Below are 122,117 nucleotides of genomic sequence, written 5' to 3'. Positions count from 1 at the left end.
GCTGTAATAAAAGGGAGTTATATTTTTTGGAGGGGAGATTTGTTTGCGCTCCATCAAAGCTGACCAAACTTGCAAAAGGATAAATGCACCACCTATCAATAATATTGCAGGAAAAAGTAAAGAATTGGCACCAACACTTGAAGTTCCCATCCATAAAAAATGGCTGAAATTTCAAATCCCTGGTAGGCATTGGAATATACTTTTGTAGAGTTAAGGTGATGAAGACTCTTCAAGACAAAGGGAGAAGGATGCACAGGATCATTCTCTATTTATTCAGCACACCTCTACATACTTCAGGCAAACTACATACAATAGCACCCCCGGGTAGAAGGGCTGATGGAAGCATCGACAGCTCGTGGAGATTTCAGTTTTTGGAAAAGCTCTGCCTCAAACAGCAGAGATAGTTTCTTTCTAGTCACTCTATCTGTTCCATTTAATATCTTGATAACTTTGATCTAATTACCCCATTCTTTTTTCTTTTTTCTTCTTTTGGGCCTCCTTATCTCGAGAGACAATGGATACGCGCCTGGAGGTGGTCAGTGGTTTGTGAAGCAGCGCCTGGAGTGGCTATAAAGGCCAATTCTGGAGTGACAGGCTCTTCCACAGGTGCTGCAGAGAAATTTGTTTGTTGGGGCTGTTGCACAGTTGGCTCTCCCCTTGCGCCTCTGTCTTTTTTCCTGCCAACTACTAAGTCTCTTCGACTCGCCACAATTTAGCCCTGTCTTTATGGCTGCCCGCCAGCTCTGGCGAATGCTGGCAACTGACTCCCACGACTTGTGATCAATGTCACACGATTTCATGTCGCGTTTGCAGACGTCTTTATAATGGAGACATGGACGGCCGGTGGGTCTGATACCAGTGGCGAGCTCGCTGTACAATGTGTCTTTGGGGATCCTGCCATCTTCCATGCGGCTCACATGGCCAAGCCATCTCAAGCGCCGCTGACTCAGTAGTGTGTATAAGCTGGGGATGTTGGCCGCTTCAAGGACTTCTGTGTTGGAGATATAGTCCTGCCACCTGATGCCAAGTATTCTCCGAAGGCAGCGAAGATGGAATGAATTGAGACGTCGCTCTTGGCTGGCATACGTTGTCCAGGCCTCGCTGCCGTAGAGCAACGTACTGAGGACACAGGCCTGATACACTTGGACTTTTGTGTTCCGTGTCAGTGAGCCATTTTCCCACACTCTCTTGGCCAGTCTGAACATAGCAGTGGAAGCCTTACCCATGCGCTTGTTGATTTCTGCATCTAGAGACAGGTTACTGGTGATAGTTGAGCCTAGGTAGGTGAACTCTTGAACCACTTCCAGAGCGTGGTCGCCAATATTGATGGATGGAGCATTTCTGACATCCTGCCCCATGATGTTCGTTTTCTTGAGGCTGATGGTTAGGCCAAATTCATTGCAGGCAGACGCAAACCTGTCGATGAGACTCTGCAGGCATTCTTCAGTGTGAGATGTTAAAGCAGCATCGTCAGCAAAGAGGAGTTCTCTGATGAGGACTTTCCGTACTTTGGACTTCGCTCTTAGACGGGCAAGGTTGAACAACCTGCCCCCTGATCTTGTGTGGAGGAAAATTCCTTCTTCAGAGGATTTGAACGCATGTGAAAGCAGCAGGGAGAAGAAAATCCCAAAAAGTGTGGGTGCGAGAACACAGCCCTGTTTCACACCACTCAGGATAGGAAAGGGCTCTGATGAGGAGCCACCATGTTGAATTGTGCCTTTCATATTGTCATGGAATGAGGTGATGATACTTAGTAGCTTTGGTGGACATCCGATCTTTTCTAGTAGTCTGAAGAGACCACGTCTGCTGACGAGGTCAAAGGCTTTGGTGAGATCAATGAAAGCAATGTAGAGGGGCATCTGTTGTTCACGGCATTTCTCCTGTATCTGACGAAGGGAGAACAGCATGTCAATAGTCGATCTCTCTGCACGAAAGCCACACTGTGCCTCAGGGTAGACGCGCTCGGCCAGCTTCTGGAGCCTGTTCAGAGCGACTCGAGCAAAGACTTTCCCCACTATGCTGAGCAGGGAGATTCCACGGTAGTTGTTGCAGTCACCGCGGTCACCTTTGTTTTTATAGAGGGTGATGATGTTGGCATCGCGCATGTCCTGGGGTACTGCTCCCTCGTCCCAGCACAGGCATAGCAGTTCATGTAGTGCTGAGAGTATAGCAGGCTTGGCACTCTTGATTATTTCAGGGGTAATGCTGTCCTTCCCAGGGGCTTTTCCGCTGGCTAGGGAATCAATGGCATCACTGAGTTCCGATTTGGTTGGCTGTATGTCCAGCTCATCCATGACTGGTAGAGGCTGGGCTGCATTGAGGGCAGTCTCAGTGACAGCATTCTCCCTGGAGTACAGTTCTAGGTAGTGCTCAACCCAGCGGTCCATCTGTTTGCGTTGGTCAGTGATTATGTCCCCCGATTTAGATTTGAGGGGGGTGATCTTCTTGATGGTTGGCCCAAGAGCTCTCTTCATGCCATCATACATTCCTCTGATGTTTCCGGTGTCTGAGGCCAGCTGAATATGGCTGCATAGGTGTTGCCAGTAGTCGTTTGCGCAACGCCTAGCTGTTCTTTGTGCAGTACTTCTGGCTGCTTTAAGTGCTGCGGATGTTAAATCGCTGGGGGCTTTCTTGTAGTTCAAAAGTGCAATGCGCTTAGCGGCTATGACAGGTTCCAGCTCTTCATTATGAGATTGAAACCAGTCTGCATTTCTCTTCGCACTTTTGCCGTAGGTGGTCAAAGCTGACTCATAGATGGCGTCTCTGATGTGGGCCCACTTGGTCTCAGCATCCCCTGTGGGAGTGTTTTGAAGGGCTGTTACAAGTGAATTTAGAAATTTTTGTAACAGCTGTGGGTGAGAAATTCTGCTCATGTTGATGCGCGGGTGGCCCTTCTGCTTGGAATGATGCAACTTCTTTGGTCTGAGTCTAACCTTGCTGCACACCAGGGAGTGGTCGGTGTCGCAGTCCGCACTGTGGAAGCTGCGTGTGATTTGAACACTGTTTAAGGCAGCTCGCCTTGTGACAATGAGGTCTAGCTGGTGCCAACGACGTGATCTTGGGTGCCTCCATGAAACCTGGTGACAGGGTTTAGTGTGAAAGAACGAGTTGGTGATGCAGAGGTTATGATAGGTACACAACTCAAGCAGTCTCTGCCCGTTCTCATTCATCCTTCCAACGCCATAGCGCCCAAGGCAGGAGGGCCATGAGTCATGGTCGGCCCCAACCCTGGCATTAAAGTCCCCCAGCAGGAATAGGTGTTCGGTGTTGGGGATGCTGCTAATGATGTTATGGAGTTGTTCATAGAACTGGTCTTTAGCTTCAGGTGCGGAACAGAGTGTTGGAGCATAGATGCTGAGTAGGTGTACTGGACCAGAGGTGGTGAGCAGTCGGATGGACAGTATGCGTTCCGAGCCATTTGAGGGAGGCTCTATCATGCTGAGCAAGGAGTTTCTGATGGCGAAGCCCACTCCATGCTGTCTTGGTTCTTCAGGATCCCTGCCCTGCCAGAAGAAGGTGTAGTCTTGCTCTGCTCGAGAGCCACTCGCGGGGAGGCGAGTCTCCTGAAGTGCTGCAATGTCCACATTGAGTCTACTGAGCTCGTTGTTAATGATGGCGGTCTTCCGAGAATCGTTGATTTGTGTAAGGTCTTCCGACAGGCCAGGACACATAGTTCTGACGTTCCAGCTTGCAAAGCGAAGGGCTGGTACCTTCTTTCCTTTTTTCATGTTGTTTGGTGCGGTGTATCAGTCCACCTTTCGGGCAATGACCCTGAGCTCCAAGCACCCATTGAAGCAGGCAGACTGTGGCGGGACAGAACCTTATTGACCGGGGGCTGCCCGGTTTGAGGCGGGCGGTAGCTGTCCAGTGAGGTGCAATGACCTCTCCCACCGACAAAGGCAACCCGTGGCGCCCAGTTTCTACGCCAATTTATCTGGACTTATAACCCGTAACTGCTGCCTTCCGTGTTGTTTCAGTCGCTGTGAGGCAACTATGGAGTGACCTCTCCATGGCGCATGCCTGGGCAAATTTATGGAGGTTGAGAGTTGCCCAGTCGTCAAAACCCCCCTCTCGGCCTTTCTGGTGGGGTCCAAAGGAGTGCAGGACACGACGTTTGGCACCAGTATGGCTGCAGGAACTGCCGGAAACATGCCAAAGGTGACACATGACCGCCTACGGGGTTCCGCTCCGGATTTTCTGTTAGGGTTTACTCCCTTAGCCTTGGTCTCTCCCGAGACGCCCACAAGGCAGTGGGGTTGTTGGGGCCCCTACACAGGTGTAGGATGGTGCCGGTGGGAGGAGGGGATGCAAGGGGGAGGGGTAGAGGGAGGGGGTGGGGGGGGGGTGAAGGGGAAGGGGGTGCGGGGTGAAGATGGTGCGGGGGGGGCGGGCTGGGACGGGGTTGTGAGGGGGTGAGCTGAGAGGGTGGAGCAGGGAAGGGGACGGGGGTGGGGGGGGGTGGAAGGAGGGTAAAGGGGGCGGGAAGGGGGGGTGGAATCTGGTGCAGGTAATAAGCCATTTCCTCAGTGCCCACCATCGACGTCCGGAAAGCTCATCCACGTCCTTCGGGAGGTGAAGCATCATTTGGCAGACTTAGAAGTGATTACATTTGCTAAGGGTTTTTTTTTTTGCAGTGGTTTAAATAAAGGCATGCAGCATTGCCGACAGTGCGCTGCAGATGCTCTCCGAGCCATCTCCCGCGGGCGCTTTGAAGTTGCGGCCGGGGGGGCCGTTCGTGGATGTTTTGGGTGTTCGGGGCACCTTTTCACAGGACTTGTCTCGGGTCCCGCAGCTCCTTCTTCACCTCAATGGACTTACCGCATGCCGTGGCTGCAGACACTCTGGACTGTGAAGACAGCAGGATCGGAGATTGAAGTATCGGCAGCTGTTCTCGTCAGTTTCATCCGGATCAATTTCATTGAGAAAACAAAGAGCAGGTGTGGCTGGGGGAGGGCAGTGGGCCCAGGTAACATACACTAAACTAACTGTTAACTTTTAGATAGGGCTAAAATGAACTGATTTAAAGAGCCAGGGGAATTTAAACAGTTTAAGAGGGCAGATTGGGGGAGAAAACGTTAGGGATGGGAGCAGATGGCCATGGATAGAGTTGAACAGCAAGGGAGCTTCCAGCCCAGGAGCCATCTTGAAATCTTGAAACAGCTGCCGATACTTTAATCTCCGATCCTGCTGTCTTCACAGTCCAGAGTGTAATTACCCCATAACCTTGTAAATTCCAGGGAATATACCCTTTTTTATTTATTCTCACCATAATTTAATCCTTGGAGTTCAGGCATCATCCTGGTAAATTTACACTGTACTCCCTCCAAGGTCAGTATATTCTTGCTAAGGTGCACTGCCTACAACTGCTCAAAGTAACTCCAGGTGTGGTTTACCCATGTTCGAGATGTGTGACGAGTGTAATGTGCTTGGGAGGACCTATGGTTCCCAAAGCTCTCCATCACTGGAGGTTTTCCTCACCTCATGTCTAAGTCTGTCGTATACTCATTGATAGAGATTGATCACTGTGATTGGTCAATAACTCCATCATCCTTGGATTATGCGACTACCTGGATGGTACCTTAGTCTTATCATCATCTAGCAATTCCTATGTCCATGAATATCCCAGACATGCCCTGTCTCTAGCACCCCAACCAACCACAATAGTTTCAAATTAGTTTTCCTTTTAAATCCCAACACTAATGTTTGATCAGAAATAGTATAAAAATTATAAACATTCAATATTTACTCCTGACTTCCTTATGTAGCTAGGGATAATGGGCAAGATCACAAATGCAACCCTCGTTGATGGTGAGAACAGTTTTTACACACACACACAGGCCAGTCTTCTCCTTCTGTCCACCACCAATCACAGGTAAGCAGACATACACATAACAGTCCTGGTTCCAGTATTTCTCAAAGTAGAAGTCTTAGGTCTTAGGCTTAGTCATTTGAATTCACCAAGACAGTGCCGCAGTTTGCTAAGATCAGTAATTATAGAATGATGCAGTGAACACTACTTCAAGGACAGAATAATTCAGTTAATGGGCAAAATGTTTTATTGCACTAAATACAACAGTTAATGCTAATTTAAAAATAAATCACCAATAAGGCAGGGAACGTTCCACAACTATCAAGATGGATGTGTTACAATTTCTTTCTGCAAAGCAATGGAAATCGGTATACATCTATTCGTCAACAAACAGCTTCAATAATCAAAAAACAATGGCTTAATATTTAGTAGTCATAAACCTCATCAGTGTGTGATTAAAGTATTAGTGATGCACTCTACTATCACTATCTTCGAATCCTGTCTGCCTAATGTGGAGTCTGATTAAGGTCATAAAGATTTTCATAGACTTTAATTTCTTGCTTCTATTTTCAACTGAGGATACTTGTAAATGAATCATGGTGAATGAGAAGACTATACAGATAAGGAGCAAATACCTCGAATGATAAAGTCCCAAATGAGTTACGAAAACACTTTCGGGCATGCAATAATTGAAGTATTTCACTGCTTCGCGTTTACTTGCTGTAATCTATGTGGCAGTGTAACTTTAAACAACATATTTTGGCATTGGAATCATGAAGCAAAGACTTTTGCTTCTTTCTTGGAAATAAAATCCCCATCCCAGTCAGGCGAGTGAGGAGCTAAAATGTTAATATATTTGATAAATACTATAGCCACAGCAGATCTGCTCAATATTGCACAATTACACCAGCTAGGTAACAGAGCAACTCACTCCAAAAGTACTTACCATTCAATTTCACGCAACACGGAAGATCAGTCATATTCACGGAGCTGCCAAACGATATGTTTCGATAACCTGCTTTCACAGTCTAGTTGTGAAAATCAAAGCTTTTTTTTTAAAAAGCAAGTTTTTTTTTTAAAGGGAGGTGGTAAAGGAGAATTACTCAATGTAAAGAAGGAATCTTTTAAAAGGATGGATGGGCTGATGGTAGGATGAGAAAAAGGAGCAGCAAATACAGATGTGATCTGTGATTTGGGCTGATTGAGCAGATTATTCAAAAATATTTGAACAGTTCTGGGTTTTTTTAAAAATTCAATACTTTCCCACATGCATAAGCTGAAAAAGCAGAGACTTTTTTCAACAATGTGAAATTAAAGTATTGCCATATTAAATAAGTATTTTTAGAAGATTTTCTTGAGGCAAGAACAAGCTGGTTGCAAGAGGTATAGATAATGACCTTGAAGTGGCCTTAAAACAGGTTGTTTTTACAAGCTAAATTCTTACTTGATGTCAGCCTCATTATACCCACTGTGTTCTCACTCCTCATTAATTACTAATTGCAAAATACAAATTTATTTGACAATGCACATTTCTGAAAATCTCGGAGCACCCTAACAAAAGGCACGGACTATTAAAATCACCAGCTTTCACAGTTCACACTTTTTCAAGCAATTACAAGCACAAATCAAATGTTTAAATCGCACTAATAAACCAATAATGAATAATGGGAAATAATATTACCAAACGCTCTGGATCCAGCAACCAAAGTTCCCATGCAATGAAGAGCTCAGGCACAAACATAGTGTTATAAGTTCCATTTTAAAAAGGCAAATACTGCTGATCAATTCATGTCAAGTCTCACAAGCAGTCATTCAAGACTTCGCGCTTAGTGCAGGGTGCAGTGATTGCTATGGAACGTCCTGCAGACATGAACATGATGCAAACTTGACATGGCATCAATTTTGGCAGGGGTTAATCTATACAAGAACATAAACAAGACCTTCAATCAGGCTTCAGTCTGCTTCGAACAGCGAGTACAATATCAAAGTGATCCGATGCACAGTGGCCTCAAAGCTCGTAAAACTGGTTTAAAAAAAACTTTTGTTTTGTAAAAGGCCAGATTTAAGAAGTCTGCTTCAGTCAGAGGACACAAGACCCTTGGTAAGTCTTAGGGCTTGTGGGGCTGCCCAGCCTCATCTGCCAATTTGAGAACGTAATTCGCTATATCTTCTTCGGTAGGTGCATCAGACACAACCCAAGAATCACCGGCTTCCTTCACTTGCAGTCGACAAATAGGACAATTCCGATTGTGGTCGCTCCTGCCACAAAGACATGAAACAAACTCTCAGTTCAGGGGATTAAAGATCAAGACAGCTCACCCTTGGTCCGCATGTAGTGTTGCAAAACTCTGACATTTGCTGTTCCTGCGTATCTCAACTCGCACCAGGTCCAGTTCACCCATCTTGTCTGTTCACTGAACTACACCAGATCCCACTCCATCAACACAATTCGAAAATTCTCATCCTCAATAGCCTTGTCCCTCCTTATCTCTGTGAACTCCTCCAATCCTATAACCCTTCGAGATCTCTGCACTCCAATTCTGGTCTCTTGTACAACCCAATTTCCTTCACCCCACCACTGCTTGCCTTCTTTAGGCCTTAAGCTCTAGAATCCCCTTCAGTCTCTCTTTTTTTCTCTTTTAAGACTTGTAATGGAGAAGAGCAAGGAAAACTATAAAGTAGAACTTCTAAATTGGGAGAGGGCTAACATAAACGGGATGGCGGGATATCTAGCCAGGGTAAAATAGACCCAAAGTTTGACAGGAAAAACTAATGGAACAATGGGTGATCCTTGAGGAGATGTTTCAGGTACAAGCTAGGAACATTTCAATAAGGCGAGAGGAAAGGGAACCAAAAACAGGGCACCTTGGATGACGTGGGAGATAGAGATTATGATGCAACAAAAAAAAGAGGGTGTATGATGCAAATCAGGTGAATTCTTCAAGTGAGAACTAGGCCAAACACAATAAGTTTAGGGGGGAAGTGAAGAAGAAAATCCGATTGGCAAAGAGAATAGAATGGCAGTTACCATAAAGGGGAACACAAAATCTACCAGCATGTAAATAGTGTTGTAAGAGGTGAAGTGGTGCTTATTTGGGACAAAGAAAATGATAAATACTTAGAGGCACAGGGCAAGGTTAGAATACTTAATGAGTACTTTATATCGGTATTTACTAAGGAACATGCTGACAAAAAATTGGCAGAAGCGGCGAAAGGAGGGGTAATGGATGGGACAAAAATTGATAGGCAGGGTGTACTGGAAAGGCTGGCTATGCTTAGAGTGGATAAGTCACCTGGTCCGGATGGCTTGCATCCCAGGTTGCTAAAGGAAGTGGGAGTGGAGATAACGGAAGGACTTGCCTTAATCTTCCGATCTTCCCTAGATATGGGGGAGATGCCAGAGGATTGGAGAGTGGCAAATGTGACACCCATCTTCAAGAAAGGATGCAAGGACTGTCCTAGTAACTACAGGCCAGTTAGTTTATCAGTGGTGGTAAGGTTTTAGAAACAATAATAAGAGGGAATCAACAGGCAATTACAGAGGTTCAGTTAATTAAGGATAGCCAGCACAGATTTGTAAAAGGCAGATCATGCTTGACTAACCTAATTGAATTTTTTGCTGAAGTAACAGAGAAGCTTGATGAAGGAAATGCAGTGGATGTTGTCTATATGAATTTAAAAAAAGGGTTTGACAAGGTTCCACATAAAAGTCTGGTTACCAAAATTGAGGCTCCTGGAACAGGAGAGTCAGTGTCCAGCTGGATGAAAAGTTAGCTCAAGGTAAAGCCCGGCTCAGGTATAAAATTAAAACCCGACCCGGGCCCGACCCGACCACAGCCAACCTGAACCCATCCCGAGCCCAAGCCCTTTAATTTTTTGTCACACCCGACCCGACACGGATCTCCTTCATCCGTTCCGTCAGCAGCTATAACTGCTGATGGAGTTGTGGGAATCATGGGTAAGCCTGATCCCATGACTTCCTGGAAGCAAAGTCCAGCCCAGCCCGACCCGACCCCGAATGCTGGATGCAGAATTTTGATCTGACCCGAACCGAACCCGACACATGTAGTCGGGTCCGGGTCAGGTAGCCAGGCTTTAGATTAAGGACAGAAAACGCGAGTGGTGGTAAATGGTTGTTTCTCAGACTAGAGGATGGTAGACAGTGGTGTTCCCCAGAGGTCAGTGCTGGGACCATTGCTTTTTTGTTACATATGTCTTGGACATTGGAATACAGAGTACCAAACTTGGAGGTATGGCAAGCAGTGAGGATGATACCAATTGACTACAATAGGACATAGATAGGCTAGCAGAATGGCTAGACAAATGGCAGATGGAATTTAATAGAGAAGTGAGAGGTGATGCATTTTGGCAGAAAGGATAGGGAGAGACAATGTATACTTAATGGCACAGTCCTAAAGAGTGTGCAGCGACAGAGGGACTTGTGGTACATGTGCATGGACCTTTAAAAGTGGCAAGACATATTGAGAGAGTAGTTAGGAAAGCATATGGGATCTTAGGCTTCATAAACTAGGGTATTGTGTAAAAAGCATGGAAGTTATGCTGAACCTTTATAAAGGTCTGGTTAGGCCACAAAAAGAGTATTGCGTCCAGTTCTGGTCACCACACTTTAAGAAGGATGTGAGAATCCTTGAAAGGGTGCAGAGTTGATTTATCAGAATGATTCCAGGGATGGGGGAATTTAGTTACAAGGTTAGGTTGGAGAAGCTTGGGTTGTTCTCGTTGGAGCAAAGGAGGTTAAGGGGAGGACATGATAGAGGTGTACAAGATTATGACTGGTTTAGATACGGTAGACAAAGAAAAGCTGGACTCATTAACTGATGGTACAAGGACTAGGACACAGATTTAAGGTTATAGGCAAGAGATGCAGGGGAATGTGATGAAGAACTTTTTTTTGCAGCAAGTGGTAATGGCCTGGAACTCGCTGCTTGCGGGGGTGATGGAAGCAGAGACTATCAATAACTTCAAAAGGAAACTGGATGGGCATTTGAGGGAAATAAACATGCAGGGTTACAGGGACAGAGCAAGGCAATGGACTGACTGGATTGCTCTACAGAGCGCTGGCATGGACTGGATGGGCCGAATGGCCTCCTTCTGTGCTGTAATGTCTATGACCCTCTTTGACCAAGCATTAGGACCTGTCCTAATATCGCCTTTGTCCAATCTGTGAAATACCTTGGGACATTTTACTATGTTAAAGGGGCTATATAAATGCAAGTTGTTGAATCACTTGCTCTAATTGTCACGAGATGATATAAGAGCTGTTGAGAGGCTGGATGTAACTGGAGAGATGGAAGAGGCAATCTCACAGGAAATGAATACAAGAAACACATCAGAAATTGGCAGCTGCTGCCCACTCATTCTGTGCAGGGAAATGGGACAGCTGCTTGGGGAAATATGAAGGGCTGCTGGAAGCTGTAACATGTAATTGCAGAGGAGGGACAGAGAAATGATTCCTACCTCCTAGAGTTAACTTCTATGATTTGATGTAAACAAACAGAACCAGAAGTGAGGGAGGAAACTACAGGCAATTTCACTGAAGGAATTAATGATTACTTACATCAAAATCCAAGAAGAGTCGAACAATCTCCTCCTGTGCAAAGTTTTCTAAGATTCTAATTTACTGGGGCGCTTACTGTATCAGATTTAGCTGTAAAGGGGGTTGGTGCCACAATCAGTGTTTGCACACTCCTTAGATTAGTTGATCTATACGTAATATCCAAGCATTATCAAAACACTAAATAATGAACTCTACTTATCAATTTATTTCATTACCCTATTAGGAGTAATTGATAAAAGTGAGAGAAAGGGGCTGAGGAAACATTTTCATTCTGCCAACATGCAGAATGCTAAAAGGGCTGGGTCAAAATCCTGGAAATCCCTCCCTACCAGTACTGTGGGTATACCTTCAACACACGGACTGTAGCAGTTCAGGGCGGCAGCTCACCACCCCCTTCTCAAAGGGCAACTCCAGATGGACAAGAAATGCTGGCCTTTCCTGCGATGGCCACATTGCGAAAATGGGAGGGGGACTAGGGGTGGGAAAAAGGTCATACCAGAATTGTTTAATATTCACATGGCATAGAACTTAATACAATGCAGCCTGTCTATTTATCAATTAGATTAGGATCATAGTAGTTTATAGCACAGTGGTTGCCATTTGACCCATTGTGTCTGTGCTAGCTCTTTGCTAGAGCAATCGCCAACTAATTCTGCTGCATTCCGTCAGGTCATTTAATCCACTTTCGACAGCTAGATACGTACGGAGGGTGACCAGACTTACCACTTATCAATGCATTTCTGACAAAAACTGTGGGTGCAGGGCAGGATGAGGTCAGCTCGACTGTCCATACAGATACAACATTCCTCCTCATCAGTCATCTCCTTAATCCTACAGGATGCAGAAAACGGCATTTGCGTTACACCTGATCAAACACAAACTTCACACAAACATTTTAATATATTTTATCCTTTTGTTTTTAAACATTTGGTCTTTGAATGGTGCTCCTATTCTCTAGCTCAGGACTGTCCAAATAACAGCCTATGGGTGCTATGCAGCACTCAAAGCCCATGTACCCCAACTCCATTTGACTGTTCATTTATTACTTGCTGCTCTGCCCTGTTTGAATTCTGTGGGCCTGCAGGTTTGGAAAGGCTGCTGACCCTTCCCCTGTGGGTTCACAACATTTAGCTGAAGGTTACTGAGGGGACAGTTAATATACTTGCTTTTCAGTTTAATACAATAATGGGAGACACCAGAACTAGGGGCCATCAATATAAGATAGTCACTAATAAATCCAATAGGGAATTCATGAGGAACATCTTTACCCAGAGAGTGGGGAGAATGTGGGCCTCGCTACCACAGGGTGTGGCTGAGGTGAATAGTATAGATAGATTTAAAGAGAGGCTCAATAAACATGAGAAGGATGTTGCTGATAGGGGGAGATGAAGAGAGTTGGAGGAGGTTTGTGTGGAGCATAAACACAAGCATAGACCAGCGGGGCAAATGGCCTGTTTCGGTGCTGTGCATTCTATGTAAATCTAGGAACAGTAGACTATTTATTAACTGAAAAAGTTACATGCGATTTTCTTTGGGTTAACTAGGTGAACTTGTAGCTTTCCCCTGGGAGTTGTTTATCAGGTCCTATGATAGTACTATTTTTATCCACAGATTATGCTGCTGTATTGGTAAGCTTCGGATATCGCTGGTGCTTTCAGTAAGTCACTCTATGCCCCACCACGTGCTCTGCTTCCCAGCAATCTATTACAGCAAATAAGCATTCGGTTTCAAGTTTGTGCATGTGTATTTATTTGTTCACGTTTATTATGTAGATTATGTCATACATCACTTCTTCTACAATATCCATGAAGAGAAATAACACCCAGGATATTTCCAGAGCTGAACGGTGTTGCTTAAGTACTCTTTATAGAAAATTATTATTCAAACAGAAATGTTTTTAATTCTGAAGCAGAACACTATGGTCTACACAATGACGTAACTACATGCCGCATCCTGATCAAACATTTTGCACAAGGTATATGCGTATTTAACTGATCAACTAAGAGACCAACTAAATCCAACTAAAATCTACACTCCTGATTGTCTATTATAATGATCTGTATTCATTCCAGATTTCACCAGGTAATCCAATATCAGTGCTGTCACTAGGCATTTAAGGTTCACTATCAGGCCTTATTTGAGCCACAGTGTAAATACTCAGTGGCAGGGTAAATACTTTAAATGCAGCTCACTCCTGGATTCTGAGACAGTACGAGGCCTAGCCAGCGATGCCCACATCCCATGAACGAATAAAAGAAGTCCTGCCTGTTGCAGGTTAATACCCAATGTCACTCCAGGGAGATCAACGATGTCTACGAATATTGTAGTGTTCCAGTAAGCTAACCGAAACAAATCTGGGGAGAGAGCAATGCTGTAGCCATATAATGGCCAAGACACAAATAAGGTCACGTTATAACCAGGCATAATCGGTGTGGAGTTGGTTATCGATGAAACCTGATCACTGGAAATGTCAGTAGATTGAGAGAAAGAGATTACTCAGCCAATCAGGAAATTACTTTGGATCACAATTTACCCCCAATTAAAGAATCTACTGCACCTCTCCTATTCTGTTTTCCCCATAGGTAAGCCCTTTCTATGGTGCTGTTCTCTATCAACCTCCCCAGTACCTTTGTCCTAGTCAGCACTGTACTGTGGAGAATTGCATGCTTAATGTACAGTGCCCCAGAGACCACTTAAGCACAGAGGAGTCGCTGTGTTCATTACAGACTTGTTTACATAAACATCTCCTCTCTCTGCAAAGAATATCTTAAAAGAAATGGGCAGGCTTGTGTAATGTTTCTGACACCACCTTCTGGTCAGTAAACCACAGCAGGCATGCAAGATCTCAATGCAGAGTGTGAACTACTGTGTTGTCACACAAATATCAATGTTGAACAAATAATGAAAGTGAAATTACTGACAATGCCTCCTTTGTAACTGGAGCTTCTTAAATCATCACTGTGCTAAATCGACATGTAAAAATGTTGGTCTTATGTTATATTTTATTCAAGCATTCGCAGTAGGCATAGAGTTAACAGCGTGAATGATTCTAACAATACCCTTTTGTATGTATTCCATAATACGGCTTACTTTCACAAGATTTACCAAAATCCATTCAAAATAAATGGGAAGACAGCAAAATTTTAACTTCCATTTTTAAACAGGAATACAAACTCACCACAAATCAAATGTCCTAAAGGGCTTCTGAAATGATGAAATTCTTATAGATCCCTACTGCTGTCAAAGAAACCTCTACAGTCAAGACAGATTGGGTGGGAGAAAAGCCCAAATGGTTATAATCAGTTTACAGTCATGTGATCTGAAACTGACCAGACAGAATTATCACAATACATAAATTGCAAAGACATCCAACAGTGACCCTCGAGTTCTCCAGCACGAATAGCACTGCACCATTAGCTCAATACCTACACCACATGGACTGCAGCGGTTCAAAGCCACCTGCTCAAGGGCAATTAGGGATGGGCATTAAATGCTGGGCTTGCCAGCGACACTCATATACCAAGAACGAATAAAAAAGTGAGATTTTGATTTTTAAAACTAGAGACAATGCACCCAGTTTTTCATTAACAATCAAATCCACAGTAAGAACATGTTACTAATGCAAAAGTGAAAATGTCACCATTCGCTGTTATTACTCCATTGAAACTGACAGCAACTTCAGGAATCTGCTGGAGAGAGAGATCCGCAAATTGCTTGTAGTGATTCTATGCTCCTCCAGAGGGTGCACTAAGATCCCACCAGACTGCAATCCCTAGGAAATCAGTGAACTGACTAAATCTTCCACCCTTATGCTGTCAGTCTCACTATAAAAACCCTTGAAAAAGTTATACCATATTGAATGAAGTGTACTGGGTTTTTAAATGGTGTACTAACTTCACAATTGCTACTAAACGCCCTCACTGGCCCTGAAAAGCTAATTTTTTTTTAAATTTGTGGAATGTCAAATTTCTCCATGATAAAATCTTCCACATATTTTTTTTTTTAAAGTACTTTTTAAAAATTATATTTATATTGATGTTTTACCTTCTATCTAAATCCAATCATTTATTTTGCTATGTAAACATTTAAATTAAAAGAGAAGGGATTCAGTGCTTTAACGTGCAGGTTTGCTGTCTGTGTGAATAACTTCAATATGATTGGCTGCTTACCCTGCTTAGAATCATAGCATTGTTACAGCACAGGAGGCCATTTGGCCCATTGAGCCCATGCTGGCTCTTTGCAAGAACAATTTACTTAGTCCATCTCTCCTGTTCTTTCTCCATAGCCCTGCAAATTTTTTCTCCTTCAGGTGCTTAACCAATTCCCATTTGAAAACCTGACATCACTACCGCTGCATGACTGGAAATCCCCTAGACTTGACACCAGATTTTTACTTCCGTCAGGAAAGGGGAAGTTTGCGTCAGAATCGCTAGATCTTTGTGGGCAGCTTTCTTTGTGGTTAAGTCATTGCTTCACCGCTGAATGCAAAATCTAGCCCAATAAACATGAGGAGTAGGCCCTACGGCCCCTCGAGCCTGCCCTGACATTCAGTAAGATCAGGCTGTTCTTCTACATTTATTTATTTTATTTATTTAGAGATACAGCACTGAAACAGGCCCTTCGGCCCACCGAGTCTGTGCTGACCAAGAACCACCCATTTCTACTAACCCTACAGTAATCCCATATTTCCTACCACCTACCTACACAAGGGGCAATTTACAATGGCCAATTTACCGATCACCTGCAAGTTTTTGGCAGTGGGAGTAAACCAGAGCACCCGGCGAAAACCCATGCGGTCACAGGGAGAACTTGCAAACTCCGCACAGGCAGGACCCAGAATTGAACCCGGGTCCCTGGAGCTATGAGGCTGCGGTGCTAACCACTGCGCCGCCCCATCAACTCCACTTTCCTGCCCTATCCCCAAATCCCTTGATTCCCTTTCTTCCCAAAAATCTATTGATTTAGTCTTGTATATACTCAGTGTCTGAGCATCCACAGCTCTCTAGAGTAAAGGCAGCCAAAGATTCACAACGCTTCGACTGAAGAAATTTCTCATCTTTCGCTGGTCTTAGCTTGGTCTTCCACCCTATAAACCTTTGTCACATCATGGTGGGCCGAAGGGCCTGTTTCTATGCTGTACGACTCTATGACTCTATGACCTCTCTTCACACGTGCTCTCCTTTCCCAGCCCTTGCCGATCTGTTTCTATGTTAAAAGACACTGTACAGATACATTTAAACATGTTAACAGCGAGATCTCACACCATGAGTACTTCCCAAAATGCAACCCAATGAACTTCTGTTCAGGTGCAGTCAGCATTATGTAGGCAAAAATAACAACTAATTTGCACATAGCAAGATTCCACGAATGACTAATTAAATCGGTTTTCTGCAATACTGGCTGAAGAACAACTGTTGGTCAGGACAATGGGGAGAACTCACCTGTACTTCCGTCGAGCCTGTTACACCATTCAATGGAATCTTCTCCATTCACCTGAGGGGGCAGACGGGGCCTCGGTTTAACGTTTCATCCGAAAGACGGTACCTCCAACAGTGTAGCACTCCCTCGGTACTGCACTGGAAGTGCTAGCCTGGATTCTATGCTCAAGTGTCTGAAATGGGTCTTGAACCATGACCTCTGACAGAGGCGAGTGTGCTATCCACTGCATGAAGGCTGGTACTATACTAGTAGTAACAGCTATCTCTCTGCTCCACAACGTTGATCACAGGATAAGAACAGCGCTGTTGTGGGAACACCATCACCTCCAATTCCTCCTCCAGTTCACACACACCATTCTGATTTGGACATATATCTACCATTACTTCATTATCGCTGAGCTGACCTAACAGTACAGTGGGAGTACCTTCACTACACAAACTACAACGCTTCAAGAAGGCAACCTACCACCATATTCAAAAGGGGCAACTAACATTGGGCAATAAATGCCAGCCTTGCTAGTGTTCTCCACATGCCCAGAATGATTTTTTTTTTAATGGCTCGCAGAGGAAAAGTTTTCAAAATGTTGTTGTGTAAAGACGATACAAAACCCTTTTTAAAGGTAGCGATCCAAATAAGGCACCAAGCGTACATGTGAATTTCGGCAGTGGTGAAGCACAATGAATATGAATATTTGGTAATGCATTAATCTAATTATCAAAGATTCACTCACTTGCCCAGCCAGATGCTGGCCTGACAGGAAGACCCATTTGCTGCTGTCCCTTCACAGATGCTGCTTTGGGTAAGAACCCCACTTGCCTGGATGGTAATCTCCCGATACAGCTGAGTGAACTGATAGAGATTCAGAATCCTAGAGGCATCAATATTTCCAGTAGTCTTGTTTATCTGCCAAAAATATTTGTCATATGATTAAAGGCAGCAGAATACATACAGCACACATGAAAACAACAACAACTTGTATTTGTATAGCGCCTTTAATGTTATGAAACTGCCCAAGGCACTTTGCAGGGGCATTATTAAAGAAAATTTGACACCGAGCCATCTAAGATGATATCAGGGCAGGTGACTAAAAGCTTGGTCAGAGAGGTAGGTTTTAAGGAGTGTCTTAAAGGAAGAAACAGAGGTCGAGAGAGAGAGACACGTTTAGGGAGGGAATTCCAGAGTTTATGATCTCGACAGCTGAAGTCACGGCCACCTATGGTGGGACCAAGGGATTAGGAGATCTACAAGAGGCCAGAATTAGAGGATTGCAGAGATCCTGGAGGGTTGTGTGCTTGGAGGAGATTAGAGAGAGGAAGGGTCAGGCCTTGGAGGGATTTGAAAACAAGGATGACAATTTTTTAAATTCACTTAAGAAGACAAGACTGCACTGTCGGAGGTGCCGCCATTCGGAGGAGATGTTAAACCAAGACCTCATATTCCCTCTGCAGTGGATGTAAAAGATCCCATGGTCACTATTTTGAAGAACAACAGGGGAGTTATCCCCAATGTCCCGGGGCCCATGTTCATCCCTCCATCAACATCACAAAAAACTGATTATTTGGTTATTACCACACTGCTGTGGGAGCTTCCTATGCACAAATTAGCTGCCATGTTTCTTACATTACAACTGTGTCAATACTTGAAAAAGGTACTTAATTGGCTGAAACGCACTTTCGGACGTTTATCGGTTATGAAAAGCACTATATAAATGCAAATCTTTTCTTTCTTTTTTGCTTTAAGTACTATAAAATGTTTTCCCTGTGCACATGTTTTCCTTCAAGCTGAAACAAGTTGATTGGGTTTATTCTTGCATGTTTTGGTGTACCTCTTGCACTGCTTTAGCACCTTATGCATCTTCAGGAAGTGCCAAACAGCTTCACAATCAATAAAGTACTTTTGAAGTGCAGTCACTGTTGTTATGTAGACTAACACGATTGCCATTTGTGCACACAAACAGCAAATGAGACGAATGTCCAGTTAATGCTTCCTTTTGATGGCATTAGTTGAGGGGACGAATGTTGGCCAGAACATGGGGAGACTGCCCCCTACCCTTCTTTGAATGTTGAACAGGCTGATAAGGTCTTGGTTCACCACTTTATCTGAAAGATGGCATCTCTGACAGAGTCGCGTTCCTTTAGCACTGCACTTTAAAGTGCCAGTTTAGGTTATGTGCTCTAACTCTGAAATGGGAGCTTGAATCCACACTCTCTGACTCAGAGATGAGAGTGCTACCCACTGAACTAAGCTCTAAAAACAAAATTACGAGAACGCCATTTTTTTTTGTGGAAAAGTCCTTTTAGCTTAGGAATCTGTTTACGGAGATAGAACATGATTACTCCTGATTGGAGACCATCTGTGACCATCTAAATTCTTGCACATAATCTAATCTCTGTGTCATGGCTTTACACTGTGTACCTTCTCAGTGCACTAAATTAATAAAAGTGCTTCCTGCTTGGGAATAGGAGGAGGCCATTCAGCCCCTCGAGCCTGTTCCACCATTCAATTAGGTCATGGCTGATCTGTATCCTAACTCTGTTTACTCATCTGGGTACTTTAACCCTTAATACCCTTACCCAACAACAAAACTATCAGTCTCAGTTTTTGAAATATTCAGTTAACCCCCAGCCTCAAGAGCTTTTTGGTGGAAGAGTGTTCCTGATTTCCACTACTCTTGTGTAAAGAAGTGCTTCCTGACATCACCCCTGAATGATCTAGCTTTAATTTTAAGTTATGTCTCCTTGTTCTCAACTCTCCCCACCAGAGGAAATAGTTTCTCTCTATCTAGCCTAACAAAGCACTTAATCAACTCAATTAGATCCTTCCTTCATCTTCTGCACTCTAGGGAACATTAGCCTAGTCTATGCAACCTATCCTCATACTCTGATCCATTTGGAAGATATAACTGGGGCACACTCAGTATGTCAATGTATGCAAGAATCACTCTGTCGTTCCCTTCCCCAAGAAGGCACAGAAAAGTTTGAAAACCACTGTGTATGTGAAATATGAAGAAAGTGACAAAAACAGAAGAATTTAACCTCTCTCAGTAGGCAGAAGGGGATGCTCCCTCCAGTTGACCATCCGGTGGGGGAGGTTACAGTTACTCGCAAAGTATCAAAAACTAGAACATATAAAATTATAGACGCCTCCTTCCAATACCACTGAAATGGATACAGACAAGTCACAAACATACTGCCCCAGTTGATAATGGATGTCATGGAACCTGAGAATAATTTACAACTTCAGTGCTGAACTTGCACCACTGACACTTCTAGTAATATTCCAAAAATGAAGGAACAGAGATAAAGTAGCACTAATTGAAGGCTGCGAGAGGTTATTATACCATTACTGTACATAACAGTGACAAAGTTTAATACATGAATGTTCAAGTTCAGCAATAAAGGCAATTAGCAGAGAACTAACAGGATATTATTGAGGGAAGTGAATTGCTCAGAAACTGCACTTTTCGCTGCCTCTAGAACTTCATAGAACTTTCCAGCACAGAAATAGGTCATGTGACCCATCAGGTCTATGCTGGTGTTTCTCCCCACAAGCCACCTATTCTAATCCCACCTTAGTCTCTTTTACAAGTAACTATCTAATTCCCTTTTATAAGAAGGCCCTGCTTCAACAATAGTTTCTGACAAAGAATTCCATGTCACCATGCGAGCAAAGAAAGTTTTTTTGCTAACCTTCCCTTTTACATTAATGCAACTTTGAGACACTTCAAATCATTTTTACAGTGTTTATTATTCTGCAGCAGTTCAGAAGGCTACAGCTCACTAATGAAAAAAAATGACATGTTGTGGCCAAAGCTTTTATCAATAGCTTCCCATTGGATTGAAATAAAGAGTTTAGTTCAGTTTGATAATAGTCCCAGCTAAGACACAATGCTGTGGGTTCCAGCCTCACTCCAGAACACAAGAGCACACAACCTAGTGCGGTACAGAGGGAGTGTTGCATTCCGAGTTGGCCATTGTTCAGACAAAATGTTTCTGCATGTTCGAGTGGACTATTGCAACATTCCCCCCTCAACTGATTGACTACTCATTCATCTCTTTTGCTATGTGCGGGATCTTGCTGCGTGCAAATTTCCTGCTGCATTTGGCTACATAACAGCAGTGACTAAACTTCAATTAGTTGAGAAGGGCTGTGGGCACAATGCACAATATCAATGTAAACTTTTGCATTCTCTGAAATCAATGTTTTAACAGGAGAGCCTGATAAAAGCAGACATCAAAAAAACCTTAATCATGTCTAGTGTAGATATAAGGTATATTTATTTTGTTTAAAGTAGCATTAAAATGGTGAAATATTTTAACTGCAGCTGAAATATATAACAACCATTTGTTTCATACCTTTGAGCTAACAATCCGAACAATGACTTTCCAAAGGGCCGATGAATCAGATCCTGGCTGTACTTCAAACAATAAGCATTTCTCCTGCCCAGCAGTTAGTCTTTCTGTGCTACAATGGGTAGAGATAGAGAATGTTAAAATCACTCTGTCATCACTTCTAAGCTGGTTGTAAAAGACTCAATACAGGTAGCTTGAATCTTAGAATGGGACTTCAGCAATTATCCATTCAGCAAATAATTCCAGGTTTTTATTACGAAACTGTTCGTTGGATCCGATGAGTTTTCTTTCCTCCTGTCCTCTTGTAATGGCGGTTTGATTGGTGCCAGCACCATATGGTGCTTTGCCCAAATGGCCATTCCTCATGTGCAGGCCTAACCAGCAGAGTCAGTGGGCTATTCGACAGTGCAGTACAAGAAACTACATGCTTCCAGCTGAGCAGTGATCAGATATGGAAACCCCTTAGTTCCAGCTCAGGGAGTGGGCAATGCTAGAAAAGACAAAATTACTGCCAATCGCCATTATCTCTGAGAATTGTACACCACCTCTCCCTTAAGCTTCAAGGTACTTAGTATTTTCCCCAAGAACAGAGCACTAAAAGTAATGTTGTGTTGCCTGGAATGACACGGCAATGATTGTAAAGAACTCCAAATTTGAAATAAGCTCACATTTCAGTACAAATACACAGATGATTGTAGTGTTGACACCAGTCCTGATAGCTGTCAGAACGTTGAGACATCAGGATTCTGACAATCTTACAACCACCCAAACATCGACTTTTCAGAAGGTCTGACCTTCTAAGGATCAGCGCTGTGCACTTGCAGACATCGTGAGGAATGACTACAAACAAAGCAAGCTGTCGGTGCTTCCAATAGGGAATTTCAATCATTATCATTCACAAATACAACTGCCAAAAACCACATTTATACAGCATCTGTAATGTAGAAAAACATCTCAAGACGCTTCACAAAAGCATAATCAGATAAAAATGGGCACTGAGACAAGGAAGGAGGGATTAGAAGGGATGACTAAAAGCTTTGTAAAAGATGCAGGTTTTAAGGAGGGCATTAAAGGAGGAGAGAGAGGTGGAGAGACAAAGAGGTTTAGGGAACAGGTTGAAGGGAATTAAATATGAGGGTGAGAATTTTAAGTTGAGAGGTGTTGGAATACCAGGAGCAGATGTGTGACCACAAGGGGGAGGACTGATGGTCAGTCGGACTAGATACACCTCCAGGAGTTTCGGATGAGTTGCAGATAGCACACTCCGTGTCAACTTTCACAAGGAAGGAGGGAAGGGAAAGAGATATGTAAAAATGAAATAAAATATTTTATAAAATGTAAATCATGTAACAAATGCAATGTGTACAGAGATTTCTTCGAAATCCACAAACCAGTGCTGCCACACTCTGATGTATAAATGTGACACTGTTTCACAATCAGTACATTCACAGTTTGTGTTTAAATGGTGAGGGGAAGTCTTGGATGAGTATTTTTGTTAAAAGTGCACACGCTTCCTGCCTCTGGAGGACTGAGTTTTTTAAAATGTTGCACTGTCTGCCTGGCACAGAGATTCGGGTCTCCCTCCCCACCAGTACAGGAAGAAAAGGAACCCTGTGTACAAAGCATGAGGTACAAGGGGAGCCCCCAGATGTCAGATCATCTCAAGATGTCCGGTGCCAGGAAATCACTCCACAGTCTGAAAATGTGACAACAAAAACCTCAACCTTTCCGTTGCTCAATTTTCTACTGCATGTTAGGGAACAGGTTCAAAAAGCCTCCTGGACTTTCCTTCCCTTTAAATGCAAGTTTCCCAACACATTATCGGGGCAGTTGTGAGGAGAGATTACTCAGAGTGAGTGATGAGGTTAAATGGAGAGTCACATTTGAAACAAGGCAGTGGCACTAGCTAAGAAAGTGGTAAAGAACAGCGAGTAAGGATTTAGCTGCTTCACACCATCACGTTCAGCAGTTCCTCCGATATCATCAGTAAATAACAGCAAATGCACTGTTTATAAAGATTTCTTTAAAATCCAGAAATCAGTACAGCTGCACACTGGTGTATCATCTGACACTCACATTTAAGCAAAAATATATATTAAATGAACTTAAAATGATTGAAAACATTTTTAAATACAAGAAATGGAGCAGGTCATTTGACCCCATGAGCCTGCTCCACCATTCAATAAAATCAAGGCTGATCTGATCTTAGCCTCAACTCCACTTTCCTGCCTGTTCCCCATACCTTTGACTCTGCTACAGTACAAGAATCTGTCGATCTCAACCTTGGATATATTCAATGACCCAGCCTCCACTGCTCTCCGAGTTGAGAATTCCAAAGATTAATGACCCACAGAGCAGAAATTCCCCCTCATTGCCATCGTAAATGGGAGATCCCTTATTTTGAAACTGTACCCCCAGTTCTAGATTCCCCCATGAAGGGGAACATTCTTTCAGCATCTACCCTGTCAAACACCCTCAGAATTTTATAGGTTTCTATTAGATCATCTCTCATTCTTCCAAACTCCAATGAGTATAAACCCAACCTGCTCAACCTTTCCGCATAAGGCAAAGGAACATAGGAAATAGGACGGCCCCTCGACCCTGCTCCACAATTCAACTGGATCATGGCTGATCTTCTACCTCGACACCATTTTCCTGCACTATCCCTTGATGCTTTTAATATATCTGTCGATCCCTGCCTCGAACATAATGACTGAGCCTCCAGCGCTCTCTGGGATAGAAAATTCCAAAGATTCACCACCCTCTGAGTAAAGAAATTCCTCCTCATCTCAGTCCTAAATGTCCTACCGCTGATTCCAAGATGGTCTCTCCTGGTTTTAGATCCCTCCCCAGCCAGGGGAAACATCCTTTCTGCATCTACCCTGTCAAGGCCTGTAAGAATTTTGTTGCTTCAATTATATCACCTCTCATTCTTCTAAACTGTAGAGAATACAGGCCCATTCTCCTCAATCTCTCCTCATAGGACAATCCCGCCATCCCAGGAATTAGTCTGGTGAACCTTTGTTGCACTCCCTCTATGGCAAGTATATCCTTCCTTAGGTAAGGAGACCAAACTGTACACAATACTCCAGGAGCAGTCTCATCAAGGCTCTATACAATTGCAGCAAGACATCTGTACTCCTGTACTCAAATCCTCTTGAAATGAAGGCCAACATATCATTAGCCTTTCTAATTGCTTGCTGCACCTGCATGTTAGCTTTCAGTGACTCATGAACAAGGACACCCAGGTCCCTTTGAACATCAACACTTCCTAATCTCTCGCCATTTAAGAAATACTCTGGATTTGTTTTGGCTACCAAAGTGGATAACCTCACATTTTCCACGTTACATTCCATCTGCCATGTTCTTGCCCACTCACTCAGCCTGTCTAAATCCCCTTGAAGCCTCTTTACATCCTCCTCACAACCCACATTCCCACCTAGTTTTATGTCATCAGCAAACTTGGAAATATGACATTTTGTCCCCACATCCAAATCATTGATATAGATTGTGAATAGATGGGGCCCAAGCACTGATCATTGCGTAAGATATTAAGATATTTGCATAACTGTTTACAGTAAAGTAATGAAAGCACAAACAGTAGCCAGTGCTGAAAATAAAAGGGCAAAGGATAGGAAATAAGGACAATACTATGAATAGAAGGGTATGCTGATAGGGGGCGATGAAGTAGGGTGAGAGCAGGTTGGGCCTAATAGCCTGTTTCTGTGCTGCACATTCTATGTAATTACATGTAGGTGTATGGTGAGCTCCAGAACAGCACTGCAGATAACCTGAGAGAAGTGGGAGGGTAAAAGAGGGAAAGGGATTTCCCAGATAAAATATTTCAAAACAAAAGAATGAAAAACATGTAACATGGGTGGCACAGTGGTTAGCACCGCAGTCTCACAGCTCCAGCGACCCGGGTTCAGTTCTGGGTACTGCCTGTGCGGAGTTTGCAAGTTCTCCCTGTGTCTGCGTGGGTTTCTGCCAGGTGCTCCGGTTTCCTCCCACAGTCAAAGACTTGCAGGTTGATAGGTAAATTGGCCATTGTAAATTGCCCCTAGTGTAGGTAGGTGGTAGGAGAATTGAGGGAAGGTGGGGATGTGGAAGGGGACATGGGATTAATGTAGGATTAGTATAAATAGGTGGTTGATAGTCTGCACAGACGCGGTGGGCCGAAGGGCCTGTTTCAGTGCTGTATCTCTCTTTGACTCTATGACTATGAGACCTCTATAAAAACATTACAACAACTTGTGTTTATACAGCACCTTTAATGTAGATAAATATCCGAAGGCACGTAACTGGGGTGCAAGAGGAAATGGATATTGAGCTAAAAGGGTAGAGGTTAAGAGGGGACCTGAGCTATCAAGTGAGACTGGATTTTGTCATATCAAGACAGTGTTAAAAGAAAACTTTGTCTGGGGTCAGGATTTACAAGAACAATAATTTCCAGATGAAAGCAGCTGAACAAAAACAGAACATTCGGAAATTCCAATGAGAAGATATGCAAAAGGTCATTTTCCAACTTCAGGCTCTCGAAAGGGGAGTCTTGCCTGCTGGGAGCACATTTCAAAAACTCTGAGGTGTGTACAGCCTTCTGGCCATAAATTTTAAACGTTTGGAAAATGAGGCACAAGTGCCTCTGACTTTCCAACATTCACTCCTGGTGGGTCAGGCTTGTCATCAAAAGCACCAAGTTGGAAAACTTCCCCTTAACATTAATTAATATCCAGGCATTTCCCTGTTTCAAAGCAGCACATCCTACATCCACATACTACGACAATTTATGTTCAGGGGAAAAAAAAGAGAGGTCTAAACTATCCGGCATCAAACGACCAGCACAGGACTGGAAATGAACAGTGCAAACATCAAGTTTACAATGGGAAACAGAGTACAATTCAGCTTGAGTCTTCATGCTGGCACAGGTTCAGCTTTTTAAGCAGAAAACAACATGATTCGCAGGGCTAAGGGGAAAGAGAAGGGGCAGGTGCCAATAATTGGATAGTTCTTTCAAAGAAAAAGTACAGAGACAATGGGCCGAATGGCCTCCTTCTCTGCTCTATGATTCTTGACTGAATCGCAGACAGGCGATTTACTCACCAACTCTGGAAATCAGTCACATGATCATAAGCATGACGGTCAATCAAGTAGGCAACAGCACAACGTTTAACAATGCAAATACTTTGTCAGCCTGAGGATTAATTTCAACCTCTGCACCATCATACTAGAACATTAGTTCCAACATCAGCAGTGCTGCCCATTTACCATTTTGAAACCTATCACAAAAGCGCACATTTTATAAAATAAGTAAGGGAGACAACTCACATCTCATTAACTTCTGCTACTCTGGCAAGAAACTCCTCGTAAGTCAGGAAGCCACTTTCCCTCACCAGGGCAGCATGCTTCATCATCCGGTCCGGCAATTTATTGAAGACTGCTGGAGTTTGGTTCGAGATATGTTGACCCATCACTGGACAGCTGATGGGTAACGTCACCAAGGGCTCTAGATTTGGGTCATTTGTAAAGCTTCTATTTGTTTAAAGAAAGGAACAGGAGAGAAATTCTGTCAACATCCTTTGTGAACTGATTGCAAGGACCAATGAGACACATGAAATAATTCCAAAATAATACCAGCAATACCACAGTGTAATACAATTCTGACTTTCTTGCCCTGTTCAGCAATTCAGTGTGAAAGGAAATAAATTATATATCCACAGATCATTCAGGATGTTCCAAAGCACTTCAATTGCTCCCTGCTGCATGAACAATCGCAACAGTCAAATTTTGCACATGGCAAGTTTCTATTATTAGCAAATGAGAAGAATGACTGGTTAATTTGTTTTTGCTGCTGTTGATTGTGTCAGGACATCTGAGGAATGCTGTATGACCCATATACAAAGGTATGCAAATATACAGTTGGCAAAATCACATGTCCTTTCCACTATCTTTAGGGTATCAAAAACAGTAATAATGCCTGAGATGGTGCAATGCCAACTTTTTAAAAAAGGGCACAGGTGCCATCGAGGAGTGGGTGAAGCAGCTGAAGCCTTCCTGGAAGGTGGGTTGATGAAATACCGAGACAGGGACATTACAGTAAGAGGTCATTGCAGTTATGGGACAGAGGTCTTGCCTAACAGATCAAGTGCAGTCCTTTGGGGAAGTGACACAGGCTTGCTGTCTGTAGATGTGATACATTTAGATTCCAGCAAGGCTTCTGGTACCTAGCACGAGCTAGGAAGGCATGGAATAAGAGCCAAACTTCTGAGGTGGATTGAAAATTTGGATAACCCACAAGGAGCTGTGAATGGAGCTGTGACAAGATGGCAAGGGAGCACTTGTGGGCACCAGTGGGATCAATGCTGAGGCCACTGTTGTTTCTATAGGTATGTGAAGAGAAAAAGATTGGTGAAGACAAATGTAGGTCCCTTACAGTCAGAAACAGGGGAATTTATTATGGGGAATAAGGAAATGGCTGACCAACTAAATGCATACTTTGGTTCTGTCTTCACAAAGGAGGACACAAATATCATACCAGAAATGTTGGGGAACACAGGGCTTAGTGAGAGAGAGAAACTGAATGAAGTCATTATTAGCAGATAAATTGTGTTGGGGAATTTGATGGGATTGAAGGCCGATAAATCCCCAGGGCATGATGGTATGCATCCCAGAGTACTTAAGGAAGTGGCCCTAGAAATAGTGGATGCATTGGTGGTCATCTTCCAAAATTCTATAGACTCTGGAACAGTTCCTACAGATTGGAGGGTATCTAATGTAACCTCACTATTTAAAAAGGGAAGTAGAGAGAAAGCAGGGAATTACAGACCAGTCAGCCTGACGTTGGTAGTGGGGAAAATTCTAGAGTCCATTATCAAAGATTTTATAACAGAGCACTTACAGAACAGTGGTAGAATCGGGCAGAGTCAGCATGGATTTACGAAAGGGAAGTCTTGCTCGACAAATCTACTAGAATTCTTCGAGGATGTAACTAGTAGAGTTGATGAGGGGGAGCCAGTGGATGTGGTTTATTTGGACTTTCAGAAGGCTATCGACAAAGTCCCACATAAGAGATTAGCATGTAAAATTAAAGCGCATGGGATTGGGGGTAGTGTATTGCGATGGATAGGAAATTAGTTGGCAGACAGAAATCAAAAAGTAGGGATAAATGGGTCTTTTTCCGAACGGCAGGCAGTGACTAGTGGGGTACTGCAGGGATCAGTGCTAGGACTCAAGCTATTCACAATATATATTAATGATTTAGATGAGGGAACTAAATGTAATATCTCCAAGTTTGCAGATGTCACAAAACTGGGAGGGTGTGTTGGGAGGAGGATGCAGAGAGGCTTCAAGGTGATTTGGACAAGTTGAGTGAGTATAATGTGAATAATTGTGAAATTATCCACTTTGGTAGCAAAACAGGAAGGCAGATTATCTGAACGGCTATAAACTGAGAGAGGGGAATATGCAGCGAGACCTGGGTGTTCTCGTACACCAGTCACTGAAGGTAAGCATGCAGGTACGACAGGTGGTAAAAAAGGCAAATGGTATGTTGGCCTTCATAGCGAGAGGATTCGAGTACAGGAGCAGGGATGTCTTGCTGCAATTATACAGGGCCTTGGTGAGGCAACACCTGAAATATTGTGTGCAGTTTTGGTCTCCTTATCTGAGGAAGGATGCTCTTGCTTTAGAGGGAGTGCAGCGAAGGTTTACCAGATTGATTCCTGGGATGGCGGGACTGACGTATGAGGAGAGATTGATTCGGTTAGGATTATATTCGCTGAAGTTCAGAAGAGTGAGGGGGGATCTCATAGAAACCTATAAAATTCTAACAGGACTTGACAGGGTAGATGCAGGAAGGATGTTCCCGATGGTGAAGGAGTCCAGAACCAGGGGTCATAGTCTCAGGATACAGGGTAAACCTTTCAGGACTGAGATGAGGAGAAATTTCTTCACCCAGAGAGTGGTGAGCCTGTGGAATTCACTACCACAGAAAGCAGTTGAGGCCAAAACATTGTATGTTTTCAAGAAGCAGTTAGATATAGCTCTTGGGTCTAAAAAGATCAAAGGGTATGGGGCGAAAGCGGGAACATGCTAGGGTGGATGATCAGCCATGATCATAATGAATGGTGGAGCAGGCTCGAAGGGCCGAATGGCCTACTCCTGCTTTCTATGTTTCTATGTTGTGGTTTATATAAATGATCTAAAGCCTTGGGCAGAAAGAACAAAGAACCAACTTCAATTATGTGCTCAAGTCCTGGAGTGGAGTTTGACCTTTCAACTCAGGCAAGAGGGCTACCATGTAGGCCAATCTGACTTACTGTAGAGAAGTAATGTAGTCAGGAAGCATTCATATGAACAAATCATTATCTCTATTACTGAACAAAAAACTAAAGCAGAGATCAACAAGAAAGGGACAACTCAACCCGCTTTTGTAGTGTCAGAGCGTGATGGAATGCAAGCTTTTGTGTGTGGTCTTTTGCATTGTAAGCTCCTGATCTATGCCATGCCAACGAGGGAAGCAGCCTAAAAGTGGGCAGGAGGAGAATTGGACAGGGAGAAACAATTTACAGGCTGGGGCTGCACATTCCTGAAGGGCAGATTTCAGAAATACACAAGTGGTTTCGCGTGAACCAGTGATGCTGTTTAAACCTATTTCACACCGGGCCATGGCAGAAGACAGGGAGGAGTCATTTCACTAACAAGCTCAAGCTAAAACCAGTGTTGGCATTTATCCACCATACAAACAAAATTGGTCTAATCACATTTGCCCACCCTGTTCCCATTCAACCCATTTTCCTTCATCCACCTCTGCAATCTAACCTTCAATGTTGACATCATTTCTGCTTTAATCACAAATGCATGAAGTGAATCCCACAGCTTCCAACAGTGCAGCACTGGAGAGTCACCCTAGATCTCTGCAATCAAGTCCTGGAGTGGGACTTGAACCCACATTTTTCTGATTTAGAGGTCGGAATGCTACCAACTATGGTTCTAACGGAGACACGGTGTCAGATGTGCTGATTTAAAGAATTTCCTCTGGGCAATAGCCATAAAAAGGGTTAAATGCAACTTCTCCAACTAAAGTTCACACAAACTGGCTAGCTTTTTCATAAACTTTTAACATTATTTGTTCTATTTATGCCATTATGGAAGCAAGGCAGATAAATAGATTTAAGACCCAAACCAGCTATGATCTAACTGAATGGCGGAGCTACCATGAGAAATTGAATGCCCTCTTGCTGTTCCTATCTTCCTGTATACTTGACAACTTTCACCATCAAATGGAAACCCCCATCACAACAGCAAGAAAATTAATTGCAAAAGAAAATTCTTCAACGTGGGTTTACTTCAATAACTGTAAAGCACAACAGTGAATTGAAAGTAGCAGTCATGTGACAACGAATTCAATCCTTGAACTGCATTGCTGCCCGAAGGTATCCATTAACGTCTGAATAATAATTGAGATTGGTCAGAAAGAGTGCAGAGTGAAGCTGTTGTGATAGGCATTTTCTCAGTTGTTTGTGCCCAATAAGTACCAGTCAAATGTCTCTACAAATTCCATTAAGATCAACAAGTTTTTTTTCACCTATGCTCCTGCAATGGATTAGAGAAGTAAAACAAATTCATTTCAATAGTTGAGATTTCTACGAGTGAAAAATAACTGTACTAGGTCATGAGCAGTGGAACATTAATGGTAAAATGAGATCGTCATTGGGTCTGAAATGTCAACAACTCAAATTGTGTGTGTTCCCAGGATATGTGGAACATCCAAACAATCAGGAGGTGGAATTTCATGGGGGTGGGGGTGGGAGGAGCGCATGACAAAACAACTTGTATTTTTTCTTTGTCTTCTTTGGCCTCCTTGTCTCGAGAGACAGTGGGTAAGCGCCTAGAGGTGGTCAGTGGTTTGTGAAGCAGCGCCTGGAGTGGCTATAAAGGCCAATTCTAGAGTGACAGACTCTTCCACAGACGCTGCAGATAAAATTAGTTGTCGGGGCTGTTACACAGTTGGCTCTCTCCTTGCGCTTGTCTTTTTTCCTGCCAACTGCTAAGTCTCTTCGACTCGCCACTCTTGAGCCCCGTCTATATGGCTGCCCGCCAGCTCTGGCGATAACCACTTGTGATCAACGTCACAGGACTTCATGTCGCATTTGCAGATGTCTTTAAAGCGGAGACATGGACGGCTGGTGGGTCTGATACCAGTGACGAGCTCGCTGTACAATGTGTCCTTGGGGATCCTGCCATCTTCCATGCGGCTCACATGGCCAAGCCATCTCAGGCGCCGCTGGCTCAGTAGGGTGTATATGCTGGGGATGTTGGCCGCCTCGAGGACTTCTGCGTTGGAGATACGGTCCTGCCACCTGATGCCAAGGATTCTCCGGAGGCAGCGAAGATGGAATGAATTGAGACGTCACTCTTGGCTGACATACGTTGTCCAGGTCTCGCTGCCATAGAGCAAGGTACTGAGGACACAGGCATGAAACACTCGGACTTTTGTGTTCCGTGTCAGTGCGCCATTTTCCCACACTCTCTTGGCCAGTCTGGACATAGCAGCGGACGCCTTTCCCATGCGCTTGTTGACTTCAGCAGCGAGAGACAGGTTACTGGTGATAGTTGAGCCTAGGTAGGTGAACTCTTGAACCACTTCCAGAGCATGGTCACCGATATTGATGGATGGAGCATTTCTGACGCCCTGTCCCATGATGTTCGTTTTCTTGAGGCTGATGGTTAGGCCAAATGCGTTGCAGGCAGCCGCAATCCTGTCGATGAGTCTTTGCAGACACTCTTCTGTGTGGGATGTTAATGCAGCATCGTCAGCAAAGAGGAGTTCCCTGATGAGGACCTTCTGTACTTTGGTCTTCGCTCTAAGACGGGCAAGGTTGAACAACCTGCAATCTGATCTTGTGTGGAGGAAAATTCCTTCTGAAGACTTGAACGCATGTGAGAGCAGCAGGGAGAAGAAAATCCCAAAAAGTGTAGGTGCGAGAACACAGCCCTGTTTCACGCCACTCAGGATAGGAAAGGGGTCTGATGAGGAGCCACCATGCTGAATTGTGCCATATGGTCATGGAATGAGGTGATGATACTTAGTAGCTTTGGTGGACATCCGATCTTTGCTAGTAGTCTGAAGAGACCACGTCTGCTGACAAGGTCAAAGGCTTTGGTGAGATCAATGAAAGCAACATAGAGGGGTTCCGAAGAAGGGTCACTGACCCGAAACGTTAACTCTGCTTCTCTTTCCACAGGTGCTGCCAGACCTGCTGAGTGATTCCAGCATTTCTTGTTTTTGTTTCAGATTTCCAGCATCCGCAGTATTTTGCTTTTATTTCAACATAGAGGGGCATCTGTTTGCGGCATTTCTCCTTTAGCTGGTGAAGGGAGAACAGCATGTCAATGGTGGATCTCTCTGCTTGAAAGCCACACTGTGCCTCAGTCAGCCAGCTTCTGGAGCCTGTTTAAAACGACTTGAGTGAAGACTTTCCTCACTATGCTGAGCAGGGAGATTCCACGGTAGTTGTTGCAGTCACCGCGGTCACCCTTGTTCAAATAGAGGGTGATGATATTGGCATCGTGCATGTCCTGTGGTACTGCTCCCTCATCCCAGCACAGGCAAAGCAGTTCATGGAGTGCTGACAGTACAGCAGGCTTGGCACTCTTGATTATATCAGGGGTAATGCCGTCCTTCCCAGGGGCTTTTCTGCTGGCTAGAGAATCAATGGCTTCACTGAGTTCTGATTTTGATGGCTGTTCGTCCAGCTCATCCATGACTGGCAGAGACTGGGCTGCACTGAGGGCAGTCTCAGTGACAACATTTTCCTTGGAGTTCAGTTCTAGGTAGTGCTCAACCCAGCGGTCCATTTGCTTGCGTTGGTCAGTGATCGTGTCCCTTGATTTAGACTTGAGGGGGGCAATCTTCTTGATGGTTGGCCCAAAAGCTCTCTTAATGCCTCTAATGTTTCCAGTGTCAGAGGCCAGCTGAATACGACTGCATAGGTGTTGCCAGTAGTCATTTCCACAGCGCCTGGCTGTTCTTTGTGCAGCGCTTCTGGCTACTTTAAGTGCTACGGATGTTAACTCGCTGGGGGCTTTCTTGTAGTTCAACAGTGCAATGTGCTTAGCGGCTATGACAGGTTCCAGCTCTTCAAAGTGAGATTGAAACCAGCCTGCATTCCGCTTCTCACGTTTGCCATAGCTGGTCATTGCTGAGTCATAGATGGCATCTCTGATGTGGGCCCACTTCGTCTCTGCATCCCCTGCAGGAGTGTTTTGAAGGGCTTTTTCAAGTGAATTTAGAAACTTATGTAACAGCTGTGGATAAGAAATTCTGTTAGTGTTGATGCGCGGGTGGCCCTTCTGCTTGGAGTGATGTCGCTTCTTTGGTTTGTGTCTAACTTTGCTGCACACCAGGCAGTGGTCGGTGTCGCAGTCAGCACTGTGGAAGCTGCGTGTGATTTGGACACTGTTTATAGAGGCTTGCCTTGTGACGATGAGGTTCAGCTGGTGCCAACGACGTGATCTTGGGTGCCTCCATGAAACCTGGTGACAGGTTTTAGTATGAAAGAACGAGTTGGTGATACAGAGGTTGTGATAGGTACACAACTCCAGCAGTCTCTGTCCATTCTCATTCATCCTTCCAATGCCATAGTGCCCAAGGCAGGAGTGCCATGAGTCATGGTCGGCCCCAACCCTGGTGTTAAAGTCCCTCAGCAGGAACAGATGTTCGGTATTGGGGATGCTACTAATGATATTATGGAGTTCCTCGTAGAACTGGTCTTTAACTTCAGGTGGGGAGCAGAGTGTTGGAGCGTAGATGCTCAGTAGGTGTACTGGACCAGAGGCGGTGAGCAGTCGGATGGACAGTATGTGTTCGAGCCATTTGAAGGTGGCTCTATCATGCTGAGCAGAGTTTAAATTTAAAAAAACTGCAGATGCTGGAAATCTGATCTAAAACCAGAGAATACTGGAAATACTCAGCCGGTCATGCAGCATTTGTAGAGAGAAAAACAGTTAATGCTTCAAGTCAGATTCTGAGGAATGGTCGTCGACCTGAAACGTTAACTGTTTCTCTCTCCACAGATGCTGCCTGGCCTGCTGAGTATTTCCAGCATTCAACCTGATGCACTCCACAAAGGCATAAAAAAAGGATGCTGAGCCAAAGGAAGCGAGATTAGAAATGGTGGTCAAAGTGGTGAGTTTTAAGGAGGTTTTGAAAAGTGGAGAGAGGGGAAATTGTAGAGAGTGGGACCCCGACAGTTGAAGGCACGGCTAGTGATGTGGGATGCACAAGAGGAAAGAGTCAAAGGACCACTGTTCAAAGAACATACGAATTAGGAACAGGAGTAGGCCGCTCGGCCCGTCGAGCCTGCTCCGCCATTCAATAAGTTCAAGGCTGAACTGATTACACATTTCCACCGACCCCTGATAACCTTTCACCCCCTTGCTTATCAAAAATCTATCTACCTCTGCCTTAAAGTTATTCAAAAACTCTGCTTCCACCGCCTTTTAAGGAAGAGAATTCCAAAGACTCGCGACCTTCAGAGAAACAATTTCTCCTCATCTCTCTCTTAAATGGGCGACCACTTATTTTTAAAGAGTGACTCCTAGTTCTAGATTCTCCCACAAGGAGAAACCTCCTTTCCACATGCACCCTGTCAAGACCCCTCGGTAGAGGTGTGCAAAGGAAACCAGACGCAAGCCCGAATTCCGGACCCGGAAGTCTGACCCCACCTGACCAGAACCAGACACATGTCGTCGGGGTCGGGTCGGATGGCAGGCCTTTACATCAGTACATGGGTAAAGGACTGCTACCCAACCTGACCCCGACGGGATCCATCGGCATGTGTCAGGTTTGGGTCCGGCTTCCGGGTCCAGCATTCAGACTCGGGTCAGGTTTCCTTTGCACAGCTCTACTGAGGGGTCTTATATGTTTCAATCAAGTCACCTCTTAATCTTCTAAACTCCGGCGGATACAAGACTAGCTTGTCCAATCTTTCCTCATAAGACAACCAGCCCATGCCAGGTACGATTCTCCGAACTGCTTCCAACACATTTACATCCTTCCTTAAATAAGGAGACCAATACTGTACACAGTACTCCAGATGTGGTCTCACCAATGCCCTGTAAAACTGAAGCATCACCTCCTTACTTTTGTATTCAATTCCCCTCGCAATAAATGATAACATTCTATTAGCTTTCCTAATTACTTGCTGCACTTGCATACTAACCTTTTGTGATTCATGCACTAGGACACCCAGATCCCTCTGCATCTCAGAGCTCCGCAATCTATCATTTAGATAAGGGAGGGTTGTCAAACTGGAAAAGTTTAGAGAAATCGGGAGGAACAAGAAAACATGGCGTAGTGGTTACTGAACCAGCAATCCAAAGACCCCAGCTAATGCTCTGCAGACACGAGTTCAAATCCCACAATGGCAACTAGTGAAATTTAAATTCAATTAATTAATAAATCTGGAATAAAAAGCTAGCATCAGTAATGATGATCATGAAACTACTGGATTGCTGTAAAAACCCATCTGGTTCACTAATGTCCTTTAATGAAGGAAATCTGCCATCCTTACCTGGTCTGGCCAACATGTGACTCCAGCAATGTGGTTGACTCTTAACTGCCCTCTGAAATGGCCCAGCAAGTCATTGAGTTGGACCAAACCACCACAGAAAAGTCAAAAAATATAACAGGACTGACCACACAGCATCAACCTAGGCACTGGAAACGGCAATGGCAGACCCTGCCCAGTAGACCCTGCAAATCTGGGGATTTGTGCCAAAATTGGGAAAGGTGCCCCACAGACTAGTCAAGCAACAACCTGACATAGTCATACTCTCAGAATCATACCTTACAGCCAATATCCCAGACTCTTCCATCACCATCCCTGGGTACATCTTGTTCAAAGATGGACAAAAGAGCTGAACTCCAGAGGTGAGGTCAGAGTGACTGCCCTTGACATCAAGGCAGCATTTGACCAAGTATGGCATCAAGGAGCCCTAGCAAAACTGGAGTCAGTGGGAATCAGAGGGAAAACTCTCCACTGGTTGGAGTCATATCTAGCACAAAGGAAGATGGGTTGCAATTGTTAGAGGTCAATTATCTCAGTCCCAGGACATCAGTGCAGGAGTTCCTCGGGGCAGTATCCTAGGCCCAACTTCAGCTGCTTCATCAATGACCTTCCCTCATCATAAGGTTAGAAGTGGGGATGTTCACTTAGAAGTGGGGGGGGGGGGAGGGGAGAGGGGAGAGGGAGAGGGGGGAGGGGGGGGAGGAGGGGAGAGGGGGGGGAGGGGGGGAGGGGGGGGAGGAGGGGAGAGGGGGGGGGAGGGGGGGAGGGGGGGAGGGGGGGGGAGGGGGGGAGGGGAGGGGGGGAGGAGGGGGGGAGGAGGGGGGGGAGGAGGGGGGGGAGGGGGGGAGGAGGGGGGGGAGGAGGGGGGGGGAGGAGGAGGGGGGGGAGGGGGAGGAGGGGGGGGAGGGGGAGGGGGAGGGGGGGGGGGGAGGGGGGGGGGGAGGGGGGGGGGGAGGGGGGGGGGGAGGGGGGGGAGAGGGGGGGAGGAGGGGGGGGGGGGGAGGGGGGGGGGAGGGGGGAGGGGAGGGGGGAGGGGAGGGGGGGGAGGGGGGGGGGGGGGGGGGGGGGGGGGGGGGAGGGGGGGGGAGGGGGGGAGGGGGGGAGGGGGCGGAGGGGGGGAGGGGGGAGGGGGGGGAGGGGAGGGAGGGGAGGGGGGGGGAGGGGGGGGGAGGGTGAGGGGGGGTGAGGGGGGGGGGGAGGGTGAGGGGGGGTGAGGGGGGGGGGGAGGGTCGCTGTGCCGGGGTCAAGGCCTCTCAAGCCCGGGGTTTGGGTCCAGCAGCTCCAGGCTGAGCGGACCCGATCCCGGGCCGCGGGGTGGGGGTGGGGGTCGGGGTTGGGGGGTGACAGACCCCGGGGCCGGTCCGCGCTCTCACCTGACTCCGGATCCGCGAACCCGCACTCGGCCTCAGCGTCCGCGCTCCCGCTGCATCACCAGACCGCGCACGCAGACAAGCACGCCGTGATGACGTCACAGCAGCGCCGTCACGGGATGAGGGATTCTGGGGGATGTTTGTGGAAGATAGTTTGCTGATTGAATATGAGGAAGTTCTCCAGTATCTCCCAAAGCACTTCACAGGCAATTTCTGCACAAACAATAATGATCAGATAATCTGGTTCTGTAATGTTCATTGAGGGAAACTTTCTGGCCAGAACTCCAGTACTGACCCTCTGACAGTGCAGCACTCCCTCAGTACTGACCCTCTGACAGTGCAGCACTCCCTCAGTACTGACCCTCTGACAGTGCAGCACTCCCTCAGTACTGACCCTCTGACAGTGCAGCACTCTCTCAGTACTGACTCTCCGACAGTGCAGCACTCCCTCAGTACTGACCCTCTGACAGTGCAGCACTCTCTCAGTACTGACCCTCTGACAGTGCAGCACTCCCTCAGTACTGACCCTCTGACAGTGCAGCACTCTCTCAGTACTGACTCTCCGACAGTGCAGCACTCTCTCAGTACTGACCCTCTGACAGTGCAGCACTCCCTCAGTACTGACCCTCTGACAGTGCAGCACTCTCTCAGTACTGACCCTCTGACAGTGCAGCACTCTCTCAGTACTGACTCTCCGACAGTGCAGCACTCTCTCAGTACTGACCCTCTGACAGTGCAGCACTCCCTCAGTACTGACCCTCTGACAGTGCAGCACTCTCTCAGTACTGACTCTCCGACAGTGCAGCACTCCCTCAGTACTGACCCTCCGACAGTGCAGCACTCCCTCAGTACTGACCCTCTGACAATGCAGCGCTCCCTCAGTACTGACCCTCCGACAGTGCAGCACTCCCTCAGTACTGACCCTCTGACAGTGCAGCACTCCCTCAGTACTGACCCTCTGACAGTGCAGCACTCTCTCAGTACTGACCCTCTGACAGTGCAGCACTCCCTCAGTACTGACCCTCTGACAGTGCAGCACTCTCTCAGTACTGACCCTCTGACAGTGCAGCACTCCCTCAGTACTGACCCTCCGACAGTGCAGCACTCCCTCAGTCCTGCATTGGGACCATCAGCTTTGATTTTCTTTTTAAGTCTCTGAGGTGAATCTTAAAATCACAAACTCTAGTTCAAAGGCCTGAGAGTTACCCTCTGAGCTGCAGCTGATATAGCATTGCTTTGCAGTTCTCTTATTGTGCCTGATTTTGAACATGTTAATGAAGTTAAAATCTGAAAGAAGTGTCCAGTTTACATCAGCTGTATCCATATTCAAAGCAGGAAGAATCTAATTGGCCTGCAGTCTCTGTAAGCATCCGAACTGTTAAACGGTGACGCCCAGCACTGAACATTGAACAGGTCGAAATCAAGATCCGATTCTATTTAAATGAGCAAAGGAATACATATATTTAAACAGCAATCTGTCTTACCATTATCAAGGAAATTAGTTGAGACTAGTTATGGAGGTTAATTAATTTCTTAACCAGTTTTTTATTTGTTCATAGGATGTGGGCGTCTCTGGCCAGGCCAGCATTTATTGCCCATCCCTAATTGCCCTTGAGAAGGTGGTGGTGAGCAGCCTTCTTGAACCGCTGCAGTCCATTTGGGGTCGGGACACCCACAGTGCTGTTAGGAAGGGAGTTCCAGGATTTTGACTGACTGATGATGAACGAATGGCGATATGTTTCCAAGTCAGTATGGTGTGTGACTTGGAGGGGAACTCTGGACATTCAAATGACAAGATTGCCTTGTCACTTTTTTTTAATAACTATCTCCTGATATTAGATATTTTACACCTTCAGGCTCAATCTACCTGGAAATGTGGAAAATTGCCCAGGTATGTCCTTTAGTTTAGTTTAGAGATACAGCACTGAAACAGGCCCTTCGGCCCACCGAGTCTGTGCCGACCATCAACCACCCATTTATACTAATCCTACACTAATCCCATATTCCTACCACATCCCCACCTGTCCCTATATTTCCCTACCACCTACCTATACTAGGGGCAATTTATAATGGCCAATTTACCTACCAACCTGCAAGTCGTTTGGCTTGTGGGAGGAAACCGGAGCACCCGGAGAAAACCCACGCAGACACAGGGAGAACTTGCAAACTCCACACAGGCAGTACCCAGAATTGAACCCAGGTCGCTGGAGCTGTGAGGCTGCGGTGCTAACCACTGCGCCACTGTGCCGCCCCCTGAACACAAAAAGCAGGACAAATCCAACCTGGCAAATTACCACCCCATCAGTCTCTCGATCATCAGTAAAGTGATGGAAGATGTCATCAACAGTGCCATCAAGCGGCACTTGCTTAGCAATAACCTGCTCAGTGACGCTCAGTTTTGGTTCTGCCAGGGCCACTCAGCTCCTGACCTCATTACAGGCTTGGTTCAAACATGGACATAAGAGCTGAGGTGAGGTGAGAGTGACTGCCCTTGATATCAAGGCAGCATTTGACCAAGTATGGCATCAAGGAGTCCGAGCAAAACTGGAGTCAATGAGATTCAGGAGGAAATCTCTCCATTGTTTGGAGTCATACCTAGCGCTAAAGAAGATGGTTGTGGTTGTTAGAGGTCAATCATCTGAGCTCCAAGACATCACTCAGAGTTCCTCAGGGTAATGTCCTAGGCCCAACCATTTTCAGATGCTTCATCAATGACCTTCCTTCAATCATAAGGTCAGAAGTGGGGATGTTCGCTGATGATTGCACAATGTTTAGCACCATTCGCAACTCCTCAGATACTGAAGCAGTCCGTGTAGAAATGCAACAAGACCTGGAAAATATCCAGGCTTGGCTGATAAGTGGCAAGTAACATTCGCGCCACACAAGTGCCAGGCAGTGACCATCTCCAACAAGAATCCCCCACTATCAATATCCTAGGGGCTACCATTGACCAGAAACTGAACTGGAGTAGCCATATAAATACCGTGGCTACAACAACAGGTCAGAAGCTAGGAGTCCTCTGGCGAGTAACTCACCTCCTGACTCCCCAAAGCCTGTCCACCATCTACAAGGCACAAGTCAGGAGTGTGATGGAATACTCTCCACTTGCCTGGATGGGTGCAGCTCCAACACCACTCAAGAAGCTTGACGTCATCCAGGACAAAGCGACCTGCTTGATTGGTACCCCATCTGCAAACAATCACTCCCTCCACCACCAACACACAGTGGCAGCAGTGTGTACCATCTACAAGATGCACTGCCAAAGAACAGTTACAGGACCACAGGGAAAAGGCAGAGGAGTGGGACTAGCTGAGTTGCTCTGTCAGAGAGCCGGCACAGACACTGCAGGCCAAATGGCCTCCTTCTGTGCTGTAACCATTCGGTTACTCTACTTACATTATTAAAAGTGAACAGATCTTTGACTATGCGAAAGGAACTGTTTTTCATTTATTCTTGAGATACCAGCATTTAATGCACACCTTACTTTCTAACACCAAACAGTAATGGTCGTGTTGGGCATGGTATTAATCAGAAGATTAGAGAAGAATGTAGCATGGGTAATACAGTAATTATGGGTGACTTCAATCTGCACATAGACTGGGTAAAGCTAATACGCACTAATGCTGTGGAGGATAGGTTATGGAGTGTGTTAGGATGGCTTTCTGGGGCAGAATGTTGAGGAACTGACTAGAGATCAGGTTATTTTAGATCTAGTATCATGTAATGAAAAAGGGCTAATTTAATAATCTTGTTGTAAAAGAACCTTTAGGGATGAGTGACCATAATATGATAGAATTTTACATTATGTTTGAATGTGAGGTACTTCAATCTGAAGCCAGAGTGTTAAATTTGAACAAAGGAAATTATGAGGTATGAGGGGCGAATTGGCTGAGGTGGAATGGGAAAAAAATTAAAAGGTATGACATTGCATAGGCAATGGATAGTCTTTAAAGTCGTGAATGGTGGTGAACAATTAAACAACTAACTGCAGGAGGTGGCTCCACAAATATCCCCATCCTCAATGATGGGGGAGCCCAGCACATCAGTGCAATAGGTAAGGTTGAAGCATTTGCAACAATCTTCAGCCAGAGGTGCCAAGTTGATGATCCATCTCGGCCGCCTTCTGAAGTCTCCAACATCGCAGATGCCAGTCTTCAGTCAATTTGATTCACTCTGCGTGATATCAAGAAATGACTGAAGGCACTGGATACTGCAAAGGCTATGGGCCCTGACAATATTCCGGCAATAGTACTGAAGACCTGTGCTCCAGAACTTGCCACACTCCTAGCCAAGCTGTTCCAGTACAGCTACAACACTGGCATCTGCCCTGCAATGTGGAAAATTGCCCAGGTATGTCCTGTGCACAAAAAGCAGGACAAATCCAACCCGGCCAATTACTGCCCCATCAGTCTACTCTCAATCATCAGTAAAGTGATGGAAGGTGTCGTCGACAGTGATATCAAGCAGTACTTGCTTTGCAATAACCTGCTCAGTGACGCTCAGTTTGGGTTCCGCCAGGGCCACTCAGCTCCTGACCTCATTACAGGCTTTGCTCAAACATGGACAAAAGAGCTGAACTCAAGAGGTGAGGTGAGAGTGACTGCCTTTGACATCAAGACAGCATTTGACCAAGTATGGCATCAAGGAGCCCTAGCAAAACTGAAGTGAATGGAAATCAGGGGGAAAGCCCTCCGCTGGTTGGAGTCATACCTAGCATGAAGGAAGATGGTTGTGGTTGTTGGAAAATAATCTTATCAGTCCCAGGACATTACTGCAGGATTTCCTCAGGGTAGTGTCCTAGGCCCAACCATCTTCAGCTGCTTCCTTCAATCCAAAGGTCAGAAGTGGGGATGTTCGCTGATGATTGCACAATGTTTAGCACCATTCGCGACTCCTCAGATATTGAAGCAGTCCATGTAGAAATGCAGCAAGACCTGGACAATGTCCAGGCTTGGGTTGATAAGTGGCAAGTAACATTCGTGCCACACAAGTGCCAGGCAATGAACATCTCCAACAAGAGAGAATCTAACCATCTCCACTTGACATTCAATGGCATTATGATTACTGAATCACCCACTATCAACAACCTGGGGGCTACCATTGACCAGAAGCTGAACTGGAGTAGCCATATAAATACCGTGGCTACAAGAGCAGGTCAGAGGCTAGGAATCCTGCAGCGATTAACTCACCTCCTGACTCCCCAAAGCCTGTCCACCATCTACAAGGCACAAGTCAGGAGTGTGATGGAATACTGTCCACTTGCCTGGATGAGTGCAGCTCCAACAACACTCAAGAAGCTCGACACCATCCAGGACAAAACAGCCTGCTTGATCAGCACCCCATCCACAACCATTCACTCCCTCCACCACTGAAGCACAGTGGCAGCAGTGTGTACCATCTACAAGATGTACTGCAGCAATGCACCAAGGCTCCTTCGACAACACCTTCCAAACCCACAACCCCTACCACCCAGAAGGACAAGGGCAGCAGATTCATGGGAACACCACCACCTGCAAGTTCACCTCCAAGCCACACACCATCCTGACTTGGAACAATATTGCCCACAATTGACACCCACATCCCAGGAATGAATAAAAAACGTTACATAGGTTACAGCAACTGTACATTCCTTCAAGGCAGAAAAATCCCAAAAAGAAAAGTCAGTCAAACGTGACCAACAAATAAAGTTAAGGATTGCATAAGATTAAAAGAAAAGGCCTATAAAGTTGCCAGAAATAGTAGTAAACCTGAAGATTAGGAGGATTTTCAAATACAGCAAAGGAGGACCAAGAAACTGATAAAGAAAGGGAGAATAGTATATGAATGTAAACCAGCAAAAATATAAAAACGGACTGTAAAAGCTTCTATAAGTATGTATTTCTTTCTTTTTTCTTCTTTTGGGCCTCCTTATCTCGAGAGACAATGGATACGCGCCTGGAGGTGGTCAGTGGTTTGTGAAGCAGCGCCTGGAGTGGCTATAAAGGCCAATTCTGGAGTGACAGGCTCTTCCACAGGTGCTGCAGAGAAATTTGTTTGTTGGGGCTGTTGCACAGTTGGCTCTCCCCTTGCGCCTCTGTCTTTTTTCCTGCCAACTACTAAGTCTCTTCGACTCGCCACAATTTAGCCCTGTCTTTATGGCTGCCCGCCAGCTCTGGCGAATGCTGGTAACTGACTCCCACGACTTGTGATCAATGTCACACGATTTCATGTCGCGTTTGCAGACGTCTTTATAACGGAGACATGGACGGCCGGTGGGTCTGATACCAGTGGCGAGCTCGCTGTACAATGTGTCTTTGGGGATCCTGCCATCTTCCATGCGGCTCACATGGCCAAGCCATCTCAAGCGCCGCTGACTCAGTAGTGTGTATAAGCTGGGGATGTTGGCCGCTTCAAGGACTTCTGTGTTGGAGATATAGTCCTGCCACCTGATGCCAAGTATTCTCCGAAGGCAGCGAAGATGGAATGAATTGAGACGTCGCTCTTGGCTGGCATACGTTGTCCAGGCCTCGCTGCCGTAGAGCAAGGTACTGAGGACACAGGCCTGATACACTCGGACTTTTGTGTTCCGTGTCAGTGCGCCATTTTCCCACACTCTCTTGGCCAGTCTGGACATAGCAGTGGAAGCCTTACCCATGCGCTTGTTGATTTCTGCATCTAGAGACAGGTTACTGGTGATAGTTGAGCCTAGGTAGGTGAACTCTTGAACCACTTCCAGAGCGTGGTCGCCAATATTGATGGATGGAGCATTTCTGACATCCTGCCCCATGATGTTCGTTTTCTTGAGGCTGATGGTTAGGCCAAATTCATTGCAGGCAGACGCAAACCTGTCGATGAGACTCTGCAGGCATTCTTCAGTGTGAGATGTTAAAGCAGCATCGTCAGCAAAGAGGAGTTCTCTGATGAGGACTTTCCGTACTTTGGACTTCGCTCTTAGACGGGCAAGGTTGAACAACCTGCCCCCTGATCTTGTGTGGAGGAAAATTCCTTCTTCAGAGGATTTGAACGCATGTGAAAGCAGCAGGGAGAAGAAAATCCCAAAAAGTGTGGGTGCGAGAACACAGCCCTGTTTCACACCACTCAGGATAGGAAAGGGCTCTGATGAGGAGCCACCATGTTGAATTGTGCCTTTCATATTGTCATGGAATGAGGTGATGATACTTAGTAGCTTTGGTGGACATCCGATCTTTTCTAGTAGTCTGAAGAGACCACGTCTGCTGACGAGGTCAAAGGCTTTGGTGAGATCAATGAAAGCAATGTAGAGGGGCATCTGTTGTTCACGGCATTTCTCCTGTATCTGATGAAGGGAGAACAGCATGTCAATAGTCGATCTCTCTGCACGAAAGCCACACTGTGCCTCAGGGTAGACGCGCTCGGCCAGCTTCTGGAGCCTGTTCAGAGCGACTCGAGCAAAGACTTTCCCCACTATGCTGAGCAGGGAGATTCCACGGTAGTTGTTGCAGTCACCGCGGTCACCTTTGTTTTTATAGAGGGTGATGATGTTGGCATCGCGCATGTCCTGGGGTACTGCTCCCTCGTCCCAGCACAGGCATAGCAGTTCATGTAGTGCTGAGAGTATAGCAGGCTTGGCACTCTTGATTATTTCAGGGGTAATACTGTCCTTCCCAGGGGCTTTTCCGCTGGCTAGGGAATCAATGGCATCACTGAGTTCCGATTTGGTTGGCTGTATGTCCAGCTCATCCATGACTGGTAGAGGCTGGGCTGCATTGAGGGCAGTCTCAGTGACAGCATTCTCCCTGGAGTACAGTTCTAGGTAGTGCTCAACCCAGCGGTCCATCTGTTTGCGTTGGTCAGTGATTATGTCCCCCGATTTAGATTTGAGGGGGGTGATCTTCTTGATGGTTGGCCCAAGAGCTCTCTTCATGCCATCATACATTCCTCTGATGTTTCCGGTGTCTGAGGCCAGCTGAATATGACTGCATAGGTGTTGCCAGTAGTCGTTTGCGCAACGCCTAGCTGTTCTTTGTGCAGTACTTCTGGCTGCTTTAAGTGCTGCGGATGTTAAATCGCTGGGGGCTTTCTTGTAGTTCAAAAGTGCAATGCGCTTAGCGGCTATGACAGGTTCCAGCTCTTCATTATGAGATTGAAACCAGTCTGCATTTCTCTTCGCACTTTTGCCGTAGGTGGTCAAAGCTGACTCATAGATGGCGTCTCTGATGTGGGCCCACTTGGTCTCAGCATCCCCTGTGGGAGTGTTTTGAAGGGCTGTTACAAGTGAATTTAGAAATTTTTGTAACAGCTGTGGGTGAGAAATTCTGCTCGTGTTGATGCGCGGGTGGCCCTTCTGCTTGGAATGATGCAACTTCTTTGGTCTGAGTCTAACCTTGCTGCACACCAGGGAGTGGTCGGTGTCGCAGTCCGCACTGTGGAAGCTGCGTGTGATTTGAACACTGTTTAAGGCGGCTCGCCTTGTGACAATGAGGTCTAGCTGGTGCCAACGACGTGATCTTGGGTGCCTCCATGAAACCTGGTGACAGGGTTTAGTGTGAAAGAACGAGTTGGTGATGCAGAGGTTATGATAGGTACACAACTCAAGCAGTCTCTGCCCGTTCTCATTCATCCTTCCAACGCCATAGCGCCCAAGGCAGGAGGGCCATGAGTCATGGTCGGCCCCAAGGAAATATTTGACTAAGATACATGTGGGTCCATTACAGACAGAGTCAGGAGAATTTATAATGGGGAATGCAGAAATGGCAGAGAAGCTAAATGATAATTTAGACATCCAAGGACCAGGGAGAATGGGGAATTGAAGGAAATTAGTATTAGTAAGAAGGTTATTTTGAAGAAATTAATGAGGTTGAAGGTTGATAAGTCCTGAAACCTGATATTCTACATCCCAGGGTGTTGAAAGAGGTAGCTAAAGAGATAGTGGATGCATTTTATAAATTCTAGAATGGTTTCTGCAGATTGGAAGGTGGCAAATGTCACCCCACTGTTTAAGAAGGGAGAGAGAGAGAAAACAGGGAATTACAGGCCTGTTAGTCTTACATCAGTAGTAGGGAAACTGCTCGAATCTATTCTACAGGATGTCATACATGGACACTTGGATAATAATGATCTGATTGGGCATAGTCAACATGGATTTACGAATGGGAAATCATGTTTCACAAACCTGTTGGAGTTTTTTGAGGATGTTACTAACAGAATTGTCATGGATGAGCTGGACGTACAGCCAACAAAATCGGAACTCAGTGATGCCATTGATTCTCTAGCCAGCGGAAAAGCCCCTGGAAATGACGGCATTACCCCTGAAATAATCAAGAGTGCTAAGCCTGCTATACTTTCAGCACTCTACGAACTGCTTTGCCTGTGCTGGGACGAGGGAGCAGTACCACAGGACATGCAAGATGCCAATATCATCACCCTCTATAAGAACAAGGGTGACCGCGGTGACTGCAACAAATACCGTGGAATCTCCCTGCTCAGCATAGTGGGGAAAATCTTCACTCGAGTCGCTTTAAACAGGCTCCAGAAGCTGGCTGAGCGTGTCTACCCTGAGGCAAAATTAAAGCACATGGGATAGGAGGTTATATACTAGCATGGATTAGGGATTGATCACAGGAAGAAAACAGAGAGTAGGAATACACGGGTCATTCTCCCGTTGGCAGGCTGTGACTAGTGGGGTACCGCAGGGATCAGTGCTTGGTCCCCAGCTGTTCACAATATATATCAATAATTTGGATGTGGGCACCAAATGTATTATTTCCAAGTTCGCGGATGACACAAAACTAGGTGGGAATGTGTGTTGTGAGGAAGATGCAAAGCAGCTTCAAGGGGATTTGGACAGACTTAGTGAGTGGGCAAGAACGTGGCAGATGGAATATAATGTGGAAAAATGTGAGCTTATCCACTTTGGTTGGATGAATAGATGTGCAGAGTATTTCTTAAATGGTAAGAGATTAGAAAGTGTAGATGTACAAAGGGACCTGGGTGTCCTTGTCAATAAGTCACTGAAAGCTAACATGCAGGTGCAGGAAGCAATTAGGAAGGCTAATGGTATGTTAGCCTTTATCGCAAGAGGATTTGAGTACAGGAGTAGTGAAGTCTTGCTTCAATTGTATAGAACCTTGATTAGACTGCACCTGGAGTACTGTGTGCAGTTTTGGTCCCCTTACCTTAGGAAGGATATTATTGCCATAGAGGGAGTGCAACGAAGGTTCACCAGACTTGTTCCCGGGATGGTGGGACTCTCCTATGAAGAGAGATTGGGGAAACTGGGCCTGTATTCTCTAGAGTTTCGAAGAATGAGAGGTAATCTCATTGAAACCTACAAAATACTTAAAGGGATAGACAGGGTAGATGCAGTTAAGATGTTTCCCCTGTTTGGGGAGTCTAGAACCAGGGGACACAATTTCAAAATAAGGGGGAAGCCACTTAGGACAGAGATGAGGAGAAATTTCTTTACTCAGAGGGTTGTGAATCTTTGGAATTCTCTACCCCAGAGGGCTGTGGAAGCTCAGTCATTGAGTATGTTTAAAGCAGAGATTGACAGATTTCTAAATACCAATGACATAAAGAGATATGGGGATAGTGTGGGGATAAAGGCATTGAAGTGGATGATCAGCCATGATCTTATTGAATAGCAGAGCTGGCTCGATGGGCTGAGTGGCCTACTCCTGCTCCTATGTTCCCTGAGGAGTTGATGGTGAGCAACCTCTTTGCAGTGGTTCAATACCACCTTGTTAGTTAAACCACATTGGGAATGGACCAGGTAAGGTCAGCAGGTTTCCTTCCCTGAAGGACATTAGTCGGGTTTTTATGGTCATCTCACAGCTTCATGATCACGTTTTATTAATGTCCTGATTTTTGGAACTGAACTCAATTTCTCAAACTGTCACTTGTAGGATTGCAAACTCACATCCTGCTGGATTATTAATCCAGTAACATAACCACTACACTCTCACACTTGTCGTTATAATTGCCAAGTTTTCTGACTTGTAAACTGGGTGGTAATGACTTAGCAATACCATTAAATGATTGGAGGTTGTGCAAACTTGCTGGTCTATTCTATGTAGTGAGACACTGGTTTTAATTCATTATTTAGCTCAGATGGAAGAAGATTGAAACGCGCCTTTTAATTGAACAGTTGAGTAAGAAATGGGCAATCGGAATAGTTTTACTTCTATTATATAATTTTCTTGTTGATAAATTTACAATTTGCACCATAAATTATTCAAAATCTTGAATAGGGTGCAGATTTCCTGTTCACAAGCCTTACTCATTCTCATCACAACTTTTGGTTCCACTTTTCTGCCAATGTTTCTCAGAGTTGCTTTGTCGACGGTCATGAAGTAATGTGAACACTAGATGGATCCATTGATTGGGTTTCTGAAGCCTGTCCCCAACTTTATTGCAATTTATCTACAAAAGAGCTTACAATTCAAAAACTGACTGTAAGCAACACCAGGGGCAATTTACTATTACGATATGAAAAGTCTTAACATAGTGCCCACTTTATCTGTCACATTTGCTTCCTGTAGCATTGTCCCTGTTACGCTTAGTTGTTAACACCCTACTGTTGTAAAACGTTGTCCTTAATCAGTATGAGCAATGCCACGGGAGAGCTGTCTGTGTTAAATATAAATATAACTTCTGCACACAGGGATGGATTTTTTGATCTACCCGGCGGGAGCGCCAGTGGCTGTACAAAATGTAGAGTCTGGCACGTGACTTCAGCAGCCGCATAATGGAGATGGCTGTGCCCCCCAATCACATAGTGGGGGCAGCAATGGAGATGCCGTTCATGGTATCACCTGATGTTGGAGCAGGTGCTGGTGCCATCTTTAGAAGGCTGGCAGCCCTGCATATGGTCTCTCTGTGTATTGAGCAGTAGTGTATTCAAGAAATACCTCTGTGTTTTGAATTAAATCTCTCAATCAACGAGTAAGCCGCCGGGAACCAGGTCAGATGTCAGAGCAAAGGTGGCCCCACCCACAGTTCAGTAATGCCTTCCTGATGTTTGTCAATTTTTGCTCTGTAGGATGTCCGCAGTGACTCTGTAGTTGAGATTAATGTTGGTTTGACAACGTTTCCGAAAGTGTGAGCCTTCACAACCATACCAACATCATTCAAACTTCCCTGTGATGCCCCCACCCCCATCCCACGACAAGCACAGCATATACATTTTCGGAGTTCCCTGCTTCACACAGAATCCTCTGGCAGAGCTCCCCACACCTTCATACACGTCCCCTTGTAGGGCTCCACCCCTTCATACACAATCCCCTTGCAGAGCTCCACCCCTTCATACACAGGCCCCTTGCAGAGCTCCACCCCTTCAAACACAGGCCCCTTGCAGAACTCCACCCTTTCATACACAGGCCCGTTGCAGAGCTCCACCCCTTCATACACAGGCCCCTTGCAGAGCTCCACCCCTTCATACACGGCCCCTTGCAGACCTCCACCCCTTCATACACGGCCCCTTGCAGAGCTCCACCCCTTCATACACAATCCCCTTGCAGAGCTCCACCCCTTCATACAAAGGCCCCTTGCAGAGTTCCACCCCTTCATACACAGGCCCCTTGCAGAGCTCCACCCCTTCATACACAGGCCCCTTGCAGAGCTCCACCCCTTCATACACGGCCCCTTGCAGAGCTCCACCCCTTCATACACAATCCCCTTGCAGAGCTCCACCCCTTCATACACAGGCCCCTTGCAGAGCTCCACCCCTTCATACACAGGCCCCTTGCAGAGCTCCACCCATTCATACACAATCCCCTTGCAGAGCTCCACCCCTTCATACACAGGCCCCTTGCAGAGCTCCACCACTTAACACACAATCCCCTTGCAGAGCTCCACCCCTTCATACACAGGCCCGTTGCAGAGCTCCACCCCGTCATGCACAGGCCTCTTGCAGAGCTCCACCCCTTCATACACAGGCCCCTTGCAGAACTCCACCCTTTCATACACAGGCCCCTTGCAGAGCTCCACATGTTCATACACAGGCCCCTTGCAGAGCTCCACCCCTTCAAACACAGGCCCCTTGCAGAACTCCACCCTTTCATACACAGGCCCCTTGCAGAGCTCCACCCCTTCAAACACAGGCCCCTTGCAGAGCTCCACCCCTTCAAACACAGGCCCCTTGCAGAACTCCACCCTTTCATACACAGGCCCCTTGCAGAGCTCCACCCCTTCATACACAGGCCCCTTGCAGAACTCCACCCTTTCATACACAGGCCCCTTGCAGAGCTCCACCCTTTCATACACAGGCCCCTTGCAGAGCTCCACCCCTTCATACACAGGCCCCTTGCAGAGCTCCACCCTTTCATACACGGCCCCTTGCAGAACTCCACCCTTTCATACACAGGCCCCTTGCAGAACTCCACCCCTTCATACACAGGCCCCTTGCAGAGCTCCAGCCCTTCATACACAATCCCCTTGCAGAACTCCACCCTTTCATGCACAATCCCCTTGCAGAGCTCCACCCTTTCATACACAATCCCCTTGCAGAGCTCCACCCTTTCATACACAGGCCCCTTGCAGAGCTCCACCCTTTCATACACAATCCCCTTGCAGAACTCCACCCCTTCATACACAATCCCCTTGCAGAGCTCCACCCCTTCATGCACAATCCCCTTGCAGAGCTCCACCCCTTCATACACAATCCCCTTGCAGAACTCCACCCCTTCAGACACAATCCCCTTGCAGAACTCCACCCTTTCATACACAATCCCCTTGCAGAGCTCCACCCCTTCATACACGGCCCCTTGCAGAGCTCCACCCCTTCATACACAGGGCCCTTGCAGAGCTCCACCCCTTCATACACAATCCCCTTGCAGAGGTCCACCCTTTCATACACAATCCCCTTGCAGAGCTCCACCCCTTCATACACGGCCCCTTGCAGAGCTCCACCCCTTCATACACAGGGCCCTTGCAGAGCTCCACCCCTTCATACACAATCCCCTTGCAGAGCTGCACCCCTTCATACACAGGCCCCTTGCAGAGCTCCACCCTTTCATACACAATCCCCTTGCAGAACTCCACCCCTTCATACACGGCCCCTTGCAGAGCTCCACCCCTTCATACACAATCCCCTTGCAGAGCTCCACCCCTTCATACAAAGGCCCCTTGCAGAGTTCCACCCCTTCATACACAGGCCCCTTGCAGAGCTCCACCCCTTCATACACAGGCCCCTTGCAGAGCTCCACCCCTTCATACACGGCCCCTTGCAGAGCTCCACCCCTTCATACACAATCCCCTTGCAGAGCTCCACCCCTTCATACACAGGCCCCTTGCAGAGCTCCACCCCTTCATACACAGGCCCCTTGCAGAGCTCCACCCATTCATACATAATCCCCTTGCAGAGCTCCACCCCTTCATACACAGGCCCCTTGCAGAGCTCCACCACTTCACACACAATCCCCTTGCAGAGCTCCACCCCTTCATACACAGGCCCGTTGCAGAGCTCCACCCCGTCATGCACAGGCCTCTTGCAGAGCTCCACCCCTTCATACACAGGCCCCTTGCAGAACTCCACCCTTTCATACACAGGCCCCTTGCAGAGCTCCACACCTTCATACACAGGCCCCTTGCAGAGCTCCACCCCTTCAAACACAGGCCCCTTGCAGAACTCCACCCTTTCATACACAGGCCCCTTGCAGAGCTCCACCCCTTCAAACACAGGCCCCTTGCAGAGCTCCACCCCTTCAAACACAGGCCCCTTGCAGAACTCCACCCTTTCATACACAGGCCCCTTGCAGAGCTCCGCCCCTTCATACACAGGCCCCTTGCAGAACTCCACCCTTTCATACACAGGCCCCTTGCAGAGCTCCACCCTTTCATACACAGGCCCCTTGCAGAGCTCCACCCCTTCATACACAGGCCCCTTGCAGAGCTCCACCCCTTCATACACGGCCCCTTGCAGAACTCCACCCTTTCATACACAGGCCCCTTGCAGAACTCCACCCCTTCAGACACAGGCCCCTTGCAGAGCTCCACCCCTTCATACACAATCCCCTTGCAGAACTCCACCCTTTCATGCACAATCCCCTTGCAGAGCTCCACCCTTTCATACACAATCCCCTTGCAGAGCTCCACCCTTTCATACACAGGCCCCTTGCAGAGCTCCACCCTTTCATACACAATCCCCTTGCAGAACTCCACCCCTTCATACACAATCCCCTTGCAGAGCTCCACCCCTTCATGCACAATCCCCTTGCAGAGCTCCACCCCTTCATACACAATCCCCTTGCAGAACTCCACCCCTTCAGACACAATCCCCTTGCAGAACTCCACCCTTTCATACACAATCCCCTTGCAGAGCTCCACCCCTTCATACACGGCCCCTTGCAGAGCTCCACCCCTTCATACACAGGGCCCTTGCAGAGCTCCACCCCTTCATACACAATCCCCTTGCAGAGCTCCACCCTTTCATACACAATCCCCTTGCAGAGCTCCACCCTTTCATACACAATCCCCTTGCAGAGCTGCACCCCTTCATACACAGGCCCCTTGCAGAGCTCCACCCTTTCATACACAATCCCCTTGCAGAACTCCACCCCTTCATACACGGCCCCTTGCAGAGCTCCACCCCTTCATACACAATCCCCTTGCAGAGCTCCACCCCTTCATACAAAGGCCCCTTGCAGAGTTCCACCCCTTCATACACAGGCCCCTTGCAGAGCTCCACCCCTTCATACACAGGCCCCTTGCAGAGCTCCACCCCTTCATACACGGCCCCTTGCAGAGCTCCACCCCTTCATACACAATCCCCTTGCAGAGCTCCACCCCTTCATACACAGGCCCCTTGCAGAGCTCCACCCCTTCATACACAGGCCCCTTGCAGAGCTCCACCCATTCATACACAATCCCCTTGCAGAGCTCCACCCCTTCATACACAGGCCCCTTGCAGAGCTCCACCACTTCACACACAATCCCCTTGCAGAGCTCCACCCCTTCATACACAGGCCCGTTGCAGAGCTCCACCCCGTCATGCACAGGCCTCTTGCAGAGCTCCACCCCTTCATACACAGGCCCCTTGCAGAACTCCACCCTTTCATACACAGGCCCCTTGCAGAGCTCCACACCTTCATACACAGGCCCCTTGCAGAGTTCCACCCCTTCAAACACAGGCCCCTTGCAGAACTCCACCCTTTCATACACAGGCCCCTTGCAGAGCTCCACCCCTTCAAACACAGGCCCCTTGCAGAGCTCCACCCCTTCAAACACAGGCCCCTTGCAGAACTCCACCCTTTCATACACAGGCCCCTTGCAGAGCTCCACCCCTTCATACACAGGCCCCTTGCAGAACTCCACCCTTTCATACACAGGCCCCTTGCAGAGCTCCACCCTTTCATACACAGGCCCCTTGCAGAGCTCCACCCCTTCATACACAGGCCCCTTGCAGAGCTCCACCCCTTCATACACGGCCCCTTGCAGAACTCCACCCTTTCATACACAGGCCCCTTGCAGAACTCCACCCCTTCAGACACAGGCCCCTTGCAGAGCTCCACCCCTTCATACACAATCCCCTTGCAGAACTCCACCCTTTCATGCACAATCCCCTTGCAGAGCTCCACCGTTTCATACACAATCCCCTTGCAGAGCTCCACCCTTTCATACACAGGCCCCTTGCAGAGCTCCACCCTTTCATACACAATCCCCTTGCAGAACTCCACCCCTTCATACACAATCCCCTTGCAGAGCTCCACCCCTTCATGCACAATCCCCTTGCAGAGCTCCACCCCTTCATACACAATCCCCTTGCAGAACTCCACCCCTTCATACACAATCCCCTTGCAGAACTCCACCCTTTCATACACAATCCCCTTGCAGAGCTCCACCCCTTCATACACAGGCCCCTTGCAGAGCTCCACCCCTTCATACACAGGGCCCTTGCAGAGCTCCACCCCTTCATACACAATCCCCTTGCAGAGGTCCACCCTTTCATACACAATCCCCTTGCAGAGCTCCACCCTTTCATACACAATCCCCTTGCAGAGCTGCACCCCTTCATACACAGGCCCCTTGCAGAGCTCCACCCTTTCATACACAATCCCCTTGCAGAACTCCACCCCTTCATACACAGGCCCCTTGCAGAGCTCCACCCCTTCATACACAATCCCCTTGCAGAACTCCACCCTTTCATACACAATCCCCTTGCAGAGCTCCACCCTTTCATACACAATCCCCTTGCAGAGCTCCACCCTTTCATACACAATCCCCTTGCAGAGCTCCACCCCTTCATACACAATCTCCTTGCAGAACTCCACCCTTTCATCCACAATCCCGTTGCAGAGCTCCACCCTTTCATACACAGGCCCCTTGCAGAGCTCAACCCTTTCATACACAATCCCCTTGCAGAGCTCCACCCTTTCAAACACAATCCCCTTGCAGAGCTCCACCCCTTCATACACAATCCCCTTGCAGAGCTCCACCCCTTCAAACACAATCCCCTTGCAGAGCTCCACCCTTTCATACACAATCCCCTTGCAGAGCTCCACCCTTTCATACACAATCCCCTTGCAGAACTCCACCCTTTCATACACAATCCCCTTGCAGAACTCCACCCCTTCATACACAATCCCCTTGCAGAGCACCCCTTCATACACAGGCCCCTAGCAGAGCTCCACCCCTTCATACACAGGCCCCTTGCAGAGCTCCACCCCTTCATACACAGGCCCCTTGCAGAGCTCCACCCTTTCATACACAGGCCCCTTGCAGAGCTCCACCCCTTCATACACAGGGCCCTTGCAGAGCTCCACCCCTTCATACACAATCCCCTTGCAGAACTCCACCCTTTCATACACATGCCCCTTGCAGAGCTCCACCCCTTCATACACAATCCCCTTGCAGAGCTCCACCCCTTCATACACAGGGCCCTTGCAGAGCTCCACCCCTTCATACACAATCCCCTTGCAGAGCTCCACCCCTTCATACACAATCCCCTTGCAGAACTCCACCCTTTCATACACAATCCCGTTGCAGAGCTCCACCCTTTCATACACAGGCCCCTTGCAGAGCTCAACCCTTTCATACACAATCCCCTTGCAGAGCTCCACCCTTTCATACACAATCCCCTTGCAGAGCTCCACCCCTTCATACACAATCCCCTTGCAGAACTCCACCCTTTCATACACAATCCCGTTGCAGAGCTCCACCCTTTCATACACAGGCCCCTTGCAGAGCTCCACCCCTTCATTCACAATCCCCTTGCAGAGCTCCACCCCTTCATACACAGGGCCCTTGCAGAGCTCCACCCCTTCATACACAATCCCCTTGCAGAACTCCACCCCTTCATACACAGGCCCCTTGCAGAGCTCCACCCCTTCATACACAGGCCCCTTGCAGAGCTCCACCCTTTCATACACAATCCCCTTGCAGAACTCCACCCTTTCATACACAATCCCCTTGCAGAGCTCCACCCTTTCATACACAATCCCCTTGCAGAGCTCCACCCCTTCATACACAATCCCCTTGCAGAGCTCCACCCCTTCATACACAATCCCCTTGCAGAGCTCCACCCTTTCATACACAATCCCCTTGCAGAGCTCCACCCTTTCATACACAATCCCCTTGCAGAGCTCCACCCCTTCATACACAATCCCCTTGCAGAGCTCCACCCCTTCATACACAATCCCCTTGCAGAGCTCCACCCTTTCATACACAATCCCCTTGCAGAACTCCACCCTTTCATACACAGGCCCCTTGCAGAGCTCCACCCCTTCATACACAATCCCCTTGCAGAGCTCCACCCTTTCATACACAATCCCCTTGCAGAGCTCCACCCCTTCATACACAATCCCCTTGCAGAGCTCCACCCCTTCATACACAATCCCCTTGCAGAGCTGCACCCTTTCATACACAATCCCCTTGCAGAACTCCACCCTTTCATACACAATCCCCTTGCAGAACTCCACCCCTTCATACACAATCCCCTTGCAGAGCTCCACCCCTTCATACACAGGCCCGTTGCAGAGCTCCACCCCGTCATGCACAGGCCTCTTGCAGAGCTCCACCCCTTCATACACAGGCCCGTTGCAGAGCTCCACCCCGTCATGCACAGGCCCCTTGCAGAGCTCCACCCCTTCATACACAGGGCCCTTGCAGAGCTCCACCCCTTCATACACAATCCCCTTGCAGAGGTCCACCCTTTCATACACAATCCCCTTGCAGAGCTCCACCCCTTCATACACGGCCCCTTGCAGAGCTCCACCCCTTCATACACAGGGCCCTTGCAGAGCTCCACCCCTTCATACACAATCCCCTTGCAGAGCTGCACCCCTTCATACACAGGCCCCTTGCAGAGCTCCACCCTTTCATACACAATCCCCTTGCAGAACTCCACCCCTTCATACACGGCCCCTTGCAGAGCTCCACCCCTTCATACACAATCCCCTTGCAGAGCTCCACCCCTTCATACAAAGGCCCCTTGCAGAGTTCCACCCCTTCATACACAGGCCCCTTGCAGAGCTCCACCCCTTCATACACAGGCCCCTTGCAGAGCTCCACCCCTTCATACACGGCCCCTTGCAGAGCTCCACCCCTTCATACACAATCCCCTTGCAGAGCTCCACCCCTTCATACACAGGCCCCTTGCAGAGCTCCACCCCTTCATACACAGGCCCCTTGCAGAGCTCCACCCATTCATACATAATCCCCTTGCAGAGCTCCACCCCTTCATACACAGGCCCCTTGCAGAGCTCCACCACTTCACACACAATCCCCTTGCAGAGCTCCACCCCTTCATACACAGGCCCGTTGCAGAGCTCCACCCCGTCATGCACAGGCCTCTTGCAGAGCTCCACCCCTTCATACACAGGCCCCTTGCAGAACTCCACCCTTTCATACACAGGCCCCTTGCAGAGCTCCACACCTTCATACACAGGCCCCTTGCAGAGCTCCACCCCTTCAAACACAGGCCCCTTGCAGAACTCCACCCTTTCATACACAGGCCCCTTGCAGAGCTCCACCCCTTCAAACACAGGCCCCTTGCAGAGCTCCACCCCTTCAAACACAGGCCCCTTGCAGAACTCCACCCTTTCATACACAGGCCCCTTGCAGAGCTCCGCCCCTTCATACACAGGCCCCTTGCAGAACTCCACCCTTTCATACACAGGCCCCTTGCAGAGCTCCACCCTTTCATACACAGGCCCCTTGCAGAGCTCCACCCCTTCATACACAGGCCCCTTGCAGAGCTCCACCCCTTCATACACGGCCCCTTGCAGAACTCCACCCTTTCATACACAGGCCCCTTGCAGAACTCCACCCCTTCAGACACAGGCCCCTTGCAGAGCTCCACCCCTTCATACACAATCCCCTTGCAGAACTCCACCCTTTCATGCACAATCCCCTTGCAGAGCTCCACCCTTTCATACACAATCCCCTTGCAGAGCTCCACCCTTTCATACACAGGCCCCTTGCAGAGCTCCACCCTTTCATACACAATCCCCTTGCAGAACTCCACCCCTTCATACACAATCCCCTTGCAGAGCTCCACCCCTTCATGCACAATCCCCTTGCAGAGCTCCACCCCTTCATACACAATCCCCTTGCAGAACTCCACCCCTTCAGACACAATCCCCTTGCAGAACTCCACCCTTTCATACACAATCCCCTTGCAGAGCTCCACCCCTTCATACACGGCCCCTTGCAGAGCTCCACCCCTTCATACACAGGGCCCTTGCAGAGCTCCACCCCTTCATACACAATCCCCTTGCAGAGCTCCACCCTTTCATACACAATCCCCTTGCAGAGCTCCACCCTTTCATACACAATCCCCTTGCAGAGCTGCACCCCTTCATACACAGGCCCCTTGCAGAGCTCCACCCTTTCATACACAATCCCCTTGCAGAACTCCACCCCTTCATACACGGCCCCTTGCAGAGCTCCACCCCTTCATACACAATCCCCTTGCAGAGCTCCACCCCTTCATACAAAGGCCCCTTGCAGAGTTCCACCCCTTCATACACAGGCCCCTTGCAGAGCTCCACCCCTTCATACACAGGCCCCTTGCAGAGCTCCACCCCTTCATACACGGCCCCTTGCAGAGCTCCACCCCTTCATACACAATCCCCTTGCAGAGCTCCACCCCTTCATACACAGGCCCCTTGCAGAGCTCCACCCCTTCATACACAGGCCCCTTGCAGAGCTCCACCCATTCATACACAATCCCCTTGCAGAGCTCCACCCCTTCATACACAGGCCCCTTGCAGAGCTCCACCACTTCACACACAATCCCCTTGCAGAGCTCCACCCCTTCATACACAGGCCCGTTGCAGAGCTCCACCCCGTCATGCACAGGCCTCTTGCAGAGCTCCACCCCTTCATACACAGGCCCCTTGCAGAACTCCACCCTTTCATACACAGGCCCCTTGCAGAGCTCCACACCTTCATACACAGGCCCCTTGCAGAGTTCCACCCCTTCAAACACAGGCCCCTTGCAGAACTCCACCCTTTCATACACAGGCCCCTTGCAGAGCTCCACCCCTTCAAACACAGGCCCCTTGCAGAGCTCCACCCCTTCAAACACAGGCCCCTTGCAGAACTCCACCCTTTCATACACAGGCCCCTTGCAGAGCTCCACCCCTTCATACACAGGCCCCTTGCAGAACTCCACCCTTTCATACACAGGCCCCTTGCAGAGCTCCACCCTTTCATACACAGGCCCCTTGCAGAGCTCCACCCCTTCATACACAGGCCCCTTGCAGAGCTCCACCCCTTCATACACGGCCCCTTGCAGAACTCCACCCTTTCATACACAGGCCCCTTGCAGAACTCCACCCCTTCAGACACAGGCCCCTTGCAGAGCTCCACCCCTTCATACACAATCCCCTTGCAGAACTCCACCCTTTCATGCACAATCCCCTTGCAGAGCTCCACCGTTTCATACACAATCCCCTTGCAGAGCTCCACCCTTTCATACACAGGCCCCTTGCAGAGCTCCACCCTTTCATACACAATCCCCTTGCAGAACTCCACCCCTTCATACACAATCCCCTTGCAGAGCTCCACCCCTTCATGCACAATCCCCTTGCAGAGCTCCACCCCTTCATACACAATCCCCTTGCAGAACTCCACCCCTTCATACACAATCCCCTTGCAGAACTCCACCCTTTCATACACAATCCCCTTGCAGAGCTCCACCCCTTCATACACAGGCCCCTTGCAGAGCTCCACCCCTTCATACACAGGGCCCTTGCAGAGCTCCACCCCTTCATACACAATCCCCTTGCAGAGGTCCACCCTTTCATACACAATCCCCTTGCAGAGCTCCACCCTTTCATACACAATCCCCTTGCAGAGCTGCACCCCTTCATACACAGGCCCCTTGCAGAGCTCCACCCTTTCATACACAATCCCCTTGCAGAACTCCACCCCTTCATACACAGGCCCCTTGCAGAGCTCCACCCCTTCATACACAATCCCCTTGCAGAACTCCACCCTTTCATACACAATCCCCTTGCAGAGCTCCACCCTTTCATACACAATCCCCTTGCAGAGCTCCACCCTTTCATACACAATCCCCTTGCAGAGCTCCACCCCTTCATACACAATCTCCTTGCAGAACTCCACCCTTTCATCCACAATCCCGTTGCAGAGCTCCACCCTTTCATACACAGGCCCCTTGCAGAGCTCAACCCTTTCATACACAATCCCCTTGCAGAGCTCCACCCTTTCAAACACAATCCCCTTGCAGAGCTCCACCCCTTCATACACAATCCCCTTGCAGAGCTCCACCCCTTCAAACACAATCCCCTTGCAGAGCTCCACCCTTTCATACACAATCCCCTTGCAGAGCTCCACCCTTTCATACACAATCCCCTTGCAGAACTCCACCCTTTCATACACAATCCCCTTGCAGAACTCCACCCCTTCATACACAATCCCCTTGCAGAGCACCCCTTCATACACAGGCCCCTAGCAGAGCTCCACCCCTTCATACACAGGCCCCTTGCAGAGCTCCACCCCTTCATACACAGGCCCCTTGCAGAGCTCCACCCTTTCATACACAGGCCCCTTGCAGAGCTCCACCCCTTCATACACAGGGCCCTTGCAGAGCTCCACCCCTTCATACACAATCCCCTTGCAGAACTCCACCCTTTCATACACATGCCCCTTGCAGAGCTCCACCCCTTCATACACAATCCCCTTGCAGAGCTCCACCCCTTCATACACAGGGCCCTTGCAGAGCTCCACCCCTTCATACACAATCCCCTTGCAGAGCTCCACCCCTTCATACACAATCCCCTTGCAGAACTCCACCCTTTCATACACAATCCCGTTGCAGAGCTCCACCCTTTCATACACAGGCCCCTTGCAGAGCTCAACCCTTTCATACACAATCCCCTTGCAGAGCTCCACCCTTTCATACACAATCCCCTTGCAGAGCTCCACCCCTTCATACACAATCCCCTTGCAGAACTCCACCCTTTCATACACAATCCCGTTGCAGAGCTCCACCCTTTCATACACAGGCCCCTTGCAGAGCTCCACCCCTTCATTCACAATCCCCTTGCAGAGCTCCACCCCTTCATACACAGGGCCCTTGCAGAGCTCCACCCCTTCATACACAATCCCCTTGCAGAACTCCACCCCTTCATACACAGGCCCCTTGCAGAGCTCCACCCCTTCATACACAGGCCCCTTGCAGAGCTCCACCCTTTCATACACAATCCCCTTGCAGAACTCCACCCTTTCATACACAATCCCCTTGCAGAGCTCCACCCTTTCATACACAATCCCCTTGCAGAGCTCCACCCCTTCATACACAATCCCCTTGCAGAGCTCCACCCCTTCATACACAATCCCCTTGCAGAGCTCCACCCTTTCATACACAATCCCCTTGCAGAGCTCCACCCTTTCATACACAATCCCCTTGCAGAGCTCCACCCCTTCATACACAATCCCCTTGCAGAGCTCCACCCCTTCATACACAATCCCCTTGCAGAGCTCCACCCTTTCATACACAATCCCCTTGCAGAACTCCACCCTTTCATACACAGGCCCCTTGCAGAGCTCCACCCCTTCATACACAATCCCCTTGCAGAGCTCCACCCTTTCATACACAATCCCCTTGCAGAGCTCCACCCCTTCATACACAATCCCCTTGCAGAGCTCCACCCCTTCATACACAATCCCCTTGCAGAGCTGCACCCTTTCATACACAATCCCCTTGCAGAACTCCACCCTTTCATACACAATCCCCTTGCAGAACTCCACCCCTTCATACACAATCCCCTTGCAGAGCTCCACCCCTTCATACACAGGCCCCTTGCAGAGCTCCACCCCTTCATACACAGGCCCCTAGCAGAGCTCCACCCCTTCATACACAGGCCCCTTGCAGAACTCCACCCTTTCATACACAATCCCGTTGCAGAGCTCCACCCTTTCATACACAGGCCCCTTGCAGAGCTCAACCCTTTCATACACAATCCCCTTGCAGAGCTCCACCCTTTCATACACAATCCCCTTGCAGAGCTCCACCCCTTCATACACAATCCCCTTGCAGAACTCCACCCTTTCATACACAATCCCGTTGCAGAGCTCCACCCTTTCATACACAGGCCCCTTGCAGTGCTCCACCCCTTCATACACAATCCCCTTGCAGAGCTCCACCCCTTCATACACAGGGCCCTTGCAGAGCTCCACCCCTTCATACACAATCCCCTTGCAGAACTCCACCCTTTCATACACAGGCCCCTTGCAGAGCTCCACCCCTTCATACACAGGGCCCTTGCAGAGCTCCACTCCTTCATACACAATCCCCTTGCAGAGCTCCACCCCTTCATACACAATCCCCTTGCAGAACTCCACCCTTTCATACACAATCCCCTTGCAGAGGTCCACCCTTTCATACACAATCCCCTTGCAGAGCTCCACCCTTTCATACACAATCCCCTTGCAGAACTCCACCCTTGCATACACAATCCCCTTGCAGAGCTCCACCCTTTCATACACAATCCCCTTGCAGAGCTCCACCCCTTCATACACAATCCCCTTGCAGAGCTCCACCCCTTCATACACAATCCCCTTGCAGAGCTCCACCCTTTCATACACAATCCCCTTGCAGAGCTCCACCCTTTCATACACAATCCCCTTGCAGAGCTCCACCCCTTCATACACAATCCCCTTGCAGAGCTCCACCCCTTCATACACAATCCCCTTGCAGAGCTCCACCCTTTCATACACAATCCCCTTGCAGAACTCCACCCTTTCATACACAGGCCCCTTGCAGAGCTCCACCCCTTCATACACAATCCCCTTGCAGAGCTCCACCCTTTCATACACAATCCCCTTGCAGAGCTCCACCCCTTCATACACAATCCCCTTGCAGAGCTCCACCCCTTCATACACAATCCCCTTGCAGAGCTCCACCCTTTCATACACAATCCCCTTGCAGAACTCCACCCTTTCATACACAATCCCCTTGCAGAACTCCACCCCTTCATACACAATCCCCTTGCAGAGCTCCACCCCTTCATACACAGGCCCCTAGCAGAGCTCCACCCCTTCATACACAGGCCCCTTGCAGAGCTCCACCCCTTCATACACAGGCCCCTAGCAGAGCTCCACCCCGTCATACACAGGCCCCTTGCAGAGCTCCACCCCTTCATACACAGGCCCCTTGCAGAGCTCCACCCTTTCATACACAGGCCCCTTGCAGTGCTCCACCCCTTCATACACAATCCCCTTGCAGAGCTCCACCCCTTCATACACAGGGCCCTTGCAGAGCTCCACCCCTTCATACACAATCCCCTTGCAGAACTCCACCCTTTCATACACAGGCCCCTTGCAGAGCTCCACCCCTTCATACACAATCCCCTTGCAGAGCTCCACCCCTTCATACACAGGGCCCTTGCAGAGCTCCACCCCTTCATACACAATCCCCTTGCAGAGCTCCACCCCTTCATACACAATCCCCTTGCAGAACTCCACCCTTTCATACACAATCCCCTTGCAGAGGTCCACCCTTTCATACACAATCCCCTTGCAGAGCTCCACCCTTTCATACACAATCCCCTTGCAGAGCTGCACCCCTTCATACACAGGCCCCTTGCAGAGCTCCACCCTTTCATACACAATCCCCTTGCAGAACTCCACCCCTTCATATACAGGCCCCTTGCAGAGCTCCACCCTTTCATACACAATCCCCTTGCAGAACTCCACCCTTTCATACACAATCCCCTTGCAGATCTCCACCCTTTCATACACAATCCCCTTGCAGAACTCCACCCCTTCATACACAATCCCCTTGCAGAGCTCCACCCCTTCATACACAGGCCCCTTGCAGAGCTCCACCCCTCCATACACAGGCCCCTTGCAGAGCTCCACCCCTTCATACACAGGCCCCTTGCAGAGCTCCACCCTTTCATACACAGGCCCCTTGCAGAGCTCCACCCCTTCATACACAATCCCCTTGCAGAGCTCCACCCTTTCATACACAATCCCCTTGCAGAGCTCCACCCTTTCATACACAGGCCCCTTGCAGAGCTCCACCCCTTCATACACAGGCCCCTTGCAGAGCTCCACCCCTTCATACACAATCCCCTTGCAGAGCTCCACCCTTTCATACACAAGCGACCTGGCAGATTCAGCATCACCGCAATGTCTGCTGCAAACCCCACTTCCCCTAAAAACCTACAGTGAAGTTACCTCCCCTCTCGCTGCACCAAGGACTCTCGACTTGATGGCGCCAGCTTTTGATAGGCAAGAAACTGAAGGCCCGTGAGTGTCGCGCGTGAAACTCTAAATTGAGAACATTTTGTTGGATCGCTGAGTGACATTTAAATGTATTTAAATCAGTATGTAAAACTGATGATGGTGCCTTTGTGTTGGGGCGTCAGTGCTGCCACGGTATTTCCCCGCCTCCAACAAAATCAGAAAAGAGCGTTACGGCACCAGGTTCCGTGGTGGACGGCTCCACAGGGATTCTCCACACCCCACACCAATGATCCCAACTTCAACAGGAGCATAAAATTCAGCCCACAATGTGCATTCAACGTACTGCTTTCTATAAAACAGACACTGAGAACACGATGGAGTAGTAGTGTATACGTTTCTATCAACAATTCCTCAGTGATTGAGTTACCCATCACAACTGTGCCTTTGTAAGATTGCATTAACAACAACCACTTGCATTTATATAGCACCTTTAACATAATTAAAAGTCCCACGCTGCTTTACAAGTATTAGCAAACAAAATTTGACACTGAGCCATGTAAGTAGATATTATGGACAGATGAATAAAAGCTTGATCCAAAAGGTAGGTCTTAAGGAGCATCTTAGAAAGATCGAAAATAGGAGCAGAAGTAGGCCATTCGGCCCTTCGAATCTGCTCCGCCATTCATTATGATCATGGCTGATCATCCAACTCAATAGCCTGTTTTGGCTTTCGCCCCATACCCTTTGATCCCTTTAGACCCAAGAGCTATATCTAACTCCTTCTTGAAAACATACAATGTTTTGGCCTTAACTGCTTTCTGTGGTAGTGAATTCCACAGGCTCACCACTCTCTTAAAGGGGGAAAGAGAGATGGAGAGATAAGGGAGGGAATTCCAGAGCTTAGAGCCCGAGCAGCTGAAGACGCGGCTGCCAATGGTGGAGCGATTAAAATCGGGGATACGCAAGAGGGTAGAATTGGAGCAACACAGAGATCTGGCAGCATTGTGGGATGGGAGGAGGATAAAGAGATAGGGAAGAGTGAGAGCATGGAGAAATTTGAAAACACGGATGAGAATTTTAAAATTGAAGCATTGCTTAACAGGGAGCCAATGTAAGTCAGGGAGATGTGACACTGGCACTTGGTCCAAGTTAGGACACAGGTAGCAGAGTTTTGGATGACCTCAAGTTTATGGGGGGTTGATTTGGGAGACCAGCCAGGAGTGCATTGGGATAGTCAAGCCTAGAGGTAACAAAGGCATGGATGGGGGTTTCAGCAGTAGATAATCTGAGGCAAGGACAGAGTCGGGCAATGTTACAGAGGTGGAAAAAGGGATATGTCGTAGGAAGCCCATCTTGGGGTCAGGTATAACACTAAGGTTGCAAACAATCTGGTTCAACCTCAGACAGTTGTCAACGAGAGGGATGGGTTAGGTGGCAAGGGAACAGAGTTTGTGACTGGGACCAAAGACAATGGCTTAGGTCTTCCCAATATTCAATTGAAGGATATTTCCGCTCATCCAGTCCTGGATGTCGGAGAAGTAGTCTGTACAGAGACAGAGGAGGAGTTGGGAGAGGTGGTGAGGTAGAGCTGAAAATGTTAGCATACATGAGGAAACCGGCGCTGTCTTTTTGGATGGTCTAGATAAGAAATAGGAGGGGGCCAAGGATAAGATATTTGGGGAATAACATTGCTCTGGCTGTGACTGGCTGGGTAAGAATGGAATGAGGTGAGTGCAATCCCACCCAGCAGGGCGATGGTAGATAGGTGATGGGGCCGAATTTCATGGTCAATCATGTCAAAAGCTACAGACATTGGCCCAGTTATCCCCCATTACCATCAAGCCGGGAGACCAACCCTGGTTCAATAAAAAGTGCAGGAGGGCATGCCAGGAGCATCACCAGGCAAATCTAAAAATGAGGTGTCAACCTGGTGAAGCTACAGCACAGGACTACTTACATGCCAAACAGCGGAAGTAGCATGCAATAGACAGAGCTAAGCGATCCCATAACCAATGGATCAGATCTAAGCTCTGCAGTCCTGCCACATCCAGTTGTGAATGGTGGTGGACAATTAAATAACTAACTGAAAGGTGGGGGCGCCCAGCACATCAGTGCAAAAGACAAGGCTGAAACATTTGAATCCATCTTCAGCCAGAAGTGCTGAGTGGATCATCCATCTCAGCCTTCTCCTGAGGACCCCAGCATCACAGATGCAAGTCTTCAGATATCCGATTCTCTCCACGTGATATCAAGAAACAGCTGAAGGCACTGGATATTGCAAAGGCTATGGTCCCTAACGTATGCTCCAGAACTAGCTATGCCCCTGGCCAAGCTGTTCAAATACAGCTAAAATACTAGAATCTACCCGGCAATGTGGAAAATTGCCCAGGTATGTCCTGTACACAAAAAGCAGGACAAATTCAATCCAGTCAATTACTGCCCCATCAGTCTACTCTCGATCATCAGCAAAGTGATGGAAGAAGTCATCGACAGTGCGATCAAGTGGCACTTGCTTAGCAATAACCTGCTCAGTGATGCTCAGTTTGGGTTCCGCCAGGGCCACTCAGCTCCTGACCTCATTACAGCCTTGGTTCAAACATGAACAAAAGAGCTGAACACCAGAGGTGAGTTGAGAGTGACCGCCCTTGACATCAAGGCAGCATTTGACGAGTATGGCACCAAGGTGCCCTAGCAAAACTGGAGTCAATGCGAATTAGGGGAAAAATTCTACGCTGGTTGGAGCCGTACCTAGCACAAAGGAAGATGGTTGTAGTTGTTGGAGGATAATCATCTCAGTCGCAGGACATCACTGCAGGAGTTCCTCAGGGTAGTGTCCTAGGCCCAACCATCTTCAGCTGCTTCATCAATGACCTTCCTTCAATCATAAGGTCAGAAGTGGGGATGTTCTCTGATGATTGCACAATGTTCAGCACCATTCGCGACTCCTCAGATACTGAAGCAGTCCATGTAGAAATGCAGCAAGACCTGGACAATATCCAGGCTTGGACTGATAAGTGGCAAGTAACATTTGCGCCACACAAGAGCCATCTCCAACAAGAAATAATCTAACCATCTCCACTTGACATTCAATGGCATTACCATCGCCGAATCCCCCACTATCAACATCCTGGGGGCTACCATTGACCAGAAACTGAACTGGAGTAGCCATATAAATACCGTGGCTACAAGAGCAGGTCAGAGGCTGGGAATTCTGCGGCATGTAACTCACCTCCTGACTCCCCAAAGCCAGTCCACCATCTACAAGGCACAAGTCAGGAGTGTGATGGAATACTCTCCACTTGCCTGGATGGGTGCAGCTCCAACAACACTCAAGAAGCTCGACACCATCCAGGACAAAGCAGCCCACTTGATTGGCACACCATCCACTACCTTCAGCATTCACTCCCTTCACCACTGATGCGCAGTGGTAGCAATGTGTACCATCTACAAGATGCACTGCAGCAACGCACCAAGGTTCCTTAGACAGCACCTTCGAAACCCGCAACTCTACCAACTAGAAGGACAAGGGCAGCAATTGCATGGGAACACCACCACCTGCAAGTTCCCCTCCAAGTCACACACCATCCTGACTTGGAACTATATCACCGTTCCTTTACTGTCGCTGGGTCAAAATCCTGGAACTCCCTTCCTCACAGCACTGTGGGTGCACCTACCCCACATGGACTGCAGCGGTTCAAGAAGGCAGCTCACCACCACCTTCTCAAGGGCAATAAGGGATGGGCAATAAATGCTGGCCTGGCCAGTGACGCCCACCTCCTCTGAACAACTGAAAAAAAAGACGTCAAGACGGACAAGGAGGGAAAGCTTACCTTTGTCACAGCCAACTAGGATCCACCTGTGAGTTTGGTAAGAGTCGTTGTTTTATTGTGATGAGGGAAAGAAACCTGATTGGAGGCATTCAAACCTGACATTCCAAGAATATGGGCACGAATTTGGGAGGCGACTGCATGTTCAAAGGATTTGGAGAGGAAAGAGAGGTTGGAGATTCGGTGGTAGTTTGCAAGGACAGAAGGGCAAAGCGTTGTTTTTTTGAGGAGAGGGGCAAGGACAACAACTTTGAAGGTGAGTTAAGAAGGGAGGGAAAGATAAAAGTCACCTTGGACCTGACCAGGAGGTTGTGTAAGCATCAATGAGCTCAGCAGAGTAGTTAGCAAGGCTGAGTTCAATCCACCAGCAGCCAGCTCAGACCTGTGCAGGGCAGGGTTACGACAGAAAGGCATCTGTACCAAGCTACAGCATTTCATTTGGAAGCAGCTACAACACAGCTTACTTATTTATAAGTTTATTGTGATCTAAAGAATCTTTTCAATGATATATTTGAATGTCTGTAGACTCAATTCATCACAAGAAAATACCAACATTATTTATTTTAATTCATCAGAAGTCAAGTTGCAAATACAAACAAAAGTAGAAATCAGAGGACAGAGTCCGAGCTATCAATTGGGCAGATTTTGCGAATACAGTATTAGATCTGAAAGCAAGCATTTGATGATGAAAAACTTACATAAGATATTTCCAGCGAGGGAAGGCTTCTCACTTTAACTGCACATATTATACGTTTCATCTAATTGGATTTTAAAATTCATTCTATATTACACATTTTGTAAAGATAATAAAACTGACCACATACTTTGTCGTGACATAAGCCAGTTTTTTTTTTTAAAAAGGAAGTGAGATTCACAAAAAACAAAAACATATTTTATTTAAAAAAAAAGCTGATTGAGGATTAGTAGCTGGGGAATATAGTTTGAGACATTCTTTCAGCTTGTATGTGAATTTATGACAGGATCTCATCCAGTTAAGACTACATTCACCTTCTATAATGTATTAAAATATTACTTCTACAGCTCCTGTCAACATTTTTTATTATAAATGTCCAGGTATATAATGAAAATTTTCTACGTAAACTTGTCCCAATGTAATTACGTCCCCTCCCCCTGAGGACATGAGAATTTATGATGGAAATGTATAAAAATAAGGACAGAATATGTCATTTTATTGGGACTGGGTTATATCTGCATTTCATGGTCCAATTATTCCTGTCTTTAACCCACTTCACTTGAAAAATAATCTTAATATTAACTCTGCATGCAAAGCTTTGGAATATCTTTTAGATAATGAATATATTTATTTTTAATTGATTGACACCATTCCCATTTTGCATGTTATTTTCTCCCTTCAGTTAGGGTCTGGTGGCACACGTTACTGCTTGGCAGAGAAAGGATGGGTCAATGATCTATCTCCAAGCCAAAGTTGTTCTCGAACTAATGAAGAGAGTGTGGAAATAGTGACTCTTGTCACACAGCTCAGGGAGCCCAGTAACTGTGTGAAGAAACATGGGCAGTGGTCGATAATCCACGACAGTGGAATAATAACACACCAAATTTGGACCTGGTGGTGTTCTGGTGCTAGCCCAGGTCACAGATAGCAGTGCACACAACATGGAGCTGAATGATGTAACTGCAGAGTTAGGGGACTGGGGAATGTGCTAAATGGTCTCCCTCAGTCACGATTTTTAAAAATCTCTTTCCCTAAGAAATTTGATTGCTTTCTTAATAAAATGTTACGTTCACAATTTAACATACAAAATTGTTGGGCAGGAAATAACCAGCTGCTCCATCAGTCCTGCTGCACACCATGACAGCCATAGCATCATGACTTAACACTTCTATCCACTCCCACTCTCTCTCCACTCGCCCTCCACTCTCACCCCCTTCCATCCCCCCACTCTTCACCCCACTCTTCCCCCAACTCTTCCCCCCCACTCTTCCCTACCCCCTACTCTTCCCTTCCCCTACTCTTCCTTTTGCCCCACTCTTTCCTCCACTCTTCCCCCCTACTCTTCTCTCCACAATTCCCCCCCACTCGCCCTTCACTCTCCCCCACTCTTTCTCACTCTCCCTGACTCTCCCCTTTTCCCTTGGTTTGTAATCTCCTGGAGAGGCAGAAAAAATCGTGGAAGAGACCCAGAGACAGGTCTAGCTTGTGATCTTTACCTAAATAGTTCAAACATTGAAAACAATAACTGTGGCAGAGTAATAAAAAAAAAGAGTTTGAAATTCATTATGTTATAGCATGAACCCTGCCTCTGTGATTATTAGTGTTAGGCTCTGCCTAATTAACTTAAAAGTGTTGAGTTAGATACTCTTGTTTAACAGGTTACTTTCTCTGATCATTCAGCTTTCAGGTAATGAGCATGTTGGGCACTGCGCGTGTACAGGTATCCATTAATACTGACTTATCATCTGGGTAATGAGGTACTTAATGATAATTAAGCAGCATTAATAGGATATACTGACACGGTGAGATGAAGTAGGGTGGGAGGAGGGTCGTGCGGAGCAGAAACACCGGCATAGACCAGTTGGACCGAATGGCCTGTTTCTGTGCTGTAAATTCTATGTAAAACTATCTTCGCTAATTCTAATCCCCCTTCCTTGACGTTAATGTTTATTGAATTAGTTTGCTTGCTTGACGTTGGAGGATATAATCTCATGGTTTGTTATTTGAGGTTCTGGCTCCATTTTTTCTCAATGTGAGCTGTTCATTGTGAGGTTATTACTCCACACTTCAGCTTCAATGGCTTCTTTTGGCTGCCCGTTGCTTAAATATGAAGAAGTCTTCTTACGTCTAAAGATTACAGATATAAATGTTAATCAAGTGCATCGTGGGAACTGCAATAGAGCCTGAAAGACTTAACCATAATTCCATGTCATTTTGAGCAATGTAAAGTGGTGGCAAAATGGAAATCTCTTTAATTTGATTTGTTTTTGTTCCTTTTAATGGTTTCCAAATGACAGTGTAAAGTAATAGTGAATTGACACTTAATCCACTCATGTCCTAGACAGCAGCAACGTGCATTTATTTAGTGCCTTTAATGTAACAAACCATCCAAAGGCATTTTACAGGAGCTTAATAAAACAAAATATGACACCGAGCCACATAAGGCGATTTAAAAGGCAAATGGGCAAAAGCTTGGTCAAAGTGGTAGGTTTTAAGGAATGTCTTAAAGGAGGAAAGAGAGGTAGAGAGGCGGAGAAGTTTAGGGAGTGAATTCCAGAGCTTAGGCAGCTGAAGGCAAATGAGCCCATAAGCTGAACACCCTTTGAGTGATGCCTAGCATACATCTCCCCCAGTATAAAGTTGTTACAGATCTCCAATGTTCTAATAATTCTACCTTCCACTTGGCATGCAGTTCTCACAACCTGAGAGAGAACTTACTTTCTGAGATACCAAACCACGGCAGCCACGACTCCCACAAGCAGAACAAACGACATCGCACCCAGTGCTGCAAGTACACAAAGAGGCAAGTATTAATCACACACATAAATAAGATGATTTGCGCTGATAAGCAGCAAAGTAAAGCAGAGGGGAATATGCTCAGTTGCAGGACTTCAGTTACGTGGAGAGACTGGAAAAGCTGGGATTGCTCTCTTTACAGCAGAGAAGGTTAAGCGGAGATTTAATCGAGGTGTTCAAAATCATGAAATGTTTTGATAGAGTGAATAAGGAGAAACCGTTTCCAGTGGCAGGAGGGTCGGTAACCAGAGGACACAGATTTAAGATAATTGGCAAAACAAAAAATGAGAGGGGAAGATGAGCATAAATGTTTTTACACAGTGAGTTGACTGAAAGGGCAGTGGAAGCAGATTCAATAGTAACTTTCAAACGGAAACTGGATCAACTGGAAGGGGAAAATTTTCAGGGCTATGGGGAAAGAGCGGGGGAGTGGGACTAACTGGATAGCTCTTTCAAAGAGCTAGCACAGGCACGATGGGCTGAATGGTCTCCTTCTGTCCTGTATAATTCTGTGATCCTACGTGTTATTCACTTTGAATTCCATGATACATTGAGCAGATAATGTCAGAGTCTGATCTTGGTCTTTTTTTTTTTATAGAGTTCAGGTTAAAAAGTGCTTTTTTTAATAAATTGGAGTCCTTCATTGATGGGCACGGGGCCTAATACATGTTGTAGGTAGCCATCCCAGATACCTAAAAGTCAGCCAAGGACAATATTGCTTTGTTTGATTTTCAGGCACTCTTAGGACACAGGGTATAGTTCAATGAACATAGTCATTTTAGTCCTCCCCACCCCCTCCCTCATACTCTATGACGAAATGGACAGAACGATGACCAATTTCTGCCCTATGACCTGTCCTTTCACTCTAGGGTTAGTTGTGTGATCCACCCTCCTATCCAGTGAGGTTTAATACTTCTTCAATAATTACCCCTGTAGAGTAACTCCATTGCAAAGGTCACTCTTGACTATATTTGAAACACTTCAGTTCGTCATTGAGCTTTTTTGTTGTGTTTTCAAAGACAAACACCTTGGGCTGAATTTTATTATCCCGTCTCTGGGAGTGGTGGAGGGTGCGCGAAATGATGGTGGTCCCGCATGTGGCATCAGTGATTACGGGGCAGACAGCCATTTAGCATAACGGAGGCGGTTGTGTCCCTCCCCAATCAAGTGGCAGGGGTGGCAGTGGATATGCCATTCATGGTACCACCCGATATTGGGGCAGGTGCTGGTGCTATCTGTAAAAGACTGCCAGCCCTGCATGTACCATCTCTATTCTCCTTGAATCTTCGGCTTCCTTCGAAAGCTAAAGTAACCATATCTAGGCAAAGAAGTGTGTAAATGTTGGTTCTGCGGTAGCTCTCAAGTATGGATTAATGTTAGTTTGACAACTTTTCAATAAATACAAGCCATCATTACCATACCAACACCATTTAAACTACCCTGTTATGCCCTGGCAACGAACACAACCTATTCTCAGAGTTCCCCACCTTCACACACAATCCTGTTGCAATGTTCCACCACCACCTTGACAAACAATCCCTTTGCAGATTCAGCATCGCGGCAATGTCTGTTGCAAACCACACTTCCCCGACATAACTCCGGTGAAGTTACCTTCCTCTTGAGGTACCTCTTGAGGCACCAAGAACTCTTGCCTCGGTGGTGCCAGCTTTTGAAAGACTCAAAACTGAAGGCACATGAGTGCCCCACGTCCAACGCAAATTTGAGAACGCCTCGTTGAATCACAGTGAATTACATTCAAATGTATGTAAACCAGTACGTGTAACATTTAAATGATGATGTCGTTGTGTCGGGGCAGCAGTGCCGCCACTGTACTTCACCACCCCCGACAAAATCAGGACAGAGCGTTACAGTGCCGGGTTCCATGGTGGATGGCTCCACAGGGATTCTCCAGCTGCCCCCCCACCAACGATCCTGCCTTCAACAGGAGCATAAAATCCAGCTGCTAGTCTTAATAGCCAAAAACCCATGTGCCTAGTACATACCAATCTGTGCCCATATGATCCACCAGCCTAATCAAGAATATAGGTCCTTGGAGAATAAAGTGAACATAGGCTGGGAATTTGCTCAGAGCTGCTTTCATTCCGATGTTGTAACTTTGCTGCAAGTGTAACATCAATTCCCATTCATGCACAGAAACGGGGTTGCCAGCGACACTATGGTGACAAAGCGGGAACAGTTCCAGGGAGATTCCCGGCCATGCTCTTGGCCAGCTAGTGGCATTATCTCTGCCCAGTACATCACAAATACTTGAGCTTGGTTTAAATAGGTAGCACTTCTGGGGTAAAAGGTTGTGGATTCAAGGCCCACATTAAGCCTTGAATGTTACACTCGAGTTTAGTACTGAGAGAGTGCTGCAGGCTCTACACTTCAGACAAGACGTCAAACAGAGGCCCTGTCAGTTGGATATTAGTGATTGCGTGGAACCTGTTGAAGATGAACAGAGATTTCACTCAGTGTCTTGACTAACATTCCTCCTTCTTTCAGTTCCACCAACACCAGACCGACCCTCCCCACCGACCACAGTGAAACTGGTCATTCATCTTATTACTGTCTGGGGGATGTCAACAGTTTACTGACATAACAGTCACTCTTAGATATTCCATGGACAATGCTCCTGTAAAATCGTTCAATGAAACAATGGTTAGATCATTTTCTAGGATATAAACGTCAATGTAATTAATCTTGTAAATCTTCCCCATGTGGAAGTAGAATTCATTACCTCATGTCCTGTACAGGACCTCAAAACTGTAGAACTTCCTCCCTACCTCTTGCAATCATTAGTCATTTAAACTGAAAGCTTGTTGTCACCCAGTCACTAATTCCTGGTTTATCTTGCCATCTGGGCCTTCCTGGTGCCCTTGATGTAGAGATTAGAAGCTACACCAGTCTGTCTAGACATCTACCCTCCACGTGAACAAATAATCATAGGGACCTTCACCTTAAACTTCACAATCTAAAATGATGGAGAAAGAAGACATTGTTTTACACAGAAAGAGGGAATAAGCAATAACAGATGGATAAACGCAAAATACTGCGGATGCTGGAAATCTGAAATAAAAACTCAGCAGATCTGGCAGCATAGAGTCATAGTCAGAGAGTCGTACAGCATAGAAACAGGCCGTTCGGCCCACTGCGTCCATGCAGACCATAATGCCGAGCTATACTAATCCCACCTGCCTGCATTAATTCCATATCACTCTATGCCTTGCTCATTCAAGTACCTGTCCAGATGCCTCTTAAATGTCGCTACTGTTTCTGCCTCCGCTACCTCCTCAGGCAGCTCATTCCAGATACCCACTATTCTTTGTGTGAAAAATTTACCCCTTTGATCCCCTTTAAATCTCCTCCCTCTCACCTTAAATCTATGCCCTCTAGTTTTAGTCACCCCGATCATGGGAAACAGACTCTGGCTATCTACCTTATCTATGCCTCATAATTTTATATACCTCTATCATGTCCCCTCTCAGCCTCCTTCGCTCCAGGGAAAACAGACCCAGCCTATCCAATCTCTCTTTATAACTCAAGCCCTCCAAACCAGGCAACATCCTTGTGAATCTTTTCTGCACCCTCTCTCGCTTAATCACATCTTTCCTGTAGTGCGGCGACCAGAACTGCACACAGTACTCCAAGCGCAGCCTAACCAACGTTATGTACAACTGTAACATGACGTCCCAACTCTTGTACTCAATGCCTCAGCCAATGAAGGCAAGCATGCCATACGCCTTCTTCACCACCCTGTCTACCTGTGTTGCCACTTTCAGGGAACTATGTACGTGAAACCCAAGGTCTCTCTGCTCAAGAACACTCCCCAGGGCTCTGCCATTCATTGTATATGTCCTGCCCTGGTTTAACTTCCCAAAATGCATCACTTCGCACTTGTCTGCATTAAATTCCATTTGCCAATCCCTTGCCCACTTTCCCAGTTGATCTATATCCTGTTGTAACCTTAGACAACCTTCTTCACTGTCCACTATACCACCAATTTTGGTGTTATCTGCAAACTTACTAATCGTGCCCCCTACATTCACATTCAAGTCATTAATATATATGACAAACAACAGAGGGCCCAGCACCGATCCCTGCGGCACACCACTGGTCACCGGCCTCCAAACTGAAAAACAACCCTCCACTACCACCCTCTGCCTCCTATCACCAAGCCAATTTTGTATCCAATTTTCTAGCTCACCTTGGATCTCGTGTGTTCGAACCTTCTAGACCAGCCTACCATGTGGGACCTTGTCAAAGACCTTGCTAAAGTCCATGTAGACAACGTCCACCACCCTGCCCTCGTTAATCCTCTTGGTCACCTCCTCAAAAAATTCAATCAAATTCGTGAGACATGATTTCCCACGCACAAAGCATTGCTGACTATCTCTAATCAGACCTTGCCTTTCCAAATGCATTTCAATCCTGTCTCTCAGAATCCTTTCCAAGAACTTTCCCACCACTGATGTAAGGTTCACTGGCCTGTAGTTCCCTGGCTTATCCCTGCTGCCCTTCTTAAATAAAGGCACAACATTAGCTATCGTCCAGTCTTCCGGTACCTCACCCATGCCTAACGATGATACAAAAATCTCTACCAGGGCCCCAGCAATCTCCTCCCTTGCTTCCCATAGCATCCTAGGATACACCTGGTCAGGCCCTGGGGATTTATCCACCTTAATGTGCTTCAAAACCTCCAACACCTCCTCCTTTGTAATGTTGATATGCTCCAGGATATCGGTGTTCCCTCCCTTGAACTCACTAGCTTCCATGACCTTCTCCACGGTAAATACGGACGAGAAATATTCATTTAAGACCTCGCCCATTTCCCGTTGCTCTACACGGGAGCATCTGTGAAGAGAGAAGCAGAGTTAACGTTTCAGGTCAGTGACTCTTCTTCAGAACCTAATAACAGATGGAGCCTACCATGAATGGATAACTAGATTTACTCGGCGGTGGTGGAAATTAGTAGCACTGAATGAGGGAGGAATGTTGGCCAAGACTGTTCTTCCTCAAAAGGTTCTTTTGGAATATCCACCCCGACAAGACAGGACCTCTATTGATTGCTCACCTGAAGGACACCATCACAAATGTTACAGCACGCACGTAGTTAGCTTATATTTTACCATATGATCTAAATGAATTTTCACTTCATAGATTCCTGCATGGTGATGACTCTCACCCCAGTAAATAATCCTGTTTCTGAAGAGTTTGGTGTCTTCCTCTATCATCGGAGTATTGAACGGTTCGGAGGAGGGGGTTGAACAAGAGGTTGCGTCGATCGAGGGTGACAAAAATGAATTTGTTTCCTGAGGTACAGGAGTTGTTTCGATATCCTGTACAGGGTTGGGTTCAGAGCTGAATGATGTTACAGTGTTCATGCTTGTGGTATCTACATCCATCAATGATGTTTCTGCTAGATTCATGATGGTAGTTGTGGTCTGGTCTATTAAAGGCTCACAGGTATTTGTCTTCTGGGCATCTGGAGAAAGGACAAAGGTAATGTTAGACATTAAAAAGGAATGTAACTGCTTCTTGCTGACTGATGAAGACCCAGCTGCTCAGGAACAAAGGAACAGAAGGAGGCCAATCAGTCCCTCAATCTTGTTCCACTATTTAAATAGACCATGTCTGATTTGTATCGTAACTCCATTTACTTGTCTCTGCTGCCTAATCTTTAATACCCTTACTCAATAAAAATCAATTGAATTCCGTCTTGAAATTTTTAATTGACTCTCAGCCTCAACAGCTTTCTGGGGAGAGTTTTCCAGATTTCCACTGTCCTTGTGAGTAGACGTGCTTCCTGACATCACCCCTGATCAGCCTGGCTCTCATTTTAAGGTTGTGCCTTCTTATTCTGGACTTGCCCAACAGAGGAAATCATTTCTCCCTATCTATCCTATCAATTCCTTTTATCATTTTAAACACCTCAATCTGATCACCCCTTAATCTTCTAAACTCCGAGGAACACAAGCCTAGTCTGTGCAACCTATTTTCATAATTTAAGCCCTTTATTCCTGTATCACTCTGGTGAATCTGCACGGCAGCTACTCCAGGGCCAATACATTTTTCTTGAGGTGTGGTACAATCTTTGGTGGGCAGTTTCATTGAAACTGAATGAAAATAATTGAATGAAACTAAGGAACCTAAGATCAGGAATAGGTCTTTCAACCATCGAATCTGCTCCTGCAATTTTGTGCGCGATGGCATCACTAGTATTTTCATCCCAAGTCCCTATCCTTTTCCCAGATACGCTTCAGTAAGTTACACACTGTCTTCTGCATTAGAAGACTATGGGTTCAACCTAGAAACAGAAAAGTTATGGCACATAAGGAGGTCATTCAGCCCATTGTGTCTGTGCCGTCCAAAAGAGAGTGATCCAGACTGAACCACCTACCAGCTCTTGGCCAGTAGCCCTGTAGGTTAAAGCACATCAAGTGCATATCTCATTATTTTTTAAATGTGGTGAAAGTTTCGATTTCTACAATACTTTCAGGCAGTGAATTCCAGACTCTTGCCACCCTCAGGGTGAAAAAGTTTCTCTTCAATTCCCCTCTTATCCTTCCACCAATTACTTTGAACCTATGATCCCTGGTTATTGACCTCTCTTCCAACGGAAATAGATCCTTCCTATCCACTCTATCTAGGCCCTCAAAGTTATACACCTGCATTAAATCTCCAAGAAAACAACCCCAGCCTATCCAACCTTTACTCAGAGCTAAAATTATCCATCCTGGTAACATCCTTGTAAATCTCCTCTGTACCCTATCCAGTGTAATCACATCCTTCCTGTACTGCAGTGACCGGAACTATATGCAGTACTTCAACTGTGACCTAATTAGTGTTTTATACAGTTCTAGAAGAACCTCCGTCCTCTTATATTCTACCTCTCAGCCAATAAAGGAAAGTACCCTGTATGACTTCTTGACTACCTTATCTACCTGTCCAGCCACCTTCAGGGATCTGTGGACATGCACTCCAAGGTCCCTCTGTTCCTTTACACTTCTCAGTAGCCTACAATTTATTCCCTTGCCTTGTTTGCCCTCCCAAATATATTACCTCACATTTCTCCAGATTGAATACCATTTGCCACTTTTATGCCCACCTGACCAGTCCATCAATATCTTCCCTCCTCACTATCAACCACATGGCCAATTGTGTCCTCTGCAGACCTTTTAACCATACCCCCATATTTATGTCTAAATCATTGTTATATACCATGAACAGCAAGGGACCCAGTCCTGAGCCCTGTGAAACCCCACGGGAAACAGCCTTCCAGTCACAAAAACATCCAGTGACCATTATCCTTTGCTTCCTGCCAATTTTGGATCCAATTTGTCACTTTCCCTTGGATCCCATGGCCTTTTAAATTTCTGACCAGTCTGTCATTTGGAACCTTGTCGAAAACCTTGCTAAAATCCACGTAAGCTACAACAAATGCACGACCCTCACAGACCCTCCTTGTTTCCTCCTCAAAAAATTCAAGCAAATTAGTCAGACACTGCCTTCTCTTAACAAATCCATGCTGACTGTTCCTGATTAATCCACACCTTTCTTATTCACTACTGTTGCTGATTCAGGATATAAACTGTACTGCCACTTCAGTCCCACAATGAGAAAGTGCTGCACTGTCAGAAGCACTGGGGTGGAATTTTCCCTAGGCTTGATTTTGGATGTGAAATGGTCTACATGTACAAAATGAGCCCCCAACCCTGTCGTGTTACCGTCTTTTGAAATTGCAATTGCCCAAGGCCCAATTTTGGGCCTACATTGGTAGTCCTGCTTGAAGGTGGGATTTGTGATGTCCTTGGGACTTGAGTAAGGTTTAGTCGAGTTTAGTATAGAATGTGAAGCAACGACAGAGAGACAAAGACTGCAGCAGCTAAACATAAAGGTTTCTTCATTTATTCTCTCTTAGTTTCACTTTCTTTTTGCTAGCATGTGTGTTTCTGGAGTGGAACTTGAATCTATGACCTTCTGGTCTCAGAGGCAAGAGTATTTCCCACTGAGCCACAGTTGGCATCTTAAATCCAAGGAACAAGGAATAAGGATTAACGAGTCAAGGAAAAAAAAGGAAGGAATCAAAAAGTAAAGAGTTAAGGAGAAAGCAGTGCAGCAGCAATTCGATAAGTAAAGAGTACTAAGCAAGGAGTCAAGACCTTCAGAAAGGAGGGCTTTAGATTTCTGGGACTTGCGACCAGCTCTGGGGGAGACGGGACCTGTACAGGCCAGATGGGTTGCACCTAAACAGAGCCAAGACCAATTTCTTTGTGGGGTGATTTGTTAGTGCTACTGGGGAGGATCTAAATCTGCGAGGGTGTAGGAACCTGGAGTTAATACTCGAGAGGAATACCAAGGTGCACAGAATACTGGGATAGATAGAAGCACTAGAGTTGGAAATAATAATGTATTAGGTCGGTTCAGATTAAGGGGGAAAGTAAAAGTCTAAATTAGGTTTACTGTGCACGTATGTGAATGCATGGAATGTAGTAAATAAGATTGGTGAGTTACAGGTGCAGATTGCCTCATGGGAATATAATGTTGTAGCTATTATGGGGACCTGGCTCAAAGAAGGGCAGCACTGTGTATCAAATATTCCTGGATACAAGGTGTTCAGGAAAGATAGGAAAGGAAGGAAAGGGAGAGGAGTGGCAGTATTGATTAAGGAGAACATTGCAATGCTGGAGAGAAAGGAAGTCCTAGAGGGGTCAAGGATAGGATCTATTTAGCTAGAACTAAGGAACAAAAAAGATGCAATTACATTGCTCAGTGTTGTCTATAGGCCACCAACTTGTGGGGAAGATGTAGAGGAACAAACTTTCAAGGAAATTACAGAGAGGTGCAAGAATTATAGCGTAGTTATAATAGGAGACTTTAGTTATCCGGATATAGATTGGGATAGTAGTAGTGTAAAGGGTAGAGACAGGCAAGCATTCCTAGAGTGTGTTCAGGAGAATTTTCTACAGCAGTATGTTTCCAGTCTAATGAGAAAGGAAGCACTGCTAGACATGGTTCTTGGGAATGAGGTGGACCAAGTGGATCAAATATCAGTAGGAGAGCATTTAGGGAACAGTGATCATTGTATCATAAGGTATAGGTTGGCTATAGAAAAGGAGAAGGAACAATCTAGAGTAAAAATAATTAACTGGGGTAAAGCCAACTTCAATGGGGTAAGAATGGATCTGACCCAGATAGATTGGAGTCAAAGGTTGGCAGGAAAAATGGTAACTGAACAATGGGCTGCCTTTAAAGAAGAGAGAGTTCGGGCACAGTCAAGGTATATTTCCACGAAGGGGAAAGGTAGAACAAACAAATCCAGAGCTCCCTGGATGTCGAAATAAATAGAGATGAAGATGGAGAAGAAAAATTGTGTTTATGACCGATGTCAGGTGGATAATACAACTGAGAACCAAGCTGAATATAGAAGGTTCAGAGGGAAAAAGTGAAAAAGTAAATAAGAGAAGAAAAGAGAGAGCATGCAAAGAGACTGGCAGCTAAAGTAAAAGGGAATCCCAAAGTCTTCTATAAGCATATAAATAGTAAAAGGGTGGTAAAAGGAGGAGTGGGGCCAATTGGGGACCAAAAAGGGGATTTATGAGTGGAGGCAGAGGGGCATGGCTAAGGTATTAAATGGGTACTTTGTATCTGTCTTTACCAAGGAAGAAGATGCTGTGCAGGTCATGGTGAAAGAGGAGATCGTTCAGACACTTGAAGCATTTAAAATTGATAAGGAGGAGGTAGTGGATAGACTGTCTGTTCTTAAAGTTGATAAGGCACTAGGACTGGATGAGATGCACCCAAAGATACGGAGGGAAGTGAGACTGGAAATTGTGGAGACACTGCTCATAATTTTCCAGTCTTCCTTGGACTCAGGAATGGTGTCAGAGGACTGGAGAATTACAAATGTAACACGCTTGTTCAAAAAAGGATGTAAAGATAAGCCCAGCAACTACAGGCCAGTCAGTTTAACTTCACTGATGAGGAAGCTTCAAGAAATGATAATTTGGGACAAAATTAATAGTCAATTGGGCAAAGGCAGTTTAATTAAGCAAAGCCAGCATGGATTTGTTAAGGGCAAATCATGTTTGCGTTTTTTGATGAGGCAACCTATGTGTCGGGGCAGAAGATGTTGGTATTGTTCCGAATGAATATTTTGGGTCTGTCTTCACAAAAGAGGGGATGATGCAGATATTGTAGTTAAGGAGGAAGAGTGTGAAGTACTGGATGTGATAAACATAGGGAGAGAGGAAGTATTAATGGGATCAGCATCCTTGAAAGTTGATAAATCACCAGGGCCGGATGAGATGTCTGCCAGGCTGTTAAAAGAAGCCAGGGAGGAAATAGCAGAGGGTCTGACCATTATTTTCCAGTCCTCACTGGATACAGGTGTGGTGCCGGAGGATTGGAGAAATGCTAACATTGTACCTCTGTTTAAAAAGGGAGTGAAGGATAGACCGAATAATTACAGGCCAGTCAGTCTAACCTCAGTAGTGGGAAAACTATTGGAATATATTCTGAGACAGGATAAACTGTCACTTAGAAAGGCACAGGTTAATCAAGTCAGCATGGATTAGTTAAGGGAAGATCTTGTCTGACTAACCTGATTGAATTTTTTGATGAAGTAACAAGGAGGATCGATGAGGGTAGTGCAGTTGATGTGGTCTATATGGATTTTTGCAGGGCTTTTGACAAGGTTCCACATGGCAGACTGATTAAAAAAATAAAAGCCCATGGGATCCAGGGAAATGCAGCAAGGTGGATACAAAATTGGTTCAGTGGCAGGAAACAAAGGGTAATTATTGACGGGTGTTTTTGCGACTGGAGGGCTGTTTCCAGTGGCGTTCCGCAGGGCTCAGTACTGGGTCCCCTGCTTTTTGGGGTATATATTAATGATTTGGACTTAAATGTGGGGGGCATGATCAAGAAGTTTGCAGATGACACAAACATTGGCCGTGTGGTAGATAGCGAAGAGGATAGCAGTAGGTGCAGGAAGATATCGATGGTCAAGTGGGCAACCCAGTCTCTGCCAGTCATGGATGAGCTGGACATACAGCCAACAAAATTGGAACTCAGTGATGCCATTGATTCTCTAGCCAGCGGAAATGCCACTGGGAAGGACGGCATTACCCCTGAAATAATCAAGAGTGCCAAGCCTGCTTTGCCTGTGCTGGGATGAGGGAGCAGTACCGCAGGACATGAGCGATGCCAATATCATCACCCTCTATAAGAACAAGGGTGACCGCAGTGACAGCAACAAATACCGTGGACTCTCCCTGCTCAGCATAGTGGGGAATGTCTTCGCTCGAATCGCTTTAAACAGACTCCAGAAGCTGGCTGAGCGTGTCTACCCTGAGGCACAGTGTGGCTTTCGAGCAGAGAGATCCATCATTGACATGTTGTTCTCCCTTCGCCAGCTACAGGAGAAATGCCGCAAACAACAGATGCCCCTCTACATTGCTTTCATTGATCTCACCAAAGCCTTTGACCTCATCAGCAGACGTGGTCTCTTCAGACTACTAGAAAAGATTGGATGTCCACCAAAGCTACTAAGTATCATCACCTCATTCCATGACAATATGAAAGGCACAATTCAGCATAGCGGCGCCTCATCAGAGCCCTTTCCTATCCTGAGTGGTGTGAAACAGGGCTGTGTTCTCGCACCTACACTGTTTGGGAACTTCTGCCTGCTGCTCTCACATGCGTTCAAGTCTTCAGAAGAAGGAATTTTCCTCCACACAAGATCAGGTGGCAGGTTGTTCAACCTTGCCTGTCTTAGAGCGAAGACCAAAGTACCGAAAGTCCTCATCAGGGAACTCCTCTTTGCTGACGATGCTGCTTTAACATCTCACACTGAAGAGTGTCTGCAGAGACTCATCGACAGGATTGAGGCTCCCTGCAATGAATTTGGCCTAACCATCAGCCTCAAGAATACGAACATCATGGGACAGGACGTCAGAAATGCTCCATCCATCAATATCGGCGACCATGCTCTGGAAGTGGTTCAAGAGCTCACCTACCTAGGCTCAACTATCACCAGTAAGCTGTCTCTAGATGCAGAAATCAACAAGCGCATGGGAAAGGCTTCCACTGCTATGTCCAGACTGGCCAAGAGAGTGTGCGAAAATGACGCACTGACACGGAACACAAAAGTCTGAGTGTATCAAGCCTGTGTCCTCAGTACCTTGCTCTACGGCAGCGAGGCCTGGACAACGTATGTCAGCCAAGAGCGACGTCTCAATTCATTCCATCTTCGCTGCCTCCGGAGAATCCTTGGCGCCAGGTCCTCGAGACAGCCAACATCCCCAGTATATACACCCTACTGAGCCAGTGGCGCTGGAGATGGCTTGGCCATGTGAGCCTCATGGAAGTTGGCAGGATCCCCAAGGACACATTGTACAGTGAGCTCGTCACTGGTATCAGACCCGCCAGCCGTCCGTGCCTTCGCTTTAAAGACGTCTGCAAACGCGACATGCTGTCCTGTGACATTGATTACAAGTCTGGGAGTCAGTTGCCAGTGATCGCCAGAGCTGGCGGACAGCCATAAAGGTGGGGCTAAAGTGTGGCGAGTCGAAGAGACTTAGCAGTTGGCAGGAAAAAAGACAGAAGCACAAGGAGAGAGCCAACTGTGTAACAGCCCCGACAACCAATTTTATCAGCAGCACCTGTGGAAAAGTCTGTCACTCCAGAATTGGCCTTTATAGCCACTCCAGGCACTGCTTTAGAAACCACTGACCACCTCCAGGCGCTTACCCATTGTCTCTCGAGACAAGGAGGCTGAAGAAGAAGGTCAAGTGGGCAGAAAAGTGGCAAATGGAATTCAATCTGGAGAAGTGTGAGGTGATGCATTTGGAGAGGTCAAACAAGGCAAAGGAATACACGATTAATGGGAGAATACTAAGAAGTGTAGAGGAAGTGACGGACCTTGGAATGAATGTCTACAGATCCCTGAAGGTAGCAGGACAGGTCAATAAGGTGGTTAAGAAGGCATATGGAATCCTTTCCTTTATTAGCTGAGGTATAGAATATAAGAGCAGGGAGGTTATGCTGGAACTGTATAACTCAGTGGTTAGGCCACAACTTGAGTACTGTGTGCAGTTCTGGTCACCTCATTACAGAAAGGATGTAATTGCACTAGAGAGGGTACAGAGGAGATTTACGAGGATGTGGCCAGGACAGGAAAAATGCAGCTATGAGGAAAGATTGGATAGGCTGGGGTTGTTCTCCTTGGAACGGAGAAGGCTGAGGGGAGATCTGATTGAAATGTACAACATTTTGAGGTGCCTTGATAGAGTGCAGGTGAAGGGTCTATGCACAATTTCAAAATTTGCAGATGATACAAAACTCGGAAGAATTGTGATCTGTGAGGGAAATAGTGTAAAGAAGTGTGAAGTGATTCATTTTGGTAGGAAGAACGTGGAGAGACAATATAAAATAAAGGGTACAATTCAAAAGGGGGTGCAGGAGCAGAGGGACCTGTGTGTATATGGGCATAAATCTTTGAAGGTGGCAGGACAAGTTGAGAGAGCGGTTAATAAAGCATACAGTATCCTAATAATTTTTAATAGAGGCACACAGGACAAAAACAAGGAAGTTATGTTAAACTTGTATAAAATACTGGTTCAACCTCAACTGGAGTATTGCAACCAATTCTGGGCACCACACTTCAGGAAGGATGTGAAGGTGTTAGAGCGGGTGCAGAATAGAGTCACAAGAATGGTTCCAGGGATGAGGAATTTAGTTACGTGGATAGATTGGAGAAGTTGGGACTTTCACATTCCTTCAAGAGAAGGTTGAGAGGTGATTTGATGGAGGTGTTCAAAATCACGAGGGATCTGGACAGAGTAGATAGAGAGAAACTGTTCCCATTGGGGCGGCACAGTGACCTCACAGCTCCAGTGACCCGCGTTCAGTTCTGGGTACTGCCTGAGCGGAGTTTGCAAGTTCTCCCTGTGACCGCGTGGGTTTCCACCGGGTGCTCCAATTTCCTCCCACAGCCAAAGACTTGCAGGTTGATAGGTAAATTGGCCATTGTAAATTGCCCCAAGGGTAGGTAGGTGGTAGGAGAATTGAGGGAAGGTGGGGATGTGGTCGGGAATATGGGATTTAATGTTGGATTAATATAAATGGGTGGCTGTTGGTCAGCACAGACCCGGTGGGCCGAAGGGCTTGTTTCAGTGCTGTATCTCTCTATGACTCTCTCTCTCTCTATTGGTGGAAGAATCAAGAACTGGAGGTCACAAATTTAAGGTAATTGGCAAAAGAAGCAATGGCAACATGAGGGAAAACTTTTTCATGCAGCAAGTGTTTAGGATCTGGAATGCACTGTCTGAGAGTGTGGTGGAGGCAGGTTTAGTGAGTGTTTAGGATCTGGAATGCACTGCCTGAGAGTGTGGTGGAGGCAGGTTCAGTGAGTGTTTAGGATCTGGAATGCACTGCCTGAGAGTGTGCTGGAGGCAGGTTCAGTGAGTGTTTAGGATCTGGAATGCACTGCCTGAGAGTGTGGTGGAGGCAGGTTCAGTGAGTGTTTAGGATCTGGAATGCACTGACTGAGAGTGTGGTGGAGGTAGGTTCAGTGAGTGTTTAGGATCTGGAATGCACTGCCTGAGAGTGTGCTGGAGGCAGGTTCAGTGAGTGTTTAGGATCTGGAATGCACTGTCTGAGAGTGTAGTGGAGGCAGGTTCAGTGAGTGTTTAGGATCTGGAATGCACTGTCTGAGAGTGTGGTGGAGGCAGGTTCAGTGAGTGTTTAAGATCTGGAATGCACTGTCTGAGAGTGTAGTGGAGGCAGGTTCAGTGAGTGTTTAGGATCTGGAATGCACTGTCTGAGAGTGTAGTGGAGGCAGGTTCAGTGAGTGTTTAGGATCTGGAATGCACTGACTGAGAGTGTAGTGGAGGCAGGTTCAGTGAGTGTTTAGGATCTGGAATGCACTGCCTGAGAGTGTGGTGGAGGCAGGTTCAGTGAGTGTTTAGGATCTGGAATGCACTGTCTGAGAGTGTGGTGGAGGCAGGTTCAGTGTGTGTTTAGGATCTGGAATGCACTGTCTGAGAGTGTAGTGGAGGCAGGTTCAGTGAGTGTTTAGGATCTGGAATGCACTGACTGAGAGTGTAGTGGAGGCAGGTTCAGTGAGTGTTTAGGATCTGGAATGCACTGCCTGAGAGTGTGGTGGAGGCAGGTTCAGTGAGTGTTTAGGATCTGGAATGCACTGTCTGAGAGTGTGGTGGAGGCAGGTTCAATCGACGTCTTCAACAGAGAATTGGATTATTATCTGAAAAGGAAGAATAGATAGGGCTACGAGGAGAAGGTGGGGGAGTGGCACTGGACAAATTGCTCCTTCAGACAGCCAACAAAGGCATGACAGGCCGAATCACCTCCTTCAGTGCTGTAACCATTCTATGATTCTGTGAGAGGAGTGAAGAAGGGAGAAAGGTGATGGAGGTAAACTAAGCATTCAAACTGTTCTGAAACTGACAGACTGGAAATGCAACGGGATCAGCTCCTGAGTTTAACAGACTTTCACATTCCAACATATTCTGGGAGTAAAATTGGTCTTGTGCAGCAGAAGGGCAAAGTGGGCAACAGCAAACCACTGATATCGATAGAATTGGATACCAGGCTCCAGAAGCTGGCCGAGCGCGTCTACCCTGAGGCATAGTGTGGCTTTCGTGCAGAGAGATTGACATGCTGTTCTCCCTTCGTCAGATACAGGAGAAATGCCATGAACAACAGATGCCCCTCTACATTGCTTTCATTGATCTCACCAAAGCCTTTGACCTCGTCAGCAGACGTGGTCTCTTCAGACTACTAGAAAAGATCGGATGTCCACCAAAGCTACTAAGTATCATCACCTCATTCCATGACAATATGAAAGGCACAATTCAACATGGTGGCTCCTCATCAGAGCCCTTTCCTATCCTGAGTGGTGTGAAACAGGGCTGTGTTCTCGCACCCACACTTTTTGGGATTTTCTTCTCCCTGCTGCTTTCACATGCGTTCAAATCCTCTGAAGAAGGAATTTTCCTCCACACAAGATCAGGTGGCAGGTTGTTCAACCTTGCCCGTCTAAGAGCGAAGTCCAAAGTACGGAAAGTCCTCATCAGAGAACTCCTCTTTGCTGACGATGCTGCTTTAACCTCTCACACTGAAGAGTGCCTGCAGAGTCTCATCGACAGGTTTGCGGCTGCCTGCAATGAATTTGGCCTAACCATCAGCCTCAAGAAAATGAACATCATGGGGCAGGACGTCAGAAATGCTCCATCCATCAATATTGGCGACCACGCTCTGGAAGTGGTTCAAGAGTTCACCTACCTAGGCTCAACTATCACCAGTAACCTGTCTATAGATGCAGAAATCAACAAGCGCATGGGAAAGGCTTCCACTGCTATGTCCAGACTGGCCAAAAGAGTGTGGGAAAATGGCGCACTGACACGGAACACAAAAGTCCGTGTGTATCAAGCCTGTGTCCTCAGTACCTTGCTCTATGGCAGCGAGGCCTGGACAACGTATGCCAGCCAAGAGCGAAGTCTCAATTCATTCCATCTTCGTTGCCTCCGGAGAATACTTGGCATCAGGTGGCAGGAACTATATCTCCAACACAGAAGTCCTTGAAGCGGCCAACACCCCCAGCTTATACACACTACTGAGTCAGCGGCGCTTGAGATGGCTTGGCCATGTGAGCCGCATGGAAGATGGCAGGATCCCCAAAGACACATTGTACAGCGAGCTCACCACTGGTATCAGACCCACCAGCCGTCCATGTCTCCGCTATAAAGACGTCTGCAAACGCGACATGAAATCGTGTGACATTGATCACAAGTCGTGGGAGTCAGTTGCCAGCATTCGCCAGAGCTGGCGGGCAGCCATAAAGACAGGGCTAAATTGTGGCGAGTCGAAGAGACTTAGTAGTTGGCAGGAAAAAAGACAGAGGCGCAAGGGGAGAGCCAACTGTGCAACAGCTCCGACAAACAAATTTCTCTGCAGCATCTGTGGAAGAGTCTGTCACTCCAGAATTGGCCTTTATAGCCACTCCAGGCGCTGCTTCACAAACCACTGACCACCTCCAGGCGCGTATCCATTGTCTCTCGAGATAAGGAGGCCCAAAAGAAAGAAAAGAAAAGGATACCAGACGGAATGTAAAACATACTGGTATTTCACCATTGCTCATTCTGCGCTCCAGGCCAAAACCAATTTCACACCCTCTGAGGCTGAATTGAATGAAGCTTCATCTGTCCCACCATCACTACCTTTATAACTCTCTTGATATCTTCTCAGGCACCTCTCTGTTCTTGCTTTTATTGATTTTTTTTTTAAGTTAGAAAACAGAATAAAATAACACTTTAAGAGTTTTGTTTTCCAAAATTCGGCTTGTTGTTGAAAAATCTGTTTTATAAATGGCATACTTATAAAAATGTTTTACATCTGGGAGATTGTTTTCCTGGATCAGGATGAACAGGGAGATAGAGAAGGAGGAAATGTCAGTAGAAAATGAGGATAAGGGAGAAAAAGTACAAATGAGGAATTGAATTGTGAAGAAATTACATTTGAAAGTGAACCAGGGAATGATAAATAACGATGGGAGTGAATTGCAGAGTGTTCAAGGAGCAGACAGAAATAAGCAGAGGGAAATATCTGCTCCAAAAAAAAAATCGCACTGTCATCTGTCTGAAATTCCTCTGTGACAACGAACCTGATTCAGAAGAAAAACAGGAAGTTAAGAGGATAGAAATCTGCTGAATTCAGTGCTTTTTGTGAACTAAGCATGAGGCTATGAGGAATTCTGTCATTCCCATTTCCTTTCTCACAAGGGTTGCCAACCCTCCCTAATTGTCCAGGAGCATCCAGGAATCAACAATTAAGCTCCCAGGCATTGCTACTAATTCAATATCGGGATACCAGTAGCCATTGTCTTCAGTCCCCATCACAAATTCTGTCCCTCACCACTGAGTCCATCCCTCATCTTGGCCACTGTCTCAGGCTGCACCAGACCATTCACAACTAGTGCATCTTACCTGACCCTGAACTGAGTTTCTGACTTCATATCCTCTCCATCACCAAGACTACCTTATTCCACCTGCATTACATCGCAATTTTCACCCCTGCCTCAGATCATCTGCTGCTGAAAACCTCCTCCATGCTTTCGTTCCCTCTAGACTTCACTATTCCAACGCTCTCCTAGCCAACCTCTCATCTTCCATCCTCTGAAAACTTCAGCTCATCCAAAACTCTGCTACCCTTATTCTAACTCAAACCAAATCCTGTTCGCCCATCATCCCTGTGCTGACAGACCTATGTTGGTTCCCAGTCTAACAACTCTTCGAATATAGAATTCTCATTCTTGTGTTCAAATTCTTTCAATGGCCTTGCTCCTCCCTACCTCTGTGACCTCTTCCAGCCCTACAACCCTCAGAGATCTCTGCGCTCCTCCAAATCTGACCTCTGAAACGTGCCTAAAGCTGCCTGGGCCCTGAGCTCTGGAATTCCCTCCCTAAACCTCTCCACCTCTCTACTCTCTCTCATCCTTTAAGATGCTCCTTAAAATCCACTTCTTTGACAGAGCTTTTGGTCACCTGTAATTAATATCTCCTTATATGGCACAGTGTTAAATTTTGTTTGATAACGCTCTCCTGAAGCAGCCAAGGACATTTTACCACGTTAAAGATGCTATATAAATGCAAGTTGTTGTTGACCCAGGAGGACAATAAAGCCCTGCACCTGTGTATTTCCCTGCTTGGACCCATGAAAATACCACGGGTTTTTTTTGATACTGTGCGGTCATGTTAAATGGGTTATAGCGAGGGGGCAGTCTGTTTTACATCACTCCCCACTGACATCATTAGAATTAAAAACAGGGAGGGGTGTAACTCAATCTGCCAACTCGCCATCTTTCAACTGTTTCACACTATAGCACAAAGTCAAGATTTAGTGGTAGCCCCTGTGTTGTTAACTCTTTGCTGTTGGTTTATGCTGGATACTTCCACCGTGTGCTCACGGGTGCACCACTGAGTCTCAGAGCTTCTCACATGAAATGGCAAGCTACGTCACCAAGAAACAAGGGAAATAGTGTTGTCTGGAGGAGCGGAGAGAAAAGCCACGAGGGTGATCCCATGTGTGAGAGGGATTGAGTTATGAGGACTATCGGGAGAATCTTGGGGTGGTGACACATGACAGGCAATAGCAAATCACGGAAAAGAATATCCAGAGCAGTGTAAAACCGGGAGTTTATTTGCACGTTTTTCTTTTGAGACACCGTCCCCAAAACCAATCTCATCCACTTAGACTTTTCAGCTTTGAAAGGAGGCAACTGAGAAATAATGTCAAGAAAAGAAAAGCACAGTGAAATTCAAATAAAAACAGAAGATGCTGGAAATACTCAGCAGGTCAGGCAGCATCAATGGAGAGAGAAACAGAGTTAACATTTCAGATTGATGACCTTTCATCAGAAGTGGTCGAAGTTAGAAATGTAAGAGGTTTGAAGCAAGTACAGAGGCGGGGAAAGGGGGGGGGGCGCTGGTGGTGGTGGTGGTGGGGAGGGGTGCTGTTAGAAGAACAAAAGGGAAGGTCTGTGATTGCGTGGAAGACATGAGAGATTAAATGACAAAAGGGATGATGGGGCAAGGCAAAAGGGGATGGGAATGGAACAAGTAAAGAAACAAAAAGATGGGTCTGGAGGAGGTGTAAATGACAACAGCAGACTCATTACTAGCACCTGCTATCTGAGACAATGGGAACAGTGAATATAATCTGAAATTGTTGAACTCAGTGTTGAGTCTGGAGACTGTAAAGTGCCTAATCGAAAGATGAAGTGCTGTTCCTCGTGCTTGTGTTGAGCTTCATTGGAACAATTTAGGAAGCCAAGAATGGAGAGCTCAATGTGGGAGCAAGGCAGAAAATTAAAATGACGGACAACTGCAAGATTGGGTCAAGCTTGTGGACTGAATGGAGGAGACCTCATCGTGAGCAGTGAGTACCTAGAACTATGGAAGGGTATATACCCAAAGTGTCTTTCCTTTTCACAGGTGCTGACTGGCCAGCTGTGTCTATCCTGATGTCTTGACCCATGATTAAATGACCTTCCAGCTTTAGTCAAGACTCATAGATGAAGAATTGAAATTTGGCGAGCCACTGAAATGCCAATCTGTGCCCTTGAAACTGTAACCAAGCAAGAGTCAAGAGAGGAGAGGAGAGGAAAGGCACCAGGAAAGGTAATCATGAAGCTGTTGGATTGTCATAATAACCCAACTGCTTCATGAATGTCCTTCAGGGAAGGAAACCTGCCGTCCTTACCTGGTCTGGGCCAGGTAATAGTCTAGTCATTGTATGTGCTTGATTCTGAATGACATCTGTATTGGCCCATTGTTCAGTAATAAAACAACAATGAGCACCATCACCACAAGAAGAAATCCCACTTGCGAAGGACAACCAGGGATGGACAATAGATGCAAACGCCTCGCAACACCACCGGTTCTGAATTAATCCCAACAATATGGTACCAAGGCTGATAGATGGAATTGAGATACAGTTAAACCATGATCTGAATGAAGGGCAGAACAGGTTCAAGGGGCTGATTGGCCTCCTCCTGTTCCTCTATAACACTGAAATTACCTGCTCAGAAGAATCATACTGGGATGGGACTCAAAGCAAATTATATCAAATCAGTCTACACATGCATAATAAGACATGGGATTAGTTTATACAAAACATGCTATCACACATGTTGGGAAGGCAGTGGTGTAGTGGTAATGTTGTTGAGCTATTAATCCAGAGCCCAGGCTAATCTGCTGGGTACATGAGTTAAAATCCTACCACAGTCGATGGTGAAATTTGAATTCAATTAATAAATCTGGAATTAAAAAGCTGGTCTAATGATGGCCATGAAACCATTGTCGATTGTTGTAAAAACCCGTCTGGTTCACTAACATCCTTTAAGGAAGGAAATCTGCTGTTCTTACCTGGTCTGGCCTACATGTGACTCTTGTGTGTGTTTGACTCTTAAAATGCCCTCTGAAAAGCCATTCAGTTTCCACAAATGAATAAAATAAAACACACCAACATTGTGCAAACAGGCTCACTGAGCTGTCAGCTGTTGAGTTGCACTGAGGCGCAGGCCTACACAGGAAGTTACTGACTTTGCAAAGTTAAATCATCTCTGAGATTGAAACGAAGAAAGGAAGCCCTGACATTTGTAAATTTCTTTGCATCCTGTTGTTAATGAGATTCTTCCTGTTTTTTGTTTCTTTCAATTCACCCAACTGCATGCAGTAGGATCACCACGGATTTGGTTGGGTCAGAAGTTTATTTTTATTCATTTATGGGATGCGGGGGCTGCAGGCAAGGCCAGTACTTACTGTCGACCCCTTATAATTCGGCACCAGTTCCATTTGTTGAATAAAATGGGTTGAGTAGAGACCATTGCTGTGATAATATCTTACATTTGTTCCTGGGATGTGGGTGACACTGAGAAGACAGTATAAGATCATAAGAAATAGGAGCAGGAGTAGGCCATTCAAACCCTCGAACCTGCTCCAACATTCAATAAGATCAAGGCTGATCTGATTGTGGCCTTAATTCCACTTTCCTGAATCTCTTGTAAATCAAAAATCTGTCTAACTCAGTCTGGAATATATTCAACAACCTAGCCTCCACTGCTCTCTGGGGTAGAGAATTCCAAAGATTAACAACCCTCTGAGAGAAGAAATTCCTCCCCATCTCCCTCTTAATTGGGAGACCTCTTATTCTGAAACTGCACTGCCCCCCACCACCCCCCCCTCCCCGCCATGAGGGGAAGCATCTTCTCAGCATCTACCCTGTCAAACCCCCTCAGAATCTTACATGTTTCAATAAGATCACCTCTCATTTTTCTGAACTCCAATGAGTATGGGCACAACTTGCTCAACCTTTCCTCATTTGCTAACCCCTTCATCCCAGGAATCAGCCTCGTGAACCTGCTCTGAACTGCTTCCAATGCAGGTATATCCCTCCTTAAGTAAGGAGACCTAAACTGTACACAGTACTCTAGGTGCAATCTCACCAATGCCCTCTACAGTTGTAGCAAGACTTCCCATTCTTTTATACTCCATCCTCCTTACAATAAAGGTCAACATTCCATTGGCCTTCCTAATTACTGGCTGTACCTGCATGCTAACTTTTTGTGATTCATGCACAAGGACACCCAGATCCCTCTGCACCACAGCATCCTGCAGAATCTCTCAATTTAAATAATATTCTGCTTTTCTATTCTTCCCGCCAAAATGGATAACCTCAAACCTCACATTTTCCCACATTATATCCATCTGCCAAATTTTCGCCCATTCACTTAACCTATCAATATCCCTTTGCAGATGCTTTCTTTCCTCCTCACAACTTGCTTTCCTATTGATATTTTTATCGTCAGCAAATTTGGCTACAATACACTCTGTCTCTTCATCCAAGTCATTAATATAGATGGAAAATAGTTAAGGCCCCAGCACTGATCCTTGTGGTGCTCCACTAGTTACAGTTTTCCAACCTGAAAATGACCCATTTATCCCCACTCTCTATTTCCTGTTGATAGCCAATCCTCTATCCATGTGAATATATCACACCCAACACCATGAGCTTTATCTTGTGCAGTAACCTTTTATGCGGCACTTTATTGAATGCCTTTTGGAAATCCATATACACTACATCTACTGGTTCCCCTTTATCCACCCTGCTTGTCACATCCTCAAAAAATTCTAATAATTTTGTCAAACATGATTTCCCCTTCACAAAACCATGATGACTCTGCCTAATTGTATTGTGATTTTCTAAATGTCCAGCTACTATCCTTAATAATGGATTCTAGCATTTTCCCAATGACAGACGTTAGGCTAACTGGCCTATAGTTTCCTGCTTTCTGTCTCCCTCCTTTCTTGAACAGAGGTGTTACATTTGTGGTTTTCCAATCCGCTGGGACCTTTCCAGGATCTAGGGAATTTTGGAAGATTACAACCAATGCATCCACTATCTCTGCAGCCGCTTCTTTTAAGACCCAAGGATGCAGGCCATCAGGTCCAGGGAACTTGTCAGTTTTTAGTCCCATTAGTTTTCTTTGTACTTTATCTCTAGTGATAGTAATTGTTTTAAGTGCCTCTCTTTGCCCCATGATTTTCTACTATTATTGGGATACTTTTCGTGTCTTCTACTGTGAAGATGGATGCAAAATACTTGTTCAAAGTCTCTGCCATTTCCTTGTTTCCCATTTTAATTCCCCAGTCTCATCCTCTAAGGGACAAATGTTTACATTACCTATTTTTCCTTTTTCTATCCTGGTGGATGCTTTTACATTTCTTACTAGTATACTCTAATTTCTCTTTTTTTTTTAAAAAGGCATCCTTTGTTGGTTTCTAAAAATTTCCCAATCTTCTGGCGTATCACTGATCTTTGTAGCATTGTTTGCCTTTTCTTTCAATTTGATATCACCTTAACACTCTTAATTAGCCACAGATGGTGCATCCTTCTCATAGAGTCTTTCTTTCTCAATGTAATATATCTTTGTTGAAAGTTATGGAATATCTCCACTACTTCCCTACCATCTTACTTTTTAACCCATTTTCCCAGTACACTTTGGTCAATTCTCTCTTCAAATCCTTGTAATTGCTTTTATTTAAGTTTAAGATACTAATTTAAGACGCAAACTTCTCACCCTCAAACTGAATGTGAAATTCTATCATGTTATGATCACTCTTGCCCAGAGGATCTTTTTCTATGAGGTCATTACTTAATCCTGTTTCATTACCCAAGGTCTAAAATAGCCTGTTCCCTTATTGGGTCCAGAATGTATTGTTCTAAGAAACTGTCCTGAATACACTCTATGAACTCATCCACCAGACTACCTTTGCCAATCTGTTCTGAAGAAGGGTCACAGACCTGAAACGTTAACTCTGCTTCTCTCTCCATAGATGCTGCCTGACCTGCTGAGTATTTCCAGCACTTTTTTGGTTTTATTTCAGATTTCCAACATCAGTATTTCACTTTTACTTTGCCAATTTGTCTAATCGATATAAAGATTAAAATCATGCAAGATTATTGCAGCACTGTTCCTATAAGCCCCCATTATTTCTTGGTTTATACTCTGTCTACATTTTCTCTGGAGTACAGTTCAAGGTAGTGCTCCACCCAGCGGTCCATTTGCTTGCGTTGGTCAGTGATGGCTTCCCCTGATTTAGACTTGAGGGGGGTGGGGGGGGGGGGGGTGCGATCTTCCTGATGGTTGGCCCAAAAGCTCTCTTAATGCCATCATACATTCCTCTGATATTTCCGGTGTCGGAGGCCAGCTGAATACAACTGCATAGGTGTTGCCAGTAGTCATTTGCACAGCGCCTGGCTGTTCTTTGTGCAGCGCTTCTGGCTAATTTAAGTGCTACGGATGTTAACTCACTGGGGGTTTCTTGGTAGTTCAACAGTGCAGTGCACTTAGCAGCTATGACAGGTTCCTGCTCTTCAAAGTGAGATTGAAACCAGCCTGCATTCTGCTTCTCATGTTTGCCATAGCTGAGTCATAGATGGCGTCTCTGATGTGGGCCCACTTCGTCTCTGCATCCCCTGCAGGAGTGTTTTGAAGGGGTTTTTCAAGTGAATTTAGAAACTTATGTAACAGCTGTGGATAAGAAATTCTGTTAGTGTTGATGCGCGGACGGCCCTTCTGCTTGGAGTGATGTAGCTTCCTTGGTTTGTGTCTAACTTTGCTGCACACCAGGGAGTGGTCGGTGTCGCAGTCCACACTGTGGAAGCTGCGTGTGATTTGGACACTGTTTATAGAGGCTTGCCTTGTGACGATGAGGTCCAGCTGGTGCCAACGACATCATCTTGGGTGCCTCCATGAAACCTGGTGACAGGGTTTAGTATGAAAGAACGAGTTGGTGATGCAGAGGTTGTGATAGGTACACAACTCCAACAGTCTCTGTCCATTCTCATTCATCCTTCCAATGCCATAGTGCCCAAGGCAGGAGGGCCATGAGTCATGGTCGGCCCCAACCCTGGTGTTAAAGTCCCCCAGCAGGAACAGATATTCGGTATTGGGGATGCTACTAATGATATAATGGAGTTCCTCGTAGAACTGGTCCTTAACTTCAGGTGGGGAGCAGAGTGTTGGAGCATAGATGCTGAGTTGGTGTACTGGACCAGAGGTGGTGAGCAGTCGGATGGACAGTATGCGTTCCGAGCCATTTATAGGTGGCTCTATCATGCTGAGCAAACAGTTTCTGATGGCGAAGCCCACTCCATGCTGTCTTGGTTCTTCAGGCACCCTACCCTGACAGTAGCAGGTGTATTCTTGCTCTCTTAGCGATCCACTCGCAGGGAGGCGTCTCTCCTGAAGTGCTGCAATGTCCACATTGAGTCTACTGAGCTGGTTTTTAATGATGGCGGTCTTCTGAGAATCATTGATTTGTGTGAGGTCATCCGAAAGGCCAGGACACAGTTTTGACGTTCCAGCTTGCAAAACGAAGGGCTGGTACCTTCTTTCCTTTTTTGGTCGTGCTGTTTGGTGCAGTGTTACAGTCCACTTCTCGGGCAATGACCCTGAGCTCCAAGCATCCATTGAAGCAGGTGGATTGTGGCGGGACAGAACCTTTCTGACCGGTGGCTGCCCGGTTTGAGGCGGGTGGTAGCTGCCCAGTGAGATGCGATGACCTCTCCCACCGACGAAGGCAACCCGTGCTGCCCAATCTCTACGCCAATTGAGCTGGACTTATAACCTGTAACTGCTGCCTTCCGTGTTGTTTTGGTCGCTGTGAGGCGACTATGGAGTGACCTCTCCAAGGCGCAAGCCTGGGCGGATGTATGGAGGTTGTGAGTTGCCCCAGCATCAAAACCCCCCTCTTGGCCTTCCTAGTGGGGTCCAAAGGAGTGCAAAGCATGACATTTGGCACCGGTATGGCTGCAGGAACTGCCGGAAACATTCCAAAGGTTTGACAGCCTTAGGGGTTCCGCTCCAGATTTTCTGTTAGGGCTTACTCCCTTAGTCTTGGTCTTTCCCGAGAAGCCCACAAGGCAGTGGGGTTGTTAGGGCCCTTGCTCAGGGATAGGAGCTAACAAGTAAACTGTGCGATTTCATGGAGGGAGAGGGAAGGCGGGTGGGGGTGCGAGGAGGGAGGGTTTGCGAGGGGGGAGGGAGTGTGGTGGGGGAAGGGGGAGCGGGGGTGCAAAGGAAAATGTTGTCACTGAGACCGCCTTCAGTGCAGCCCAGTCTCTGCCAGTCATGGATGAGCTGGACGAACAGCCATCAAAATCAGAACTCAGTGATGCCATTGATTCTCTAGCCAGTAGAAAAGCTCCTGGAAAGGACGGCATTACCCCTGAAATAATCAAGAGTGCCAAGCCTGCTATACTCTCAGCACTCCATGAACTGCTTTGCTTGTGCTGGGATGAGGGAAGCAGTACCTCAGGACATGCACAATGCCAATATCATCACCCTCTATAAGAACAAGGGTGACCGCGGTGACTGCAACAACTACTGTGGAATCTCCCTGCTCAGCACAGTGGGGAAAGTCTTCGCTCGAGTCGTTTTAAACAGACTCCAGAAGCTGGCTGAGCGTGTCTACCCTGAGGCACAGTGCGGCTTTTGAGTAGAGAGATCCACCATTGACATGCTGTTCTCCCTTCGCCAGCTACAACAGATGCCCCTCTACGTTGCTTTCATAGATCTCACCAAAGCCTTTGACCTTGTCAGCAGACGTGGTCTCTTCAGACTACTAGAAAAGATCGGATATCCACCAAAGCTACTAAGTATCATCATCTCATTCCATGACCATATGAAAGGCACAATTCAGCATTCTTTGTTCCAGTCCTACTCAGGCCCCCTCCCCCAACTCTTTTTCCGGTACATTGATGACTGTATCGGTGCCGTTTCCTGCTCCCGCCCCGAACTAGAAAACTTTATCAACTTTGCTTCCAATTTCCACCCTTCTCTCACCTTTACATGGTCCATCTCTGACACTTCCCTTCCCTTCCTCGACTTCTCTGTCTCCATCTCTGGGGATAGGTTGTCTACCAATATCCATTATAAGCCCACTGACTCCCACAGCTACCTCGACTACACTTCTTCACACCCTACCTCCTGTAAGGACTCCATTCCATTCTCCCAGTTTCTCCGTCTCCGACGCATCTGCTCTGATGATGCTACCTTCCATGATGGTGCTTCTGATATGACCTCCTTTTTCCTCAACCGAGGATTTCCCCCCACTGTGGTTGACAGGGCCCTCAACCGTGTCCGGCCCATTTCCCGCACCTCTACCCTAACCCCTTCCCCTCCCTCCCAGAACCGTGACAGGGTTCCCCTTGTCCTCACTTTTCATCCCACCAGCCTCCATATCCAAAGGATCATCCTCCGCCATTTTCGCCACCTCCAGCGTGATGCCACTACCAGTCGCATCTTCCCCTCCCTTCCCCTGTCAGCATTCCGAAGGGATCGTTCCCTCCGTGACACCCTGGTCCACTCCTCCATTACCCCCACCACCTCGTCCCCGTCCCAGGGCACCTTCCCTTGCAATCGCAGGAGGTGTAATACCTGCCCATTTACCTCCTCTCTCCTCACTATCCCAGGCCCCAAACACTCCTTTCAGGTGAAGCAGCGATTTACTTGTACTTCTTTCAATGTAGTATACTGTATTCGCTGCTCACAGTGTGGTCTCCTCTACATTGGGGAGACCAAGCGCAGACTGGGTGACCGCTTTGCGGAACATCTCCGCTCAGTTCGCAAGCAGGACCCTGAGCTTCCGGTTGCTTGCCATTTCAACACTCCCCCCTGCTCTCATGCTCACATCTCTGTCCTGGGATTTCTGCAGTGTTCCAGTGAACATCAACGCAAGCTCGAGGAACAGCATCTCATCTACCGATTAGGCAAACTACAGCCTGCCGGACTGAACATTGAGTTCAATAATTTCAGAGCATGACAGCCCCCCACTTTACTTTCATTTTTAGTCATTTTTAGTTATTTTTTCTTCCTTTTTTTTTACATTCCTTTTTACATTTTTTACAATCTTTTTTTGCATTTATTTCATTTCATCTTAGTTTGTTCAGTTTGCTTACCCACTGTTTTTTTCAGGTTGTTTTTCTTCAGGTTTGCACTTGCTGCTGTTCAATATTCAGTATATTCACACCTAATCTGTACTAATGCTTTGTCTTTCAACACACCATTAACATATTGTATGCCTTTGCTCCGTGACCTTTTGGTCAGCTATGTGGCCTGGTCCAATCTGCACCTTCTCCTTTGTTATCTCTTGCCCAACCCCCACCTCACTTGTTTATAATCTGTGACTTTTCTAATATTTGTCAGTTCCGAAGAAGGGTCACTGACCCGAAACGTTAACTCTGCTTCTCTTTCCACAGATGCTGCCAGACCTGCTGAGTGAATCCAGCATTTCTTGTTTTTGTTTCAGCATAGTGGTACCTTGTCAGACCCCTTTCCTATCCTGAGTGGTGTGAAACAGGGCTGTGTTCTCGCACCTACACTGTTTGGGATCTTCTTCTCCCTGCTGCTTTCACATGCGTTCAAGTCGTCAGAAGAAGGAATTTTCCTCCACACAAGATCAGATGGCAGGTTGTTCAACCTTGCCCGTCTAAGAGCGAAGACCAAAGTACGGAAAGTCCTCATCAGGGAACTCCTTTTTGCTGAACTATGTTGCATTAACATCCCACACAGAAGAGTGTCTGCAGTCTCATCGACAGGTTTGCAGCTGCCTGCAATGAATTTGGCCGAACCATCAGCCTCAAGAAAACTAACATCATGGGGCAGGACGTCAGAAATGCTCCATCCATCAATATCGGCGACCACGCTCTGGAAGTGGTTCAAGAGTTCACCTACCTAGGCTCAACTATCACCAGTAACCTGTCTCTCGATGAAGAAATCAACAAGCGCATGGGAAAGGCGTCCGCTATGTCCAGACTGGCCAAGAGAGTGTGGGAAAATGGCGCACTGACACGGAACACAAAAGTCCGTGTGTATCAAGCCTGTGTCCTCAGTACCTTGCTCTACGGCAGCGAGGCCTGGACAACGTATGTCAGCCAAGAGTGACATCTCAATTCATTCCATCTTCGCTGCCTCCGGAGAATCCTTGGCATCAGGTGGCAGGACCGTATCTCCAACACAGAAGCCCTCGAGGCGGCCAAAATCCCCAGCATGTACACCCTACTGAGCAGCGGCACTTTAGATGGCTTGGCCATGTGAGCCGCATGGAAGATGGCAGGATCCCCAAGGATGCATTGTACAGCGAACTCGTCACTAGTGTCAGACCCACCGGCCGTCCATGTCTCCACTTTAAAGACGTCTGCAAACGCGACATGAAGTCCTGTGACATTGACCACAAGTTGTGGATGTCAGTTGCCAGTTATCGCCAGAGCTGGCGGACAACCATAAAGGCGGGGCTAAAGAGTGGAGAGTCGAAGAGACTTAGCAGTTGGCAGGAAAAAAGACAGAAGCGCAAGGGGAGAGCCAACTGTGTAACAGCCCCGACAACCAACTTTATCTGCAGCACTAGTGGAAGAGCCTGTCACTCTAGAATTGGCCTTTATAGCCACTCCAGGCACTGCTTCACAAACCACTGACCACCTCCAGGTGCTTACCCATTGTCTCTCGAGACAAGGAGGAGGAGGAAGAGGAAGAAAACTGCCTAAAAGTGTAGCTACTGTTAGGGGCCTGTAAACTACTCTCACCAGTGGCATCCTTCCTTTGCTATTTCTTATTTCCACCCAAACTGATTCTATATCTTGATATTCCCCAACTCTTGGTGACCTGGGGACATTTAGATGCAACTGTGTTGGTGTGGTACTGAAGTCACATATCGGCTCAGACCGAGTAAGGACATGAGTGAAGCAGTTGGATTTTTATGACAATCCATCAGATTTCATGGTCACTTTTATCTGATGCCAGACCAATAATCACCAAATCTATTGAATTCAATTTCACAACGTCCTATGATGTGATTTGAGCTCTAGTACATTCAAAAATATACATTTTTCATATTTTCTGTCCATAAGATCTGGCTTCTTATTGTCGCGTTTTGGTCACACCTTTTCCGTCAATGTTTCTCAATACAATTTCCACTGTCCACATTCATTTTTTTATTCTTTCATGGGATGTGGACATCACAGGCAAGGCCAGCATTTGTTGCCCATTCCTATGCAAACTGTCCATGCAAACAGTAATGCTGTAATTATACCCTCCCACCAGTAGTGGCAGTGTAGCACCTCAGTTCTGGGTCTCCTTGCCCCTCAGTCTATACTCCAGCTCCAAGCAATTTTATTTTTTTGCTCCCAAAACTGCTGTAAGTTTTGCTATTTCACTATAAAGAATAACTGAATAAAACAAAGCGTTATATAAAAATAAGGACATCATGCCTGACTTTAAAATGGGGCCCGAGTTCCCTAGTCTCTACCCTGGTCAAACTCCCCCACCCTCTAACCCGGTTTCATCCACAGACTACACTTGGTTGTGTCTCCCTCTGCACATTTGTCATTCTATAGAGAGCACACGTTCGCTATCACACTTCGAAATCTCACACTTCGAAGTGTTACATTTCCATCTGTGAAAGAAGGCGTCTTAGAATCATGGAAATAGGCCATTCAGCTAACTTTTTAAAAATCCATTCATGGGATGTGGGCGTCGCTGGCTAGGCCAGCATTTATTGCCCATCCCTAATTGCCCTTGACAAAGTGGTGGAGTCCATTCTGTTTTCCCCCCGGTCTAATTCCACTATCTGCTTGGTCCCATACTCTTTAATTTTCCTCCTGTTGGAGCAACAATCCGATTCCCTCTTCTAAATAAATCTGGACTCTGCCTCAACGTTGGTTTGTGGCAGACAATCCCACCTTTAACTGATGATTTAAAAGTTCTGTCCTACTCTTTCCAACCTTGCTGGGGCTTTGTACTTTGCTGCTTACTTTGGGCTTCTAAATTGAGCAAAAGATGCTATCTGTAACATCGGAACAGGAGGAGGCATTTCAGCCACTTGAGCCTCTTATAGTATTGCAGAACCAGGAGGCCATTTGGCCCATCGTCCTTGTGCTGACTCTTTGAAAGGACTGTCCAATTGAGTTCCACACCCCAGCATCCTCCCTATAGCCCTGCAGCTGAGTCCTCTTCAAATACATTGCTGTTTGAAAGTTACTACTGAATCTGCTTCCACTGCCCTTTCAGGCAGCTCATTCCAGATCAGAACAATTTCCCTTCTACTTCTTTTGCCAATTATTTTAAATCCTTGACCTATGGTCACAGACACACTTACCAGAGGAAACAGTTTCTCCCCACTTGCTCCACCAAAATGCCTCTTAATTTTGAATGGCTCTATTATGTCTCCCTTAAAAGTCTCTGCCATTCAATTCGATCACGGCTGATCTGTATCGTAACTCCATTTACCCGCTTGGTTCCCTAACCCTTACCCAACACAAATCTATCAACCTCAGTTGTTTTGAAATGTTCAACTGACCCCCAGCTTCAGCAGCTTTTTTTGAGGAGGGAGTTCCTGATTTTCATGAGTCTTTGTGTGAACAGGTGCTTCCTGACATCATACCTAAACAGCCTAGATTTAATTTTAAGGTTATTTCCCCTTTTTCTGGAACTCCCCCACCAGAGGAAATAGTTAGAAAAGCAGAATATTGTTTAAATGGAGAGTGACCATTGAATGCTGAATTGAGAGGGATCTGGGTGTCCTAGCAGTCAGATGTAGGCCAGAACAAGTAAGGATGGCAGCGTTTCTTCCCTGTGAACCAGATGGGTTTTTATGACAATCGATGAAGTTTCCTTGCACCATTGCTGAGACTAGCTTTCAATTCCAAATTGTTATTAATTATGTTTATTTATCAATTGAATTTAAATTCCACCAGCAGCCTTGATAAGATTTAAACCCATGCCCACAGGGCATTAGCTTGGGCCCCTAGGTTTAGTCACATTAGTGACATTACCACCATGCCACCATCTCCCCACACTGCAACTGCACCTAGAGTACTGTGTACAGTTTGGTCTCCTTACTTAAGGAGAGATATACTTGCATTGGAAGCAGTTCAGAGAAGGTTAGAGAGTCATAGAGTTATACAGCACAGAAAAAGACCCTTTGGCCCCTCGTGTCTGTGCTGGCCATCAAGCACCTATCTATTCCAATCCCATTTTTCAGCACTTGGCCCGTAGCCTTGTATGCTATGGCATTTCAAGTGCTCATTTATATATTTCTTAAATGTTGTGGGGGTTCCTGCCTCTACCACCCCTTCAGGCAGTGTGTTCCAGATTCCAACCACCCTCTGGGTGAAATTCAAATCCCCTCTAAACCTCCTGCCCCTTACCTTAAATCTTTGCCCCCTGGTTATTGACACCTCCACTAAGGGAAACAGTTTCTATCTATCTACCCTATCTATGCCCCTCATAATTTTGTATACCTCAATCAGGTCCCCCCTCAGCCTTCTCCGCTCCAAGGAAAACAACTCTAGCCTTTTGAGTCTCTCTTCAAAACTGAAATGCTCCAGCCCAGGCAACATCCTGGTGAATTTCCTCTGCACCCTCTCCAGTGCAATCACATCCTTCCTATAGTGTGGTGACCAGAACTGTACACAGTACTCCAGCTGTGGCCTAACTAGCATTTTATATATCTCCATCATATCTTCCCTGCTCTTATATTCTATGCCTCGGCTAATAAAGGCAAGTATCCCATATGCCTTCCTAACCACCTTATCTACCTGTGCTGCTGCCTTCAGTGATTTATGGACAAGTACACCAAGGTCCCTCTGACCCTCTGTACTTCCTAGGGTCCTACCATTCATTGTATATTCCCTTACCTTGTTAGTCCTTCCAAAATGCATCACCTCACACTTTTCAGGATTAAATTCCATTTGCCATTTCTCTGCCCATCTTACCAGCCCATCTATATCGTCCTGTAATCTAAGGATTTCCTCCTCACTATTTACAACACCACCAATTTTTGTGTCTTGACCAATCTCCCATGCGGGACCTTATCAAAAGCCTTACTGAAGTCCATGTAGACTACATCTACTGCTTTACCCTAACCTACACATCTAGTCACCTCCTCGAAAAATTCAATCAAATTTGTTGGACATGATCTCCCCCTGACAAAGCCATGCTGACTATCCTTGATTATTCCCTGCCACTCCAAGTGGAGATTAATCCTGTCTCAGATTTTTTCCAATAGTTTCCCAACCACTGATGTTAGACTCACCGGCCTGTAATTCCTGGTTTATCCCTGCTACCCTTCTTGAATAATGGTACCACATTCGCTGTCCTCCAGACCTCTGGTACCTCTCCTGTGGGCAGAGAGGATTTGAAAATTTGTGTCAGAGCCCCTGCTATCTCCTCCCTTGCCTCACATAACAACCCAGGATACATCTCATCTGGGCCTGGGGATTTATCCACTTTTAAGCCTGCTTAAAACCGCTAATACCGCCTCCCTTTCAATTTAATTTGTTCAAGTATATCACAATCCCCCTCCCTGATCTCTACACCTACATTGTCCTTCTCCATAGTGAAGACAGATGAAAAGTAATCATTTAAAACCTCACCTCTGTCCTCTGGCTCCACACACAGGTTGCCACTTTGGTCCCTAATGGGCCCTACTCTTTTCTCTGGTGATCCTTTTGCCCTTAATATACTTGTAAAACGCCTTAGGATTTACCTTTATCTTGCCTGCCAGTGTTTTTTCATGCCCCCTCTTCACTCTCCTAATTACTTTTTTTAAGTACCCCTCCCCCCACTACACTTTCATTAGGATGATTCCTGGGATGATGGGTTTGCCTCATCAGAATAGGTTGAGCAAGTTGGGCTTATCCTCATTGGAGTTTAGAAGAATGTGAGGTGATCTTATTGAAATATGGTAGATGCTGGGAGGATGTTTCCCCTTGTGGGGGAGTCTAGAACCAGGGGGTGCAGTTTCAAGATAAGGGGTCTCCTATTTAAGATGGAGATGAGGAGGAATTTCTACTCTCAGAGGGTTGCTAATCTTTGGAATTCTCTACTCCAGAAAGCAGTGGAATCTGGGTCACTGAATACATTCACGGCTGTGTTAGATTTTTGATCGAAAAGACAGTCAAGGGGGGCTGGCAGGAAAGTGGAGTTAAGGCCACAATCAGATCAGCCATGATTCTTATTGAATGGTGCAGCTGTCACGAAGGGCTGAATGGCCTACACCTGCTCCTAATTCTTATCTTATGATCTTTCTATCAATCCTATCGACTATCTATTTCATTTTGAACTCCTCAACCTTAACACTCCATCTAATCTCAAGGGAATATAAACCAAGTTTATGCATCCTGTTCTCAGAATCTAACCCCCGCTAGTCCTGGTATCATTCACTCCACCCCCTCCAAGGCAAATATATCCCTTGCTGAGGTGCTGGAACTGAATGCAGTTACTCCAGATGGAGTACTGACAAGAGCAAAGTACAACTAAAGCATCACTTCCACCATCCTGTATTCCAGCCTTTTTGATATAAAAGCCAACATTAGCCTGCTGGGTTGGTCTTTGTACCTGTCCGCTGGTTTGAAATGATTTCTGTACATGGTCACACAAGTCTCTTTTCTCAACAGCGCTTACTTCCTATACAATCATTTTAATGTTCAATCTCTTCATGTGATGCTTGTGCTAAGGTTTTACAAACTCTAATTCTATTACTTATGAACATACAAATTAGGAGCAGGAGTAGGCCACTCGGCCCCTCAAACCTGCTCCACCATTCCATCAGATCATGGCTAATCTGATTGCAACCTCAACTCCTCATTCCCACCTACCCCCAATAACTTTTCACCCCCTTGCTTATCAAGAATCTATCTATCTCTGCTTTAACAATATTCAAATTGTGAGTGATCTCCAGTTACCTTTCTGTCGGAAGCAGTAACCATCGTACTGTTTATCGGTATCAAGTTTCCAGATCAACAGACCTGTTCCGTTTTTTCCACACTGCTCCTTCTGACTGATTCTTGGGATAACAAGAAAACCATCGTCCACCCAACCATACCTAGAGGGGAGGCACAAAAAAAAACAACAGCATGAAATGTTGTGAGTATCTTCTTCAATAATCATATATTGTGTAACAAGACGAGCAGAGCAGGGAGTTAGATTCAGGGAGTGAGGCAATGAACTTGAGACTTGAGCCTGTAATCCAGGTTGACACTCCCTGAGGGAGCGCTGCACTGTCGGAGGGCCAGTACTGAGGGAGCGCTGCACTGTCGGAGGGCCAGTACTGAGGGAGCGCTGCACTGTCGGAGGGCCAGTACTGAGGGAGCGCTGCACTGTCGGAGGGCCAGTACTGAGGGAGCGCTGCACTGTCGGAGGGCCAGTACTGAGGGAGCGCTGCACTGTCGGAGGGCCAGTACTGAGGGAGCGCTGCACTGTCGGAGGGCCAGTACTGAGGGAGCGCTGCACTGTCGGAGGGCCAGTACTGAGGGAGCGCTGCACTGTCGGAGGGCCAGTACTGAGGGAGCGCTGCACTGTCGGAGGGCCAGTACTGAGGGAGCGCTGCACTGTCAGAGGGCCAGTACTGAGGGAGCGCTGCACTGTCAGAGGGCCAGTACTGAGGGAGCGCTGCACTGTCAGAGGGCCAGTACTGAGGGAGCGCTGCACTGTCGGAGGGCCAGTACTGAGGGAGCGCTGCACTGTCGGAGGGCCAGTACTGAGGGAGTGCTGCAGTGTTGGAAGGCCAGTACTGAGGGAGCGCTGCACTGTCAGAGGGCCAGTACTGAGGGAGCGCTGCACTGTCAGAGGGCCAGTACTGAGGGAGTGCTGCACTTTCAGAGGGTCAGTACTGAGGGAGTGCTGCACTGTCAGAGGGTCAGTACTGAGGGAGTGCTGCACTGTCAGAGGGCCAGTACTGAGGGAGTGCTGCACTGTCAAGATGAGACGTTAAACCAAGGCCCCATCTGCCCTTTCAGGTAGATGTTAAAGAATATGCTGCAGAAGAGCAGGGGAGTTCTTCCCCGGAATAAAAACAGAAAATGCTGGAAATACTCAGCAGGTCAGGCAGCATCTGTGGAGCGAGAAACAGAGTTAATGTTTCAGGGCTGTGACCTTTCATCAGAACTGGCAAAGGTGATGAAAGGTCACTGACCTGAAACATTAACTCTGTTTCTTTCTCCACAGACGCTGGCAGAATTCTGAACATTTCCAGCACTTGCTGTTTTTATTTCAGATTTCCAGCATCCACAGTATTTTGCTTTTATTTGAGCATTCTTCCCTGTGTCCTGGTCAATATTTATCCCTCAACCATGCAAACAGATTATCTGGTCATTACCACATCGCTGTTTGTGGGATCTTGCTGTGCACAAATTAGCTGCACATTTCCTGTATTACAACATTGACTGAACTTTAAAAAACACTTCATAGGCTGTGAGTCACTTTGTCCTGTCCTGCAGTCATGAAAGTTTTGGATAAATGTAATTTCTTTCTTCTTTCTGTCTTAACAGCTGAAGTAGAGGGCAGGCAAGGCTTGTGTGGTCTCTACCAACATCACTCAGTGTAACTGGCTAACAGGAGATATGCTTGTATTAGGGTCACATGGGCTTAATTTACTTCTGCGTCCGTTTATCAATTAATAGTAAATGTGGGGGAAGGAGGATTGGTGAATGGTTTGGACTTGTGACCAATAGCAGCTGAGTCGAGTCTGCCAAAATCATTTCATTGAGGATCCATAAAGCTGGATTTTCTCAACCTTGCTACAAGGTGGATGGAGGTGAAACATCTGCCCAGCTTCCTCAACCTGCCGTCATCTCAGTCCACTTTCCTTGGGCTTCATTCTGTATTCAGGGCGAACTGTTAATGGGACCTCCACATTCACTTAGGTGGATGTGTCAACCCATGGGATTATCTGTATCAAAGGACAATGTGGGAACACCGTCAGTTTTCACACAGTGCTCTTTATAAATTTCAAACAACAGGCTGGAGATTAAACTTGTGCTTCTAATAAGATTGACTGACTGTTTAGCCAATTGAAAGCTGAGGATGGTGATCTTACAATGAGGGGCCACTCACCTGCACGTTTCGAAGCCTTGCTGCTGTGCCTGGTCTACCTGTGCCTTTGTTGCCAACACTGTGTCAAAGAGGAGGCAGGTTCTATGTGCTTGGGCCAGCGACAAATTGTATTCACCGTGCAAGGTTACGAGGAAAACTCCCCTGATTCGACATTCACTAATTTGAATATCTGCAACAGAAAAAGCATCATCAGACATGAAACAGAATCATCGAATCACAGAATTGTTACAGCACAGAAGGAGGCCATTCGGTCCGTCATGTCTGTCACAGCTTTCTGCAAGTCCAACTCACCAAGTCCCATTTCCCTGCTTTTTCCCTGGAGCTGTGCAAATGTTTCTCCAGATAATTATGCAATTCCCTTTTGAAAACCACAGTTGAACCTGCCTCCACTGCACTCTCAGACAGTGCATTCCAGATCCTAAACACTCACTGAACCTGCCTCCACCACACTCTCAGGCAGTGCATTCCAGATCCTAAACACTCACTGAACCTGCCTCCACCACACTCTCAGACAGTGCATTCCAGATCCCAAACACTCACTGAACCTGCCTCCACCACACTCTCAGACAGTGCATTCCAGATCCTAAACACACACTGAACCTGCCTCCACCACACTCTCAGACAGTGCATTCCAGATCCTAAACACACACTGAACCTGCCTCCACCACACTCTCAGGCAGTGCATTCCAGATCCTAAACACTCACTGAACCTGCCTCCACCACACTCTCAGACAGTGCATTCCAGATCCCAAACACTCACTGAACCTGCCTCCACCACACTCTCAGACAGTGTATTCCAGATCCCAAACACTCACTGAACCTGCCTCCACCACACTCTCAGGCAGTGCATTCCAGATCCTAAACACTCACTGAACCTGCCTCCACCACACTCTCAGACAGTGCATTCCAGATCCTAAACACTCACTGCGTCAAATGGATTTTCCTCATGTCACTGTTGCTGCTTTTGCAAATCACCTTAAGTCAGTGTCCTCTGATCTGGAACCTTCCACCAATGGGAACAGTTTCTCTCTATCTACTCTGTCCAGACCCCTCATGATTTTGAATACCTCTATCAAACCTCCTCTCAACCTTCTCTTCTCCAAGGAGAACAGTCCCAGCTTCTCCAATCTATCCACGTAACTGAAGTTCCTCATCCCTGGTACCATTCATACAAACTAGGAGCAGGAGGAGGCCACTCGGCCCCTCGTGCCTGCTCCACCATTCAATAAGATCATGGGCTGAATATTATAAGCCCGCCTTTGATTTCAGACGGGGAAGAAATAAATGGTGGCCCTCCTGTGCGGGCTGTCTCCTGAACAGCCACCGCGATTCCAAACGTGGCAGTTCATTTAAATAGCTGAGGCAGGCTGCGCCTTCCGATCACATGGAGGGGGCGGGGGGGGAGGGGGTGGGGGGGGGGGGGGCTTCTATTCCCAGCAATGGCGTCAGCTGCCTGTGTGCAGACGCTGACGCCATTTTTAAAAGGCTGTTAGCCCTACCACCATATTTAAAGAAAGATTTACTGAAATTAAATACATCGCTTTTACCCCGCTCCCACCTCCCCCAATAATAATTAAATTAATTATTTGTCCTTCACCCCCGCCCCAAACACTTACATTTACCATCTTGACCTTCCCCCTCAAACTGCACAAACATCAAACTACAACCCCTCCCACCATCCCCTACACCCATGATGTTAATTTGACCCCATCCCCCAACCATCCCCCGCACTGAGAAACTTACCTCCTCCCCCTCCCCACCAGTGTTGCACCTCGTTTCCCCGGGCGGGGTCCTGAAGGCAGGGCAGTGCTGACCGCCGGGTTGAAGATGCAGCGGAACATCAAAATTGATGCAAATCTATTTACTTTATTTGCATATGGTGATTGTGTTCCTGTCGCTGAGCGGGTGGGCAGCTGCCATAGTGCCCCACCCTCACCGGGAGGAACAGGCCATCTTCAGGCCCCACCTCCGCCACGAATCCCAACATCGAGGGCTCCTTAAAATCCAGCCCATGGCTGGTCTGATTGTAACCTCAACTCCTCGCCTACACCGATAATCTTTCACCCCCTTGCTTATCAAGAATCTATCTACCTCTGCCTTAAAAATATTCAGACTCTGCTTCCACCGCCTTTTGAGGAAGAGAATTCCACAGACTCACGACCCTCAGAGAGAAAAAATGTCTCCTCATCTCTGTCTTAAATGGGTGACCCCTTATTATTAAACAGTGACCCCTAGTTCTAGATTCTCCCACAAGAGGAAACATCCTTTCCATATCCACCCTGTCAAGACCCCTCAGGATCTTAGATGTGTCAGGCAAACCTCCCACCTGCCAAGACTGAGGCACATTATTTCGCCACATGAATGTTAAAACTTAAAATTGCAAGCCCCTGACTGGAAAGACATTTGCATAGTAACAGACAGTGTTGGAACAATGGGGACCCATTCGTTGCTTCCCCAATCCACAGAAGAAGTGGTCACACCAGTTTTGGTCACGTGACTGACTGACTGTTGGATGTTTTGAATTTGAACTTCCAACGGAGGATTTGAAAAGGAAAAGCCATGTGCTCCCGGTTGGAACAGAACCTCCTCTCCAGTCCTGCCTGCCCCCATCAATTTCCCATGGAACCGAAACTTGTGAAAACACGTGAACCTCAAAGAGAGAAAAATCTCCAGCGTGAGCAAGGTTTAAGAAGAACACTGGGCCCGACAAACAGCAAGACTACCTACAAGCAAGTGAGCTTGAAGCACAGTAAACAAGAAACTCTTCTGATATTGCCTCAATCTCACTCTACTACATTTTCCCCTCCTTTTTTCTGTCCCAATTTGCATGTGTATATCGTGGGAATTGTTATAATTTCAATGTTGTTGAAGCTTTTGAAAGAAGGGAGAGATGAGGTACTATATTTACACCTACCTCAATTTCAAACAAATGTGTCATTTCACTGTCCCCAAGCCAATGACCACTCCCGGGTAGGGAGGACGGTCAGGGATGAGCTCCTGGCCTCTAGCAGTGCTACTCTTTGTCTGGCACGGAGGAGAGTCCAGGATGCAAGCTCCTCATCCTACCCTGCGGAGAGGTATTTGCTCTTCACTCAGTGACTCTGCCAGCAGGCTGGGAATCCAAAGATTTCAGCCAAAACCTCTGGAATACTGAAATGTGTAATCTAAGCCAAAGTATAGTTTTCTACAAATGTTCATATATCCTTTACAACTGCAAGGATGTTATGCTAAACATTTATAAATCACTGGTTAGGTTTCAGCTAGAGAATTGTGCTCAGTTCTGCGCACCACACTTTAGGAAGAATTTTTAAAAAAAAATTTATTCATTTTCTTGGGATGTGGGCATCGCTGGCCAGGCCAGCATTTATTGCCCATCCCTAATTACCCTTGAGAAGGTGGTGGTGAGCTGCCTTCTTGAACCTCTGCAGTCCATGTGGGGTAGGTACACCCACAGTGCTGTTAGGAAGGGAGTTCCTGGATTTTGACCCAGCGACAGTGAAGGAACGGCGATATAGTTCCAAGTCAGGATGATGTGTGACTTGGAGGGGAACTTGCAGGTGGTGGTGTTCCCATGCATTTGCTACCGATCCTTCTAGTTGGTAGAGGTCAAGGGTTTGGAAGGTCTTGTTGAAGGAGCCTTGGTGCATTGCTGCAGTGCATCTTGTGGATGGTACACACTGCTGCCACTGTGTGTCGGTGGTGGAGAGAATGAATGTTTGTGGGTGGAGTGCCAATCAAGCTTTGTCCTGGATGGTGTCGAGCTTCTTGAGTGTTGTTGGAGTGTTGTTGCACCCATCCAGGCAAGTGGAGAGTATTCCATCACACTCCTGACTTGTGCCTTGTAGATGGTGGACAGGCTTTGTGGAGTCAGGAGGTGAGTTACTCACCGCAGGATTCTTAGCCTCTGACCTGCTCTTGTAGCCATGGTATTTATATGGCTACTCCAGTTCCGTCTCTGGTAACCCCCAGGATGTTGATAGTGGGGGATTCAGCGATCATAATGCTGTTGAATGTCAAATGGAGATGGTTAGATTCTCTCTTGTTGGAGATGGTCATTGTCTGGCACTTGTGTGGCGTGAATGTTACTTGCCACTTAACAGCCCAAGCCTAGATATTGTCCAGGTCTTGTTACAATTTTACATGGACTGCTTCAGTATCTGAGGAGTCACGAATGGTGCTGAACATTGTGCAATCACCAGCGAACATCCCCACTTCTGACCTTATGATTGAAGGAAGGTCATTGATGAAGCAGCTGAAGATGGTTCACAGCGCCTCATGATGCCCAATTTTGTTGCTAGATCTGTTCGAAATCTATCCCATTTAGCACGGTGGCAGTGCCACACAACATGATGGAGGGTATCCTCAATGTGAAGATGGACTTCGTCTCCACAAGGACTGTGCGGTGGTCACTCCTACCAATACTGTCATGGACAGATGCATCTGCGGCAGGCAGATTGGTGAGGATGAAGTCAAGTATGTTTCTCCCTCTTGTTGATTCCCTCACCACCTGCCACAGACCCAGTCTAGCAGTTATATCCTTTAGGACTCGGCCAGTTTGGTCAGCAGTATTGCTACCGAGCCACTCTTGGTGATGGACATTGAAGTCCCCCACCCAGAGTACCTTCTGTGCCCTTGCCACCCTCAGTGCTTCCTCCAAGTGGTGTTCAACATGGAGGAGTGCTGACTCATCAGCTGAGGGAGGGTGGTAGGTGGTAATCAGTCGGAAGTTTTCTTGCCCATGTTTGACCTGATGCCAAGAGACTTTATGGCCTTGGAGAAGGTGCAGATGAGATCTACTTGAATGGATGAGCAGGCTTGAGGGGCCGAATGGCCTACTCCTGCTACTATTTTCTATGTTCCTATGTACGTATGAATTTGGGAATGTGCATAAGGCAGGAAAAGATCCTCATCCTCGATGGCTTCAGTGCTGCTGCTGGCCCCAGCCTCTGAGACATCCACTCCAATTATCCCCAGAACCATCTCCTCCATGGCCTCAACACGTGCAGCCATGCCCCCCTTTATTTGTTGCATTTGCCGTCTATCATAGGCCACCTTCTCCTGCAAAAGAGGGGGAAATATGTCAGTGAATGTGGTGCAATACGTTTGGGTGATGTGCTTGCCACAGTTGAATAGCTGGCAGTGTGTGCAGGCTGAGAGATGTGAGTATGTAGCTTCCAGTAGAGCTGAGTGTGTGAGGGTGAGGTTAAACACATGAACACGGAATCTGAGATGTGGCTGATTGAGATTATTGGTAGACAAGTGAAGGGGGTGGGTTGAACTGAGCAGTTTGTGAGGCTAGTGGTGTATTTGAGAGAGTTTAGCATTTGAAGATGCATCACTGATCATGACCAGAGGTGAGGTCATCGAATTTCTTCTACCACTGTATCCAGGTTCTCGGGGGATTGACTCCACACTCACCCCCATGACCACATGCTCCCATTGCCCTTTCAGCATGAGTCTGGAGGGCCTCATCCCCCTGAGGGAGGGGAATCTCCCTCCTCCTCTCCACCTCCTACACCAGTGACTGCAGCATGGCATCTGGAATCTAGGGGTCACTTTCTGGCCAGTTTCTCCAGACTGGGTCCTTTTTGATGGTCTTCAAATGTTGCCCAAGCAGTTTCATCCCCTGCTGCAGCCAGAATGCACTTTGCTTTTATGAGATTCAGTCTGGCTTTAAGTGGTGCGAGCCTCGCACCAACCTGGGCCCCCCACTGAGGCGTGCAGCCACTGAACAGTGTGTTGAGCGCTGGGCTGCACACCACAATTATGGAAGTTTGTGCAGTGTGAGGATAATCACACATCACGATTCCTGTGCCCAATTATTGGTGTGATCCAATTTAACCCCTTATTTAGATTTAGAGATACAGCACTGAAACAGGCCCTTCAGCCCACCGAGTCCGTGCCGACCATCAACCACCCATTTATACTAATCCTACACTAATCCCATATTCCTACCACATCCCCACCTGTCCCTATATTTCCCTACCACCTACCTATACTCGGGGCAATTTATAATGGCCAATTTACCTACCAACCTGCAAGTCTTTTGGCATGTGGGAGGAAACCGGAGCACCCGGAGAAAACCCACGCAGACACAGGGAGAACTTGCAAACTCCACACAGGCAGTACCCAGAATCGAACCCGGGTCACTGGAGCTGTGAGGCTGAGGTGCTAACCACTGCACTTATGATTCTATCCTGAGGAAGTCTCCTTCTTTCTGGCTTTAAACTACATTAAAACAATTTAAAATGCTAATCATTTTGTAAGAGAACGTTGCACAGACATATTTCAAGTATTATTCATTCTAAACTATTGTCTCGCAAAAATCGTTTCACAAAATCATGCTAAGAGCAAACAGCTTCATTATGCAGCAGGCAATAGGCAAGAGCTCAGACATTTACTAATGTAAATAACAGAGAATTCTTTGTTGGAGTGGAAAGCAATTAAAAATGTTTATTTATATTTTTCAAACTGCATATGTGCATTTATTAATAAATGTGAAGAGCATTCTTTCAGGCAGTCTCTGCCCTTGTATCAGTTTGGGAGCGGGGCGGGGGAGCAGCCAGTTTCTATCCAATCAGGCTGGTAATGTATTGCTGCCACTGTTTCAATATTTAAAACTTGTATAGGAATGTATGAATAGGAGGAGGCCATTCAGCCCCTCTAGACTGCTCTGCCATTCAATCAGACTGTGGTTGATCTGTATTTTATCTCCATCTACCCACCTTGGTTCCATTACTCTGACTCAACAAAATCTCAGTTTTGACATTTTCAATTGGCCTCCAGCCTCAGCAGCTTGTTGGGGGAGAGAGTTTCAGATTTCCACTTCCCTTTGTGTGAAGAATTGTTTCCTGACACCTCCCCTGAATGGCCTGGCTCGAATTTTAAGGTTGGGCTCCCTTGTTCTGTCCCCTCCCACCAGAAGAAATCATTTCTCTCCATCCACCCTATCAAATTCCTTTAACATTTTGAACACCTCAATCTTCGACACTTAAGGGAGTTACAAACTAAATGTATTTAATTGCTCCTTATAATTTAACTCTTCTAGCCCCAGTATCATTCCGGTGAATCTGTGCTGCATCCTCTCCCAGGTCAACATGGACCTCCAAATCTCTGCTCCTAAAAATGTTTTTAAAAAAATGTAAATTTGAAAAATCATTGAACAGAGCAGCAATAGAATTACAAAAATTCAATATAGTTTGCTTAAAACTTGTTTTTAGAGAAGGTATAAAGCACCGTGAATGTTGCAGTGACTGATGACTAAATCTGAAAGATTGACTTTTAAAGCTACCATTTAGAAAACATTCTGATCAGATCCCAACTTCTGCATTTCAATGAGGTCATTGCCTGTCTGGGGCGAGAGCTTCCCCACACTGGTCCAAAGTGCCCTTGTAAAAGTGGTGTGAATATTAAGTGGCATGGATCCAATGTGTAGAATGTTGCTCTGATCCGTCCCCCAGCCTCCGTACTTTCTGTCCCAGGCACGAATGGGGGGGTTGCCTGGGATGGGGGTTCAAACCAATCCTCCTAAGCCCAATGGCAAATCTCAGCCACCAGTTTAATGCATTCTTCAAGAAGTCCAGGGCAAGACATGAACTATTGCTTCAACTTCCGTCCTGCTTATCTCTCATGTCCTTTTTGCTGTTGAGATGAACAATGGAGCCAGACGTCACGTTCCTTGTATGAATGTAAGCGATGTTCGTTTAACTGCCCTACAATTCATTGTTTCCTTGGCCAGAATTTTACAGTGGGCGGACGGGAGCCGGACTCCGACGTAAATGTCAGTCACGAACCTGCTTCCGCCCAGCCTGGGGATCAGTCCTGTATTTTACGGATCCCCTGGCTTTAACTGGCCCAAGGCGGGACTTCCACCCATTTGAGGGAGGAGGCCCCGCCTCAGTGAGCTGCCGGCCAATCAGTGGGCCAGCAGCTCTTAGTCTCAGCTGCGCCACCTGGAGCAGTGGCCATTACTGGGACTGCAACCCAACCGACCCGATGGAGCAGAGAGAGTGGGTAAGTTTAGGTTGCCTCACCAGGGGGATCGGTTGTGCCCTGGTGAGGCTAAGGTGGTCGTTTGGGGGTAGGGGGGCATCTTGGATCCCAGGGATGGGTTGGGAGGCAGGGGCGGCCCTCAATCGGGCACCCTGTGCCCGACTGCCATGCCCTCCCCTGGAGTGCAGAAAGGCTGGCAGCTATTGCTGAACGGCCTTTCATGTCCCCCAACACACCCGCTTACCCATGGAGGCGGGCGAGGGCCCTTGTGGCCATTGAGTGGCCACTTAAAGGTCTTGATTGGCCTCTGGCGGGCAGGCCGTTTCCCACCCCCCGCCCCACTGCCGGACCTCCATAAACTTGTTCGGAGGCGAAATCGGGGCGGGTAGGGCTGCCGGAGCCTGCCGCTCAATTTTACGCCGCCCCCACGCCATCATATGACCTGCTGGGGTGACGTAACATTCCGGCCCTTGTTTCATTCCATATTTGAACATCAGAATATTATTTGTTATCCTTCAGTTGTTAGTTACAGTTCCTGCATTTTGAAATGTCTAAAAATATGAACCAGGCCCTAGTCTAGTTCCTCTTTCCTTTCCTTAGATTTTCTAGGTGTATCCCATCTGCCTCAAGCTCTTTGGAGTTTGATAGAATTGTGTGGAAATCACGACATGGAAACAAGACTTTTGGCCTAAGCAGTCCATGTTGGTGTTTACCCTAAACGCAAAGAGTATCCTAAACCCGTGTATCCACTCTTTTCCCATTTCCCTTTATTCCCCTTTCCTTTAACTACCTAACATTGATTCATCGAATCTTGCGCACAGAAGGAGGCCATTTGGCCCATTGTGTGTGCGCTGGCTCTTTGAAAGAGTTAGTCCTACTTCACTGTTCTTTCCCTATAGCCCTGCAAATTTTTCCCCTTCAAGTATTTATCCAATTCTCTTTTGAAAGTTACTATTGAATCTGCTTCCACTGCAAGTTCAGGCAGCGCATTCCAGATCACAACAACTCACTGTGTAGAAAAAATTCACCTCATTTCCCCCTCTGTTTTTTTGGCCAATTATCTTTAATCTGTGTCCTCTGGTTACTAACCCTCCTGCCATTGGAAACAGTTTCTCTTTATTTACTCTATAAAAACCCCTCATGATTTTGACTATCTTGATTAAATCCCCTGTTAACCTATCTAACCTGTTTGTAAATGTTGACAAGTGTCTCCTTCAGTCATTAATTCAGATAATGAATTCCACACCCTCACAACCCTTTGTGTGAAGAAATTTCTCCTACATTCTGTCCTAAATCTGTTCCTTTTAATCTTATATCTGTTTGACCTCCTCGGCCCCATCTTTTTTTTTAGCATGTCTATTGAATCACTCCCTCATCTCTATTCTGTGAAAAAAAGTAATGACCAGTGTTTACATAGGTTATACAACAATGAGACAAAACAACTGAGGCTGGGTCTTTATTTGTGAAGAACCTAACTAACAGAGGGAGTGGTTGAGGTTGCAACCATTGTTTTAGTCCATTAACTTGAGTTCTGCTGCCTGTGTCCTAACTCACACCAACTCCTCTTCACCCATTGCTCCTGGTCTGGTAACATCTGATTTTAAAGTTCTCAAATTTATGTTCAAATCCCTCCATGGACTCGCCTCTCCCTAACTCTATAAACTCCATCAGCCCACAACCCTCTGAGATCTCTGCACTCCTCCAATACTGGCCCTTTCAGCATGCCCGATTTTAATTGCTTTCCCATTGATGGCCCTGCCTTCAGCTACCAAGGCCCTAAACTCTGGAATTCCCTCCCTAAACCTTTCCATCTCTCTACCTCTAATATTCTCCTCAAAACTTACTTTTTGAGTCAGCTTTTGGTGACCTGTCCTAACTTAGGAGAAATTGTGGTGCATTGATAATGTTACTAAACTTGTAATGATAATGCCTGCCAAACATGGGTTCAAATCCCATCATGGTAGTTAGTGAAATTTGCAATTAATTTTTTTTAAAGTCTGGAATTTAAAACTAGTCTTAGTAATGATGTCATGAAATTATCATCAGTTGTTAATAAAAACCCATCTGATTCATTAATGCCCTTTAGGGAAGGAAATCTGCTGTCTTTACCCAGTCTGACCTGCATGTGACTCCAGACCCACAGCAATGTGGTTGACTTTGAACTATCCTCTGAAATTTGAACAAAGGAAATTATGAAGGTCTGAGGGGCAAATTGGCTGAGGTGGATTGGGAAAATACATTAAAAGGTATAACAGTGCATAGACAATGGATAGTCTTTAAAGAAATATTACATAGTTTACAGCAACTATATATTCCTTTAAGGCACAAAAACTCCAAAAGTAAAGGCAGTCAATTGTGGATAACAAAGGAAGTTAAGGATTGTATAAGCTTAAAAGAAAAGGCCTATAAAATTGCCAGAAATAATAGTAAACCTGAGGATTGGCAGGATTTTAGAATACAGCAAAGGAGGACCGAGAAACTGATAAAGAAAGGGAGAATAGAATATGAATGTAAGATAGCAAAACAATAAATCAGACTGTAAAAGCTTCCATAGATATAAAAAAAGGAAATGTTTGGCTATGACAAATGTAGATCCATTACAGGCAGAGTCAGGAGAATTTATAATTGGGAATAGAGAAATGGCAGAGAAGCTAAATGATTATTCACCTTTACAGAGGAAGATACAAGAAATCTCCCATAATTAGAGATCCAGAGATTAGGGAGAATGAGGAATTGAAGGAAATTAGTATGAGTAAGAAGGTTGTATTGGAGAAATTAATGTGGCTGAAGGTTGATAAGTTCCCAGGACCTGATATTCTACATCCCAGAGTGTTGAAAGAGGTAGCTATGGAGATAGTGGATGTATTGGTGATCATCTTCCAAAATTCTATAGATTCTGGAATGGTTCCTGCAGTTTGGAAGGTTGCAAATGTTACCCCACTGTTTAAGAAGGGAGGGAGAGAGAAAACGGGGTATTACAGACCTGTTAGTCTTACATCAGTCATTGGGAAAATGCTAGAATCTATTCTAAAGGATGTGATAAATGGACACTTGGATAATAATGATCTGATTGGACAGAGCCAACATGGATTTATGAATGGGAAATCATGTTTGATGAACCTGTTGGAGCTTTTTAAGGATGTTAATAACAGAATTGATAAAGGGGAGTCGGTGGATGTGGTATACTTGGATTTTCAGAAGGCTTTTGATAAAGTCCCCCACAGGAGATTGGTTAGCAAAATCAAAACTCATGGGATAGGAGGTAATAAACTGGCATGGATTAAGGATTGGTTAACAGACAAAAAGCAGAGAGTAGGAATAAATGGGTCATTCTCGCGTTGGAAGGCTGTGACTAGTGCGGTACCACAGGGATCAGTGCTTGGGACTCAGCTGTTCACAATATATATCAATGATTTGGATGTGGGGACCAAATGTATTATTTCCAAGTCTGCAGATGACACAAAACTAGGTGGGAATGTGTGTTGTGAGGAAGATGCAAAGAGGCTTCAAGGGGATTTGGACAGACTTAGTGAGTGGGCAAGAACATGGCAAATGGAATATAATGTGGAAAATGTGAGATTATTCACTTTGGTAGGAGGAATAGATGTGCAGAGTATTTCTTAAAGGGTAAGAGATTAGAAAGTGTAGATGTACAAAGAGACCTGGGAGTCCTTGTCAATAGTTTAGTTTAGTTTAGTTTAGAGATACAGCACTGAAACAGGTCCTTCGGCCCATCGGGTCTGTGCCAACCATCAACCACCCATTTATACTAACCTTACACTAATCCCATATTCCTACCACATCCCCACCTATCCCTATATTTCCCTACCACCTACCTATACTAGGGGCAATTGCTAATGGCCAATTTACCTATCAACCTGCAAGTCTTTGGGCATGTGGGAGGAAACTGGAGCACCCGGAGGAAACCCATGCAGACACAGGGAGAACTTGCAAACTCCACACAGGCAGTACTCAGAATTGAACCCGGGTTGCTGGAGCTGTGAGGCTGCGGTGCTAACCACTGCGCCACTATGCCGCCCACTGAATCACTGAAAGCTAACATGCAGTGCAGCAAGAAATTAAGAAGGCTAATGGTATGTTGGCCTTCATTGCAAGAGGATTTGAGTACAGGAGTAGTGAAGTCTTGCTTCAATTGTATAGAAACCTTGGTTAGACTGCACCTGGAATACTGTGTGCAGTTTTGGTCCCCTTACCTTAGGAAGGATATTATTGTCATAGAAGGAGTGCAACGAAGGTTCACCAGACTTGTTCCCGGGATGGCGGGACTGTCCTATGAGGAGAGATTGGGGAAACTGGGCCTGTATTCTCTACAGTTTCAAAGAATGAGAGGTAATCTCATTGAAACCTACAAAATACTTAAAGGGATGGACAGGGTAGATGCAGCTATGATGTTTCCTCTGGTTGCAGAGTCTAGAACCAGGAGACACAATTTCAAAATAAGGGGGAAGCCACTTAAGACCGAGATGAGGAGAAATTTCTTTACTCAGAGGGTTGTGAATCTTTGGAATTCTCTACCCCAGAGGGCTGTGGAAGCTCAGTCATTGAGTATGTTTAAAGCAGAGATTGACAGATTTCTAAATACCAATGACATAAAGGGATATGAGGATAGTGTGGGAAAAAGGCATTGAAGTGGATGATCAGCCATGATCGTATTGAATGGCGGGGCAGGCTCGATGGGCTGAATGGCCTACTCCTGCTCCTATGTTCTTATGTTCCTTATTGGCCTAGCTAGCCATTCAGTTGTCAAGGGCTATTAGGGATGGGCAACGAATGCTGGTCTTGCCAGTGATGCCTGCATCAAAGAATAAAAGAATAAAAAAAATTCCCCTTATGTAGCTCAGTGTCCAATTTTGTTTGCAAACACATTAAAGGTGCTATATAAAAGCTAAGTTGTTTTGTTGTAATTGGATAAATATCTCAAGCAGAGGAAGAGACAGGGCTATGGGGGAGGATGTGTGATAGAGTAGGGCGGTGGCAGTAGTTTTGGATTACTCTATAATGAGGCAGCACAGATAGAATAGGACAAGTATAAATTTCTGTGATTCTACACCAGTTATTTCCATACCCTCCATAATATTTCCACCCAAGTTCCATCCATTAAATGATTTATCTTGATCTTAACAGTTCCGTATTTTGTCTACATAGCTGAAAGACCTCTCGCCATCTTATAAATCTGTTTTTTTCATTGTTGACCCATCTCTTCTAACATCTTCTAGGTTATTTTCAAGTGCTGCCTGTGAGGTTTTCACTATTCTCAACTTCTTTATATCATTATCCTTATATTTCTGCTAGAACTTAGAGCCCTTGTGACTGGTTGCAGATTTCTCATTTGTCTTGGAGCAATCAATGTTCTCTCTCAACACACCCTTAAAATTAGCTTTAAAGATCATTCTAAACTTTAATCTCTTGCTTTATACAGGACTCTTATTCAGTCTTCATGTATTTGTCTAAAGTCTTGTAATTTTTGGTTTTAGCTGGAAACTTATGGATTGGCTTAGAAAAAGTTCAGATGGTTACATCATTGTCTATATATATATATAGATATATATCAACTCATGCAAAAATAAGTTCTCTCTCCCCGCAAGCAACAGATCGAAGCCACAAGGTAACTGCATTCATTAAGTTAATCTGATGGAATGGATTCCTTGATCTGTTTAATCAAAAAATAAATTAACTCACCTTTTCTATCAATCGAAGTTTGAGTCAATACCAGAAAAGTTTGGCTCAAGGCAACAAGTGTCAGAATTCCCAACTCCTTCATATCCAGCTTTCCATGTAAATCACAAAGAGGAGCCATTGCCTGTCAGTAACACCCAAGCCAGAGATTATGACGGTGACCAAGTGTTGAGCAGAATCTATTCCAACCCTGTTTCACAACCCTTTGATAACAGGAAACAGGAAATCACACATACTTATTTAACCAATCAAATGAAAGAAATTAACAGCAGAATTAGCCAGTCAGTTAATGATTCAATTTCTGAAATTCATCTCGAACTTTACAGGGCCAAAAGTAAATATTTTGCCACTGGTTTGAATAAATTTATAAAGACTTTGAGGAGCAAAAAAGACTTGCA

General features: G+C 46.5%; 1 protein-coding gene across 5 annotated transcripts; it reads right to left on the bottom strand.

The window, feature by feature from the left end:
• Positions 1-6,038: 6,038 nt before the first annotated feature.
• rnf141 (ring finger protein 141) lies at positions 6,039-121,908 on the bottom strand. 5 transcript variants are annotated; one of them, XM_068046708.1, is made up of 10 exons: positions 121,723-121,906; positions 108,031-108,199; positions 105,882-106,021; positions 76,237-76,536; positions 70,974-71,040; positions 26,504-26,707; positions 21,182-21,290; positions 17,557-17,729; positions 12,111-12,218; positions 6,039-8,068 (listed from the first exon to the last, which is right to left on the bottom strand). In XM_068046708.1, the coding sequence occupies exons 1-10, from the start codon at positions 121,838-121,840 to the stop codon at positions 7,918-7,920; spliced, it is 1,539 nt and encodes a 512-aa protein (XP_067902809.1). In that variant the 5' UTR covers positions 121,841-121,906; the 3' UTR covers positions 6,039-7,917. The 5 variants fall into 5 exon arrangements, with proteins under 5 accessions (XP_067902809.1, XP_067902813.1, XP_067902812.1 ...); XM_068046709.1 differs by lacking the exon at positions 6,039-8,068 and adding an exon at positions 14,566-14,639 and having other exon boundaries at positions 12,131-12,218; positions 121,723-121,908; XM_068046710.1 differs by lacking the exon at positions 6,039-8,068 and adding an exon at positions 14,566-14,624 and having other exon boundaries at positions 12,131-12,218; positions 121,723-121,908.
• Positions 121,909-122,117: the final 209 nt, after the last annotated feature.

The sequence above is a fragment of the Heterodontus francisci genome, chromosome 14 (assembly GCF_036365525.1).
Source record: "Heterodontus francisci isolate sHetFra1 chromosome 14, sHetFra1.hap1, whole genome shotgun sequence".
NCBI classification, from domain to species: Eukaryota; Metazoa; Chordata; class Chondrichthyes; order Heterodontiformes; family Heterodontidae; genus Heterodontus; species Heterodontus francisci.
This window is presented reverse-complemented; position numbering and strand designations above follow the sequence as displayed.

Coding starts and splice junctions, on each gene's coding strand:
- rnf141 (XM_068046708.1), bottom strand. CDS start 121,840: ATGGCTCCTCTTTGTGATTTACATGGAAAGCTGGATATGAAGGAGTTG. Junction 76,537..105,881: donor TTACTGCTTCCGACAGAAAG/GTAACTGGAGAT, acceptor TCCTTTCTCCAG/ATGCCCAGAAGACAAATACC. Junction 12,219..17,556: donor GCCAGCATCTGGCTGGGCAA/GTGAGTGAATCT, acceptor TGCATCCTGTAG/GATTAAGGAGATGACTGATG.